This window comes from Chiloscyllium plagiosum, unplaced genomic scaffold (genome assembly GCF_037043375.1).
Source record: "Chiloscyllium plagiosum isolate Xiang-an unplaced genomic scaffold, Cpla_swu_hap1 HiC_scaffold_2, whole genome shotgun sequence".
NCBI lineage: Eukaryota > Metazoa > Chordata > Chondrichthyes > Orectolobiformes > Hemiscylliidae > Chiloscyllium > Chiloscyllium plagiosum.
Genome location: NW_028270140.1, coordinates 14,242,187 through 14,369,272, shown reverse-complemented (window position 1 = coordinate 14,369,272; position 127,086 = coordinate 14,242,187). Strand labels below are relative to the sequence as shown.

Here is a 127,086-nt window from a genome sequence, read left to right as displayed (position 1 = left end):
ATATAGCATAGGAGAATGAGTCTGGGTGGCTTCTTTGCGGAGGGTCAGTGTGGACGTGTTGGGCCGAAGGGCCTGTTTCCATACTGTAGGGAATCTAATCTAAAACTCAAGTCCAGCTTTCATTCTTATAAACTACAGAATACTCCCTCAAGGTTGTTCGGTCCCTCCTAAGGTGTGGTGCCCAGATTCCCCATCGGGGAAAGAGGGTGTAAGAAAGACATCCACCACCCCTTAGTGAATGTTTCCAGGTTTTCTCTCATCAACAAACTGCTTGTGAGTTCATGGCACTGATAATGCCCTGATTGCCAGCTCACATATTGGGTGTGAAATCTGATGATGCTGTACTGAACTCAATTACTGCAGCAGCTTGAAAGACTTTATGGTTTGCTGGCTTTTTCAACTGTGAGCTACTTTGGTAATTGGAACCTCAATTGAATTCAGTAGCAGTAAAAGAATGATCCATTTCCAACGGCAATGTTGCCAATCACTGATGAGGAAGAGAAGCGGGGTTTTCTTTGCTACTGCATGTTGCCTATATCCTGGTTATCAGCTTTTGGAGAGTGGTGAAAGTATATCTGGAAATGGTTAGAATTAACTGCTCAACTCAACTAGTATAAAGATATCATTGTCCTGCCTTTTCAGACTTGCATTTGTTTACAATTAGTTTTCACACTGCTTTAATAACTTTCAATGTTTACCAAGACCTTCCATAATGTACGTAGGTACACCATCTACAAGTAGACGTTCCTTCTCTTACATCGACACTGAATCCATTGTGCAATTTAGGAGGGGCCCTGGAAGTATAAATATCACCATTTGTTCAGTACAAACACAACAAGAAAGTTGCAATGGGAGGACAATTACAGTCAGCAGATTATGATAAAGCTCTGGTAGTGCCTTTTTTGGTTGTGACATAGAGTCATAGAGATGTACAGCATAGAAACAGACTCTTCAGTCCAACCCGTCCACACCGACCAGATATCCCAACCCACTCTAGTCACACCTGCCAGTACCCGGCCCATATCCCTCCAAACCTTTCCTATTCATATACCCATCCAATTGTACCAGCCTTCACCACTTCCTCTGGCAGCTCATTCCATATCTGTGCCACCCTCTGTGTGAAAAAGTTGCCACTTAGGTCTCTTTTATATCTTTCCTCTCACACCCTAAACGTATGCCCTCTAGTTCTGGACTTCCTGACACCAGGGAACAGACTTTGCCCCTCATAATTTTGTAAATCTCTATAAGGTCACCCCTCAGCCTCCGACACTCCAGGGAAAACAGCCCCAGCCTGCTCAGCCTCTCCCTATAGGTCAAATCCTCCAACCCTGGCAACGTCCTTGTAAATCTTTTCTGAACCCTTTCATGTTTCACAACGTCTTTCCAATAGGAAGGAGACCAGAATTGAACGCAACATTACAACAGTGGCCTAATCAATTTCCTGTACAGCCGCAACATGACCTCCCAACTCAATACTCTGACCAACAAAGGAAAGCAATACAAACATCATCTTCACTATCCTATCTACCTGCGACTCCACTTTCAAGGAGCTATGAACCTGCACTCCGAGGTCTCTTTGTTCAGCAACACTCTCTCGGACCTTACCATTAAGTGTATAAGTCCTGCTAAGATTTGCTTTCTCAAAATGCAGCACCTCACATTTATCTGAATTAAACTCCATCTGCTACTTCTCAGCCCATTGGCCCATCTGGTCAAGATCCTGTTGTAATCTGAGGTAATCCTCTACGCTGTCCACTACACCTCCAATTTTGGTGTCATCTGCAAACTTACTAACTGTACCTCTTATGCTCGCATCCAAATAATTTATGTAAATGACAAAAAGTAGTAGACCCAGCACCGATCCTTGTGGCACTCCACTGGTCACAGGCCTCCAGTCTGAAAAACAACCCTCCACCACCACCCTCTGTCTTCTACCTTTGAGCCAGCTCTGTATCCAAATGGCTAGTTCTCCCTCTATTCCATGAGATCTAACCTTGCTAATCAGTCTCCCATGGGGAACCTTGTCTAACGCCTTACTGAAATACATATAGATCACATCTACCGCTCTGCCCTCATCAATCCTCTTTGTTACTTCAAAAAACTCAATCAAGTTTGTGAGACATGATTTCCCATGCACAAAGCCATGTTGACTATCCCTAATCAGTCCTTGCCTTTCCAAATAAATGTACATCCTGTCCCTCAGGATTCCCTCCAACAACTTGCCCACCACCGAGGTCAGGCTCACTGGTCTCTAGTTCCCTGGCTTGTCCTTACCGCCCTTCTTAAACAGTGGCACCACATTTGCCAACCTTCAGTCTTCTGGCCCCTCACCTGTGACTATCGATGATACAAATATCTCAGCAAGAGGCTCAGCAATCACTTCTCTAGCTTCCCACAGAATTCTCGGGTACACCTGATCAGGTCCTGGGATTTATCCACCTTTATCCGTTTCAAGACATCAAGCACTTACTCCTCTGTAATCTGGCACAATTAAAGCATTTTATAGATTGCACAGGCAAAACTTATTCGATTCCAGTTGATCTAAGTGAACATACACTTTTTTGGTACTGGAGCCAGAGCCAGTAGAATATTGACAGGGTGAATATAATTGTCAACTTAGTTCCTCAAAACATCCCATTTATTAACCAAGTTGAATACAGAATTAATATCTCAAATAAAATTTGTCATGTTTCATCTGTCACAGTTCAAGTGTTGATGGATGGTCACTGACCCAGTAATAATGCCCACATCAAGTCTGTTAGATGTGTAATTTGTGGATGGTGAGTGGAATAGGAGATCAGAAAAAGAGAGATGAAAAGAATACATTCCATAAACATTATTCCAATAGCTTTCTTAAAGCTTACTCTTGAGTGCCAGAAGTAAATTAGCTAGCAAGCCAGACAAAAGAAAACAGGATAGTAAAAGGGCAGTATCTCTCTGTGAATGCTGGAATTTGATCATAGAGGAAAGGCATCAAAACAACAAAATCTTAAGCTGCAAAAATAAAGATTGTGAAACCAATGTTGATATAACTAGTAACCCACTCCAATCACTGAAATGTTCAACTATCTGTTCTTTGCAACCAATTCAACGACTGATGTGTATAGCTTATTTTTTAACTTTTACCTTTGTGGGCTCACCTCTTATTTCTCATCTGTGTTGTGATATTAATTATTTTTGTGGTTAGTCATTTCAAAACTCTGTTAACTCAAAAAAATCTACTTGAATTTGTTCCATTTAAAACAAATTCATTTTGGTCTGGGAGAAAGATATTCACGAGGGAAGGGATCCATTTTAAAATTAATCTTGGTGCAACCAACTGAGGAGGTGGGTGAATAAGGAAGGGGAGCCAGTCCATCCCTCCTGGCCCGGGAGCTTAATGATTTGGGTATCCCACCTGGAAACATAACAAAGTGAGGAACCTTGTTCTGACTTTGTGTCACAAGTTTGCTGGTCTTGATTGGCAGCCTAAAAACAGATGGTTGAACCCCTCAGCAGTGAAAGGAGTGATGGTCTCGTGGTATTATCTCTAGACCTATTAGTCCAGAGACTCAGGTAATGTTCTAGGAACTGGGTTCAAATCCTGCCATGGAGAATCGTGGAATTTGAATTCAATAATAATCTGGAAATAAAAATTTAATGACCACAAAACCATTGCCAATTGTTGGAAAAACACATCTGGTTACTTATGTCCTGTAGGGTCCCTACCTGATCTGGCCTACATATGATTCCATACCTGCAGCAATGTGGTAGACTCTAATTGTCCTTTGGGCAATTAATGTTGGGTAGTAAATGCTGGTCCATCCAGTGATGTCCACATCCCATAAATGAATTTTTAAAAAAAGGTTGAGGAGAAAATATAACTGGGGATTTAGTCTCAGTGATAGTGACCAAGGGACTATCATTAAATCACAAAAACACCTATCTAGTTCACTAATGGCTTTACAGCAGGCTGATTACTGTGTTTCTAGATTAGAGTGGTGCTGGAAAAGCACAGCAGTTCAGGCGGCATCTGAGGAGCAGGAAAATCGACGTTTCGGGCAAAAGCATTTCAGGAATAGAGGCAGAGTGCCTGCAGGGTGGAGAGATAAATGAGTGGGGGGTGGGGAGAAAGTAGCATAGAGTACAATTGGTGAATGGAGGTGATAGATCAGGGAGGAGGGTGGGGGAAGGTAGCAAAGAGTACAATTGGTGAATGGGGGTGGGGATGAAGATGATAAATCAGAGAGGAGGGTGGAGTGGATAGGTGGGAAGGAAGATAGGCAGGTATGACAAGTCATGGGGACAGTGCTGAGCTGGAAGTTTGGAACTGGAGTGAGGTGAGGGAAGGGGAAATGAGGAAACTGGTGAAGTCCACATTGATGCCCTGGGGTTGAAGTGTTCCGAGGTGGAAGATGAGGCGTTCTTCCTCTGGGCGCGGGTGGTGAGGGAGCGACGGTGAAGGAGGCCCAGGACCTCCATGTCCTTGGCTGAGTGGGAAGGGGAGTTGAAATGTTGGGCCACAGGGCGGTGTGGTTGATTGGCGTGGGTGTCCCAGAGATGTTCCCTAAAGCGCTCTGCTAGCAGGCGTCCAGTCTCGCCAATGTAGAGGAGACCGCATCGGGAGCAACAGATACAATAAATGATTTTGGTGGATGTGCAGGTAAAACTTCTGATGGATGTGGAAGGCTCCTTTGGGGCCTTGGATGGAGGTGTGGGCGCAGGTTTTGCAGTTCCTGCGGTAGCAGGGAACCTGCCAGGACGGGAGGGTGGGTTGTAGGGGGGCGTGGACCTGACCAGGTAGTCATGGAGGGAACGGTCTTTGCGGAAAGGGGTGGGGAGGGAAATATATCCCTGGTGGTGGGGTCCGTTTGGAGGTGGCGGAAATGTTGTCAGATGATTTGGTTTATGCGAAGGTTGGTAGGGTGGAAGGTGAGCACCAGGGGCATTCTGTCCTTGTTATGGTTGGAGGGGTGGGGTCTGACGGCGGAGGGGCGGGATGTGGACAACATGCGTTGGAGGATATCTTTAACCACGTGGGAAGGGAAATTGCGGTCTCTAAAGAAGGAGGCCATCTGGTGTGTTCTGTGGTGGAACTGGTCCTCCTGGGAGCAGATACGGCGGAGGTGGAGGAATTGGGAATACGGGATGGCATTTTTGCAGGAGGTAGGGTGAGAAGAGGTGTAATCCAGGTAGCTGTGGGAGTCGGTGGGTTTGTAAAAAATGTGGTGTTAAGTCGGTCGTCTTTACCAAGCCTGTCCTACTCAACGTCTTTAGCAAAATGGCTCACTGATATCCACTTTCTGAACTGGTTTAGCAGGTCACGTAGTTGTATCAAACTGCTACCAACTTAGCATTGTGGTTTTACTGACAATATGTGGTCTGCCACACTTTAAGAAGGCAACTGATCACCACTTTCTCAAGAGCAATTAGGGACGGGCAGTAACTGCTGGTGACACACACAGGAAACACTAAGCAAGTCTGACAGTACCTGCAAAGAGAGAAACAGTGATAACAATTAGATCTATGAGAGAAACAGAACTGAGGAGAGAGCAACAACAATAATACCAGTTGACATTGGAGCTAGGAATGGAAATTGGGTGGTTAGAGGTTCAGTGAGAATTGGTTTGATGGAGATGCCACTGTAGAAAAGAACTTGAGGTAATGATTATGGGAGATAGAAAAAAAAGATTTGATTTCAGGGCGAGGGAACAGTATATTAAGTTAAATGAGGTTCTAGTTAATTGGAATAAAATTGTGCTGAGTGGCCAAAAAAAAATTCACTGATTGGGAAGTTGGTAGATTAGATGGATGAAGAGTCCATAGGTGAGATAAAGGAACAGAGCTCTAATGTGATCAAACCTCGATACGCTCATATTTGTCAATTTGAACCAGGTTGCCATCAAGGTGCTAATACAGATTTCTTTATTTTTCTATTTTTGTTTCCTAAGAACTTGTACTGAAGGATCTGTACCTTGTACCTAAGATGGCACCGTAAGTGGTGACATGCAAACATTTCACTGTTCTCATTTGACTACATGTGACAATGAAAGTCATTCAATTCAGTTCAGCTGTATGTGAAATACAATAAGCTGTTTTAAACAAAATGTCCTGGCTTTCTACAAATTATGGGCAAGTGTGAGGGAGACTGAGGGAAAAGTGGGGAAACAGAGGAGATAAAGGCTAGGAGAAAATAAGAAAATGAACAAAGTGAGAAACAAAAGGAAGAAAAGTTTTGGAGATGTGCAAGAAGCAGAAGAGGGAGTGCAAGGGGCTGGGGCAGTGATATGTAAGGAGAGAGAAACGAAAAGCAGGCAAATGGGTGGGCCTTGAGCAGGATGTATAGGCTTATGACCATGTTTCTCCTTCAATTTCTCCACTAGTATAAAAAAAAAATACATTCCCAATGCAGTCTCAATTTCCTCCCTCATTTTCTTCTTACCTCACATTCCTCTCTCCTCATTGAGTCAAACAGCATGGAAACAGACCCTTCGGTCCAAACAATCCATGCTGTATATAATCCCAAACTAAACAAGTTGCGGCCAAACTGGCCATAAACAGGTCCAGGTAGCGGGCCGTGGAGGGGGTCGTTATGGCTGACTGCCTGCCCCTCTTCCGTGGCTACGTCCGAGCCTGGTTGTCTCTGGAAAAGGAGGGTTGGTGTCTACCAGCTCCCCCAAGCTGTTCAGGAGAGATGGGCCCTGCAGGGAGTGGAGTGTATTACTTTCCCCTCCAACTCTAATTTGATTTAATCCCTGCCCTCCCCTTCACTGTTTGATCACGTAGCATTGCCCTTTGATGTGAAGGGCACTGCTTGTCACTGGCCTGTCCGGTGTTTCCTTTCTTCCTGGTGGTGGAAATTGAATAAAGATTTGTACACCTGTTGTCTTTCACTGTGTCTCACACCTGCACACACAACATGGGTGCTGGGGAAAATGTAAGCACTACCGCAGTTAGGTGGTAGTATGTGAGTAAAGAAGAATAAGAAAAAAAGGGGAAAAAAACTAAACAAGTCCCACCTGTCTGCGTTTGGCTTAAACCCCTTCAAACCTTTCCTACTTGTACTTATCCATGTCTTTTAAATGTTGTAACTGCCCACATCTACTACTACTTCAGGAAGTTCATTCCACATACGAACCACTCTCTGTGTAAAAGAAATTGCCCCTCAATGTCTTTTTTTAAATCTCTCTCCCCTCTCTCCTTAAAAATATGCCCCCTTATATTGAAATCCCTCAAACTAGAGGAAAGACACCGACATTAACCCTATCCATACCCCTCATGATTTTATAAGGTCACCTCTCAAACTCCTACGCTCCAGTGAAAAATGTCTCCTGGCCTCAATCCCCAATCATATGCAAATACATCCAATTTTTCCAAATGTAACTTTATTTACTCCTGTTAATCCCACCATCTAGTGCCCAGGAACAATATCAAGATGTCTATGAAGATTTGGAAAGTGTAAAAAGATAGATACCAATCATAGAGTGGTACAATATGGAAACAGACCGATTAGTCCAACTCGTCCATGTGGACCAGATATCCTAAATTAATCTATTCCTATTTGCCAGCATTTGGCCCTTGAAAAATAAATTCACACTGAGACATTAACTTCCTTTTCGCCTTTTTCAGAAGATAGTTGATTTACTGTATGCTTCCATTTTTCCACTATTTACAGCATTTTTTCTTAAATCTCAAGATTAATTTTGTTTACTATATTGGGTTTCTGATGACTCCATACCTACACATTGTGGTTGCTACAAATTAATTTTGACTTGATTTATTGAGTGTAAATTATCTGTTCAAATCATGAATAAAATTAAATAAGGGCTTGAAGTCCTGAAAAAATATATTTAGAAAAAAAATAAGAAATCTGTAAAAACAAGTGGGTTACTTCTGAAGTTGAGTTGGAAGTTGTCTCAACATCCAATAAAATCAAAATACTGCAGATGCTGGAAATCTGAAACAAATGTAGAGAACGCTAGAGAAACACAGTAGATCTGGCAGCATCTGTGGAGAAAGAAACAGAGTTAATGTTTCAAGTCTGGTATGAGTGTTCTTCAGAACTCTTCTGTCTCAGCCCATGAGCAGGGTCAACCTGGTCCTCAACAATCATCTGGTGGGATCCAAGATAATAGCATCCCAATGGAGTCTAAGAAAGCTTATTGATGTAAGGGAGAAATTTCCCTGAATATGTGGTCACATGGTCGATAACCAGACAAGCTCAATCATTAAAGGCTGAGATGGCACAGCAAAGAGGAAACCTTCCTGCCTGGTCATCCAAAACATTTTTCAGGAATCTAGGAAGCTCAGGGAGGTAATAAATAGAACTTTGTCATTAGCTGTCCAACAAGCACAGGTTGATCACACTGAAACTGAGGCAGAAATAAACCCTGAATGTTATGACAGTCCTTCAGACAAGGAGTGGACTGTGATTCACCAGGTAGTGGGGTGATGCTGAAATCCCACAGGGAATTATTGTAGCTAGCTTGTAAGATTCCGATGGCTGGGCATGTCAGTAATTAGAAAACCCAGGCCCACACTGGCCAACATTTTTACTGGCCACAGCTGCACATAAGGACTTTGGGAGGTTTTGTAGAACCTGCAAGACCTAAAATAGGACTTGCACCAACGATTCCTGTGCTTGCAAAGTGGGGTCTACTGTGTGGGTTCCCTGCCCAAAGCAAAACAGGGATACCATTCTTACCATCACGGATGTGGCTACTCCACCCCGAGAGGCTGTTCCCCTGATGACCATATGACAGAAACAGCGTGAGGGACTTGACCCAATTCTCCTCTTATAATCTCCCTACCGAGATCCAATTGGATCAAGGGTCAAATGCCATGTCCAAAATTGTTCAGGATGTCAGAGGTGCATGTGACCCACCAGTTTATCACCCGCAGTCATATATCGTACCCTCAGACCCAGAAGTAATGATCACGACAAATGGTCATTGGCTCCAACACCCACCCCCCCCCCCACCATGATGGGTGGCCCGATGGCTTAGTGGTTAGCACTGTTGCCTCACAGCACCAGGATCCTGGGTTTGATTCTCCCTGTGTCTTTGTGGGTTTCCTTCCACTATGTCCATAGATGTGCAAGTTAGGTGGATTAGGTGGGAAATGTCAGGGTACAGGGTGGATCAGGGTGGGATGCTCTTTGGAAAGTCAGTATGAATTTGATGGGCTGAATGACCTGCTTCCATGCTGTTAGGAATCTATGATGACTATTGGCAAGAACTGAATTATCTTCTGTTTGCCACCAGGGGGCTCAGCTAATGAGACCACCAGTTTTATTCCACTTCAATACATTTACAGGCACCAAGTGTGGCAACCCCTGAAACTAATCAAGGGACACTTTTAAGAACAGAAGATGAGGAGTGTGGGGTCCTGGTTGCATAGTGGTAATGTTCCATACCTCTGAACCAGGAAGCCTGGGTTCAAGTCCCATCTGTTCCACACATATCATTACCCATCTGAACATGATTTGGAGATGCCGGTGTTGGACTGGGGTGTACAAAGTTAAAAATCACACAACACCAGGTTATAGTCCAACAGGTTTAATTGGAAGCGCACTAGCTTTCGAAGCGACACTCCTTCATCAGGTGGTAGTGAAGGGCTCAATCCTAACACACAGAATTTATAGCAAAAATTTACAGTGTGATGTAACTGAAATTATACATTGAAAAATTGATTGTCTGTTAAGCCTTTCATCTGTTAGAAGAATACAGTGATAGTTTCACTTCTTTCATGTGTAAATCACAAAACCTTTTTTTATATAAAGTTGTATTCTCAGGTTAGCTGTTAACAATGGTGATAGCTAGACAATATGTTGTCAACATATGACAACATATTGTCTAGCTATCACCTTTGTTAACAGCTAACCCAAGAATGCAACTTTATATAAAAAAAGGTTTTGTAATTTACACATGAAAGAAGTGAAAGTATCACTGTATTCTAACAGATGAAAGGCTTAACAATCAACTTTTCAATGAATAATTTCAGTTACATCACACTGCAAATTTTTGCTATAAATTCTGTGTGTTAGGATTGAGCCCTCCACTACCACCTGATGAAGGAGCGTCGCTCCGAAAGCTAGTGTGCTTCCAATTAAACCTGCTGGACTATAACCTGGTGTTGTGTGATTTTTAACCATCTAAACATGTTTGTTAAAAATATCCAGAACATAAGGTGGTCAGGTGAAAAAAAACATAGGGCTCCTGTGCTGCACTGATAGTGTCCCTACGTCTGGGCCAGGAGGTGGGTTCAAGTCCCACCTGCTCCAAAAGTGTATAATAACATCTCTGAACAGACTGATTAGGAAATATTGTAGTTGTTAAAATATAAAATTTGTTGAATCAGCCAAAATGAACAAATAATCATGTTATATTGAAAAGTTAGTGGTCAGGTTATAACCTAATGATTAGAAAGGCCATCGGTCTTACTGTTTCTGAAGGAATACATGTATGTTTAATTTAGTATTTTAAACTCAGTAGTGACGGACTGAACTGTCACAGTAACTCTGAAAGGCTAGAGTTTTGGTTTCAAAACAGACACTGTGAATTATATATGACAATGTGGACTATTTGTCAGAAAGTGCTTGATCTTGGAAACTTGTACGGTGTTTATATCTTATAGTTGACTGGATGATGTAAAGGTGGCAACAGAGTGACTGAGCTAAAGCTAAGGTGAGAGTTCATTAAAACCAAGATAGAAGCCTTATTCCAGGGGAAAAGAGCAAGTCTTAATGAGTAGTTGATTAAACTAGCTGTGGAAAACATGACATTTTGCGATGTTTGTCGGTGGTCACTGATCAAAACATTGGAAATTGGACAGTATCAAAATTCTGATGCACAGCCCGTCTATCTGAGAAAAAGAGTAAAGAACTTGTCTCAGAGCAATAGTTAGAGACATAAAAACTGGAATCCAAAGTAGACAGACAGGAGGTTGGAAGAACACAGCAAGCCAAGTAATATCAGGAGGTGGAGAAGTTGATGTTTCTGGTGTAACCTGAAGAAGGGTTACACCCGAAATGTCGACTTCTGTACCTCCTGATGCTGCCTGGCTTGTTGTGTTCTTCGATCCTCCTGCCTGTCTACTTCAGAGTGATAGTTAGCTAGCTAAGGAGGTCATCTGACCAGCAATTGGGCATTGAGATGGAGTGGACTGATCACCTGTTTTAGTCTAATCCTTGGTCAAGTCCACCAGAAACAGTTCACTTGTGATTGCTAGTATTACACAGGTAAGAGTTTTGCAGTGTTTTTTGTAGCATACTTTGCTTTAACAAAGACCTTTGGGTATATCGTCTTGTTTGAACTGCCTGGGTTATTGATATGCAGAGTAAACCTAACAGAACCAGGAAAATAGGAATAAAAGCCTTCAATATGAAGAATAGGAGGTGAGGGAATCTTGTGGTGCAATGGCAGTATCCCTACCTCTAAGCCAGAAAATCTGGGTTCAAGTCCCACCTGTTCCAGAGGTGTATCTTAGCATTTTAACATTTTGATTAAAAAAATCTCAAACAGAAGGTGGAAGTCTTCACATTAGATTACATGCCCAAGTTCTGAGAATGATCTTTGTGAGCCAAAGATGTTCAGGTTCGGTGGATTGGCTATGCTAATTGCCCTGTAGTGTGCAGGCTGGGTGGGTTAACTGTGGTAAATATGGGGTTACAGGGATAGGGTGGGGTGCTCTTCGGTGCAGACCTGATGGGGCAAATGGCCTCTATCTGCACTATACGGATCCTATGATTCTCCTCTATGACCCAATGTGAGGTGGTCCAAGGATACTTGGAAATCTCCCAGACGGTGATGAAAAGGCATGCAGAAAAACTTGGGCAGTGATGGAACCTTCCAGCCAGGAAATTACCAGAGATGACCAAACTGGCATGCCTCCAATACCTGGCAGGCCACTCTGGAATCACAGATCTGCATTGCAGGATACATAGCATCGAGCATTGAAAGGCTGCTGGAGAGACACTTTACATACAAGGACAGGCACATAGCTGAAGGACTGGACCAGCACCACCTCAGGCTGCTTGCTAGCTCTCTTAGTGCTCATTCACTTAGCATCTCCCTGCATGCCCACCATCCATGCCTTGCCCTGCCTTGCCTTGCTGTGCCAGTTAATGCAGTCAAACAACTAGGACGTTTGTGCCTGCTCCCAATCCCCAGTGATCCTTGTACGTCCACACCAAGGAGAGTCAACCAGCAAGCCGCCCCAGGCTCTCCCAACAAATCTTAAGGGCCAAAGTGCCCCCACTACCAACATGAGAAACCTGGGACCACACTAAGACATTGAATCCCTATGGTGCGGAAAGAGGTCATTAAGTCCATCAAGTCTGCACTGGCCCTCCAAAGAGCATCCCACCCAGACTAAGTCCCTCACCTCATCCCCATAACTCTGCATTTCCCATGGCTAATCCACCTAATCTACACATCTCTGGCCACTATGGGCAATTTAGCATGGATAATCCACCAAATCTGTACATCTTTGAGCTGTGGGAGGAAACCCACACCGATATGGGGAGAACATGCAAACTGCATACAGGCAGTCACCTGGGTCCCTGGCACTGTGAGGCAGCAGTACTAATCACTGAGCCACCATGCTGCCCATAGTGTAGGACCATGTCTTTATATTTTGTGCATTTTTTAAAATCCCTAGACTGAAATTAGAAGAGCTATTTTTAAAACCATTGTTTTAAAGAGTAGCTGTATATTTTGAAAGCAAGTCATCTGACACCCATGCAAGCATCATAAAAACAATTATTTGAACAGTGAAGACTGAGTTGCAGACAACTTCAAACCAAGGGGTGTACAGATGCAGCTTTTGTTGGCAATAAGGAATTGATTGGTCCATGGACTAGTGACCAGTTATCAGTGTCAGAGACCTTGTTGAGCCTATCAACAACTGTGATTGGTTCTCAGATAACTGAACAACTAGGAGATGGGAACAAGTTACAGGGAGAGAGAGAAATGTTCATTTTTTCCCAGTTCAAGAGTAATCTCTGTGTTCCTCACAGACAAAATTTTAAAGCTGAAGAAAACCAGTTTCTCTTTCCTGCTGCAGTTGTTGTGAACTGTGATTTTTAACTGATTTGTCAAAGATTTTCTATAAGTGAACCTGTCACTTTGTGTCTCTTGCCAACCAATGGAAGCCTCCAGAGAAAGACAACTGAAACAATGTGCTAGCAAGCAGCAAACTCAAAGTTCATCTCAACAATACAACCTGGGAATGATGATAACCAAATTGTTTTTCCAGTGCTTCCCTTCTACCCTAACTTATTTTCCCTGTCTGTTTGTGTATGTTTAAGGGGGAGTTTATAAGCAGATCAGAGTTTTAATTAGTAATATTATGTACCGTTGGTTTATAACTGTTTACTTGGAATTACTTGCAATAAATAGCAATTCATGTTCAGTGCAGAATCCTTGTCCCTGCTTTCCATCAATGTAAATTGCAAACCTTGTGCACTTTATAAAATATGTAACTCCACTCTAGAAATAGTGGAGTTCAATTTCCAGCACTCCGCCTCAGTGAGTCATAACTATACTTGGGGCGGTGGAGAGGGGTTGAGAAAACAATCTTGAGAGGGAACGTTGGTGTCATGGGTGACATCACACATGTATAACTTTGTTGCTTTTCTACTATATCCATTTGGTTGTGTGTCTCTGTAGTCCCAAATGTAATACAAGCTAGTATTACACCTAATTTCATGTCCATACAGGGTGTCCCACGAAGCAATCTCTTCACGTCAATGTACAATGTGGAAGGAAGAGGAACATGCATACAGTGTAGGGCAATTGATTCTTTCAATTCCATTGCCCCTCATAGTTAAATATCCCTATTCATACACTAGTTTCTGTGTCCAAAAATGTTGGTGTGAATGAAGTGGTCACCTATGTCTGCAGCAGAGAACCATATGGTGCAAATGGAGTGAATGCCTTTTGTTTGACCTACAATCTGTATCCTGTTCAGTACACGGGTCTGTGTGTATTGTCATTTCCCTTAAAGGCCCTCACATAAAGGTCTTGAGGCCCCTTCCCTCACTATCAAAGCATTTATCGTGCACACTGCAGGTGTAATCACAGCCACCTATTTCCCTGTTATGTACTTTCATGTTCAGCACGATAAAAGGTAATAGTGAACACTCCTCGACCAACTCTTCATCTTGATAGTTCTTTGTAGAAACTCCACAAGCTTCACACATCCCCAGATCCTCGCCCAACCCACCTACAGAACCTGCACTTGCCCAGCGCCTGGCATTTGAGGTGACCATGCCAGGTGTGGTCCTACACTGATACTCCCTTAAGGCCACTGTGCCCCTGACTATGTATAAACCCCTTCTCCTGTATGATGCCATTCTCTTCCATTCTTTACTATACTCTCCCCCTTTACAAATCCAGTTGCCCCTCATTTCACAATTATCATTCTCCCTCCACCCTAGTCTTGGAGCTCCCAATACACACAAATAGGTTCTTGTAGTCTTGATGGGCTGAAGGGCCTGTTCCTGTGCTGCATTGTTCTTTGTTTTGTTAGAAGTTTCCTTCCTCCCCAGATGGCAGAGGCACAGGCCCAGTGATTAAGAATACCCTGGCCAGATGCCTGACTATGGTCAGTGCCCTGGACTGGTATCAGAAGCTGCCTTTGAATTACTGACTGATGGGCACTTCCATGGACTTTGGTCACTGGCCCCAAAGTGCTCCCCACTGACACCTCAGTTACAAGTTTTGTACCTTCTCTATTAGGTACATTCAAGTACTGAAACAGAAAATTTTCTTGTACACACTTAAATTCCTCTCCATCTAAACCCTTAACACTATGACAGTTCTAGTCTATGTTTGGAAAGTTAAAATCCCTGACCATAACCACCCTATTATTCTTACAGATAACTGAGATCTCCTTACAAATTTGTTTCTCAATTTCCCTCTGACTACTGGGGGATCTGTAATAAAACCCCTTTCTTGTTTCTCAGTTCCATCCAAATAACTCCCCTGGATCTATTCCAAGGAATATCCTCCCTAAGTACAACTGTAATGCTATCCCTTATCAAAAACATCACTCCCCCTCTTTCCTTGCCCCCCTTTCGATCCTTCCTATAGCATGTGTATCCTGGAACATTAAGCTGCCAATCCTGTCCATCCCTGAGCCATGACTCTGTAATTGCTATGATATCCCAGTCCCATGTTCCTAACCATGCCTTGAGTTCATCTGCCTTCCCTGTTAGGCCTCTTGCATTGAAATAAATGCAGTTTAATTTATTAGTCCTACCTTGTTCTCTGCTTTGTTCTTGCCTTGTTTGATTGTTTGAGGAGAAAGTGAGGATTGCAGGTGCTGGAGATCAGAGCTAAGAATGTGTTGCTGGAAAAGTGCAGCAGGTCAGGCAGCATCCAAGGAGCAGGAGAATTGACGTTTTGGGCATGAGCCCTTCTTCAGGAAGCCCTTGTGAAGAAGGGCTCGTGCCCGAAATGTCGATTCTCCTGCTCCTTGGATGCTGCCTGACCTGCTGCACTTTTGTCTGATTGTTTGACTTTCTCCTTTTTCCAACTGCACCAATCTCAGATTGATCTTTTTCCTCACTATCTCCCTGGGTCTCCCACCTTACTAGTTTAAATCCTCCTGACCAGCTCTAGCAAATCAGCCTGCCAGTATATTAGTCCCCTTCCAGTTCTTGTACAGGTCACTTCTACCCCAGAAGAGAATCCAATGATCCAAAAATGTGAAGCCTTCTCCCCTGCCCCAGCTCCTCAGCCACACATTCATCTGATCAATCCTCCTATTCCTACCCTCACTAGCTCGCAGCGCTAGGAGTAATCCAGATATTACTATCTTTGAGGACCTCCTTTTTAATTTCTTACCTAACTTTCTGTATTCTCCCTTCAGAATCTCAACCTTTTCCCTTTCAATGTGTACATTTCTGTGTACAGCCACAGAAATGTCTGTCAGTGAATCTGATTAGACAGTCCCTTATCAAAATCGATCGCTTGGAACCTGACATACCCCTCACTACATGAGAGCCATTCTCAGTACCTTATACTTGGCTGTTTGTACTACATTCCCCTGAGAGTCCATCACACGCTACATTTTCCAAAAAAGCATACTTGTTTGAAATGGGAATAGCCATAGGAGACTCCTGCAGTACCTGCCTCCCTCACCTATCTATCCTGGAGTTAACCCATGCATGTGACTGTATCTGCAGCTTTACTCCCTTCCTATAACTGCCATCCATCACAATCCCTAGTTCCTGTGAATTCCTTATTGCCTCTAACTGCCTCTCCAACTAATCCCTGTGATCTGATAGGATTTGCAACCAAAGGCACTTCCTGCAGACATAATCATCAATAACTTGGAAACTCTCCCTAAACTCCCACATCTGACAGGAAGAGCATATCACTCTACTAAAGGCCATTTTTGAACCTTTACAATCTACAGTCCCAGAAAATACCACCATCTTATTGTTCTAAAAAAAAACACTGCTCCAGATTAGTGCTTATGGTTTATATTTTTAATATTTAATCAAAAAACAGATCGCATCAAGAAATAACCCACTCTACTCACTATTGTGGATTTACAGCAAGGTTACACTTAAAAACTATGTACTTAACTGTTCCTGTGCCGTAAGCTCTCCCACAAAGGTTCCTCCAAGGTCAGTTGTGAATTTCGCTGTTGTTAATTTTTCCAAGACGCTTTCTGATGTCAAGAGATATTTGAACTCAAACAGCAAAAGGCAGTAATGTGTATAAATAGATTTACATTACACAAGGCCTGGATGTCTGTTTTTCATCATTTGTTACTATTTAAAAAGTTCATGTTCAGATAGCTTCAAATAAAATTGAAGTAACAATGACAGCAGATGTGCAAAAAAAACAAAGGTACCACGGAACATTTTTGCACTTTTCAGCTAACTTCCTACTGCTATATTTTTCACACCAAACTATCTGCTCTCACATATTCATGGTGATCTTTACAAAGTCAACCATTTGAATTAGCACATTTATATATTCCTAGATGACTCACTCATTTCAGAGGCACGACTACTACTTGCAAATAAACCCACGCTCACATTTGACAATTGTTAAGAACAAATTTCTAAGGAAGGGGAAGTTAAGGAGTTGAAAATATGTTAAACAGGGACCTTCATACATCAGTTTAAGAAAAGACAGCAAGCAGCAAATGGTTGAGTTGATGAGAGTTGAAATTATGTTATTGAGAGCAGTCACAGATCCACAAAGACAGCCAGACTTTGGATACTGAAGTACAGCCAGTCAATTTGTAGACAGTGATGTATCAAGATTGTAACAGTAAAAATTACTATGAAGCTGATATTTTTCTAGAAATCCAACCAGTTTGATAATGTCCTTTAGGAAAGAAAGCTATCTGGACTGGTCCATATAGAACTCCAAGTCACTTGCACCAATGTAGTTAATAGCCTACCTGTCTCCTGAAGTGGACTAGCATTTGTATCAAGGCACTTTCAGTGATTTAAGAGGGATATCCCTCATCATCATTTTTTCAGGGAGAATGGGCACAGACAATATATATCAACTTTATTAGTGATTCCCACAGTTCAAGAATTTTTTTTTAAAATTGTCTGCAGAATGATATATTTTATAAGCAGTGCCTTTTTGCAACAGGACCAATTCACACAATGGGGACTGCTCACTGGAGTACAACGCCAAGCATTGTCCACTTAATCTGGTCAGTCAAAGTTTCATGAACCCAAGTGCCAAACGCATTCCAGAGACATCCTCCAGTGATACTGTTCCCGTCAAAACTGTATAGAACTGTTTCAAACATCTTTAATCAATGGTGAACCAAATAACCAACTTACTCATACAAAATATTTAATTAGTAAGTTTAAACAGTATTTAAAAAACCATAAAATGAATAGCTGCTTGACATCAATTTATGTGGATATTTTGAACAGATTATTTTCTGTCTGTTGTCTGCCTAACATATTTTTCTCATAGGTGTAAAGGTGTACACAATTCCTCACTACAAAACTTTACATCTCTTACCTCTTTTGGTCTTTTTTTGAGGAAAATTCCAGATTCATATCTAGAGTGGAAATAATTTATGTAAACTCATCATGATTTAATTGTACTTTCCTGTCAATTATAGTGTAAGAGAATCTCAGTTCAACATCTCTCGGTTCTCTAGCCTGGACTGAAAAATACTCATAATCAACTCTATTTCTCTGTTTCCCAAGTTGCCACAAATTTCCAATTTAGTTAGAAGTAATTATGTAAAATAAGTCTGTGCGTGGGACAATGATGAGCACTGGGACAGACAGCCCCTCAGATTACTTTATGTAGAATCTACAGCACAGGCTCAAGACTTCTGATGCAAAGCGTCCAAGCCGATGTTTATTCTTAGCCTCCTCCCTCTCACTTTACATAATCCTATTAGCATAACCTTCTATTTCTTTCTCCCTCATGGGTTTTTAAAACATTTTCTATATTGCATTTACAATGTATGAATTATTCCCTATGACACAAAATCTAAACATGGTAACCATTCTTAAAGAAGTTTCTCTTGTATTCCCTTGGGGATTTATTGACTATAATCTTAAATTATTGCCCATTATGTTGGGTCCCCAGTTAAGGAACATGGGCATTATTTTACCAGGCATTGGTGACAAGCGAAGGAACAGAGGTTTACATATGACCATACAAACAAGGAACAAGTTGGCTATTCGATCCCCGAAGCCTTTTCCACCTTTCATCAGATCATGGCTCATCAGATTGTGACTTCCAATCTACACTCCCATCTACCCATGATAACCTTTTACCCCTTGTCCAATCATTCCTAGGAGAACCTAGAAAGTCCTTGATGCAATCCTGCCATCGGGCAATTTTCTTTCTCTGATATCCAGAAGTACTTTCAAACACAACCGAAAGTTCTTTTTCTCTACTTCCAAATCAGTTGTTGTTATCTGTCCCCCACCACTGAATCACCCTGTTGCCAATTAATAAGCAATTTACATGGAAATCTCTTTAACACCAGTAGACAAGTTTAAAAGTCTTCCGAGTGTCAACAGATTGTCAATTAAAGTGATTAATTGATGCCCATTGTCCTGGATGGCTGGCATTTTACTGAGGCATGAAGTCAACTTCTCTGCAACTTCCTTGGTGGAGGGTGGATGATGGGGAGAGTTCCATTTGGAGTCTCCATGTCCCAGATGAAGGGAAGCCAGGTGACAAAAGTCAACACTGCAAGCTTGCCTCCTCCACTGTAAGGATTACTCTCTAACAACCATATCCTACCTGATTTCCTGTGCTCCTCAGAGTTGCATCAAAATGGGAGAGTCAAGTCAAACTTCATGCAGCCTCAGCAGTGGTCTTTCCTATTGGTTGTGCTGTTGAGGCTGTAGTGGATGGGTCCTTTGACTGAGCTGACATCGCAGACAGCTGGTCTCCTGTCATTAACTGAAGGCTGAAACCTGGTATCACTTTGTTGCCTCCAGAGGTTCCAAACCAACATTCTGATTTAACATCATGAATTAGCTAGCCCCTGCCAGTAAAATCCCAATCACCTTTTCTACATCTGCCCTATCAAATCCATTCATTATTGTCATTTCCTGCATAGGTCGCTACTCTGTCTTTTCTATTCTTGCGATAGGAGCCACAGCCTGATGAATCTTTCCTTGTGGAGTAACCTTTCAGTTTTTGTTTTGTACTTTCTCTATTCTTAAAATGTGCACCTACAAAATCATAGCATAATCAGAAAAAAATCATCATAGTTTTTTGAGAGCAAAACTGTATTTGAAAAATTTTGCATTTTTTGAAATCTAGCTAGTAGTGTAGATAAAGAAAAACCTGTAAATGTAGTCTATTTAGGTTTCCATGAATGTATTTAATAAGTCACCAAGAAATTAGGATGCAAGATAAGGGCTCATGGAGTTGGAAATAATAGATTAGCATGGATAGGGAATTGATTAACACACAGGAAGCAAACAGTTGGGATAAGTGAGGATTTTCAATTAATGGCAGGCTATAACAGGCTGGAATGCTGCAAGGATCAGTGGTGGACAATGATACAGATAGTAACATATCCAAGGTTGATGGAGATACAAAGCCAATTGGGAATGTAAGGATGACATTTAAACATATTTCAAAGAGATAGAAACAGATTCAATGAGTAGATAACAAAATTGCAGATGGAGAACAATGAGAAGTATGAAATTATTAGTAAGAGTGGAGATGCATAATATTTTCTAAAATTAGGAAAACTTGCACATGTTATGTTCAGAGGCAATGTGTGTAACCTTAAAAGGAACACAGTTAGTTAGTATGCAGGTAAAGCATGTATCAGGTAAAGCATGTATGTTGGTCTTTACAGCAAGGGAGTTGCACTACAAGAATAAGGAAGTCTTGGTACAATTTTAGTAGCTTTGGTGAAACTACACCCAGAGTACTATACAAAGTTTTGGGGGGTGCATTTTTGAGGAAGGATACACTCAGCTTGAAGCAATATAGTAACTATCCAGTTGATTCCTTCCTGAGATGTAAGGTACACCCTATGATGAAAGGCTGAGTAAGTTGAGCCTCTGCTCTCCAGAACTTAGGTAAGTATGAGGTGATATCATTGAAGAGACTCTAGGCAGGCACTTTGCCTACTAAGGTTGGTTGCTTGGTTAGAGAATTGTGAACCAGGGACACAGTCTCAGATTAGGAGAACAATCATTTGGGATGAGATGAGGAGAATTTTCTTCACTCAAAATGTGGTGAATCTGTGGAATTCTGTATCCCTGAGGTTGTGGATGCTCCATTAGTTAATACATTTAAGATTGAGATAAACAGATTCTTGGTCTCTCAGGAATCAAAAGAAATGTGATCAGGCTGGAAAGTGAATTTGAGGTGTCCAATCAATCATGCTTATATTGAATGGCAGAGCAGGCTCCCAGGTGTATATTCAAGCAGAGTTTAGTGACAACAGCTATTCAGTACATTCAGACTTCTATTGACTTGCAGAGGTATTTGTTGTCAAACATACATTGCTGTAAGGTGTGGAAGCTGAGCTGGTCTAGCCAATATAGTTTTGAATCTCTTTGTCAACAGGGGCTTTTTGAGGGGGTAACTCCGAAACTATGGGAAGTGCTCAATGTATTCCAGATTTTCTCCTTCAATAAATATAGCCAGTAAAATGTTTAGCTAATCAGATGTGGTTAACATGTGAATTATATTTTGGCAACATTCAAGGACAGGTCACATTTCTTGATTTCAGAATTCCAGAGAGTGTGTGACTTGCAAATCTGCCACAATAGAGGCGATGACGCTGCAGTCATCTGCAAATTGCAGATTGTGTATGTTTATGTTGGTGAACTTAATTTTACCACTGAAGCAATGGGGGTGATAGAGATTTCCATTTCAATGTTATTCCATATCGACAGCAAACAGAAAGGCAGTAATCTTTGGTGAAGTGAATAGCCACTGTTAAGTAGATTGTAAATAGTATGGTGGCTACCATTCAGCCTTACTTGACCACAGACCAGATTTTGAAGCTGACTGTTTCAGATCTCTCACTACAGATAGTTCCAGGTTGTGATAGAGATCTTTTAGAGATAAACCTCACAGATCCTGATGTTTCATTGAGCGAAAGACTTTGATTAGGGTGACAAAAGCAGTAGAGAGTTGTTGGTGATTTTCAACAGTTTTCTTGAATATGCTGCAAAAAAGACCATGTCAGAGTTTTCTCTGACTTGGAGGTGCCAGTGTGAAGCTAATTACAATTGTCACATTCCTGAGGTTGTAGGGAAGTTCTTTTGCTTCACAATTCCATAAGATGTATGCACAGAGTCTGGATGTGAGCAAATGTCTAGCAGTTATGAAGACCTCAGGAGGAAGACCCTCAGGTCTACAGACTTTTTTGCTCTTCACTTGTTTGAATGCCTGTTGTAGTTCTCCCATTAATAAGTAATTCACCCCTCGATTTTATCACAAAGTATTTGAGACGGCATGGAGAGTACACTGCCATTGTGGATTCATGCTTGAGTTGTTCAAAACATTTTTTCTAACATTGACAAATGGAATTGTCATCTTTAGATAGAGAGGCATCATCCTCTAAGTAAAGGGGATTTTGATCATTTGACCTTAGTCTGTAGGTGATGATCCAAAAAGGACAAGGGCAGATCATTGGAAAACCACCACTTGCAGATTCCTCTCCAAGCCACTCACCATCCTGACTTGGAAATATATCACCATTCCTTCACTGTCACTAAGTCAAAGTCCACTCTCTTCCTAACAGCACTGTGGGTATCCCTACATTCCAAGAACTCCATTAATTCAAGAAGGCAGCTCACTACCACCTTCTCCAGGAAAATTAGGGATGGGCAATAAATGGTGATATAACTGGCTGAATGCTCAGTTCCAATAAAAGTAGCACAGGTGGTTTCTAAAAAGCTTTGCATGTCATGATGGTCAGCATATTGTTGGATTTTCAGCTTTCTCTTACCACTATATACCTTCTATCCTCTGGATTGGATATTGGAACTATTGGAATGCCATTTTCTTCACTTGATAATTTGGGTTGTTTTGTTAGGCAACGAAGGCTGCTCAGTTTTATTCCAGGAGGTCACGCATTGCTTTAGTCAAATCATTCCTGATAATGCTGATGTTTAAACCCAATGGTCTGGACACAGGAGTGTAGTGCAGCTAACCTTATGTGACCTGACTGTTCTAAAATTGAATTGGATATGTGGAGATTTTTCTCTTTGTTTTTAACCTGCACTTGGAATTCCTCAGTTCATTTGGGGTATTTTAGGACTCAGAGATTGATCTGCTCCCTCTTGGGCTTGTGATGTCTTGGTGGTCAGTGGATATTCTCCAGTGAACAAACAAGTCAACGTTCAGTCCAGCAAGCACAAGACCCCACATCGATCAAGTGATAGACACAATGATAGATCAATGAAATAATTTAAGAGATGCCAATGCTTTGATCTATGATGTGTTCTTGTTGTTTTATACTTATCCTTCTGCAGAAGGTATTTGTTATAATAAGGTCATGTGAAGAACATTTTGCAGCAAGAGGGTTCCAATTATATTGACTTTTCCTAACCATGTGTCTGCCCTCCCCCCCAAAAAGACTCCTCTGAAAATATTGGAATCACAGTCAATCGTAAAATTGAAGTCCCCCAGAAAGAGTATCTTTTCTTTTCAGATGGCAACGAGGACTTCATCATTTATTTATATGACTTAAGTGTTCTGGCAGTATATCCAAGATTCTATCCCTGATGGAATAACCAACTCCAAGAACATAAGAGTTGCCGTCAGGCTTTCATTTCCACGGTAAGATGTATTGGTATGCTTGTTCCTTCAGCTGACCCTTCTCAGGAATGCAGGTCTCACTGTGTGGCAACCATGTCAATTTGGAGTCTTAATAGCTCTCAAGTTATGATTGTAGTTCTTCTTTCTGGGAACTCACTGTTGAGATGACCCACGAGCATTCTAACATTCCAAGTTGCAAACTTTTAAGTTTTCTTCTGTGACCACAAAAGGTGGAGATCCTGCATAATGTGGTAACCAAACAAGGAGAAAAAGTGATGCAGCCTTCTTTTTGGGGGCCTTTTCTAGCCCCCTCCCCATTTGGGGTGAGCAGAGGATATACTTAAGTAGACTACTTAGTCACAGATGTTGCAGCCCAAAGGTGTCTAATGATCTTCATGCTGCTGATACTTGTGTGCAGATTCTTGACAAGTGATTCCCAGGTTCACAATCTGTCTTCATTGCCAATTCTCCACTACCACCAGACTTGGCATTGAAAATGTACTCTGGTAGAAGTCTATTTGTAACTATGTTTAACATGGAGAACTTGATGCAGTTTTGTTGACCACATCATTTTGGCAGATTAGTGATCATATTTCAGTGACATGTCAAATTATAATGATTTGGATCACTTGAGCACTAGAGTCTACTTCCACTTAACAATAGGTGAGACAGAGTGTTCCTTCTCTTGTTCTGCTGTTGAGGACATTTTGAACTGTGCTTCATCTGGCACCTCCCTCGTTCTTGTTGTCATGGGTGACCCTACCTAGGAGTAAAGATCTTCCAATGGCATCACTCAAGAGATTTTTGGAATGCACAAACCGTTCCAACAAGTCACAGAGGAATTCCAGACCATTAAATCAAGGCAACTGAAATCACAAAAACCAATGACAGGACAAAGGGAGGAGAGATTCAGAGGAGTTTAGAGTAAAAATTACTTGGAGGAGTTACAGAGCTGTCAGGGGTTAGGAAAAGGTGAAGTCATAAAGTGAATCAAGTACAAGCATGAACATTTTATATTTGAGACTTGGAATATGACTTCTTTTTATATTAATTCTAGTTGTGTTGCTTTGAATTTCTCTGGTGAACTGTACTTTTAAAGATCTATCTCACTCATGAGGAAACAATTCATATTTCACATCATTCTTCCCAGAGGACTACCCTCTAATTTTAGCATGGAAACACATCATTTCAGTCCAGAGTGAGAGATGAGATCATAAACAACAATTCACTTGTGGGAAATAACATCATTCCAGAAACACCATAACACTTAACATGCTGTAATAGAATACCATAAACCAAAAACTGTGAAAAATTGCAGGCTGAACATTCTCAGAGCTTTAGTACCTGCTGAGGTACTATACGGCCTGTTGCTGAGTTTATACCAAATCTATTAAGATTAATGTAGTGCTAATGGAAATGGGCATTTTCTATTTTTGATGCTACAGCTTAATTTTTAAGAGCATGAACATACTATCAAATGTAGGCCATTCAACCCATCAAGTCTGCTCCACCATTCAAATCTGATAATCATCAACTCAACTTTCCTGCCTTTTCTCCATAACCCTGGATTCTCTTGCTGAATAAAGACATATCTTTCCCAGCCTTGAATTTCATTTTACACGTAATTAGAGACAGTCCCAAAACATACCAAACTAACTCAATCACTTTCGTTAAGTTGTTCTTGACCTGTATTGATGCAGGGGCCTTATCTGAAAGACTTTCTCTGTAGGATGCTGTGTCAACTGCTGTGCATTTACATTTGTTCTATTTTTATTGCAGATTCTAGCAATTAGCTCTACAATCAATAACTGAAATTGCGCCATGAGAATCGTCAGCCCTTAAATAAGATGCTGTTAGTGGGACATTGTTGGATGATAATTGGCTTGTCCATTTTTGGACCACTTTAGTTGAGTCCAATGGTCTCCTTTCCTATTTAAGATATATTTAGGCTTGTTCACCTTCCTGTTGATTCCCCCATTCGTCTTATGAGTTTGAAGAGGTTACCACCCCTTTAATTTACCCATTTAGCCATGACATTGTCCCACTTCAGTTCAGAAGGAGTTCATCTCATTGCTGTAGCTCCTTCCCGTCCTATTTTTGCTACCTGTGCCTATGAAAAGCAACCAATCATTCCCAAGCTTACAATTCAGCTCTATGTTAACTAATGGAAAATAAGGAAATGACAAAGACCCTAAATAAATACTTTGTATCTGGTCTCATGATAGATGTTACTAAGAATACTGAAAAATAAAGGGACGAAAGGGAAGGAGAAACTCCAAACAAGCGCTTTACCTAAGAAAAAGTATGAGGAAAACAAATGAGACAAAAGGTTGTCCAGCAATTTGGACTTTTTCTCTTTATTTGTTCACAGGATGTGGTCATTGCAGGCTGGGCTAGTACTGGCCCATTCCCGATCACCCTGGAGAAAGTGCTGTTCTTAAACTGCTGCAGTCCCTGGGATATAGAGACACCTACAGCATTGTTAGGAAGGGAATTCTAAGATTTTGATACAGTTACAATGTAGGAAAAGTGACATGACAGTTTTATCCCATGTTTTTAAACAAAGTGGTTGTGCATATAATGGATGTATTGGTTGTAATCTTCTGAAAATCCATAGATTCCATAGGTCAATGGATGTTTTGTGAATGGAAAGTAGTGTTCCATGGAGCCCCATTTTTGGGTAGTTTGCTGTTCATGATATATCGTAATAATTTAGATTTAAATGTGAGAAGTGTGATTCGAAAATTTGTGACAACACAAAATTGGCCATACAACTGGCAGTGAAGGGGATGCTGTTGATTTCAAACTGATATCAGTGATTTTGTTGAGCGGTCAGAAAAGTGGCAAATGGAATTCAATCTGGATTTGGGGAGGACAACAAAGCAAAGAAATGTACAATAAATAGGAGGGCATTGAGAATGGTAGAGGTAGTGACAGATCTGGGAGGTCATGTCCACAGGTGTCTGAAGTTGATAGGATAGGTAGATAAGATGGGAAAGAATGCATGTGAGAAGCTTGTCTTCACTGGGCAGACTATTGAATACAAGAACAACAATGTTATGCTGAAACTATATAACCTACTGGATAAGCCACAGCTTTTGTGCATGGTTTGTTCACCATATCACTTGACACTAGAGAAAGGACAGAAGAGACGTGCAAGAATGTTGTCAGGACTTGAAAATTACAGGTAGGAGGAAAGATTAGTTATGCTAGGGTAATTTTTCTTAGAATCGAGGTGGCTGAGGGACGGCTTAATCATTGGGCATAAAAAAATGAGGGGCTTGGATATACCAGTAGTAGGCAGGGAAGACCTGTTTCCCCTTGTGGAGTGATCAATTATCAGGAGGCACAAATTTAAATTGATTTGCAGAAGGTTTAGAGGGGACAGGAGGAAAATATTTTCCACACAGAGGGTTTTGGGTGTCACAGTCCCATTTGGTCGATGAGGTGGAAACCCTCAACTCATTTGAAAAGGGACCCAGATCTGCACCTGAAATAATATCACCTGCAAGGCCACAGACTTGGTGCTGGTAAATGGGATTAGAATGGGCAGTGTTTGTCCACTGGATAATGGAAGTCAATCCAGGTGTTCCTCACCAGGGAACCCTGGATGAATCAGGACATACAAAACCTGCTAAAAACCAAGCGTGAGGCCTTCAGATCAGGAGACCTGCTCAAATATAAGGAATCCAAGTATGACCTTCGTAAAGCCATTGAGACAGCCAAGGACCAATACCGATCCAAACTAGAGACCCAGACAGACACCCGGAGACTATGGCAAGGACTGAATGATATCACAGGTTTTAAAAAGAGTCAGTGCAAGATAGCAGACGATGACACATCCCTCCCAGATCATCTCAATGCCTCTATGCTCGCTTTGTGCAGAATTTCAGCGGAGAGGTAACACCTATTCCAAAAAGTCCTGACGAACCTATCCCAACAGTCACTGCATCAGAGGTCAGATCAGTTTTCCTTCGTGTGAATCCAAGGAAAGTGATGGGACCAGGCGGAGTACCAGGCCGTGCACTCAGAACTGGCAGCCATCTTCTCAGACATCTTCAATCTTTCCCTGCAGCAGGCCACTGTCCCTGCCTGGTTCAAGAGGGCCAATATCATCCCTGTGTCTAAGAAGGCTCGTGCAGCGTGTCTCAATGACTACCGCCTAGTGGCCCTAACTTTGGTAGTCATGAAATGCTTTGAAAGGCTGGTCATGGCATTAATCAACTCCAGCCTCCGCACTACTCTTGGCCCACTCCAATTTTCCTATCAGACCAACAGATTCGCATCAGATGCCATATCACTTGCCTTTCACTCCTCCCTCAAACATCTGGACACCAAGAACAGCTACGTAAGAATCCTACTCATTGACTACAGTTCAGCCTTCAACACTATTATCCCCTCAATTACTAAACTTAGTGATCTCGGACTAAGCCCCACTCTCTGCAACTGGATTTTCAGTTTCCTGACCCACAGGACACAAGCAGTGAAGATTGGGGACAATATTTCATCTTAACTAACACTCAACACTGAAATCCTCCAGGGGAGCGTACTCAGCCCCCTACTATACTCATTGTATACCCATGACTGCATCGCCAAATACCAGACTAATGCCATTTACAAGTTCGCTGATGGCACCACCATAGTCAGTTGAATCTCAGATGGTGACGAAACAGACTACAGATGGGAAGTGGAAGACCTGGAAAAATGATGCACTGAGAACAACCTAGCTCTCAATGCTGGCAAAACCAAGGAACTCATTATTGACATTTGGCGGGATGTTACTCATGCCCCCCTGCACATTAACAGCACAGAGTTGGACTGAGTGGAGAGTGTTAGGCTCCTGGGAGTGATCATGCACAACAAGCTTTCTTGGACTCTTCATGGACGCACTGGTTACAAAGGCCCAACAACATCTTTTCTTCCTCAGGCAGCTGAGGAAATTTGGCATAACAGTGAAACCCTTGCCAATTTTTATAGGTGCACCATCAAGAGCGTTCTGTCTGGATGTATCACTATTTGGTATGGCAACTGTACCATTCAAGATTGGAAACGGTTACGGAGAGTGGTGAACTCAGCCTGGACAATCATAAAGTCCAACCTCCCATCTATAGAATCCATCCAGCAAGGAAAGGCTGCCTGCATTCTTAAAGATCCATCCCACCCTGGCAATGTTTTTCTACAATCTCTACCATTGGGGAGAAGGTACAGAAGCCTAAACACGCACACCAGCTAGTTTAGAAACAGTTTCTACCCTACTGTTTTTAGAATACTGAATGGACTCACAAACTCTTAACTCTCAAACTCTTAGTGGGCGGCACGGTGGCACAGTGGTTAGCACTGCTGCCTCACAGCGCCAGAGACCCGGGTTCAATTCCCGCCTCAGGCGACTGACTGTGTGGAGTTTGCACGTTCTCCCTGTATCTGTGTGGGTTTCCTCTGGGTGCTCCAGTTTCCTTCCACAGTCCAAAGATGTGCAGGTCAGGTGAATTGACCATGCTAAATTGCCTGTAATGTTAGGTAAGGGGTAAATGTATGGGTGGGTTGCACTTCAGCGGGGTGGTGTGGACTTGTTGGGCCGAAGGGCCTGTTTCCACACTGTAAGTAATCTAATCTAAATTTGCCTGTACCTGTGTTTGCCGCTGTTTACTTATTCTTTACTTATCTATGCTACTTAATTCTGTGATCTGCCTGTATTGCTTGCAAGACAAAGCTTTTCACTGTGCCTCGGTACACTTGACAATAAATTCAATTCATTCATTCAATTCATTCATTTGTTTATTCAGCTGGTACAAACACAATTTGTACAACCTTCTGTGTAACTTTCCTATTGTCCACAGCTCATTAGGCTAAATATCTAATTCCTTTCCACAAAATGTTATCTTGGATTGTCAATTCATCTCTGAATGTCCCAAATGCTCTGACAGCGACAGATGTGTTCTTGATGCATTCAGTCCATTCTTTTATCTCTCATTCCTGCAACAGGAAGGAACTAGAACAAATCTTTTCTTTATAGCAGAGAATACTGAGGGGGTCATGATTGAGGTGTATTACATTATGGAGGGGTATAGACAGGGTGAATAGAGAACAGCTGTTCCCCATGGTTGAGAGGTCAATCACGAAGGGGCATAGTTTTAGGGTAAGGGGCATGAGATTCAGAGGGGATTTGAGAAAAAACCCTTTCATTGGGGACATTGGGAATCTGGAATGCACTGCCTGGGAAGGTAGTGGGAGGCTGGTAACCTTACAACCTTCAACAAATATTTAAATGAACACTTGAAATATAAATTCAAGGATAGTGGACAAGTGCAGAAATTGAGATTAGCATGCCTTTAATGATAGTGATGCAGATTGCAGACTCGATGGGCTCTTTCTGCGTTATATGACTCAATGACAATGATTCGATGAAATGTGTGAAAGTTAAGTCACATGCTTAATGTTTACTATTTTGGAATTGTATCGAGGGACTGTGAATAGATTTCCGCTGCAAATTTAGATTCACAAAGCATGAATACTAGCTGGTATTACAGAATATCCAAAAATAATAAAATTTGGATTTTCTGCCGTGTAATCTTGTTGGCAAGTTTAAATTCCAGCGATTGTTCAAAAAAGTATTGGTAGGTTTTGGAGGTGCCCTGACTGTAAGCGATGTAAGTACTATAGTAACATACCTGGCCACGTTAATGACTCATGGCCTTTTCAATAATAATTGCCTCAGTACTTATTTAAAGGAATGTCAACTTCTCATTCTTGAAGTGGCAGTTTAGGGAATAGAAAGAGAAAATGTACTTCAAGGTTTTATTTTCAGCGTGAGCTCTGAGGTTTTCCTCATGAGGAAACTTGCCTATTTGAGGGATTTTAAAAATATAATCACAATCAGCAAATAATAGCCATGATTTGGAGATGCTGGTGTTTTACTGGGGTGAACAAAGTTAAAGATCACACAACACCAGGTTATAGTCCACCAGGTTTATTTGGAAGCACTAGCTTTCGGAGTGCTGCTCCTTCAACCAACACCTGATGAAGGGCCAGTTCTCTGAAAGCTAGTGCTTCCAATTAAACCTGTTGGACTATAAACAAATACAGTAATACAGCTATTACAAAAATAATTGGTTTGAAATACATAAATATTGATTATTTCTTTCTGCTGCTAACTGCTTAAAATATTATAGGATTGGTTTTATTTAAAAATATATCAAATAGTGGATAAGTATAGGTAGGGAATACAGTAGTGTATTGGAAAATGGAAAAGGTGACTCGTCTGTGCGAGTTGATTTGTGCATAACCAGTTAATGTGTACAAAGTTAAAAATCACACAACACCAGGTGATAGTCCAACAGGTTTAATAGGAAGCACTAGCTTTCGGAGCATTGCTCCTTCACCAGGTGGTTCATCACAACCGCCTGATGAAGGAGCAGCGCTCCGAAAGCTAGTGCCTCCTATTAAACCTGTTGGACTATCACCTGGTGTTGTGTGATTTTTTTTTAAACTTTGTACACCCCAGTCCAACACCGGCGTCTCCAAATCACGACTTTTAACATGTGTAAGGAGAAAGTGAGGTCTGCAGATGCTGGAGATCAGAGCTGAAAAATATGTTGCTGGAAAAGCGCAGCAGGTCAGGCAGCATCCAGGGAACAGGAGAATCGACGTTTCGGGCATGAGCCCTTCTTCAGGAAATGTGTAATATGTGTAAGTTTATTTCAAAGGTACCTCGCTGGCACAGGTCACCTCAGTACTCCCTACTGCTTCGTGCAAACCATTTAGGATCTGGCTGAGAGTAAAGCTACTTGGGACCAATGACGCGGCGGTGAGTTTTGAAGCGGGGCTCAATTAAACACATCCAATTCCCCCGTGAAACTGTCAGCATTTGAGTATTCAGTGCAAGCCTAACTTTTTAAAAATTGCACGGCGGACTGAAAGTGTCAGGGTTTGGTGTTTGCAGCATGCCCTTTGAATGGATTTTCATCTTCTACTGATAAGACCAGCCGGTGAGTTGCATTGAGCGCCAGCATCTTGCTGCTCCCAGGGTGTGTGCCTGCATTCTGAGTTGTATTTCTCTGCCTTTTGGAAGCCTGCGGTTCATCTCCCTAACGACCGTGCGGTTGCTAGGTGATGTCACCCGCAGGCCGGCCCGGGGCTCGCGATGCCAAGCGGCGGTGGCGGTTTGCGGCTGTCGGGGGGAGGGAGGGGGAGCCGGGGGCTCGCTGCTCTCAGCTGCTGTGCGGAGCCGATGGCGCGGTGCGAGGCGGCCGGCGGTCGGTGCTGCTGCGCCCAGGCCGGGCCGAGCGGAGAGTGAGAGTCCTCGGGCTGCGGGCGCCATGTGTCGGCCTCACTGAAGAAACAAAAGGTGAGAACCCGGCGCTTCTCGGAGAGAGTTAGTCCATGACCCCTCTCCGTCCCCCCCCCACCCCACCCCACATTAAACTCTGGGAACCGACACAAATATCCTTCTAAAACGAAGAAAGCGTCAACTGAAAGCAAATCCACACTGAGAAATCTTTAATTTAAACCCACGTTACATCTGGGTAAAGCTTCGGTGTCTCCATGCATTTATTTTAAACTATCAGTGATTCCCATGCATTTTCTTAAAACTATCGGATCCCATGCATTCTGTTAGCAGCTGAGAACAAGGCAAAATACCCCACAGTGAAACAATACCGTACCAGACCATTGGGGCCATCCCTAATACTAGGTGTCGTTAGAGTTAAAAATGTGTTGCTGGAAAAGCGCAGCAGGTCAGGCAGCATCCAGGGAACAGGAGAATCGACGTTTCGGGCATAAGCCCTTCTTCAGGGCTTCTTAGTTAGAGTTATCCACACTCTGGCTTATGCTTTCCTAACTTACAGCGTTTGGCTTTCAAGGTATTTATTATTTTCCCTTTTGGAAGTTACGATCGAGTCTGCTTCCACTGTGTCCCAACCCCCTATTTTCAAGCAGTTTATTGTAGATCATGCCAACTTGCTGCATTAAATAAGTTTCATTGTGTACTGTATGGTTCTTTTTGTTTCCCAGTTGCCTTAAATCTGTGTTCTCTGGTCACAACTCTTCTGACAAAGACCTTTATGATTTTTACCACTTCTAGCAAACCTGTTAATTGCTGTGCTTGAAGGAGAACTATCCAAACTTTTCTAGTCTGTCATCACTGACAGCATTCTTATAAATCTCTCTGACATCCCAAGGTCTTGGCATCCTTTCTTAATGTGTAGTGCCCAGAGCTAAACTTATTTCAGCTGAGGCCAAATTAGTATTTTATAATGTGACCAACAGTTTTCTTTGCATTTAAAGAAACTGGACAGAGAAATTGTGTCAGATTTCCAAATTCCCCCCTGTCTTAAACAATATGCTACGTGAACACTTATTCTGAACATTCTGTTAGGTAATTTGACAAGGGGACACAATTGGAATTTGGTAACATGAGAAAACTCTTAAATCATATCAGTAATAACAGCTCTTTAATGGGTGAACTCATGAACTCTTTTTAGCTGTAATATTGAAATGCAGCCACTGTTAATATCATTGCCAGACTGATTAATTGTACATGTGATAGTTTGTGATGTTTAGAGAGATGATCGCATGTACAGGGCCCTGGTGAGACTGCACCTGGAGCATTGTGTGCAGTTTTGGTCTCCAAATTTGAGGAAGGACATTCTGGCTATTGAGGGAGTGTGGCGTAGGTTGATAAGGTCAGTTCCTGGAATGGTGGTACTATTATATGTTAAAAGATTGGAGTGACTGGGCTTGTATACACTTGCGTTTAGAAGGATGTATAAGATTATTAAAGGATTGGGCACTCTGGAGGCAGGAAGCATGTTTCCGCTGATGGGTGAGTCCAGAACCAGAGGACACAGTTTAAAAATAAGGGATAGGCCATTTAGATTAGATTAGATCAGACTACTTAGTGTGGAAACAGGCCCTTCGGCCCAAGAAGTCCACACCGACCCTTCGAAGAGCAAGCCACCCAGACCCATTCCCCTACACCTAACACTGTGGGCAATTTAGTATGGCCAGTTCACCTAACCTGCACATTTTTGGACTGTGGGAGGAAACTGGAGCACCCGGAGGAAACCCACACAGACACAGAGAGAACGTGCAAACTCCACACAGACAGTTGCCTGAGCCGGGAATTGAACCCGGAGTTGAGGAGAAACTTCTTCACCCAGAGAGTGGTGGATATATGGAATGCTCTGCCCCAGAAGGCAGTGGAGGCCAAGTCTCTGGATACTTTCAAGAAAGAAATGGATAGAGCTCTTAAGGATAGTGGAATCAAGGGTTATGGGGATAAGGCAGGAACAGGATACTGATTGTGGATGATCAGCCATGACCATAATGAATGGTGGTGCTGGCTCGAAGGACCGAATAGCCTACTCCTGCACCTATTGTCTATTGTTAATGTTTTAAGGATAATCTAAACATAAGGGGTAGCCCATTTGAAATGAGGAAACATATTTTCTTTGAGGGTTGTGAATTTTTAGAATTCCTTTCCTCAGAGTAGCGAATATATATTTAAATATCTTTTAAGGCAGAGCAGATATATTCTTGATTACCAAGGAGATAAAAGATTTATTAGAAATGTGCAGGAATGTAGAGTTGAGGTTAAAATCATATCCGCCACCAATCTAATTGAATAGTGGATTGGGCTCGAAGGGCTGAGTCGCCTACTATGTTCCTTGGTTGTATGATTGAAAGTTCTCTTTTCTTTAAAGCTATTAATGAATATCTCACAATTTATCTTGGAGTTATGCTTGCTGAGATAAGCTAACTCTGACCAGTGATCGAATATGGAGCGATTCTGCTTGGAATGGTTCAGCACAGCATCTTGTTCTGTATTTATGCAAGGCTTGCCCAGTACAACTAATTGGGTTGCTTCTTGGCAGGGAATGTTAGTCAATATTCTACTTGCGAGAAATCTGTATAGAATCTTGTTTAAACTCCACTTTGCAAAGTCTATATAGGTTAGGTGTTTGCCTATCAATTTCCTATTTATTAAGTACTGACAAAGGAGCAAAAAAGGTGGAGGTTAGTACCAGAACTGAGGTTATAGTTCAAGAAAGACTGAACAGGGTGTGACGGTTGACATAACGGATTTTAAAATACGTTGGGATTGTATTTTAGTTTATGTTGTATGTAAAAAGCTTTGCTTATTCCATTTTATCTTTTCCTTTGCACAATAAACTTGTTTTATTGTTAAAACCAGATGTGTAACATTGTGTGCTTGTTATGGTGAAAGACCATTTCATTAAATATATCAAGCCAGATATTGGTCTGGAATATTATTTTGTCCAAACAATAAGGTCAGCTGGGATCATAACATTGGGGAATATAAAACTAGGGATAATCAGTATAAGATAGTCATGAAATTTGGGGGGTAGGTATAGGACAGATGTTAGGGGTAGATTCTTTACTCAGTGAGTCGTGAGTTCATGGAATGCCCTGCCAGTAGCAGTGGTGGACTCTCCTTCATTATGGGCATTTAAACGTGCATTGGATAGGCATATGGAGGATAGTGGGCTAGTGTAGGTTAGGTGGGTTTGGATCGGCGCAACATCGAGGGCCAAAGGGCCTGTACTGCGCTGTATTCTTCTATGTTCTATATGTTCTATGAATAAATTAATTAAGTAGAAATGAGTTTCAAATGAGGTGTTGCTGGTCTGGGAGCACATGTTGGTCAATGAGCATTGGTGATAGTGAACAAAACTGTACTTGAATGTACGTTAGGCTACAGGGAGCAGAGTCTTAGGTGAACTTAAGTTCATACAAGGTAGAAATTGGGAAACTAATCATGAAAGTCATGTCTCGAGGTAACAGTATACGGCTGATGGTTTAAGCTGCAAATGGGCTGAGGCAAGAGCAGATACGTGTAATATTACAAATGCTACAGTAGACATTCTTGGTGATAGAGGATTTAGGATCAGAACCTTAGCTCAGAGTCAAATGGGTCATCTAGATTCTGGTTCTGAGAGTGGCCAGGGAGGGAAATAGAATTGAAAGCTAGGAAACGGGGGTTTATGGCAGAATTTTCAGACAGTGACTTTGATTTTTCCATTTATCTCCTCGGAAGGACATTTAATAATGAACATCTGACCAGCATGACTGACCAGAGGTATTGTATTGTTGAGAAAGGTGGCAGTTGAGGTAGAGCTGTGTGTTGTCAGGATATATGTGAAATCTGACTTGCTTTCAAATTATATTGTGGAGAAGCAGCATGCAGATGAGAAATTGAGCGGGGTGCAGGATGGAACCTTGAGGATTTCTGAGATCATGATGCAGAAATGGGAAGATAAGTCTTTGCAAAAGCTTCTCGACCTGTTACTGGATATATATGAATAAAACCAGTTGGGCAGAATTGGTGAGATGTTGGAGAAGGGTGATGCAGTCAATCTTGTCAAAGGTTGCAGACAAGTCAAGAATGAGGAACGAGTGTGGTGAGTTAATAGTACCAGATTAACTGGCTGCTTTTCTAATTTATGCTGAAGTTATGAAAGACATTATTTTTGGTGTAAACTAGCTCACTGGTACAGTTCTATAAGGTAGCATGCTCCATAAAAGCCTTTGAGAAAAGAGTTGCTGTTGCTTATACCGTGACTACTTGTTTATTCCTCCTGAATATTTGTTTCTGACACTACTTTGACTAATGACCTGGAAGTGAACACCGTTTCGGGGAGTTATATTTCACATTTGCTGGTGACTAATTAATCAAAGGCTGACTATGTTGGATTAGATCTGAGTTTAACATGCATGTTAATACACAAACTTGGTAGGAAGTGAATTTTCACAGACCATGTTAATAACTGAGTGAAAGTGAGAGTTATGTTTGGTGTACTGTCACAAATCCGTTTTTGTACCTGTTTCTGAATTGTGATGATGTTCATCCAACAACCAAGTTACAATAAGTGAGTGATCAAACACTGAAATTTCTTTAACAGTCTGATAACTATTGCAAATTAAGCTCATGTTTGACATCTCAAAAGAATTAAGTGTAGTAAGAGATATTGAAAGCAGTGGAGAGGATTGAAAATGGGTAAAATTTGCCATTCAAAATTTACCGTCTATGTTGATCTGAGTCCCACGAGGGCAATTTTGCTTCTGAATGACATCGATACTAGGTGTTATGCCTCACTGGGTAGTCCAGTGGAAATCAGTCCTGCTATTCCCTGAGTCATTGCATAGGTTAAGATTTTAAGAAGTACACAATTCCCCAATTTACCTGATTTTCAGTCCCAAGTTCATGGACCAGGTTTCTGTACTTAACAATAATTATATTTGTTATTAATAAATAAACTCTGGCTACAGAGGAACAGTTATGAACCATCAGCATATAATTCTACTATTTAAAACTCTAACCCCTTTTTTAAACTCCCTCTCTACATGTGCAGACGGACAGGGAAATAAAACCTGGGTGTATTGGGCAGAGGGAAAGATTGGGAAGGCAATTCAGTGATCTCTGTTCAGAGGGTTTGCTGACATGATTTTCATGCTGATCAGATACTTCCACTTGTTTTCAGGAGACATGTGATTGGTTCATACTTATGAAAGTCTGTGACACGTTAATTAAAAGTCTCAGCTTACAGCAACTGCTGAAGGAAAAATAGTTGTTTCAAATTTAAAGTGTTTTTTTCTGCAGAGAATGTATACAACTTCCTGAGATTTTGGAGATCTGATGACCTCTCATTGCCTTACTTTTACCCCTAAGTTATTCACCTACCTGGGAACCAATCATATGGTTGTCGGCAGACACAAGATTTTTGTCAATTACTCATCACTAGTCCACAGACCAATTTAGCTGTCAGTTGTTGGCTGAATCACCATTCATACCACCTGCATGAATCTCTAGCTCATCTGCAAATTATCCACCACAACCTGAACCAGTAGCTGTGTAAACAGTATTTACAATGAGCTTTATTAATGAGGTTACTTTCTTTGAAAAGTGCAGCAATCCCTTAACAATCTTTGTTTTATCAAATTGTTATTTTCCTACTATATCCAAGATCAAAACTACAGAAAAATTAAAAAGGCATTGTAGGACTTGCGTAGAAAATCTAGGATGACCCTTTAATGTTCAGTGTTTCAGTGCCTTAAAATGCTATCTTTTGGGTGAGAAAAGGTTCTGTCCTCCTATTTGGATGGGTGTAGAAGACTGTACAGCAATGTTGAAAAACAGCGTGGGTGTCCTGGGTAACATAGAATGTTACAGCGCAGTACAGGCCCTTTGGCCCTCAGTGTTACGCCGACCTGTGAAATTAATCTGATGCCCATCTAACCTACACTGTTCCATTATCATCCAGATGTCCAATGCCCATTTAAATGTCCTTGATGTCGGCGAGTCTACCACAGTTGCAGTCAGGCTATTCCGTGCCCTTACTACTCTTTGAGTAAAGAACCTACCTCTGATATCGGTCTTAAATCTATCACTCCACAATTTAAAGCAATGTCCCCTTGTGTTAGTCTTCACTATCTGAGGAAAAAGGCTCTCACTGTCCACCCTATCTACCCTCTGATTATCTTCTACCTCTCAACTTTCTTCTCTCCAAAGAAAACAGCCTCCATTCCCTCAGCCTTTCCTCGTAAGACCTTCCTTCCATACCAGGCAACAGCCTAATAAATCTCCTCTGAACCCTTTCCAAAGCTTCCACATCCTTTCTATAATACTCCAGGTGTGACCTTACCAGTGTGTTGGACAGCTGAAGCATGACCGCGTGGCTCTGAAACTCAATCCCCCTAACAAAAAACGCCAACACATTGTATGCCTTCTTAACAATGCTATCAACCTAGGTGGCAACTTTCAGGGATTTATGCACCTGGACACCGAGGTCTCTCTCTTCATCTACACTGCCAAGAATTTTACCATTATCCCAGTACCCTGCATTCCTGTTACTTCTTCCAAAGTGAACTACCTCTCTCTTTTTCGCATTAAACTCCATTTGCCACTTCTCAGCCCAGCTCTGCATCTTATCTATGTCCCTTTGTAACCCCAACATCTTTTGGCACTATCCACAACTCTGCCTATCTTAGTGTCATCTGCAAATTTACTAAACCATCCTTCTACGCCCATATCCAGATCATTTATAAAAATTACAAACAACAGTGGCCCCAAAACAGACACGTGCGTCACACCACTGGTAACTGAGCTCCAGGATAAACATTTCCCATCAACCATCGTCCTCTGTTGTCTTTCAGCTAGCCGATTTCTGATTCAAACTGCTAAATCACCTTCAATCTCGAAACTCCTTATTTTGTGCAATAGCCTACCATGTGGAACCTTATCAAATGCCTGACTGAAGTCCATATATACCACATCAACCACCTTATCTTCATCCACCTGTTTTGTCACCTTCTCGAAGAACTCAATAAGGTTAGTGAAGCACGACCTACCCTTCACAAAACCATGTTGACTATCCCTAATCAAATATTCCTTTCCAGATAATTATAAATCCTATTTCCTATAACCTTTTCCAACACCTTACCCACAACCGAAGTAAGGCTTACTGGCCTATAATTACCAGGATTGTCCCGACTCCCGTTCTTAAACAAGGGAACAACATTCACTATCCTCCAGTCTGCTGATACTATTCCTGTCGACAATGATGACATAAAGATCAAAGCCAAAGGCTCTGAAATCTCCTCCCTGGCTTCCCAGAGAATCCGAGGATAAATTCCATCTGGCCCCGGGGTCTTCTCTATTTTCAGATCTTCCAAAATTGCTAAAACCTCCTCTTTGTCAACCTCCATCCCATCTAATATTGTAGCCTGTATCTCTGTGTTCTCACTAACATTGCCCTTTTCCAATGAATACTGATGAAAAGTATTCATTAAGCGCTTTCCCTATGTCCTCAGATTCCACACAACTTTCCACTAATAACCCTAATCTTACTCCAGTCATTTTTTTTATTCCTGATACAACTATAGAAGATGTATAGAAGATCAAGGTTTTCCTTGATTCTATCCGCCAACATCTTCTCATGTCCCCTCCTAGCTCTTCTCAGCTCTTTCTTTAGATCTTGCTAACTTGTAACTCTCAAGTCCCCGAACTGAGCCTTCATGTCTCATCCTCACATAAACCTGCTTCTTTCTCTTGTCAAGAGCTTCAACTTGTTTAGTAAACCATGGCTCCCTCTCTTGACAACTACCTCCCTGCCTGATAGGTATATACTTATCAAGGACCCACAATAGCTGTTCCTTGAATAAGCTCTTCATTTCAAGAGTAACCATTGCCTGCATTTTCCTTTTCCCATCCTATGCATCCTAAATCTTGCCTAATCACATCAGAATTGCCTTTCCCCAAGTTATACCTCTTTCCCTGCGGTATATACCTATCCCTGCCCATTGCTATTGTAAACATAACCGAATTGTGGTCATTATCGCCAAAGTGCTCACCTACCTCCAAATCTAACACCTGGCTGGGTTAATTCCCCAGTACCAAATCCAATATGGCATCATCCTTTGGCCTGTCTACATACTGTGTCAGAAAACCCTCCTGCAGACATTGAACAAAAACTGACCTATCTAAACTACTTGAACTATAGTATTCCCAGTCAATGTTGTGGAAGTTGACGTTCCCCATAACAACTACCCTGTTACTCTGCTCCTATCAAGAATCATCTTTGCTATCCTTTCTTGAACATCCCTGGATCAATTCAGAGGCCTATAGAAAACTTCGAACCTCTCCTGTTTCTAATCTCAGCCCAAACTACCTCAGTGGATGAGTCCTCAAATGCTATCTCAACTGCTGAAATACTACTTTTGATTAACAATGCCAACCCCCCCCCCCCCCCCCCTCCTCCCTTTACCATCTAAACATCTAAATCCCGGAATCTGCAATAACCATTCCTGTGCCTCCTCTAGCCATGTCTCTGAAATGGCCAAGACATCAAAGTCCCAGGCACCAATCCATGCTGCAAGGTCACCCACCTAATTCCGGGTGCTCCTGGCATTGAAGTACACACATTTCAAACCAACATCCTGATTGCCGGTGTCCTCTCGCGACCTTGTAAACCTATCCCTGACTTCACTACCCTTAACCTCCTGTACACTGAAACTATAATTCAGGTTCCCATTCCCCAGCTACATTAGTTTAACCCCCCCCCCACCCTCGAAATGCATTAGCAAATCTCCCCCCCCACCCCCAGAATATTGATACCCCTCTGGTTCAGTTGTAGACCATTCTGTTTGTAGAAGTCCCACCTTCCCCAGAAAGCGCTCCAATTATCCAAGAATCCGAAACTCTCCCTCCTGCACCATCCCTGTAGCTATGTGTTCAACTCCTCTCTCTCCTTATTCCTCTTCTCGCTAACACGTGGCACGGGTAACAAACCAGAGATAACAACTCTGTTTGTCCTACCTCTAGGCTTCCTCCCTAGCTCCCTGAGTTTCTGCCTTAGATCCCCACCTTTCTTCCTGCCTATGTCATTGGTGCCTACGTGGGCCATGACTTGGGGCTCCTCCCCCTTCCCCTCTGAGGAACAGGGACAGACTCTGTACCAGAGACCTGTGCCCCATTGCTTACCCCTGGTACCGCCCATCCAAAACGGTATACTTGTTGTTGAGGGGCACCACTACAGGAGATCACTGCACTGCCTGCCTATTCCCTTTCCTATCCCTGACGGTAACCCATCTACCTTCTTCACGTGGCTGTGGAATAACTACCTCCCTGTGACATAAATCTCTTAACTAATATCTGTAAAACTGATCAAATTGTCATTCATCTTATTTCTATTTCTGCACAAAATTGGTTATGTGATACATTATGTTATGTTTCATTATCATTTATTGGTGTTAACAAAATTTTGAAGACTCTGCACTATATGAATGCATTTTTTTAATGGTCAGTTTAATTCACAGGTGACGATGGAGATTAGTGGTCTCCCACTGGAGTTGTGGCGCCTGATTCTGGCCTATTTACCTCTCCCAGACCTGGGTCGCTGCTGTGTCGTGTGCAGAGCCTGGTATGAACTGATTATCAGCCTGGATAATACCCGATGGAGACAGCTGTGTCTTGGATGCAGTGAGTGCAAACACCCAAATTGGCCGAATCAACCTGATGTTGAGCCTCATTCTTGGCGGGAGGCTTTTAGGCAACACCATTTAACTTCAAAAATCTGGACTAGAAATGCTCAAGACCTGGAATCCTCAAATTGCTTGTATTTATTTAGGAGGAAGAAGGATAGAAAAACTATATTTGTAGGTCCAGCAAGTGAACATGTAAACCTCAGGAGTGCCTTAGCAGTTGCCAATGTGTATGATAAGATCATTATTTCACCTGGAGTATATGAAGAACAGAATGAGGTGACATTGAAGGTCCCGGTGGAAATAATTGGACAGGGAAAGCTAGGAGATGTGGCACTCCTTGTTAGCTTTGATCAACACTGTCCAACTGCACGACTATGCAATCTGGTCCTCATGCCTGCATGGTTCACACCTATTGTGTACAAGGTGAGCAATCATTCCAGAATATCTAAAATAATTTAGGAATCATTAGTTGAAACAATGCTAAATGACCTGCATTCCCATTAGTTGCATGCTATAATGGTCATAAGGTTGATGACTAATCATATCAATTAGCCTCTATAAATTGATCTGTAACAGACGCAGCAATGAAGAGCATTGTTCCAAAGTTACCTATTCTTCCCAGACATGCAGTATTCGCCATACGTCATAGTCTCTCATCGCTCATATACAGTATGATCGGTGGGTATTCTTATCCTAATTTAAGCAGCTATTTTCCTAAGGAGGACATTTTGCACCTTAAGAAACCGAGAATTTATGGATTTAGGACCTGTAGGCTCAATCTGGATTGTTGTGTACTTTTCCTTGCTGAACTACATCCAATTTCCTACATTTAAGAGCTTTGTGGGTTAAGGTTACTGTAGTAATATAAATCTGTCAGACATTAGAATCTCTTGTGTCCTTGCCTGGTAATGGTTCAGTTTAAATCTGGTGAGGGATGGGAGGGTTTTATTGGCCAGTAATGGATGTATGCATTTATCACTTTCTTGGCAACTAGTTGAGAAGTAGGCTGTAAATGTATTTGCCCTCACATTGTTCTGGCCTTCCCAAAAACAATAATCCTTCCTTGTCTTGTCCCACGTTCATGGAGTGGATACCCTCTACCAATGCAGAACCAATTGTCTCTCTCTAATAAAGATGCCTATGGATCTTTGTCGATAATAGCTCCTTACATTAGTCATTAAACATAACGATTTAGCTGGTGCTTTGACACAGAATCTTGATTAAAAAATATTTGGAGTGGTTAATCAGATGAATTTGGAGCTGCACAATTGATTAGATTAGATTAGATTAGATTACTTACAGTGTGGAAACAGGCCCTTCGGCCCAACAAGTCCACACCGACCCGCCGAAGCGTATACCACCCAGACCCATACTCCTAATTGCTAAAACATCACAACCACTATAAGTCATACTTAGTTTCACACTTGAATTCCTGATGTATGTTTCTGTCGCACAAAGCCCTTTGCAGTGAATGAAGAAATCATATGTCAATCATAGACCATTTGAAAATTGTTTGTGTATGTACAAGATACTTTATTCTCTATTGAACTAGACAAGTAACCCTTGGGACTGCAAGTTAAAATGCCAGCAATTCATCTGGTAATTGGCAAAGGTGGTATTATCGCTGGACTGTTAATTCAGAGACGCAGATAATGTTCTGGGAACCTGGGTTCAAATCCCACCATAGTAGATGATGGAATTTGAAATCAATAAAAATATGGAATTAAGAATTGGTGACCATGAATCCTTTGCCAATTGACGGACAAACCCATCTAGTTCACAAATTTCCTTCAGGAAAGGAAATGCCATCCTTATTTGGTCTGGCCTACATGTGACTCCAGACCCACAACAATTAGGAATGGGCAATAAATACTGTCTAGCCAGCAACACCCTCTTACTGTGAATCAGTAGGAAAAACTGATGGGTGGGAGTCAGAAACATGACTGTGGAAACTTTTGGCTTATTTAAAACCCAGATGGTTCACCTGATGCCCTTCAGAAAGGGAGGACCTGCTATTTCTACCGCATCTGGGCCTAATGCAGGTTACTATTTCCATGTCATGTGGTTGACTCTATGCTCTCTGAGCAGGTAGGATTGAACAGTAAGTGTTGGCATGTTAGTGCAACTCCACTTAAAGAAAAAAAACCAAAAAGGACAGTCTTAGTTTAATGTGATGTTCATGATCACACATGTTGACTTTGTTACTTTTAATCAACAGACAATGTCCGGCCATGTCCAATTTGACAACTGCAATATAGAAAATGGGCAGCTGCAGATCCACGCCCCTGGAACCTGTCAAGTGAGGTTTTGTACTTTCAGCCAGTCTAGCATCAGTTTCCACAACGTTGCTCTCAGTATAATTGAAAACTGTGAGTTCAATGGAAGTGAGAGCACATCGGTGACTGTAGAGGGCTCCGGTCTGACTGAGAGAAACTGGGCCTGCAAACACCTGGCCGTGGCTGCCAAATCCAACTCTCTTTTGAATGTGCCAAGCCAAGCACTTTCAAATGCTTGTAGCTCTGAAAATCATTGTCAGCATTCATCGAGCAGCTTTAGAACATTTGAACTGAACGATAATGTGACTGGTTCACGCCATGCTTCAGCCTCCAAACAAAATTTCCAGAAACCCTGCATGAGAGATGGTCAGTGTAATGGAGAAGGATGCATTACAAAACGGAGTCCTTGTGAGGGGGACGTCATTACCTTAGAGACTGATTACAGTGACAGTGAAATGAGCACATGCAGTGAGAATGAAGATGATGAGCAATCTGTATATAAACTCTCTTACCAATCCCATGGTCTGAGTCGCCTTTTGGCAAGGACCAATCCGTTTAGGTCTCAAAAAAAGGGAACTGACCTCTTGCAAATGGATTTGGAATTAAAAACTCTGCAAAAGGAGCTGCAGAAGGATAAAGAGGCTCAGGTTCTTGCCAGCAGCCTACATGGCTGCTTAATCCGGAAGTGCCTGTTTCGGGATGGAAAAGGTGGTGTGTTTGTCTGCAGTCAAGGACAAGCTAGACTGGAATGTAATATCTTCAGAAATCTGAGTTATGCCGTGCGATGCATCCAAAATGCCAAGGTACAATTAAGGACCATGATTTCAATTACACTTGGGCAAAGTTCAAGTTTTTAACATCAGGCCAGCTCTTGAACACTTCAGGATGTTGCAGTCTGATGAAATGGGCAGATACTTTATGGTTCCAATTTAGTGCTGTGAAATTATGCCGTATAGGAGAAAGAATGAGCAGTGATATTATGAACTAAATGATCCCAGTTTTGAATGGGGTGCAGGACCAGGAAACTTGGGTTTATGTACATACATTTTTGAACCTTGCAAAACAAATCTTTAAATTTTGCTTTTAAAAAACTATATGGGATCCTTGGCTTTATTGCTTGAGAACAGAAATAATGAAGTTATACTAAATGTTTCTAAAATGCTGAAGCAATATCTCAATTTCTGGGCGCCATACTTTAGAAGAATGCCAAAACCTTGGGGAGAGTGCAGAGGAGCATTTACTAGTATTTAATGGGATGACATGTCTCAATCATGAGGAAAGACTTGAGCACTTGGACTTGCTGTCCTTAAAGCAGAGAAGGTACAGGGGAGTTATATAAACTGTTGACATTTATGAAAGGTTTGGTAGAGTAAGTAAGGAAAACTGACTCTAATGGAGAGGGTGATTTTTTAAAAAAAGCATACAGACTTGAGATGGCAAAAGAAGGAAGAAGTGTTTTGTTTTATGCACCAAGGTATGATGACATGGAGTGCACCAGCAGAATACATAGTGAAAGGAAACTTGATTGAAATTTTTGAAAGGGAATTTGATAAATACCTGAAAGTTGGGGGAGGTAGGACTAAACAGATAAATATTGCAAAAAGCCTGGAAAGGCTGAATAGACCAGATAATGACTGTGAGGAAATTCAGCTTTCAAAAATCTTTTTTTTTAAACCTTTAAAAATAGATCCTTCCAAGAACAGAATAATTAGGAGTAAAAATAAGCTGTTTAATCTCCCTCAAGCCTGCTCTGCATTTGATAATTTTGCGGTTGTTCAGACTGTGATCTCAACTCCACTTGCCTGATTATCCCACAGAACCTTCGGGCTTCCCTTATTGGTCATAAATCTGTTTAATTCAGCCTTGAATACATTCAGTGACCCAGCCTCCACTGTTCTCTGGGGAAGAGAATTTCACAGACTAACAGCCCTCTAAGAGCAAAAAGAATTCCCCTAATCTCAGTGTCAAATGGGAAATCGCTAATGTTTATACTTTGTCTTCTGGTTCCAATCTCCCCACGAATTAAAACTCCTCTCAGCATCCATCCTGTTAAGCCCCTCAAAATCATATCTGTTTCAATATGATCCTATCTAATTCTTCAAAATCTAATGGGTATTGGCCAAACATGCTCAATCTTTTCTCCTTCCCAGGAATCAATCCGGTGAACTGCTATCAATTCTCCACTGCTTCTAACTGAACTCAAGGTTATAGTCTAACTAAGGCCCTGCACTGCTGTAGCAACACTTCCCTGCTTTCACGTTTGACTCCTTTGCCAGGAAATGTCAACATTTTGTTTGTTTTCCTAATTACTTGCTGTACCTTCATACTCCCTTTTAGTGATTGGTGTACTAGAATACACTGACCCATCTGAGCCATAAAGTTTTGCACTCTCTCTCCAGTCAAATGACGTGTTGCTTTTTGATTTTTTTTTCCTGCCTAAATGGACACTTTCACATGTTTGGAGAAAGTGAGGACTGCAGATGCTGGAGAGTCAGAGTCGAATTGTGTGGCACCGGAAAAGCACACCAGGTCAGGTAGCATCCGAGGAGCAGGAGAATTGACATTTCGGGCTTATGTCCAAAACATTGACTCTCAAGTTCGCATTTTTGGTTTGTGTGTGGAATGAGCTGTCAGAAGAAGTGATACATGCAGGTTGAGTTACAACATTTTAAAAGACATTTGGATAAGAAAGGTTTAGAGGGATATGGGCTGAAAATGTGTTGCTGGAAAAGCGCAGCAGGTCAGGCAGCATCCAGGGAACAGGAGAATCGACGTTTCGGGCATAAGCCCTTCCTGAAGAAACGTCGATTCTCCTGTTCCCTGGATGCTGCCTGACCTGCTGCGCTTTTCCAGCAACACATTTTCAGCTCTGATCTCCAGCATCTGCAGACCTCACTTTCTCCTTAGAGGGATATGGGCCAAAGGGAAGCAAGTGGGACTAGTTTGGTTGGGCAAATTGGTCGGCATGGACTAGTTGGACTGAAGGGTCTATTTCTGTCCTGTATCACTGACTGACTGTTTTCAAGAGGAAACATACTTTCCAACTTCTCTTTTGCTACCTGTGTTACATGGAGATTCCTGTATTTAGTTCTACCATCATTGAAGTGCCCTGCATTCAGTTCCTCATTTAGTTACATGTTAGACATATAAGCTGTGACCTGGATTAGAGTGGTGCTGGAAAAGCGCAGCAGGTCAGGCAGCATCTGAGGAGCAGGAAAATCGACGTTTTGGGCAAAAAACCTTCATCAAGGGCTTTTCCAGCACCACTCTAATCTAGACTCTGATTTCCAACATCTGCAGTCCTCACTTTTGCTGAGATAAGCTGTGGCCGTCTTTCTGTCCTAAAAGAGCTGCTTTAATTTTGGGGAGCAATAAGACATCTCTCAGCTGTCTGTCCAAATGAATCTGGGCATCAACTGTTGGTAGATTGTGACCTGACGTGAAACAGAGTCATAGAGATGTACTGCACAGAAACAGACTCTTTGGTCCAACTCATCCATGCCGACCAGATATCCCAACCTAATCTAGTCCTATTTGCCAGCACTTGGCCCATATCCCTCTAAACCTTTCCTATTCATATACCCATACAGATGCCATTTTTGCTCCTTCACAATCTACAGATCCAGCTGATAGCACTGTCTTATTGCTCTTTTTAAAAAAAAACTGCTCCAGGCTAACTTAATACTAATGGCTTACATTTTAAAAATTTAATCAAGAATAAAACATATAATCAAAAAAGAACCCACTCCACTCACTTGCAGATATACAGCAAGGCTATACTTAAAATTATGCACTTATCTGTTTTTGTACTGTGACTGCTCCCAAACAGGTTCCTCTAAAATCAGTTGTGAATTTCATTGTATAAGTTTTCCTGGACACACACTGATGTCCAGAGATATAAATTCAAACAACAAAGGCAGTAACTAGGTGGTGTAGAACTAAATCTAATCCTTTACCATGCCATATATCCAGATGAGCATACTTTCCAACACAGATAAAGGATAGGGAAGAGCAGTTTTTGTTGGATTTTCCCTTCATTTATCAAGGGCAGAGATCAGTATTATTATTTAACTTGACACCATTCAGGACAAAGCAACCCACTTGATTAGCACCACATCGACAAACATCCACTCCCTCCACAACCAATGCTCAGTAGCAGCATAGAACATAGAAAAGTACAGCACAGAACAGGCCCTTTGGCCCACAAAGTTGTGCTGAGGATTATTCCTAATCTAAAATAAAATAACCTAACCTATGCACCCCTCAATTCACAGCTGTCCATGTGCATGTCCAGCAGTCACTTAAATGTTCCTAATGACTCTGCTTCTACCACCACCACTGGCAACGCATTTCCATGCATTCACAACTCTCTGCGTAAATAACCTATCTCTGATGTCTCCTCTATACCTTCCTCCTAATATCTTAAAACTATGACCCGTCATGCTATTCAATCCTGCCCTGGGGAAAAATCTCTTGCTATTGACTCTATCCATGCCTCTCATTACCTTGTATACTTCAATCAGGTCACCTCTCTTCCTCCTTCTCTCCAGAGAGAAAAGTCCAAGCTTAGTCAACCTCTCTTTGCAAGACAAGCCGTCCAGTTCGGGCAGTATCCTGGTAAACCTTCTTTGCACCCTCTCCAAAGCCTCCGTATCTTTCCTATAGTAGGGCGACCAGAACTGGACACAATATTCCAAGTGTGGTCTCACTAGGGTCTTGTCGAGTTGAAGCAAAACCTTGTGGTCCTTAAACTTGATCCCCCTTTTAATGAAAGCCAACACACCATATCCTTTCTTAATAACCCTATCCACTTGGGTGGCAACTTAGAGGGATCTATGCACTTGAGCACCAAGATCCTTCTATTCCTCCACACTGCCAAGAATTCTGTCTTTAATTCTATATTCAGCATTCAAGTTTGATCTTCCAAAATGCCTTGCTGAAGTCCATACATACCACATCCACTGCTCGACCTTCGTCAACCTATCTCGTCACCTCCTCAAAGAACTCAATAAGATTTGTGAGGCATGACCTGCCCCCCTCAAAGCTATGCTGACTGCCTTTAATCACCTCTATGCTTTTCCAAATAGTCGTAAATTCTGTCCCTCAGAATTCTTTCCAAAACCTTGTTGACCACAGACGTAAGACTGACTGGTCTGTATTTGCCAGAGATTTCCCTATTCCCCTTCTTGAAAAGAGGAACAATGTTCGCCTCCTTCCAGTACGACTCAAGTGGAGAGTGAGGAAGCAAAGATCTTCGCCAGCAGCTTAGCAATCTCCTTTCTCGCTACCCGGAGCAACCTAGGATAAATCTGGTCTGGCTTTGCGGACATAACAATCTTAATGTTTACCATAATTTCCAGCACATCAGCTTCATCAATCCTGATCTGTTCAAACCTGTTTCCCAGCTCCTGAAAGTTCTCATTCACAATAAAGTCCCTTTTCTTAGTGAAAACCGAAGCAAAAAACTCACTTAGGGCTTCCCTACCTGCTCAGACTCCACGCATAAGTTCCCTACACTATCACTGACCTGCCCTACCTTCTCCTTAATCATTCTCTTATTCCTCACGTATGAGTAAAATGCCTTTGGGTTCTCCCTAATCCTTTTTGCCAAGCCTTTTTCATGCCCCCTCCTGGATCTCCTCAATCCATTTCTGAGGTCCTTTCTAGCAAGCCTGTAATCCTCTAAAACTGTGCTAGATCCTTGCTACCTCCACCTTACGTAAGCTGCCTTCTTCCTTTTGACGAGAAGCTCCTCTGCTCTCGTCATCCAAGGCTTCTCAATCTTACCCCTTCTTGCCTGTCTCAGAGGAACAAATTTGTGCATCACTCGCAACAACTGCTCCTTAAACAGTCTCCATGTGTCTGTTGTGCCCTTTTTGTGGAACAATTGCTCCCAATCTGTACTTCCCAACTCCTGTCTGGTCGTGTCATAATTTCCTTTTCCCCAATGAAATATTTTCCTCTGGTAACTGCTCTTTTCCCTCTCCAAGGCTATGGTAAATGTGAGGCAGTTTGTGGTCACTGTCACCAAAGTGTACTCCCACCGTGAGATCTGACACCTGTCCTGGCTCATTGCTGAGTACCAAATCCAAAATGGCCTCTCCCCTTGTCAGCCTGTCTACATACTGAGTAGGGAAACCCTCCTGAACACACTTGACAAAAACATTTCCATCCAAACCATCTGCACTAAGGAGGTTCCAGTTAATATTGAGAAAGTTGAAGTCACCCATAATAACAACCCTGCTACATCTGCCAGCCTATGAGTTCTTCAATCTCTCTACTGCTATTAGGAGGTCTGTAGAAAACCCCCAAAGAGGTGGCTGCTCCCTTCCTGTTCCTAACTTCTACCCATACTTACTCAGGTAAACCTTCCTTGACAACCTTCGTTTCTGTAGCTGTGATGCATCCTCTGATTAGCGATGCTACACCCCCTCCTCTTTTTCCACCCTCTCTGTTCTTTTTAACTGTTCTAAACTCTGGAACATCTAGCAACCATTCCTCCCCCTGTGAAACCCACATCTGCATTATGGCCACGACATCATAGTCCCAAGTACTGATCCATGCTCTAAGTTCATCACTGTTTTTTCTGACATTCCTTGTGTTAAAGCAGACACACTTCAGCAGTGTGTACTATCTACAAGATATACTGCAGAAATTCATCAGAGATCCTCAGACAGCACCTTCCAAATCACAAACATTTCCATCTAGAAGGACAAGGGCAGCTGATACATGGGAACACCACCACCTACATGTTCCCCTTCAAGCCACTTACCTAGACATCTATCGTTGTTCCTTCAATGTTGCTGGGTCAAAATCCTGGCATTTCCTCGCTAATGTCATTGGGGGTTAATCCACTGCATGTGAACTGCAGTGGTTCAAGAATGTAGCTCACCACCTTCTTGAGGCCAAATAGGGATAGGTAAATAAATGCTGGCCAGCCAGAAATGCCCGCATCCCACTAATTCACCAGAGCCTGGGTTGTGTGGTGGCAGGCATCTCTTGTTGACAGGTTGCATCATTGGATCTGCTGCAGGACTTGGGATGATACTTGAAGTAGCACTGACAAAATGTTGCACTGTTAAGAGGCTTTTTTTTGTTATGGTCCCGCCTGGTCCCTCTTGAGTGGATTTAAGAGTGACAGCATTTGAAGAACATTGAATAGTTTTCTCCTGATGTTCTTGTCAATTTTGTCCCTTGATCAACATCGCTAAAACAAATTTTCATTTATTCTGTTGTTATTTGCGGGATAATGTGCACAAATGATTGTCAAGTTTCCTACATTTTAACAGTGACTAAATTCGAAAAGTACTTCCTTAGTATTAAAGTGCTTTTGGATTTCCTGAGGTTGTGAAAGACTGTATAAAGAAATGCGTATTTTTTCTTGCTGCGCCTTTGGGGGATCCGAGGAACAGACTATTGCACACGGGTTTTCCTCCACCAAGCTCCTGAATGGTATATTTGTTTGTAAACTCCTGAGGAGCCCACTGCTGTTTGTCAGAGGTGGCTATTCTAATGGGACACAAAGTCTAGTACGACAGTTCTGGTAATAGTGAGGTCAGTTTTCTAACAAATCTCAGGGTTCAGTACTGTGATATGCAACTGTATTCAAATTTCCCTTTATAATGTTTTTGAAAAACCATCTCAGGAACAGGAGTAGTAGATTCTAACAACTCCAGGGTTAATTACCAGTCTGTACTTCGGCTTTGGGCAAATAGTTTCTGAAGCCCAGGATTTTGTCTGTTTGATCTGTACCAAGCAAAGGTCACTATTGCTGATCCTGGAATAGCTAACATGAGGAGGTGGAAATGTGTCTACTCACATCTAGTTTTATTACATATAGAATATTGGGATATTTTAGCAAGTTTTGTATTTATGGAGAGAACTAACATGTTCACAACCTTAGGATGTCCCAAAGTACTTGACAGTCAATGAAATACTTCTGAAGGTCAATGACAGGATAATCTGTTTTCATTATGTTGGTTGTAGGAACATTATTCTCTCTGACACTAGAGAGAACTCATCATCTTTTCTTCGAATAGTTCTTTATATAAAAATTTAGATCATATGTACATTTTTAAGAAGGATTATTGTCTCATCTGAAAATATCTTTTAATGTAGCATTCCTTCAGCAGTGAAGTGTATGTGTACACTTACTGTACCTTGTTTATTTACTTACAAAGGAAAACCACAGGCACTAAACAAGCATTCTATCTCTGATGATTTTTGATGCTAGTTCAGAAGTTTTTTTCCAAATGTTGGATATGAAATGTAGCAGAGCTGCAAGTGTGTTGCTGGAAAAGCGGAGCAGATCAGGCAGTATCCAAGGAGCAGGAGAATCGACGTTTCGGGCATAAGCCCTTCAGGAATGAGGAAAGTATGTCCAGCAGGCTAAGATAAAAGGTAGGGAGGAGGGACTTAGGGGAGGGGCGTTGGAAATGCGATAGGTGGAAAGAGGTCAAGGTGAGGGTGATAGGCCGGAGTGGGGGTGGGGGCGGAGAGGTCAGGAAGAAGATTGCAGGTTAGGAAGGCGGTGCTGAGTTCGAGGGATTTGACTGAGACAAGGTGGGGGGAGGGGAAATGAGGAAACTGGAGAAATCTGAGTTCATCCCTTGTGGTTGGAGGGTTCCTAGGCGGAAGATGAGGCGCTCTTCCTCCAACCGTCGTGTTGCTATGGTCTGGCGATGGAGGAGTCCAAGGACCTGCATGTCCTTGGTGGAGTGGGAGGGGGAGTTGAAGTGTTGAGCCATGGGGTGGTTGGGTTGGTTGGTCCGGCTGTCCCAGAGGTGTTCTCTGAAACGTTCCGCAAGTAGGCGGCCTGTCTCCCCAATATAGAGGAGGCCACATTGGGTGCAGCGGATGCAGTAAATGATGTGTGTGGAGGTGCAGGTGAATTTGTGGCGGATATGGAAGTATCCCTTGGGGCCTTGGAGGGAAGTAAGGGGGGAGGTGTGGGCGCAAGTTTTGCATTTCTTGTGGTTGCAGGGGAAGGTGCCGGGAGTGGAGGTTGGGTTGGTGGAGGGTGTGGACCTGATGAGGGAGTCACGGAGGGAGTGGTCTTTTCGGAACGCTGATAGGGGAGGGGAGGGAAATATATCCCTAGTGGTGGGGTCCGTTTGGAGGTGGTGGAAATGACGGCGGATGATACGCTGTATGTGGAGGTTGGTGGGGTGGTAGGGGAGGACCAGTGGGGTTCTGTCCTGGTGGCGGTTGGAGGGGCGGGGCTCAAGGGCGGAGGAGCGGGAAGTGGAGGAGATGCGGTGGAGGGCATCGTCGATCACGTCTGGGGGGAAATTGCGGTCTTTGAAGAAGGAGGCCATCTGGGTTGTACGGTATTGGAACTGGTCCTCCTGGGAACAGATGCAGCGGAGACGAAGGAATTGGGATATGGGATGGCGTTTTTACAGGGGGCAGGGTGGGAGGATGTGTAGTCTAGGTATATTTACTATAAACCGACTGACTCCCACAGCTACCTAGACTACACCTCCTGACCCCTCTGCCCCCACCCCCACTCCGGCCTATCACCCTCACCTTGACCTCCTTCCACCTATCGCATTTCCAACACCCCTCCCCCAAGTCCCTCCTCCCTACCTTTTATCTTAGCAACACATTTTCAGCTCTGATCTCCAGCATCTGCAGTCCTCACTTTCTCCTGTGAAATGTAGCAACGAACTATTGCACAGCGGGGCACAAGATTGCATCTGTCTGTTGAATCAGCATCCATCAGCAGTTACCAATTCAAGATGAAGACTGTACTACTGACAAATAGAGTAAATTTGGATGCAGTTAGTCATGTATGAGTTGAGGAAGAGGAAAGCAAAACAGAGAATGTGAACTAGCTGGAAAAGGAATTAATGAGGATGGAAGCAATGACTTAAAAAGTTGCTTTCAAAATTCACTTGGATTAAAGACCACTAACTGGCATTAGGCTTGGTTTAAATATTCTACTTCTGCAATTGAGGCGAGGAATACAAGCCAATTGGTATGACCTAGTTTGTGAAAGAACATTGTTTCACTGGAAATTAAAGGTTTTTTACAGGCTTAAAAAAAAACAGTTGAATTCACAAGACCATTCTTGTATTTTCCAAGATAATGTTTAAAGATGAAATCTCACAATTCTTTCTTTATACCTAAAAACCTGTAGAGAAATAAACTCAACTGTCAGAAAGTTGACAGTTTCTATATATTTTGTATAACCTGGTCGTGGTGAGAATAGGCTTAAATAAATGTGTAAGAATCATTGGACCCATCAGTATATCTGCTTTAAATGAACATACGTGAAGCTGTCAGGATAACACAGTATTCAGACTAACGAGAGTTTCCTGCTGATAAAAAGGTGTTTCCTATGGGTATAACACATAGATATTCAATAATTAAATGTTGGTCTAATTCACTTGGTAACATGCATAGAACCGTGGAATCCCTACAGTGCAAATAGAGGCCCTTTGGTCCATCGAGTCTCCACAGATGCTGCCAGAACTGCTGAGTTTCTCCAGCAGTTTGTTTTTGTTTCAGATTATCAGTTATTAATAGTTCGTTATTTTTTATTTTGTTTAGTGGTTATGTAGTGATTTACCAAAGACTAACTAATCTAGAAAATGTGAATTCAAATTGTGCTAGTTTGTGAATTTGCATTAAATTATTTTAAAACTATAACACAACTAGCATCTTTAAATGTATTTATAAAGCTGTAAGGTTGTTGTAAATGCCCAACTGGTTCACTGAGGTCAAGACCTGAGTATATCATCTAACTTAAGTGCACTATACATGATGTGTCCTACAATGTCAAAAATGCCATAAAGTGGATGCAAACGTTTATGGCATTTACCATAAAAGGGAATTCTCCCAGTGTTGCAGTCAAATTCTTCCGTTTGTAACTGGTCTAATTCAGCTGTGCAACATTTTCAGAAAATCCTGAAGATGCAAAGAACAAATGCTACATTCTTTCTTTACGAGCTCTTTCCAGAACACTTGGGTTTCTGTGCTCTAGTTTTGTTTGAGTGGACCTCCTTGTTAACAGAATATATTACAGGTCATTTTTTTCAAATCCTCAATACTTCATCTTGTTCTTGACAATTTTTTCTCTCATTAGCCATTCCTCACGGTTGCGTGGCTGTTTTAATATGAACAGTACATCAAGAACTGTTAAAGTGCACACACATTGTGAATCTACGTTTGACCCTAATTTGATGCTGTCTGTGGTCTGCATCATAGCTCACTCACCTTTTGATTCAAATGTGACACTAATTGAGGTCAGCTAAAAATGTGCTAAGTATTCAAGCCAATCCTTCATACAATTCCAAGGGGTTGTATTTCCAATGGAAAGCTCTCATCTTTACAGTGTCACATTTTTATATCATTTGTAAGAGCACTCCAGTTCATCATATATTTGTAGTTATGATAGCAGCCAGTAGTCAAAAATGTGATTTGAATTATTGACTCATGGTGCTGAAAAATATAAAAGAAATTCAGCTCCTTTGAATATTGAATAAGATAATCAGACAGTTAGGGTGGACAGGGAGAGCCTTTTTCAAAGTATGGTGACGGCGAGCACAAGGGGGCATAGCTTTAAATTGAGGGGTGATAGATATAGGACAGATGTCAGAGGTAGTTTCTTTACTCAGAGTAGTAAGGGTATGGAATGCTTTGCCTGCAACGGTAGTAGATTCGCCAATTTTAAGTGCATTCAAGTCGTCATTGGACAGACATATGGACGTACATGGAATAGTGTAGGTTAGATGGGCTTCAGATTGGTATGACTAGTCGGCGCAACATCGAGGGCCGAAGGGCCTGTACTGCGCTGTAATGTTCTATGTTCTATTGAATTTCAGGACATTGGGACACCAGGAATAAGACCAGAAGTAGGTCATCTGTCCCTTTTTAAACTTGCTTTAGCATCCAATACAATCATAACTGATTTTTAGCTTCAAATTCACTTTTGTGCTCATTCCCGTATCCTTGAGACTAAAAATCTGTTGCCTCAGCCCTAAGTGTCTTCAATCATGGAACATCCACAACCATTTCTGGTCGAGAATCATAAGCAGGGTTTGGTAAATAATCTTGCATTATTTTACAATGAAATCCATCAACCACTATTTGCCCCACTCCTACTCCCTCATGTTCACATAATTAAATGTTTCTCTTAGTGACATCTGTAAGTTTCGATATTCAACTCATTTATGGTCAATGCCCTGGTACAATTCTCAGGGAGCACCACTTGCCTCATCTTGCTACAAGAATCTACCATCCTCACCTGCATGTAACTCCAGACCCACAGCAATGTGGTTGATTCCTGACTGCCCTTTGAAATGTGCTAGCAAATCACTCCTTCCAAGGGAAATCAAGGATGGGTGATAAATGCTTGCCTTGACAGCAATGTTCCCTCAGCTATGGGAGGTTCTGCACACGCTGTGCGATACATTGGCATCTTCTTGTGGCAGAGCCTGCCATGCACAGCCTGCAGCAGATCCAAATCATTAGAGGAAACACTGCTTGTCAGTGTTGCCTACGTTCTGTGAAAGAATTAGGGAAAAATACTTTGGTGAATCTGCACTGTACATCTAGCCAGGCAAATATCTTTTCTGAGGTATAGTATCCAACACTGAGAACACGATCCAAGTAGAATCTGAACAAGACTCTGTCCAACTGAATCTAACCTGTTCAAAATAAAGGTCAGCACTTTCAGTAACTTGCTTTCACTTTTTTTTTGTACCTGTATATAGACTTTTAATGATTTTGTGTCCTCTGTTTTCTTCTCGTATCTCTCCATTAAGTAGATCTTGCACTTCTCCACATTTTTCCCTCACTTCTGCTCCCTCAGAGATAAAACAGCTGAATGTGCTTCTTAGTGTCTTTTGTAAACCTAGATATAAAACTCTTCCTTTATTCAATATATTGAGCTATAATGGTGAAGAACTGATACCTCAGTACAGATCTCAGACAAAACCACTTATCACAACCTGACAAAACTCAATCTGTTTCCTTTATCCCCTACTCTTTATACCCTTCAGCCCAACTAAACATGAGTTCACATCACAAAGATTGTCTCCAATTCCATATCCTGTCATTTTTACTGAAGGCCATTCTCAAACCAAGATAAGGAATTACTGAGGTATCCAGTTCGAGAAATTTTGGATTCCCAGTTTGGAGATTCGTCCTCCACACTGTCCTTTCCACTCTACCAATATTTCCTGACGAAATTCAGTGCATAATACCTTCTTTGGCTTCAATTTTACCATTTATTGTAAAAGTAACTTCGAAATAGAATGAAAATTCAAGGCATCTGAATGTTAACTAATAGTGGCCTGAATTCTCAAATTGAATAAATTGCACATATTTACTTGACCGTAGACTTTAAAGGCATGACTTACAGTTTTGACCCAAGCTAAACCATAAAGTCAAATGCAACCAGGAGAACAGGTGATGCAGAAGGAATAGTTGAGGTTATTGGGCTGGATAATTATCTTTAGGCAATTGCAATATGGTCTGCACTGGGAACAGATCTGTTCCAGAAACATTTTAAAGTGTCATTTAAGAGATGAGTTGGTCATATTTTTATTTCACAGTGCTTACTAATATGGGATCTAACAGTAACAGCTTGGAATAGTTGTTGAAGAAATTTTAGTTCAAAGTTTTGCTGTAAAAGTGGCGGGGGATGCAATTTTTATTAACAATGTGAAGTACAAATACGCTTTGTTCGCACAATCCTCCCAGAAAAAACCCTGTACAGGGTGTTCTGGTATAATGTGCGTTTTGTCAATGCGAATTGGATATAACATGGATGCTGTTTGAATAAAGCAAACTTTCTACTGAACAGGTGTAGCGATAGTCTGTTGCGATCTTCTACAGTGTAATTTTCCATAGCGCTTTTCCACAGCGTAATTTTCTATAGCATGAGGTTGCAGAGGAACACAACTGCCACATTATAGTAGAATGACCTGTATTACATATATTAAAAACTTGCATGCAACTTTATAATGAAACTTTCTTGAGCCATGAAGTAATCAAACAAAAATTGACACCATACAAAAAGAAGTCCTTATGACAGATGACAAATAACTTGGTGAAAGAGATGGTTTAAAAGATTCTTAAAGGAGAGAGAAGGTGAGGTTCAGGGTGTTCCAGAGATTAAGGACTTTCCAGATGAAGACATGATCATCATTGGTGGGATGATGGCAAAATTGGACAAGAGTTCAAATAGAAGGAAAACAGATTTCTCTGGAGGAAGGTTGAGTCTTGTCTAAAAAAAATGGCAGCTCTGACAATGTAGTGCTCCAGGGCTGTCAAGCTAGGCTAAATTGGTGAAGTAAGAATCTAGAACCTGCCAAGTCATTTGCATGAAATGCAATTGTTTATTGAATTAATAAAGTACAAAATTAGTGGGTTGTGAACATAGATGGCTGCTATAATTCAGTATTAATCATATGCTGTGCTTTCAAAATATCTAATGGTACTGCTTCTCATTCTCAGATTATAATGATAAGGAATGAAATTAGTCAATGCAAAGCATCAGGAATCTTTTTACGATTGGCAGCAGGTGGTTTAATCGCAGACAACAACATCCACTCCAATTCTGAAGCTGGTATCGATATCCGGAAAGGAGCTAACCCTTTGATACTGGTAATTAACTTCTAATTTTGCATGGCTGTCTGTTTGCTAGCATTGATTCTCTTTTTTGGTATGAACTCTCTTTGTAACCCTTAATCACAATCATAGGAAATAAGAGGTGGAATAGGGCATTTGGCCCCTTGAGTCTTTCTGACCTTCACCTAGATCATTATTGATCTTCTACCACCATGCCATTTTCATGCATCATCTTCATATTACTTGATATCTTTAATATCTAGAAATTTATCAATCACTGTCTTGTATGATCTCAATCACTGAACCTCCAAAACTCTCTGGAGTAAAGAATTACAAATATTTACCGTTGACTCAGTTTTTAAAAAAAACTGCATCTGCTCTGTTATAAATGGCTTGTCTCTTAATTTGTGACTGTAGCCTGATTGTAGATTCCCCCAGACATGGAACATATCCTTCCTGTATCTGTCCTATGTAAGAACTTTGTGAGGTTCCATGAACAGAAATGGGACGTATCTTTTAAAAATGCCAAGAATATTTTTCCACAAACACCCATTAAATAATAGTCATGTAGATTTTCTCTTATGTAGTGCCATTATCATTTTGACACTTCTATTAATATTGCATATTACATCAGTCCCAAATTGATGTGATGAAAATCACCACCACTCTACTGGCTCTACTGATTCAACACAAATGACCGTAGGTGTTGTCCTAGTGACCAGGACCTTTTGGCACAAAATGGTCTTCAACTTGCATAAACTGGAGATCATACTGAAAAAGGTGATGAGCAATGCTGCTACAAAAAGCAAATGCTCTTCACTGACATGGGGATTAAACAGTCTTGAGACAGAATAGAGAGTGACATACTCCACCTCGTTCGTAATTGACTGTGATGGCTGCTTCTCTCCATACCAACCACATTCTTAACGTCATCATTTGTAAAAGAACTAATTTTTTATTAATCGTTCTTCCCAATCTATATGTTTGCATGTTCAATTAATTTTATTGCTGTTGCTAAGTCTCAGTATTTTTTATTAGATAACAAAGTAGGCAGGATGTTAACCAACCCATCTTAATCATACTAGTTGGAAACCTAGATCATCAAAACCGATAGAACTGTGTTGATATCAACACAACACTATATTGTGTTGGTAGAAAGTGACTTTTTCTCTTCATGAATAAAAATTGACATTGAGATTCTGTCATGATGTTAGATGCAATTGATTCACTGAAATGCAAACTCTTGTAAACCACCTGGGTATTCAGGTAAAATCATTGAATTATGATTGCGAGCTGGAACAATTGCCTAAGGTTAATTACAGTATGCTTTCACTAAACTAATGTGTAATATTTGCCTATCTATCTTCAATATACAAACACCACTTGATTGGAATAAGGCTGGTTCTGCTTAACAGTATTCCTTGACTCCAGTCTGTGAGAAGTACCCTTTCTGTATGCAGCCACCTTATCCCTAGCTACACAGACTTAGGATATGATTTGGAGGTGCCGATGTTGGATTAGGATGTACAAAGTTAAAAATCGCACAACACCAGGTTATACTCCAACAGGTTTATTTGGAAGCACTAGCTTTCGGAGCATTGCTCCTTCATCAGGTGGTTGTGGACAAGAGCAGCGCTCCGAAAGCTAGTGCTTCCAAATAAACCTGTTGGACTATAACCCGGTATTGTGTGATTTTATTTTACCTTTGAAGACTTAGGATAAAGCTGTTGGGAGTGGAGAAAGAGAAATATTCATGCCTGTATGGGTCAGCTACTCAGACCAGAATAATATCTGAGTTATTTTGTAATGGCTTAATAATGTATTCAGTTTGAGTCTGAATCTTCAGAAAAAGCAGTAGCTGTTGTGTGGCATTGATCATGGTGCTTAAACAGCAATACTCAAATGTGGTACTTCCCTCTTGTTATTTTGCTGGGCAGTGCAACCAGATTCACAGTGGCCATCGCTCAGGAATTGTTGTGCTCGGGAATGGAAAAGGAATCATTCGCAGTAATCGGATCTATGGAAATAAAGAAGCTGGCATCTACATTTTGTATAATGGAAACCCTGTGGTGAGGTGAATACTCCAGTAACCTGTCTCACTTGCAGCTTCTGTCATTTTTGGTTCTAATCTGTCAGGCACAGCAGCGACTCCCTGGGGTTTTGTGTAATGCCTGACTGAGCAACAAAGATATTTGCATGACCTGCAGTCTTTTTAAATACGTTTGTATTTTGATGCTTACCACCTGAGGTGTAACTAGGCAATACACCATGTTTTTTTAAGAGTAATTGCTGAATTTGGAAAACAGCTACATTACCTCTTGAGTGTATATCATGAATAGTTAAATGTAATCACTTCTTCATTAAAAAGTAACAATGGAAAAAGGTACGTTATACATTCAGAAAGTCTAGGAGCCTTGATATCAGCCATTCAACTGAGCTTGGTTTCAAAGCATTGATTTTATTTTTTGAAAATATAGTATGGAATTTCTAAGTCTAACTTAAACACTCTAGCCAGGATTTTCCAATAGTGTCATAGAGATGTAGTGTGGAAAGAGACCCTGTGGTCGAACTCGTCCATGCTGACCAGATATGCTAACGTACTCTTGTCCCATTTGCCAGCACTTGGCCCATATCTCTCAACCCTTCATATTCATACATCCATCCAGATGCCTTTTAAATGTTGTAGTTGTACCAGCTTCCACTACTTCCTCTGGCAGCTCATTCCATACATGTACCACCCTCTGCGTGAAAAGGTTGCTCCTTGGGTCCCTTTTATATCTTTCCCCTTTCATCTTAAACCTATGGCCACTAGTTCTGGACTCCCCTAGCCTAGGGAGAAGACTTTGTCCAAAGACTTTGTTTTTGGAATGTAGATTGGAGTTCTCCATTGGCATCCTGTGAAATGCCCCATTGTAGCAGATTCAAAGTATCCATTTAGTTTGGAGGGTTCAGCTTATACTCAGTAAATACTTATTCAGTATACGTTAGTTTATTAAATACCTAGTCTAACCCCTGAGTAACGTCTAAACTGAGCTACAACTTCCCTCTCAAACCTTCGTTTGCACTTCTCTTAGAGCTCTTACACTCCTCAGATCTCAGACGCAACACCGCCCCCCAACTCCCAGAGCAGATGTTCCCCGGAAACCAGATTTATTACCCCCACTCTGAACCTGTGATCCCCTTGCCCAATCCAGGCCAACATCTCTGTACTCCTGAGACGTTAAGGGGTTAATTTGTTCTGTTGACCCTCAAGAAATTGGATGTCACAGGGATAGGATGGTATGTTTCTTTGGCTTGCAGGTACAATGTAAAAAAAAATTACATTGTCATCTCCTATTCAGAATCAATAAGAACATTGCAGTTAAAATTCTGACCACTCCCTGTAGTTTAAGAAAAACAATTTATACCAGATTTTGCCATTAAGGGATGATTTACATTACATTGTTTCTGGAGATAATCAGGTCACTGCATTGTGTTTTATGTGTGGGGGGAGTGGCTGTGGTTTGTCTTGTGGGCATTACTCACAAGGTGTAAAGATCTTGTATAAAGGAAGGACTGTTCCTTTGTTCAGAGAGCTTCTCTTGACATGCTTCGCTTCGCCGATCCAGAACAGCACCTCCTTTCTGACCAATATCCCATTTACCTTGCTTACGGATCCGACACCCCTACCTTGCCAGCAGCCCCAATCCTTCCCCACCCTCCATGACCTGCTCTAAACTCTCCATTGTTTTCATTGGTTCCTTACTGCCTTGTGCCTGGCACCCTACCTTGCTGGTGCCCCACCCAACTCCCACCCTAACCTCACATTTACAAGCACTCTATGTTTAATTGCCACTCCTCAGAGAATTTGGCCCAATGCATTTATTTTCAAAAATCCATTATAAATGACTGGTTCTGATTTAAAAATTCACCATTAAACAGATACACTGTGTTTGTCAGTTTTAGCCTGACCTTTAGGTTATAAAGGTGTTGGTGATTAGGCAATTAACATCTTCATGGTACTTCAAGTAGATGGTTTAGACCCAAAATTACCATAGCCAAAGCTTTTGGCTGATGGTACTGGGGCTTGACTCCGTGATGGCATTCCTGCCTTTTGAATCAGAAGGTGGTTTGCTCAAGTCCCATTTCAGAGATTTGAGCACAGAATGCAAACTGACACTTTATTGTGGTATTGAGGGAGTGTTACATGCTGTGCTGTCTTTCGGAGGAGACATTAAGCCTGGTCCTGTCTTGTGTCTCAGGTATCCCTGGTTAATTTCTGCATCTCAATCAATACCACTTAAAAACAGATTGGTCACTTATTTAATTGCTCTTTGCACTTTTTAGCACAAATTGGGTGCCAACATTTTCTCTGTTCCGAAACTGATCACACATCAAGAGTACTTCACGGAGTGGCATATTGACCTCCTGAAAGATCTTAAATTTATATAGAATCTTTCTTCACTCTCTAAAAGTGCTGAGTGTCATTGGTATGAATGTGAAAGAGGAGAAACATCTAAAGGAGAATATGATAGGGGTTAAGGTTGGAGCCCTGGGATGTACCAGCAGTAACTGTGCTTGTGTGGTCTGATTTTCCCCTCTTTAACCACCCTCAATCAAGACAGTAATTTTTCCTGGAGCAATGCATTACCAGTTGATAATGTGTCTCTTCACAGTGGGAATCACATCTACCAAGGACTTGCCGCAGGTGTTGCAGTGAATGAAAATGGAAGGGGCCAAATATTAGGTCAGTTTGTAGCTTCACGCCATGAAAAATACTGGATATTTTAATATAAGTTAAATATTTGATGAATCTATACTTGTCTTGCTGTTCTATATTTTATCCAAGACTCCAGCACACACTTTCTTTTAAGAAACTGATGGAGAGTGTATTTTTTATTGTATCTTGTTTGTATAACCTCCGCAATGTATGATTTACCTGCTGTATTTGAACAAGGTGTACCTTTTGGTTCTACTTAAATGTTCCCAACTTCTCAAAAAAAAACTGCATCCATCAGGTTAAATATCACTTCTCCAAACTTTGTCCACATGCAGTACACAATTTTTAGCTGTGTTCTTGGTTTGATCAAATAATTGGAGTTTGAAGCAATTCTATTCCTGGAAAAGATAAAATAATTGGGTGGGGGTCAGATGGTGGAGATCATCTTTAACTATTCCCTGTTGCCAGGGTAAATGTGCAGGTTAGGGTGAGATTGGGCTCTGTTCTGATGCTTCTTGCGCTGATGTATTACTGGTGACATTCACTGTTTACATGCACAAATAAGAATTAATTAGAACAGCTGAAAGAAGCAGGTCTAAGTATTGGTCTATGCTATTAGAAAAGGAGAGAAATGTTGGCAAAAAGAAAATGATAGAGTTACTGAAACATTCATGAGTCTTGGAAATGGTACACTTCAGTATTGTACAGGTAGCCACACAATTGAACACTTTCTCATTTCTTACTGAGTTTAATGTCCATCATACTTTGATGCACTAGTAAATTCTACCAAGCTCGAAGCCCTACCCATGGAAATGGCTAAACACTGCCAGTTCCACCAAAAATCCCACTGCTTCAGTTATTGGGTGATGGACAGTAAAATCCTTTACAACACTTAGTGATTTTCAGTTCAAAAAGTTTTAATGCTGTCCTATTACATGCATCTTGTTTCAATTCTAGAAAATATTATACGTGAGAATCATTGGGGAGGTGCAGACATTCGGCGAGGAGGAGATCCTGTTCTGCGAAAGAATCTTATCTGTTACGGTTATTCAGATGGTGTTGTTGTGGGCGAGCGAGGGAAAGGCTTAATAGAAGGAAATACCATTTATGGTAAGGGTTCAGTGGAATACATTTCAGCTCATCTTGTAAATTTCTGTGCCTTGTGTTAAGAAATGTCAAAAGGAGATTTTTCTTCTTTGCTATACTAGCCTGAGTGCAGTTTGTTTGATTATGAATTAAAATGTCCAATTAATGATTTGACAAAGCTTTTCATTTATGTTGGAAAGGATTTCTAGATGTCAAATTAGAATTCTGTAAATTCTACAACACAAACTGGCTAATTGGGCCAGCCAACCTATGCCAAAATGTATACTCCATACTACTTTCATTATCCATCACCAATAAACCAAAATGTTGAAATAGTCATTTTACAAAATGCAATATTCTCTTTGCATTGATTTGTTATAACCTCTTCTGGGGCGTCTCCATCATGGAATAGTTTCTGGTTATTTTACTATAGAAGGTGCTCCAGGCCCACCGAAGGACTGAATGGTATTGAAGTAAATTGGTTCAAAGGCATCAAGGGGTCTTGGTGAACACAATGTTCAGCATGCCCTTCCAGTCTGAAGCTGCAACCAATGAAGCCCAATAGGACATTAAACTGCAACAATTTGTAAAACTGTTTTAAAAAGAAAGTCAGGAGTTCCTTGGTCAGATGGCATCTCGAGCACCGTGTCATCAGAGAAACAGACATTCAATCTATGATGGAATGTATAGAAGAGCCAATAGGCTGCCAGCCCCTACCCTAGTATTAAAGATGTTGGATACAGAGAAGCGAAATTTTGGCTTTTCAGTCTGGAACGGAGGTGCTTGAGAGTTGACTTTGTAGAAGTCTTCTGTGGGCGGCGCAGTGGCACAGTGGTTCGCATTGCTGCCTCACAGCGCCGGAGACCCGGGTTCAATTCCCGCCGGAGACCCGGGTTCAACTCCTGTGTGGAGTTTGCACATTCTCCCCGTGTTTGCGTGGGTTTCCTCCGGGTGCTTCGGTTCCTCCCACAGTCCTAAGATGTGCAGGTCAGGGTGAATTGGCCATGCTAAATTGCCGTAGTGTTAGGTAAGGGGTAAATGTAGGGGTATGGGTGGGTTGTGCTTCGGCGGGTCGGTGTGGACTTGTTGGGCCGAAGGGCCTGTTTCCACACTGTAATCTAATCTAATCTAATCTAAAAACTTTGCATGAGCAGGTCATTTGGAGAAATGTTATTAAATAATCAGTCAGAAAATAGGTCCTAAAGTTCAAACTAATAAAAGACAAATCTGATGTTAGGAAGTTCTTTTGTACAGAGAATTATCAACACTTTTGAATGGGCTTAGAGCAATGAAAGTGTAAATACTTGGATCATTTAAGAAACAGCTGGATGTTCTGATTTGGAGGGTTCAAAGTGAAATGGATTTATATTTTTAAAGGAATATAAGTACAGGGCTATGAGCAAAGAACAGATGAATAGCTCTTTCAAAGACTCCACATTGATACAATGGGCAAATTATTTGCTTCTGTGCTTTAAGATTCAATGACATCTTGTGATCAGTGGTGTTCCACAGGGATCAGTATTGAGTCCACTTCTGTTTGTCATTTATATTAATGATTTGGATGAGAATTTAGGAGACATGGTTAGTAGGTTTGTAGATGACACCAAAATTGGTGGTATAGTGGACAGTGAAGAAGGTTGTCTAAGATTACAAAGAAATACTGATCAATTGGGCCAATGGGCTGAGAAGTGTCAGATGGAGTTTAATTTGGATAAATGCAAGATATTATCAAACGAACAAGGTCTGAACTTCTTCAATTAATAGTAGGGCCCTGTTAATGTTGTAGAACGGAGTCCTAGGGTTTCAGGTACATATTTTTGAAGTTGTACCACAGGAAGACAGGGTGGTTAAGAAGGCATTTTGCACACTTGCCTTTATTGCTCAGACCTTTGAGTATAAGAGTTGGGAAGACATGTTGAGCTTGTACAGGATGTTGGTGAGGCCTCTTCAGGAATACTGTATGCAGTTCTGGTTGTCCTGCTAATAAAACCGATATTATTAAATTGGATAGGGTTCAGAAGAGACTTACCAGGATGTTGCTGGGAATGTGTGGTCTGTTATAGAGAGAGGCTGGAAAGACTGGGACTTCTTTCACTAGAGCATATGATGTTGAGAAGTGATCTTTATAGAGGTTTATAACATCACGACTGGCATAGATAAGGTGAATACCAAAGGTCTTTTCCCCTAGGATGGGGAGTTCAAAATTATGGGGCATACTGTTAAGATGAGAGGAGAAAGATTTACAAAGGACATGAGGGGCAACCGTTTTACACAGTGGTTAGTGTGTGGAATGAACTGCCAGAGGAAGTGGTGGATGCAAATACAGTTACAATGTTTAGAAACATTTGGATAGGTACATGAACAGGAAAGATTTGGTGGGATATAGGCCAAATGCAGGATGAAGGGCTGATGCCCAAAATGTCAATTGTCCTGCTCCTCGGATGCACCCTCACCGCCTGTGTTTTTCCAGCGCCATGCTTTTCGATTCCATTGGCCAAAAGCCAGTTGGTGGGACTAACTTAGTTTGGGAATGTGGTTGGTGTGGACTAGTTCGACCAAAGGGTCTGTACCATGCTGTATAACTCTGAGAGAAAGTGAGGGCTGCAGATGCTGGAGATCAGAGCTGAAAATGTGTTGCTGGAAAATAACTCTGATATCAGGCTGTTTGAGAAGTTTCCCTAAGATGTTAAGGTTTACTTAACTCTCTTTTATCTGGTGAACATTAAAAGTAGCTTCTTGAGTTTCTTATTTGACTTATTTAAATTTACTAACTGAATGGGAATTTGCTAATGAATTCGCTCGATCTTGATTGTATCCTCTTTTGATCATTGCACTGCTTTTCTGTACATGACAGCTGAACATTCGAGAAACAGGTCATTCATTCACAGTGACTTCATATAAACAGTCCCACTGCAATTGGTTTAAGAAAACAAAAAATTGCCCTGCAAAATTCCATAGCTGTGATGCGAATACTGTGTAGTTAATCTCACTGATTTGGTTTGCATGGTTGCCAAATGAGCCTGCTTTGTTAACATTCTCCTTCACAGGCATGACAAGGCCAGAGTGGGAAATTAACCTTTTACACTTGGAGTTTATAATTATTCTGGATAAAATCTGATCATATTTGACCACTTGTGTCCAATTTACTTTGATCAAGGAATCTGATACTTCAGTAGATTTTTTTTTGCATTAGATTTGTTTGCAATTTTATTGATGATTTACAGTTAAATTGGAATTTGGTCCCCCAATCAATCTTTTCCATTGAAAATTACTATTCTTAATATATCTGTTTTATCGTATAACAATGTGCCAAATCTAGTGTTTATCATGCCTTGTTCTGTGTTCTATATTGTTGGAAGGATATAGAGAAGGTACAAAAAAAGTCATAAGATTGACACGTTTATAACTCGGGAGAAAGTGAGGACAGCCGATGCTGGAGATCAAAGTCAAGAGTGTAGTGCTGGAAAAGCACAACAGGTCAGGCAGCATCCGAGGATCAGGAGAGTCAATATTTCAGGCAAAAGCCCTTCATCAGGAAGGAACACAATTCAATTTTATCAGGAAAGATTGAATAGTTTCTCTTTCTCCTGAAACAAGCAGCCTGAAGAGCAGACTTGTTTGAGACCTTTAAACCTTTAATGTACGACCTTAACTAATAAATCCAGAATAGAATTCAGGAGAAACTTTATTTAATGTGAGTTGAAAATGTGATTTTGAGAAGATTTCCACCTCCAGTTGAGGTTCAGGTTGTAAGTTTGCTCGCTGAGCTGGTGTTTGTTCTCAAACGTTTTGTCACCATGCTAGGTTACATCATCAGTGAGCCTCCAATGAAGCTTCAATGATGGAGGCTCACTGATGATGTTACCTAGCATGGTGACAAAACGTTTGAGAACAAACCTACCAGCTTAGTGAGCAAACTTACAACCTGAGTTGAAATGTAGAACCTACAATAACAAGGAATAGTTGAGATACACTTGAGGGGAAAGCTACAAAAATGTACATGGCAGCCCCTATTTGAATTAATAATGTAGTGATATGTGAATATTTAACAGAATCATAATATTGTGACATTGTGTAGAATTTGAAAGGAAGAAACTTGGTGCAATTAAGATTCTAGATTTAGGTGAGGTTGACTTCAGTGGGATGAGACAGTCTATGCAGCTGTAAACCAGGCAAATTGGCTCAAAAAGGAACTAAATACAACACAGAATCACAAAAGGCAAGAGTTTTACTTGCTAAAAAGGCAACAATTAACATCTGAAGAGCTAACAGTCACCATAGACTAGTTAAAAAGCATTGGAAAAGAAAAGCATAGATCCGAACAAATGGGAGAAGTACCAAGAGTGGGAAAGGTTGCCAAAGCACATTGTAAGAACTACAAAAAAGAACATGCAGTGAAATTGGCACAGGTTATTGAAATCAATACACACCTAATTTAAGTTAAAAATCACACAACACCAGGTTATAGTCCAACAGGTTTAATTGGAGACACTAGCTTTGGGAGCGACGCTCCTTCATCAGGTGATTGTGATGAATCATCTGATGAAGGAGCGTCGCTCCGAAAGCTAGTGTGCTTCCAATTAAACCTGTTGGACTATAACCTGGTGTTGTGTGATTTTTAACTTTGTACACCCCAGTCCAACGCCGGCATCTCCGAATCACACCTAATTTAAATTATTATTGGGGAAAGAGGGAAGCCAGCGGCAGTAGGCCCCTTAAATTGATATTGCTGATGTCATTAATGAAAATAAAGAAATGGCAAACATGCTAAATAATTTTTGCTTCAGTAATTCCAGGAGAGGAAGAGGTTAGCATGTCCGACATCTCATTGAAACTGCTATTAACGACGGAAAAAAATGTTAGCAAGATAACTGCTGTGAGAGGAGCAAAAAAAAAACTCGAGGTACTTAAAAAGCCATAAATCCCAAAGTATACAGTTTTCACTCCAGGATTTCAAAGGCAAGAGGTGAAAATGTTACATTGGATAGTGATTGTGCAGTGTAGATTAACCAGAATTGTATGTGAAATCCAAGAAATATATTACAAGAAAGAGGGTGCAAACTTGAGTTGTAGTTCCTGCAATTTAAAATATTAAGGGTGGTTTGATTGACATTTTCAAGATATTAAGAGGAACAGAAGGATACGTGGAGAGAAGCTAATTCTAGTTGGGGAGACTAGGCCTAAAGAACATTGTTTGTTTGTTTGTTTGTTTGTTTGTTTGTTTTCTTAAAAAAAAAATTAGAGCCAATGCTTTCAGACTTGAAACGAGGAAATAGTTGTTCACATTAAGGGTGATAGAAGTGTAGAAAGGACTACAGATGCAAGATGAGCTCTTCTCTTTCAATCTCAAGATTTAAAATCATTTTGGGTTAGCAAAGGTATCAAGGAGTGTGGGACAATGGGTGGTATGTAGTTAGACACAAATACGACTCAAGGGGCTAAGTGGCTTACTCCTTCCTGTCTGTCTGAATAGAGGAAATGCTCCTAAGGTTATACAAAGAGGAGAGGGAGAAGGTTTATTTACCTGCATCTCCTAAAGTTGCCACAGCGACAAGTATGATCTTCGATTCCACTCCCAAACAGTACCAGGGTAACTGCTATTAGCAAAAGGCCGTTGGTAAGGGTCATTTCAATCTCAAGAGAGCATAGTTTTAGGGTAAGGGGCAGGAGATTCAGGGGGGATTTGTGGCAAAAACTTTTTCTCTCAGTTGGTGGTGGGAATCTGGAATGCCTGGAAAGGTAGTGGAGGCTGGAAACCATACAACCTTTTAAAAAATGTGGATGAACAATTTAAATATCATAACATTGAAGGATATGAGACAAGTGCAGGAAATTTGGGGTTAGCGCACCTTTAGTGGTCGTTATGTTGGTGCAGACTCGATGGGCCAAAGGGCCTTTTCTGCACTGTATGAGGCTATATCCGTGCAAGTTGGATCAGTCTCAAATAATGTGGCAGTATTCACTGTCCAACCTCCCACATGAACATCAGTTATTAGACATTGTCCAGGAGTGTGGTTACTGATGGAACTGTACACCCATGTGGATTAAATGTTTGTGGAAAAGACAGGGGAAAGAAAAGACTAAAAATCTGATAGGACAGATTAATTCTGAATTAGGGCGTTCTGAGATCTGAATTCCAATTGAAGAAATTAATTTAATTTGTAAATATTTGTGCAGGCAACAAGGGTTGTGGTGTGTGGGTCATGTCCTCTAGTCTCCCCCACATTGCCAATAACCAAATCAGCCGCAACAACATCTATGGAGTGGCTGTCTTCTGTCGTAAAGATGATGTAAATGACTACCTCAACAATCAAGGAGGCGATGAAAATTTCAATGACGAGGGGGAGATCATCAACTGGGAAAATGACTTTGACAGTGATGAAGAGCGATACACATCACACAAACCAATCACTGTGGCGTTGATTGAGTTTAACAACATCAATCATAACGGTGGTAAGTAAGCAACCAAAGGTTATAGCAACATGAGACCTTTTGAGCTGAGTGACTAGTCTGTGCTGTTAATTCTGTTTGTTGTTATGCTGAATTAGACATCAGTTTTTCTTTGGCTTTTTCTCTTCCTTAAATGAAGATAAAGCCTTTGGTTAAGCACATACACAACCGCTAACACATCTCCCATTTGCTGTCCAGTTTTATTGAAGGATGGGCTCAGTATCAGGCTCGGGACACTATATCATGCAAAACATACTGTGGGGTAATTTTTTGCCTGCTGGTGTGCTCCAAAATTAACCATGTCCTTTGCCACGACATTTCAGTACCACTGGCATCTTCCCAGCAATGTGGAACATTTCCCAGTGTGACCTGTTCACATGGGGTGTTAAATGTGTCTTGCCCTAGCAGTCTACTCCTGGTCATCAGCAAAATAATAAATAGGATTGGCTACAGTGCTGTCAAATGGGACTCCTATCACAATAGATTGTTCACTGGCTTATTGTTTGGGTTCTGTGAGGGAGGGACACTTTTCAGAAATACTAAAATAAATAAACCAATAATATCCATTGTTCAAAATTCCCACCCTCGCCACCATTGCATATTTTATTAACTATCATTTCTAATAACTTCAATTAGCCCTGTAATATGTTAACACTGTGGGGAAAATTTCAGAAGTAGTCCACTTCCTTGATTATTCACAATTTCTAGCTGGTGTAGGAAACATAATTGCACAGAGAATGAAAAAATGCATGCAAGTGAAAAGTGAAAGTTTGAAGAATAAAATTCAGTTTCAATGTAGAACAGGTGGTGGCAGATGATTTGCCCATTGTACACCCCATTCCAAAATCTTTGCATTTGAGTGGGTGTATAATTGGAGTCAAATTGCTGCCTTTGTTTCAACTCCTGGCAGAGGTAGAATATCCCTTTTGTCTTCCACTCCACCAACCCTCACAACAACAGTTAAAGGAAAGTTCTACAACCAGCATGATAGAAATTCTGAAAGATTTTTCAAAGGGTCATCTCAACAGTTAGTGGTTTTTGTCAAGGCTTAAAGTGCGGAGGATTAGGGAATGGTAGTAATAGGAAACCTCCTATTTGATTGACAGTACGAATTGCTGTCTAGATTGTTTTTATCTCTCTCAAGCTGACTGCTGTAAAAGCCAAATGTTTCCCTGCATTATTCTGCAGTGATTGTGTAATATTCTCCATACATTAACCTGCTCCAGCAGTATGTTCTTCATGCTTTTGTTCTCAATGCTCACTGCACAAACAAGGCTAATGCAAATCTGATTAGTCTTTCTGTCCTAAACATTGTGTCATTTGAAATTAAGACTGATTAAATTCCTTTGGTTAGGGTTATCAAATATTAAGGATCAAAGATGAATAATGGAGGTCAGCTATAGTCTTAAAGAATAGCAGAACAGGTTTATTCTTATTCCTCTGGGGACAGGGTGCTGACTAGACCACATTTATTGCCTAACTCTGGTTGTCCTATGAAAGTGTGATCTACCCCTTGAACTTCTGCAATCTTTGCGGTAAAAATGGTGCCCCTAAAATGACATAATTGGAATTACGAGATCGCAATTCAGCCATAATATAATTTTGTTGGTTATAGAAGGGATTATTGCTTGCTATTCCAGCCTGCACAGTCATCACTCTTGCAGTTTCATGTGCCAACTGATATCCATTTCAAGGTTTGCATAAAGATATCCCACTTTCTTCCCTCTGATTTCTTTTCACCAGCTGCTGGACTCTACATAAAAAGCAGTGAGACGCTCAACATAATAGCCAATGCAGTCCATGCCAACCATGACAATGGGATTGCTGTTTATCAGAGCAGTCAATTCACCCACATCACAAACAACAGCATCACCTGCAATAGTGTAGGTGGAGTTCTTGTAGAAGCAGGATGCAAAGTTGAACTTCGGGGGAATGGTATCTATGACAACAGCAGCCATGGTGTTACCTCAAAGGGAGAAGGGACTGTCTTGGAGAATGACATCCTGGGAAATCATGGATATGGTCTACAGCTACTTGAGAATGCAGACATGAAGGTGGGTTCTGCATCAGAATTTTGAAAGGTCTCTCGTGATGTTTGAGGGCCAGACCATTATTTTGATGAATGTAGAGTTGTGGTATTTTGTATTTGTGACACTAACCTTTGTCGCATTGTGATCTCAGCTCACCATTTTTTTAGCGAGTTTTGAGAAGATTTGTAGCTCAGGTTGAGGTTCTGGATGCAGATTTGCTTGCTGAGCTGGAAGGTTCATTTCCAGACTTTTCATCACCCCTACTAGGTAACATCTTCAGTGGGCCTCCAGGCTGTACATGATTCCTGCTTTTATTTATATGTTTGGGTTTCTATAAGTGTAGCCATTGATATAACAGATACTACTGCTCAGTCTTTATATAACAATGTTCAAGTCCGTCTCTGCCCAAAGTGGTTAGTCTTCTGATCAGCAAAGAGCATGGTCTCCTGTAATGATTACATATGCTACCCCTGCCAAACTCATCCACTCTGAGAGAAAATGACATTCTGCGTATAGATTCTGTGTACCAGCAATTGAAATTTAACCACTTCCAACTTAAACCTATTGCTGTCATTTTAAAATGGCAGCAGCATTTATAATAAACGGGCTTTACTCACAGGCTCTGGATCAGTGGTGCTGGAAGAGCACAGCAATTCAGGCAGCATCCGACGAGCAGCAAAATCGTCGATTTTGCTGCTCGTCGAATGCTGCCTGAATTGCTGTGCTCTTCCAGCACCACTGATCCAGAATCTGGTTTCCAGCATCTGCAGTCATTGTTTTTACCTTACTCACAGGCTGACTGTTCTCCGGACTGAATCCAGACATTCCTACAAGAGAGACTTCAGTTGTAATAAAGCAAAATTTTGGAGACGCTGGAAATCTGAAATAAAAACAAAGTACTGGAATATACTCTGGTTAGCTCGCATCTGTGGAGAGAGAAGCAAAGATAATGTATTCAGTCAAATATAACTCTTCATTAGTTCTCAGTTCTGAAGAAGTCACATCTGACTCAAAATATGACTTTATTTTTCTCTATCCACAGACTTGAGTTGTGTTTTTCTGTGACCAAGCTGTCACTAAGAGATTCATCTCTTAGTTGAGCTGGTCTTCCCACTTGCTAGGGAGCTTTCTGTGTCACGTTTTTCAAGTGTACTTGTTTGACAATACTGTTTATATGTCATAAGAATTGTTGCTGCAGTAACACTGATTCTACAGCCTTACAATAAATCCAGAGGACAGTCATCTACTTTTACTGACTATAGTAGATGAGGTCAAGGCTTCTACTTTCCAAATCTTTTATATATTATAAACTTTTCTTGATTTCAAGATAGAAGGGTAGGAACAGCTTGCATATTTTTGGTACTTTGTACAACTTCTGGTTGTCTCGAAGTGCCTCACAACCAATTCAAGAACAGCTTCTTTCCTGCTGTTACTAGACTTCTGAATGGACCTCACATTTAAAATTTGAATGTTAATCTTACTCTCTGTGCACCTTCTCTTAGCCGTAACATTGTATTCCTTGCTCTGTTCTTTTACCGTAATGCACAATGTATGGTATGAGCTGCCTTGTATGCAAAACAAAATTTTTCACTGTACCTAGTTCCCTGTGACAATAATAAATCAAATCAATTAAGTACTTTATTGAAGTGTATTCACTTGATGTGATGATGTAAAAAGATGTCAGCCAATTTGGACACAGCGAAGTCCAACAAACAGCAATGAAACAAAAATAATCACATATTCTGTTTTATTAATTTTGGCTAAACAGTTGGTTAAAACACGAGGACAACTCTCCTGCCCATCTTTGAACAGTGCAGAAAGATTCCCAACAGGGTAGGCAGGACCTGGGTGAGCAGCTCATTGTCGAGACAATTCATAGAGTACGGCAGGCTTGAATCCACTACTGACACAATGCTATCCTAAACCATGACCTACCAGCTCAGAGGCAAGAGTGCTATCACTGAACCATGGCTGACACCTTAGAATTTATGTAGAAATGTAGCAACTATTCAATAAGTTTAAAAAAAAAAAAAATTCCATGTGATATTACAGCCAAATTTTGTGAACTCATTTCTTGTTTAATGAAACTGAATTATTCATTTTATTGGAATTAAGCAGCTGAAATAAGACAAGGAAAATTGTCATTTTAGTTTATTTCAGTTTGAATTCATGTATCGCAATTTAAGAGGCATGGATTTTATTGGGTAGCTTTTGTGAATGTATCCGAGCTTGATGGTAGGTTTATTAGGGTTGGGATGGATCCATGGTTTGACGCTTAGATGTGCTTTACTTCAGGTGACCAAGAACAGAATTCAATCTCTTCATGACTATGGGATTGCCATCTTGGACCAAGCTAAGGGAACAGTGCAAGAAAATCAAATCTTTAGAGGAAAAGTAGGGAAGACCATTTTGGAGAAAACAGAAAACCCAGAGAAGTGTACTGTACAAAGCAATGAAATTTTAGCCTGCAACAAAAAGTAAGTCTTGTTCTTAAGCCTTTTTTTTGTCTCTATCCTTGGGAAATTTTACCAAAATTATCAAATATCAGCCTCTTCTGCTTTTTTGCAGCTTTGTGTACCCCACACTTTCTCAGGCTGGGATGGGTTAAGTGCGCTCAGTATCTCCCAACTCCTGATGGTATTCCATACCGTGGGCCTGTGTATTTCAGCTCCATTCTTTGCTTAAAACAATGTAATTTTCATTGCAGAGCTGATACAAATCAAATTAACGTTCAGAATCCTATTGACTGGCCTACATTTTTAAAAAATAGATTTTAACTTCTAAGTAATTAAAAAACAGTGCTCTCATAACAGCAATCAAGTAGTGCAATCAGGATTGACTCTGTTAAGAGTGGAAAGGTACTTTACATTGACTTTCGAAGAGGCTTTTTCTCATAGCTGGCAGACCAAATAGAGACTCAAATTGAGGACTTGGATAAGTTTATCAATCCAACACTCCCTGCAGTTTTTAGCACTGGTATTCTTGATTCCAATGTACAAGCTATTTCTAATAAGTTATTGGTTTTTCTCCCTAACCCTTTCAAATGGCCCCCTTTTGTTTTGTTAAAATGAAAAACACATTTGACCAAAAACACACATTGCATACAATTCTTTATTTGCCGTAAGATGGCATTTGAAAGCTAGATTTGTGGGATAAGGAGATTGATGGATTGATTGATTAGATGATGACCATGAATTTTATTGAGGTTTATGAATTGGAAATCATAGTTACTTGTTGTCCTTTTTATATTGTAGTTACTCATTTTTTGTCCAAATTCATCGAAGACCATTTAAGTCTGTATCAACTGCATCTTGTTTTCATGAAAATAGTAAATACACTTTGTTATTTTCATATTCTTTCCTTGAAGGAGAATATGAAGCCGGAGAATGGTTTGCAGGCCGATCAGCAGTGTGACAAGCTGTGATATAAACACTTCTTCCATGGCCATGATTTATTTTAATAGCAGTCCAATAAGATGGTTATTCTTGAAAGCAAAAGCTTTTAATGAACTCCCACAACTAGTGTCATCTATTGATAGAGGACAAAAAACATGCTTATTTTTATTGGCCACTGTTGTGACACCAAACTGTGATTATGTGCAATTTGTAGACAGTATTCACTGTTAATATTGATGCTAACATTATTAGTTTGCTGTACCTGTTGGGTGATATATATGCAATGCTGTAACTCTTGGAGTCCTTGTCATAAATTTAATCCTCCTTCCATTGATATTACTAATAACTTCATTCCCTGTCTTTAACAACATTGTAAGGTTCTTGGTGTGGTCTTGAAATGATTCCCCTTGAGTATGACTGAGGGAAATACAGGATCATCTTTTATCTATTTTCTTGGATGGTTTATTGGATTTTATCTCAACCATGGTTGCAGGTAAAGAGTGGCTGCTTCATTGACTTCCATTCATTTCACGTCTGACAAAAATTAAACTGGAAGTGAGCTACATAATTAGTAATTTATACATCAATAATAAATTGCAAGCTGTAACACAACACCATCTACAAGGAATTAAGTTTGAGGTAATTATATCTCAAAGTTCAAATTTACAGAATAGTCTGTTACTTCCGGAAACTACTGAAACACTTAACCTGTAAAATGGTGATGTATCATTGACAACAATGGAAGCAAATGCATATTAGTTACTGACCTATTTGCCCGACTTTTAAATGAGGTCGTGCAAGCGTTGAGCACAGTATTTCCATGGTGAAGGCCAAATTTACAGACGTTCTTTTTTAATTTTGGTTTTGAACTGCAGCTGACTTCTTCCTATTTCTTTCTAGTTGTGTTTGGTTCTACAATAAAACATAATTTCAACAAACAGAAGTTTGAAAGATTCAGTGTCATTATTAAGGATGAATAAAATTATTCTTTCAGTTTGCTCCACAAACTGAGTAATGGTTCTCTTATTGTATCGGTATGTGGGTTTAACACCAATTATACCCATGTTCCATGGCAAACAGGAACTATAATTAATATCAGCATAGAAAATAAGAGAAGTAGGCCATTCAGCCCTTCAAGCCTACTCCGCTATTCAATGTGATCATGGCTGTTCATCCAACTCAGTTACCCTGTTCCCAATTTCTCCCCATACCCTTTAATCCCCTTAGCCCTGAGAACTATGTCTGACTAATCTTTCATCCCTAATGGAATATTTCTCTTTTAGTTCTTGCAGATCTGGCATAGCCTGGAAACTGGACAATCCTCCAGCAAGGCCACTTGTTGATGGATCAAATCGAGCCACCTCCATGGTCCAGACTCGTCAAAGAGTTGCATCCATGACGACTCGAATAGCTGCAAGGGTTGAAGGGGGCTGCCATGACAATGGCAGCATTTTCTGTTCCATTCTTTAATGAATGAAAATCAGCACTGGTACAGATGTGCCACAAAAAGCAATTTAATGCCTCAATTCCTGTATCAATTATGTTTTAAGTGATGGAAAAGAAATTGGGGCATGTATTTTGTTATTTCACTTCTTTACAGGTGATCTTGCATATAATCAAATGAACGCAACAATTATTGGCAACTTCGATTTGGAGTTTAATAACATGATGCAGTTCTCTAATAGAAGTTTAGATCTGCTTATTAAAGTTCCTAGTTTCGTACTCCCTGTCTGCATGATTAACAGCTGCCAATCTTATCCATGTATTTTCACTCAATGATGCAGTGTAATGAGGGATATTTGTTCATGCAGATCTGAACCTGAATGATTTCTGAACTGACATCTACACAGAAACCAGATTTCTCCAAGAACCACAATGAATGGTTAAGTATGGAATTTCATCAGTTTGAGAAGCTAATGTCCCGTTTCATTTATAGTCAAACTGATTTCTCTTTGTGAACTAGTACTGAACTTCTCCAAAAGTTTTATCTTTTGAGTAAAAGAACATTTCAAATCCTGGTTATGGTTATTTTATCTTTCTTCATGGGGTGATTCTGGGAATGCCAGAATTTATTATCCACCCCCAGTTGCCCTTGAGAAGATGATGATGGTGGTGGTGGTGATGAGCTACTGTCTTGAACTACCACAGTCCTTGGAATGTTGGGAAGGGGTTCTGGGATTCTGACTGTGACAGTGAAGGAGTAGTAATATTCTTCTAAATCAGGATGGTAAATGGCTATGTAGTTTGTGGTTTCCCCCTACAGCTGCTGCCATAGTTGTTCTTAGGTGGTACAGGTCATAGATTTGGAAAGTGCTATTGGAGCAGCCTTGGTGAGTTAAATTCATTGCATCCCTAGTGAAGGGAGTGAATGCTGGTGTTGGATGGGGTGCCAAATAAAACAGGCTTTATCTTTTTGCTAAGCCACTTGGATGTTGTTGGAGCTGCACTCCTCCCTGCAGTGGCGAGTATTCCATTATACTTGCCTGATTTGTACTTGTATTAAACTAGGCCTAGTTCACAGCTTTATGGAAATGGTAGAATGAAGGATTGTCAGCCCATGAGGTTACAGATTGTGACTGAGTATAATTCTGCTGCTGATGGCACACGGTGCCTCAGATTCCTGGTTTTAAGTTGGTTTGATATCTGTCAACAACACAGTGGAGGGTAGCCACAGTGGAAGGCAGGTCTTTGCTACTGTAAAGACTGAGTGCTGGTCACTCCTACCTATTTGTTCTGGATGCATCTCTGACTGTGATGAGAACAAGCCAGTTATTTTCCCTCCTGTTGATTGCTTGACCACCTGCCAGACCCAGTCTGGGACCTGTGTCCTCTGGTACTTTGATCAAACTCTATCAGTAGGTATTACTGAGCCACATTTGGTGAATGAGGAGTTGTGAGAGAAGCTGTAATTGAGTGTGTATGAAGTAAGTATGGTATCAGCTGAACAGATGTTAGTCAGGTGTTAAACTTTTAAATATAGTCTAACCTTTCCTGAGAAACTATTTTAATTTCAATTTAAATGGAGACTTTGAGGGTTCCACCCGTAGAGGAATTGCCCAGCTGAAAATTAAATTTTATGGGTGATTCTCAGAATGTGCTATCAAGATGCCCCATCGGGTCCCCACATGCAACCCCCATTTATTGCTCCGAGTTATTTGGCCAGTGAAAAATCCAGGTCACGTTTCCAGTGTACTGAATTTAATATTTGTATGAATACCATCTATTGTATTGTGTAGCTAAAGTGAATTAATTTGCCCCTTAAGCTTTCTGACATTCACTAAGATGTATTTGTGTATTGAATACGACAGTCCCATCTACCCTATTAACTCTTGGTCGCAAATCTCAAAATAATAATCAGTCCACCTCTGCGTCTAAAATATTCAATGACCCTGCCTCGACCACTTAAGATATACAAACCTCTGAGAAAGATTTCATGTCAGCTCGGTCATGACTCTTAATTCTTACCTAACCCACATCCACCTTTATCAAGACCATTCAGGATATTGTACGCTTCAAAATAACTCCATGGAGAAAAGCCCAGTCTCTCTAACCTATCCTCAAGACAAATCTCTCACCAACAGTTGAAAACCATTAGGATGGCTCAGTGGTTAGTACTGCTGCCTCAGTGCCAGGATCTGTGGAGTGTGGAGTTTGCACATTCTCCCCTTGTCTGTGTGGGTTTCCTCTGAATGCTCTGCTTTCCTCCCACAATCCAAAGATGTGCAGGTTAGATGGATTGGCCATGCTACAAGTGCCCCAGTGTTCAGGGACGTGTAGGTTAGGTCCATTAGTCAGGGGGGGTTACTCTTCAGAGGGTCAGTGTGGACTTGTTGGGCCAACTGGCTTGTTTCCACACTGTAGGGATTCTATGATTCGTGATGTGACAAAGAAGACATACCCAAGGGCCAGAATGGCTGGATTTAAGTCCCAAATGTTCAGGAGGTGCATCCAAAAGGTTGGTTGATTTAAAATAACTACATGCAATTCAGTTGTATGTAACTAAAAATATTTGCTTAAGTGGGACAGCTTGAATGAAGCACTTGTATTCTGAAAATATTATAAAATAGCTGTCAATGAATAGTCTTTGTAATGTAGGCACGAGTTAACTTTTCACAAGCTTTTCAATAGCTTAAAGATTAATATTTTTGATGTCATTTGCTCATTTGAGTTGAGGTTCCTGAGCAGATTTTTTAAACCTGCCATCAGTTACCAAATGGCCCTCTTTATAGGCATTTTTAATCAATCTAGTCAGACATCATGTAGTATGTCTGGAGGAGGTGGGACTTGAGCCCTAGTCTTCTGGTAGGAAGGGATACTAACACTGTGTCACAACAGTCCTGTCATATCCAGATTGGTTTGGCCATTTCTGGGCCTCAAGCTCTGGTCCTTTTTGATATCTTAATTTCTTTATTAAAAAGCAGCATGAAACACAAAAGACAGGATATGCCGCCTTTTGTTTTTTTTTAAATTTATTTTCTACAAACCAGAACAGACTGTGACAAGCAGCTGAGTATGATCAATATATTATGCTGTAACTGATGCTGGGGAAAATAAGAATGAGTTGGTTATTCCCTTTCATTTGAATACAGGAAGCATAAGAAATCAGAAAGGGCCTTTGGTTAATAGTGCATCTGAAAGATGGCATTTCCTGAGTAGTGCATGGAAATAGGGATTACGGTATAATGCTTGTTTTGTCAATGTGAATTTGCTGTAATGCGATTGAAAAATTGGGGACACTGTTTCTACAGTGTAAACTTTAAAGTGTAGTGGGCTGTAACGCAATTACAGCACTGACACTTTCTGCTGTTTCTAAAGTGCAATTTTTCTATTATGTGGGGATGCTCAAGAATGCAACCACCATGTTATGGAAGAACTGACTATGTTCAAATGCTCTAGAATTAATTCCTCAAAGGAGGTGATTTATTATTCCCAAGCCAAACTAGTCCAAGAAAGAAGCATCAAAACATGGGATAGATAAGGTAGAAGCTAAGAAATATTTGAATGTTGTATAGGTTTTGGCAGATGAACAGACTACCAAACTAACAACTGGCCAACATTTTTAAATCCTGAGGAAAGGCCTTAAGTTCCCTTTCAAGCCTCAAAAGTAATTGAGTAAAACTGCATAATATCAAGCCTGACCTTACACAATGTCAATCTACTACCAAACTTAACTGAATAACTGTTACCATAATTTCAAGATGAATATCCTGAGTATAAGTTATAAAATGATGTTTTGAAAATGTGCAGTGTAACTAGCTGTACAAGTTCTGATCCATCTTTGCATTTCGTGACCGGCAGTATGTGCACAAGGGATCAACCGGACAAATATTCAACTTCTCAAAAGTTACTCTTTGTATTTTGATGTTTAATTAAGAATACAAAAGATGTAGTTTGACAGTCAACTACTAACTCTACTTCAATTGAACTGTTAACTGACCCTGGATATTCCTTTTCAAAAATAAAAATTTGAAATATTGGCCAACTCTTCATGCCAGTGTTCTGCTTAGATGTTCTTCATAAGTGTCCATTCTGTGGTCTTGGGGACTGATGTGACATTTGACTGTGTCTCTATGTACAACATTATGTCATTTTCTTCCTTTTGCGACCATGAGGTTTAGCTCGCATATCCAGTGGTAATGAGAGTGTTGCTAATTTATGGTCCTCTGCAGTACTGCCAGGAATATCCACCTTTTTCTTTGCAATCTTTAAGCCCATTGCTCTTGCAATGTCCAAAATTCTATAAAGTACAACAAAACAAGTGGTGAGGAATGAAGAGTTTTTGTACCAATCTCTACGTTAATCAAGATGGAGATAGAGGTGTACTTCAAAAAAATTAATAGCACATCAGAAAGTTTTGTTCATGCACCAATGGTTTATATAAGTAATCATGGTTTGTGCAACTGAATTGCTGAATGAAATAATCACCTCATCATAGTTAGAGTTTCACTGTTCCCATGAAATGGATAGCCTTGTCCAACAAAAATCTATCAAAGGACACTAAACCAGTGCAAGTAAATAAAGGGAGATGTAAATCAATTGGGGCTGTGGGAAGACAGGCTCAAGAGACAGCTTAGCATACTATTACTCCTACTGTAATATGGAGTGGAGGTATCGAAGCTTCTGCCTTTATGGAACACTTAAATATAGTATACAGCCTTGGGTAGAACACAAATTTAGTCTATATTCCAAAGCCTTGGAGTTCTGATTTATGATTCATTCACCAAGGCAATAAAGATCAGAACAGCCTTTTCCAGGCCAACAGAATTCAAAGACAAAAGGAAAATGAAAATATAATCTCAAGAACCTTATCTGGCCATGCCAAGAGCTGGATTACCAAAGCTTTCAGGCTTCATTTAACCTCCGAGCTGGAGTTCATTCAATGTCTGCTATGGGTAACACGGGATTTAGATGAGAGTTACAAAATGTTGGAGTAGATGTGACACACGTCATGATAGGATATGCAGGCATTTTCTATGATCAGTAAGGGAATTAGTTATTCCATGCTAACACTACAGTTGTTGACAAGTTTACAAAAATCCATGCAGGGAGCAGTGAAATTCTGAATGTGCAAAGTTGTACTTAAATGTTTAAAACTCTCTCCTTCAAACTTTTAGAACTCTACTCAGACCAAATGAAAAATATTATGATTCAAAGTAGTCCCAATTGTTTGTTCCTCTGCCCCCTCAAAATAATCAAAAAAATAAATCCACGTCAAATCCAGTGAGGATGAATGACTGTTGGAGTTCCAATATGAAGGGACTCATTCAAATCAAAGAACAGTAACAACAGTATGAAGTAACAGTAAACTTTGCATTATATGGTACAGTGAATTTATCCCAACCTGATTTACTTCAAAATCACTTTCAGTGTTCAGATAATGCATTCTTTAAAAAAATATAATGGTTTGTAAATCTTTAGAAATCGTTCTTCGGCTTTACAATGAAATTATTGGGTCAGCTTTGGTTGTCTCCAATTAAAGCAATCCCAGTCAAAGCACTGACAGGTATTTTTTCTAAGTTAATCTGAATGTCATAGTGTCAGTTGTGGGGTTTTAATGTAATGCTTGCTGTGCTGTGGGTCCTCAACTGCCCAAATGCTTCCCCCTCTCGTCAAAGACAAGAGTAAAACCTCGTCTTCGGTCAGAAGTAATGTAACTCCCTATCAACCAGCACTTTTGATTAACTGGCATCACCCTTTACCCAAGCTTGCCAGATAAAAGATTTTACTGAATATTTAAAGTTTCACACTTTTTAAACTATTAATGTGTATCTCTTCCAAAAAAAAATTACAACAATCTGAAAATGGCATACAGAACACCTATATCATCTTAATAGTTCAGTTCAATTCTTTTCTAAATAAACACATGGACTATTTTACTGTTTGACAATTAAAAGTGATCTGAACTACAACAAATAAGCATTAATTTTCACACATCACACACTGTCATGAAGTGTATCACAACACCATCTACAATATTCTGGTTGCAGGATCTAAGCATTTTTGTAACTTTCTCATGTGGCACCCATGTCTTCAATGGTGTGCACGTGTAGAACCATACTTTTGTTATGAGAATCTGGTTGCTTCACCCTCAATTTGATAACTTTAATAATTATACACTCAAGGAACGGCGCTCCTCAACATTCCCATTACTTGGGCTGTTTGTTCCAATCTAAAGAACCTGCATCAACATAGTGCCTTTCACAATTCTAGGATTTGCCAAAGTACATTATAGCCAAATGATGCATGCTAAAAAGTGTATATGTAATGTAAAACTCCGGATTGTTGGGTCAAAACTCTGGTATTCCCTTCTTAATGGACTGTGGTCTACACATTTGTTTTTATGATGGTAATTGAGGGATTCATATTGGTCAGAACACCTAGGTGAAATTAAACAACTCTTCTGTTATGTAGTGCCATGGGATCTTTTATGTTCATCTGCAGTGGCAGACAGGAGTTTAACGAGTTATCTGAAAGCTGGCACCTTAGGCAATGCAGCACTCTCTACCACAATAGAACATTATACGAGTGCAAACTTAAGCCTACAAGCATGTCACTACAGCTGACATTTGGCTAATAAAAGTCCCATTCTTTCCAATCTGTACAACCTGGTATTAAATATATACTATTAAATCTATACTCCTTGCTGTATGAACTGTCCCACCCAATCCAGGCTCAACTACTTGGTATTAAATTGAAATATTGCACTGAATTCATTCTGAAACAAAATTAGGCAAAATACATAATCTCCACCTTGAAAGGGGTTCACATGCAGCACGAAGCAAAGATACATATTAGGGCCTTTCATGAATAAAATATAGCAACGGTGCACCTTGCTTAATTTAAAACACACCAATAATTCAGCTCAGCTTTTTCCAAATGAACATATGACTAGGATAAACAGAAATCATGTACCAGTAACACAGCATGTTGGTTGTCAATGTTGGTTCTCAGATGCCAAGCTTCCAATCTTTCTCTAACCATTAGTCAGATGCTAGAAATCTGGGGCTATATTAACTCAGGCTGCTGATGCACATATTCCAGTGCTGTTTACCAAATAGCCAGCATGATCCGCAATTTCTCCCTTGACAGTAACAATTTGAGGTGACAAATAACTGAGCAACTGATACAATACTTAAAGGAAAACACTTACCTATTTTCACTGATTTTTAAATCCCGCTGTAGATACGTGAGGTTAGTTTGAAAACTACTGATGTGTAAAGCCAGTGCAATAATGTATGCCACTGTCTTAGCTTTCATAGAGGCTGGCATTACATGTTTTACCCTGAAACAGACAGAAATTGATTAGGTACAAGATTTGAAGATGAGATTTTATATCCTTGCACAAACATATTTTCCCATTAATAGCCATAAATACTACTTACAGCCAAATCTGACATTGATCACTAATTCTTGAGCTGATCATAAAAACTGTAAATTTATCATGTGTGTTGTGTACAATCAATTTTAGAACCAGGATAAATATATTAGAGTGCTCTTGAATTTAAATGTTTGTTATTTTACAGAGTAATATTCTTGCAAAAGCTTACATACATATTGACTTTTAATATTTACAAAAGTCATATACCTAAAGTTGGCACAGCAAAGTCCATTTGACACAATACACAACAGTTCATGTGATCTAATTCATTACCATGTGATTAAGTAGAGCATACTTAAAGAAATTACTCAGTCAAAAGCAGTGTATAAAGCCCTAGATTTAATCCTGAAACAATGAATTGTACATCACACGTTAAAGTAAAACAGTGCTTCTCATCATAAGGTTTTTAAATTTACTCAAAAGACCACCATAAGAAATAACAGGAATAAGTCACTCAGCCCCTTGGAGCTTGCTCTACCATTCAATAGGATCATGGTTGATCAAACATTCCCCACATTCCCTGTGTTTTCCCTATAACCCTCAATTCCCCAACTGATCAGATAGTCTGCAGACTATTTGTTTATCTTTATGATCACTGCTCTTTAACACTTCCTTTTCCCACTGTATCAAGACTTTGTTTTAGATGGGTCATCAGATTTGATTATACATCTTTGAGTGACAGATTGTCCCTTAGCTGCAAGTGTTAATCTGAGCTCATGCTTAACGTATAATTCATGTAGCAACAGTGAATTAAATGCTGTATGACTCTAATTACTGCAATGAAGTTTCACCATTGAAACAAATTCTGTATTAATGATAGACAATTGGCAAACGTTCAACACAGAACCAATGGTAGTTTCTTTCCAGAATTCATCTAATACTAAAGTATGTAAATACAGAAAAATTACAATTGTGGAAACTTTGAATTGATGTCATTAGAAAGATGACTCAATACTGATATTCCTCATTCTTTCACAATAGCTTCTCTTTGCTGTTTTTTTTCCAAACTGGAGTAGATGAAATGAATTATTGATATTAAAAAAACTCACTTAAATATACTTCAAGAAATCTGCCCCTCTAAACCCTTTACACTATAACTATCTCAATTCATGATGGAAATGTTGAAATCCCCTAATATAATGACAATATTCATGTTCCACAACTCAACGAACTGCCTACATATTTGCTCGACTATTGCCCACTGACTGTTTGGGGTCTATAGTACACTTCGAGCAGCGTGACTGCCCCTTTTTATTCCTAAACTCTACCCACAAAACCTAATTTGATATTTAATTTGCTTCATTCCTGAGCAAAATATAATAGGTGGCAAATGCAATTTGGTTTACTTGTTAGGTAGGAGAAAGTGAGGATTGCAGATGCTGGAGATCAGAGTTGAAAAGTGTGGCGCTGGAAAAGCACAGCAGGTCAGGCAGCAATCAAGGAGCAGGAGAATCAACATTTCGGGCATAAACCCTTGATCAGGAATGTTTACTGTTAGGTATCTAACATTTGCAGCAAAAATCAAACTCTCAAACTCAAATATAACTGCACCAATCTCCAACAAGATCACAGCCACAACATATTGGAAATTCATCAATATTTCTCAGCAGACAGCGGCGCGAGCTGGGCGCAAGTGAGGTTGGAGCGCAGAGCTGGTCGGGAAGGTAAGTGATTGATATTTGAGTGGGTGTGTCTAGTCCCCAGGCCCTACACAGTAGGGCCTCCCTCCCATCCTCCTCCTCTAACCCAACTTTAAAGTTCACAGATAAGCTACTCAGTGTTCTTGCTTTGGAGACGAAGTGTAGAGTAATGGCAGCGCAGGCAGTGGAATGTTCCTCCTGCAGGATGTTTGAGGTAGGGGTGACCACCGATACTCCTGCCGACTTCATCTGCAGGAAATGCAGTCAGATCCTGCTCCTCACAGAACGAGTTAGGGAACTGGAACTGGAGTTGGATGAACTGAGGATTATTCGAGAGGCTGAGAAGGTGATAAATAGAAGCTACAGGGACATAGTTACCCCAGAGAACAGAGGTAGCTGGGTAACAGTTAGAGGTGGGAAGGGGAGGAAGCAGGCAGTGCAGGGATCCCCTGTGGTCATTCCCCTAAACAATAAGTATACCGCTTTGGATACTGGTGGAGGGGACAGCCTAGCAGGGGTAAGCTGCAGTGATCGGGTCTGTGGCGTGAGGTCTGGCTCTGAGACTCAGAAGGGAAAGGGGGAGAGGAGGAGAGCACTAGTTATAGGAGACTCTCTAGTTAGAGGGACGGACAGGCGGTTTTGTGGGCATGGGCGAGACTCTCGGATGGTTTGTTGCCTCCCAGGTACCAGGGTCCGAGACGTCTCGGACCGTGTCTTCAGAATCCTTAAGGGGGAGGGTGTGCAGCCAGAAGTTGTGGTGCACGTTGGCACCATGCGACATAGGTAGGAAGAAGGGTGGGGTGGTCATTCAAGAGCTCAGGGAGTTAGGTTGGAAACTAAAAGCTAGGACAGACAGAGTCGTCATCTCTGGGTTGTTGCCGGTGCCATGTGACAGTGAGGCAAGGAATAGGGAGAGAGTGCAGTTGAACACGTGGCTGCAAGGATGGTGTAGGAGGGAGGGCTTCAGGTATTTGGACAATTGGACTGCATTCTGGGGAAGGTGGGACCTGTACAAGCAGGACGGGTTGCACCTGAACCAGAAGGGCACCAATATCCTGGGGGGTAGGTTTGCTAGCAATCTTCGGGGGGGGTTTAAACTAATTTGGCAGGGGGGTGGGATCCGGACTTGTAGTCCAGCAAGTAGGCTAGCTGTTTGTCAGGATGTCCAAGAATGTAGGGAGGCTGTGAAGAAGGTAGCACTGACAGGGAATACTTGTGGACACAGAGATGAGTTCAAGTGCGTATACTTCAATGCAAGGAGTATCAGAAATAAGGTCGGTGAACTTAAGGCGTGGATCGGTACCTGGGACTACGATGTTGTGGCCATCACGGAAATGTGGATAGAAGAGGGACAGGAATGGTTGTTGGAGGTTCCTGGTTACAGATGTTTCAGTAGGATTAGGGAGGGTGGTAAAAAAGGAGGGGGGGTGGCATTGCTAATTAGAAATGGTATAACGGCTGCAGAAAGGCAGTTCGAGGGGGATCTGCCTTTAGAGGTAGTATGGGCTGAAGTCAGAAATAGGAAAGGTGCAGTCACCTTGTTGGGTGTTTACTATAGGCCCCCCAATAGCAGCAGAGATGTGGAGAAACAGATTGGGAAACAGATTTTGGAAAGGTGCAGAAGCCACAGAGTAGTAGTCATGGACGATTTCAACTTCCCAAATATTGATTGGAAGCTCTTTAGATCAAGTAGATTGGATGGGGCAGTGTTTGTGCAGTGTGTCCAGGAAGCTTTTCTAACTCAGTATGTAGATTGTCCGACCAGAGGGGAGGCCATTTTGGATTTGGTACTCGGTAATGAACCGGGACAAGTGATGGGCTTGTTAGTGGGTGAACATTTTGGTGATGGTGACCACAATTCTGTGACTTTCACCTTGGTTATGGAGAGAGATAGGTGCGTGCAACAGGGTAGGTTTTACAATCGGGGGAAGGGTAATTACGATGTTGTAAGACAGGATCTGAGGAGCATAAGTTGGGAGCATAGGCTGTCAGGGAAGGATGTCGTGGAAATGTGGAACTTTTTCAAGGAACAGATACGACGTGTCCTTGATATATATGTACCTGTCAGGCAGGAAAGAAATGGTCGTGTGAGGGAACCTTGGTTGACGAGGGAGGTTGAATGTCTTGTAAAGAGGAAGAAGGAGGCTTACATAAGGTTGAGGAAACAGGGTTCAGACAGAGCAGTGGAGGGATACAGGATAGCCAGAAGGGACCTGAAGAAAGGGATTAGGAGAGCTAAGAGAGGGCATGAAAAATCTTTGGCGGATAGGATCAAGGATAACCCAAAGGCATTTTATGCGTATGTGAGAAACATGAGAATGACGAGAACGAGGGTAGGTCCGATCAAGGACAGTAGTGGGAGACTGTGTATTGAGTCGGAAGAGATAGGAGAGGTCTTGAATGAGTACTTTTCTTCAGTATTTATGAATGAGAGGGACCGTATTGTTGAAGAGGAGAGTGTGAAACGGACTGGTAAGCTAGAGGAGATACTTGTTAGGAAGGAAGATGTGTTGGACATTTTGAACAACTTGAGGATAGACAAGTCCCCCGGGCCTATGGGATATATCCTAGGATTATGTGGGAAGCAAGATAGGAAATTGCAGTACCGTTGGCAATGATCTTTTCATCTTCACTGTCAACGGGGATGGTACCAGGGGACTGGAGAGTGGCGAATATTGTGCCCCTGTTCAAAAAAGGGAATAGGGATAACCCCGGGAATTACAGGCCAGTTAGTCTTACTTCGGTGGTAGGTAAAGTAATGGAAAGGGTACTGAGGGATAGGATTTATGAGTATCTGGAAAGGCACTGCTTGATTAGGGACAGCCAGCACGGATTTGTGAAGGGTAGGTCTTGCCTCACAAGTCTGATTGAATTCTTTGAGGAGGTGACCAAGCATGTGGATGAGGGTAGAGCAGTGGATGTAGTATACATGGATTTTAGTAAGGCATTTGATAAGGTTCCCCATGGTAGGCTTATGCGGAAAGTCAGGAGGCATGGGATAGAGGGAAATTTGGCCAATTGGATAGAAAACTGGCTAACCGGTCGAAGTCAGAGAGTGGTGGTAGATGGTAAATATTCAGCCTGGAGCCCAGTTACAAGTGGAGTTCCGCAGAGATCAGTTCTGGGTCCTCTGCTGTTCGTAATTTTTATTAATGACTTGGATGAGGGAGTGGAAGGGTGGGTCAGTAAATTTGCAGATGATACGAAGATTGGTGGAGTTGTGGATAGTGAGGAGGGCTGTTGTCGGCTGCAAAGGGACTTAGATATGATGCAGAGCTGGGCTGAGGAGTGGCAGATGGAGTTCAACCCTGCCAAGTGTGAGGTTGTCCATTTTGGAAAGACAAATAAGAATGCGGAATACAGGGTTAACGGTAGGGTTCTTAGTGAGGTGGAGGAGCAGAGGGATCTTGGGGTCTATGTTCATAGATCTTTGAAAGTTGCCACTCAGGTGGATAGAGCTTGTAAGAAGGCCTATGGTGTATTAGTGTTCATTAGCAGAGGGATTGAATTCAAGAGTCGTGAAGTGATGTTGCAACTGTACAGGACTTTGGTTAGGCCACATTTGGAGTACTGTGTGCAGTTCTGGTCGCCTCACTTTAGGGAAGATGTGGAAGCTTTGGAGAGGGTGCAGAGAAGATTTACCAGGATGTTGCCTGGAATGCAGAATAGGTCGTACAAGTATAGGTTGAGAGTGCTAGGCCTTTTCTCGTTGGAACGGCGAAGGATGAGGGGTGACTTGATAGAGGTTTATAAGATTATCAGAGGAATAGATAGTGTAGACAGTCAGAAACTTTTTCCCAGGGTACAACAGAGTGTTACAAGGGGACATAAATTTAAGGTGAAGGGTGGAAGGTATAGGGGAGATGTCAGGGGTGGGTTCTTTACCCAGAGAGTGGTGGGGGCATGGAATGCGCTGCCTGTGGGAGTGGTAGAGTCAGAATCTTTGGTGACCTTTAAGCAGCAATTGGATAGGTACATGGATGGGTGCTTAAGCTAGGACAAATGTTCGGCACAACATCGTGGGCCTGTCTGTGCTGTATTGTTCGATGTTCTATGTTCTATTTAATACAGAAAATAGGCAAACAGAACAGATGATCATGCCTATAGGTAAAGACATAGGAAAAAGTATTCTTTAAAAAAAGGTCAACATGGATTAAAGACTGATTTGAATTGCCTTTTAAATACATACTAATAGCTTCATAGAATTTTTTGAACAACAGACTGTTGACTGTTTCAGTGATATTAAGATTAGCTGTTAGAGGCAAGATCCATATAATAGTCTCAGAAAGCCTTCCATACCATATGTTTTTGATTCCTGAGCACTTCTGGATTTACGCACCTTGCATTTAGAAGTAACAGAATAAAAGAACTTAGATCAAGATTTAGTATTGGGTTTTCCAGATTGCTGATTTTTCTTTATTTCTACTATGGTGTAGAAAATGTTAATGGATCACCAGTATTTGGGGATTTCTATTTTAGCTATCTTCTGAACTTTGGAAAACATTTATGCAATCCATCTTTGGAAACTTAAAAAAGGGTACTTACCGTCCATTGTTATAAGTGAGGACCGTGAATTTTTTCATCAAACTGCTTCTTACAACATCTGCAACATCACTCCCAAGGGAATCTGAAGCAGAAAATATTTAAAGTTATACTTGAGTTAAGCAGTTTAATTAAGTATGGACTGTTTATATTGTAGAAATATGACCCTGGATCATGTTTACTTTAAGAAAAATAAAAATAATATAAAAGCATGCAAAAAATCATTTTCGCATATCAATTTTTAAAACCAATAGATACCAATAGATTTCTAGTGTAAGCTACTTATGCCTTAGTCAATTATACTTATAAAAAATTTACAATCATCGTTTGTGCCAAGTTAGAAGTCAACAGATGTTGGAGTGACCAATCAGGCAGGAGCCTGATTCAGCATTTTCAGAGACAAAGCAAACAAAGCTTAAGTAATTTATAACTTTCATATGAATTTGGGAAAAGATTATAACTGCAAAATATTTCAGAATTTTTTTAAAATCCTGAAAAGTTGATGGAATGACTTTAATAAAATATGAATTTATCTATGCCAACAGTAACACTTTTGTGACAACTGGAAAGTTGTTAATCATTTAAGGTCTATCAAGAAAATGTGGGGCAAAATATAGATTAGATTCCCTACAGTATGGAAACAGGCCCTTCAGCCCAACAAGTCCACACCGACCCACCCAGACCCACTCCCCTACCCTAAATATACCCCTGACTAATGCACCTAACACTATGGACAATTTAGCATGGCCAGTTCACTTAACTTGCACATCTTTGTGACTGTGGAAAGAAACCAGAGCACCTGGAGGAAACTCACGCAGACACGGGGAAAACATGCAAACTCGACACAGGCAGTCGCCCGAGGCTGGAATCGAACTCGGGTCCCTGGTGCTGTGAGGCAGCAGTGCTAACCATTGAGCCACTGTGTCGCCCCAAAAAGAATCCACTTTTTAAGTTACTGAAATTCCTACCGTTCAATATCAATTGAAAATTGCAGAATGAAAGATCTTCAAATCATGCCAAAGTACAAACTATTTGAATCGGACCAGTAATTTGTTTCATATTATAAAGGAAAGCCTATCCCAAAAAAAAAGAAATTTCTTTGAAAAGCCGAACAGGGCATTGGCAAGATTACACCTAAAGTATTGTGTACAGTTACGGTCACCATACTTAAGGAGACGTATTACTTGCATTGTTTGCAGCGCAGAAATAGTGCACTAGGTTGAGTCCTGAGATAAAGGGGTTTGAGAAAAGATTGAGCAGGTTCGGACTATACTCAATGGAGGTTAGAACAATGAGAGGAGATCTTATTGAAACATAGAACATCCTGAGGGATTTTCCCTTTTTTGGGTAACGTAGAGCATTTAAAAATAAGTGGATCACCTGTTTAAGACAGAGATAAGTAGGAATTCCTTCTTAGGAATATTTAATCTTTAGAATGCTCTTTAACATCAAGGAGTGAAACTGGGATCATTGAACATATTCAAGACTGGATTAGATCGATTTTTGATACAAAAGGGAATCAAGGATAATGGGGGATGTGCAGAAAGGTGGAGTTAAGGTCAGTCAAATCAGCCACAATCTCACTGAATGGCAGAGCAGGCTCAATGGGCCAAGTAGTCTAATCTTATTTCTATTTATTCTGAGTAAAACAGAATCATTCTATTTCTACTGCAGTTAAGTGCTCACCTTTGTAATACTGGGTGCACCAGCTAAGTTAAATAACTGAGCAAAAAATTCCAAAATAATAAATATACCTCATGACCCATTTAGTTATTGTTACCCGGAGAACTGTTGTTTAGCTCATGTACTTTAACTGTAAGTTGATGTAGTACAGAAACCAGGTGCTCTGATTTCTTTCCACAGTCACAAAGATGTGCAAGTTAAGTGAACTGGCCATGCTAAATTGTCATTGGGCGATTTTACAAAACAACAATTGTTTTTGTTTAATACTAATCAACAATCAGGAGGAGATTTTAGGACAGTGAAACCTACTGGAAATTAAATTGGATACACTATCTTCAAAAAAGTATAAGGCCCACAGTTCAACTGAATAAATAGGTGAAGTATGAAAGTTCCAAATCTGTGGATTCCTGATCCTGACCGACTTCGTCCAAGGTCACAAAATTTAAACAGAGGCCCAACTTCATACTTTTATGCTAGGCAAGCTTTGCACAAATAATGTTAAAGCTCTCAATGCTCCCAAGTGTAATTCTTGGAACTGATTTAATGTACACGTCGATCTTCAGTATAAAAATAGACGACAAATAAATTTTACCTTTCTGTTTTAATTCACGGTCTCTTAAATTGTGTAATCTGATCAGAATCTGTAAGTAATGTAGGCAGTAACACATATGACCACGATTTTTCTCATCCTGAGGTAAGGACTTCAGTGATTCCAGGACAAAGAAGGAATAGCTAAAAGTAAAGAACAATAAATCATGCTTAAATATTAAGCTTCATCTTCTTTCATCTTCTACTAGACCAAACAGCATTTCCTTAGTGTGTTTAAAAATTGCAACATTATGTAGTGTTACATCACGGGGTAAACTCTCCTGCTTAATTTAAACAAGCAACACAGAAAAGATTTATCCCGTGCAGTAATCTGTGAAAATTTCAGAGGCCAAGAACTAAATAAAGTAAAAATTAACAATTTTATTTCTTAAGTATAACAGAGAATAATTAACTAACAACTATTTACAACTCCTTCTAACCTGTCTTATATTTTTCCTTCTATAATACTGGTCCGATAAAACCCCCGATTAAGATTTACTGAAAAATTCAAATTTCAAAATCAGCCAGCAGTCAAATCTTTATATTTTCCTCTGTAGAGTTGCTTTCCAGGTCGGTGTTGATGTTTTTCTCTGTGCAAACTCATTCTCTAGACAGGTACCTCAGAGTTTTCACTAGCAGCCTACATCCATTGGTCTTCTGGCAGTTCTCACTCAATTGTTCATTTTTTCCCGGTCTTATACCCCCAAAGCATCGCATTATGTCACTGGCTTTTAATATTGTCAATATACTCAATTCAAATGATTGGAGTTTGGTTTTTTCTGGGTATAATTTAAATTGATTGGCCTAATTCAAATTTGTTTTTGTCTCCAGGCAACCAGCTACATTAGCTGCTGGCCACATGTTACACTATATTTTGTTCAGAACACTTGGTGTTGTCTAGTAGTTCTGCTAGCTTTTAACTTACTTACAGGTACAGTACACCTACATCTTCATAACAGTAGCAAAAGATGATTAACAGCTGTTATGAAATGTAAGCAGTACAGATTTTCTTCTGTAAAATATACTCTTCAGAACAGGAATTTATATGAAAGGCATCAGAAATTTAATAATGATGGTAATTATTGTGGCTGACAACCTCATACTAACATATTATCCACTAAACTTACTTGCCAGTTTGTGCTAATTTGCTAATTTCTTCTGCAGCACTTATCTTCGGTAGTTCACTATGTGCTTCAATCGCTTGATATTCAGTAGACGAGATGACTTGTGATTAGTTAAGGAGATGTCCACAGGTGAAAATGACCGACAATTTTAAGAAATTTGACACGAGTTGCAATTATCTAATTATTTTGATCTGCCATAATACCATAGTGCTAGAATTGTAATTAGACCAAGTAGTTGTCATCTCTTAAAGAAAGAGTCACCATCAAGATTTTCCCATCATTTGACTTTTTTTTATTCATTCATGCGATTCACTGGCTCTCCAGCATTTATTGACCATCTCTAGCTGCCCTTATGGAGATGGTGGTGAGCTGCCTTCTTGAAACCGTGCAGTCCATCTGCTATGTGTTGACAGACAATGCCATTAGGGAGTTTCAGGATTTTGACCCAGTGACAGTGAAGGAACAGTGATATATTTCCAAGTCAAGATGATGAGTGGCAGTTTTCTCTTATTGATCTGTGGAATGTGGGCATTCCTAGCTGGCCAGCATTTATTGCCTGTCCCAGTTGCCCTTGAGGAGGTGGTGGTGAACTGCCTTCTTGAACCACGGCAGACCACCTGCTGTAAGTTAACCCACAATACCATTAGGGAGGGAATTCCAATATCTTGACCCAGTATGGAGGCAAACTTGCAGGTGATGTTACCAAGTATCTGCTGCCCTTGTCCTAAGAGATGGAAGTGGTTGTGGGTTTTGAAGGTGCTGTCTAAGGATCATTGGGTGATTTTTCTTTCTGCAGTGCATCTTGTAGACAGTAACAGCAGTGTGCACTGAGCCTCGGTGATGGAGGGGGTGGATGTTTGTGGATGTAGTGCCAAACAAGTGTGTTGCTTTGGCCTGGATGCTATCAATCTTCCTGAGCGTCATTGGTGATAAACCTTTCCAGACAAGTGGTGAGTATTCCAACACACCCCTCATTTGTGCCTTGTAGATGATGGATAGGCTTGGGGGAGCCAGGAGGGAGTTACTCACTGCAGCATTCCTAACCTCAGACCTGCTCTTGAAGCCAATGTGTTTACATGACAAGTCCAATTCAGTTTCTGGTCAATGGTAACCCCAAGGATGTTAAAAGTGGGGGGGGGGGGGGGGGGAGTCAATAATGGTAACACCATTGAATGTCAAGGAGTGGTAGTTAGGTTGTCTTATTGGTGATGGTCAAAGCTGGATATTGTCCACATCTTGTTGCATTTGAAAATGGACTGCTTCAGAATCTGAGGAGTCATGAATGGTGCTGAACACTGCACCATCATTGGCGAACGTCCCACTTCTGGCCTCTGATGGAGGGAAGATCACAATCTTAGAATTTTACAATACTTTGCACTTTTAAAGATCAGCCTTGAACTTATTAAATGACATAGTAGACTTGAGGATCATACAGCTTCTATCAAGTCCTATTTCATATGTCCTTACAAAATGATTCAGACATTGCAACCACTGCACCCATTAGCCATTGTCAGTTCAATTTCTCTGTCCTTTTCATTGTCTTTTAAGTTCTCTCCTTTTCCAATATTTATCAACTTCACTTCAAAAACCTTTATGATTATGATTTTCCAACTGTTTCTGAAAGGTCATTGTGTCCTAGGTGTCTCAAACTTTGTCTGAAATGCCCTGAACCCTGTGGATTATTTACAAACATTGAAGGAGACTGCTAGCTTTATATGTTTGATGGTTATGATGTTGTAATAAGTTTATTTTTCTTTGAAATAGTTTTACAAAGTCTGTTAATTTGGACAAGATTATATGTCAAGTGGCATGCAGGTGTTTTCAATGGGAATTTCATTGCATGCTTGAGTAACAATCCGAGGGGGATGCTTTTTCAAAGTGAATTTTGAAAGGCTGATTTTGTTTTATTTGTTTCAAAGACTTTCCAGTATTATTTATATGGTTCATTGGTTCTGTATCTAGTGGGACACTGGGTAAGTGAGCATTGGAACAACAGGTGATATAGACGGACCTCAGAGGTGCTGAGGACTGAGTGTTAAGAGTCCAAATAAGATTACATTAGATTTCTACAGTATGGAAACAGGCCCTTTGGCCCAACAAGTCCACACCGACCCTCCAAAGAGTAACCCACCCAGTCCCATTCCCCTACCTTATATTTACCCTTAACTAATGCACCCAACACTATGGGCATTTTACCATGGCCAATTCACCTAACCTGCACATCTTTGGATTGTGGGAGGAAACCGCAGCACCCGGAGGAAACCCACGCAGACATGGGGAGAATATGCAAACTCCACACAGACAAGTCACCCGAGGCAGGAATTGAACCCGGGTCCCTGGTGCTGTGAGGCAGCAATGCTAACCACGAAGCAGTAATGTCACAGTAAACACAGGTGGGCCTTCTAAATTGCTGGTGTTGCCATCCGCCCACTTCCATCACTGACTCTGGGGGTGGGTGGATCTTTCCTGACTCCTGGAGACCAAATGAATGAATTTACTACCTTTTAAAAGTTTGCAATGTAACACTAGTTTAGGAACTGTTACGGCATTTCTCAAAGAAAAAAAATTCTGTTACTCTCTCCACAAATGCTGCCAGGCCTACTTTTCAGTATTTTGTGATTTTACTTCAGATTTCCAGCATTTGCTGCACTTTGTTTTCGAAAAAGGTTTTGCTGAATTCATGTATCCACTTGAAGGATGGAACAGGACAAGCGAGTTTAAGATAATCTCTAGTAAATCAAGTTGGGAGAAATATCTTTACCTAGGAAGTAGGAGTGAGGAGTGCACTAACACAAGGAACAGCTGAGGCAAAGAACTTCTTTACATTTCAGGGGAAATTAGATAAGCAATTTTGAGTAACAAGGAACAGATGGAATTATTGATGGGGTTAGATAAAGATAGATGGGAAGAGGGTCATGTATAGCATAAACATTATGTCGAGACACGCTGACTCAAAACTGACTGTTTCTGTGCTGTAAGTACCTTTGAATACTCTTGTCACTCCCCTTTCTCCATACCACTTAACTTAAAACCTTCTCTCCAACAGCATGCACTACAGAATAGTAACCTTACAAACTTTGTATGTAAAAGACAAACTGAACTGCTTCTGGAGAGCCGTTACTGTACCCGTGAATAGCAAAGCTCAACTTGCAGTAAATAAAGGATACGGTCCTCAAACTTGTAAACATCTTCAGGCTTATCCGCATCAGCATGACAAGGTGGAATAAAGTCTGACTTGTCCTGAGACTCGAACTGTGTCGCCTCACTAGTTATAGCTTTGTGAAAACCAAATGTTGAAAATAATATCACATGTATATTGCAAAACAGTATTCCAATACATTCCATAATAACAGACGAAAGCAGAGAAGATGCAGCTGTTTCCTTACAAATACGATGCCAAATAATAGGATTCTATAAAGCTGCAACTAGTTAATCATCCAGTGGAGTCTTCACTTTACCTTTGTAAAATAAATAGGTCATATTTATTTAAATGATTTTCTGGAAATGGATAGCAACCACTTCTTGCTTTCTCAAACAAATATTGTAATCTAGGTTACGTTCCCGATAAGAATTAGCAAAGCATTTGGGATTTTAACATCTTTCTTGCTGTTCAAGATTATAATTTGCTAAAATGGAATTGGCATGATCTCTGTGATGTCAATCTAGCAGAACACAGCTACAGTACTGAACTTAACTAAGTTCGTGACCTTAATGAAAAAGTAGCTTGTTGGCAATCTCCTCTAAGAGTATGTCAGAGTCCCTCTAGATTCTTGTGCTTAGTTTTGGGCACCAAATTTCTGAAAAAAAACCCAATCATTTTGAAAGAGAAACAGTCCCAATTCATCAGAATAATAACAGGACTTCAAAAAGATCTCAATTATGAAAATAAGCTTACATTCTGTTGGGTTAAGAAGGTTGAGGTGTGATCTCATCAAGTTCAGTATGACTAAAAGGATTCAATAAGGTAGGTACTGAGGAATTATTTCCTCTAATGAAGGAATTCAGAACAAGAAGGCATCATTTCAAAATCAGAGTTAGGCCATTTAGGAGCAGAATCAGTAAGTACTTTCATACTTTTTTCACTGGAACGTAGGAGGTTGAGGGGTGACCTGATCGAGGTTTATAAAATCATGAGGGGCAGAGTGGAGATGAAAAGCAAGAGCCTTTTCCCTAGGGTGAGGGAGTTCAAAACTAGGGGCATATTTTTAAGGTGAGAGAGGAGAAAGTTTTAAAAAGGACATGAGGGGCAAATTGTTTTTACAGAGAGATTGGAATGAAATGCTAGAGAAAGTGGTGGATACAGGTAGAGTTACAACACTTAAAAGACATTTGGATAGGTACACGAATAGGAAAGATTTGGAGGGATATGGGCAAGTGGAACCAGTTTAGCTTGGGAACATGGTTGGTGTGGACTAATTGGACTGAAGGATCGATTTCCATGCTGTATGACTCTATAGAAGGATAGTGAAAATCTGAAACTATTCCAATAGAGTGGGGTCAATTTTCAAAGTTGAAAGATTGTGTTAGGTAAATGGAGTTCAAATATTGTTTAATTACTTAAGATCTATCCCTAGTTCTATTTTATTTTCTTTATCATAAGTTGGGTGCAGAGGCTTGGTCATTTTAGCTGATTAACCGTACATCCGGAAACTGAAATGACCTAAACCCCAAAATATGTTTTGAATGCACCCTCCTGCTAATTTGCACAGGAAGTATGTGATCTGAAACCCATTCAAACCATGTCAACCAGCTCTAGCCTGTTCATCTCTCTTAAGAAAATTTACCCAAATTCTGTTGGGAGCCTTCAAATAAATGAATTGATACCCCTGGAAAACTGACCAGGGTCAGTGTGGGTGTCACTGAGTCACTTTCTTTCAATTCTGAAATTTTAGTAAAGTGCCTTAACTGGCCCTGACCTGAAGCCTATCATATTCAGCTGTTTAGCAACATTGTTCACAGTGCTGCCTTAGTTTTGGATTTTGATGCTTTTCATTGCAAAAAAAGGTTTTATTTTTCCAATAAACATGTCAGAAAGGCATTTCTAAGCAAACATTAGATTCTGTTAAAATCCATAATCCATCTTGTCACATGTTTTCAATGTAGCTTGATGAAAACATTACCCTGAGTAATGTTTTTATCCCAAAACCGAAATTATCCAATTCTGATTCGCAATTGGTCCAGAGGTTCTCAAATAAAGGATATCCGACCTGTACCACTGAAAAGGTACCGCCGAGACTGAGACTAATTATGGAATGTTGCTAGTGTCACCTTTGCACTGTTAACACTTACCAAGGTGCAACAGAATGCTGTCTCAAACTGTTGCCTTACATCATTCGACCATTGAGAAGGAAAGAACAAATACAAAATGAGAAAAGGCCATTCATATGGGTTCAATTGTGAGCAGTTTTAAATTTACTTATATTAAAGGGGCGGCACGGTGGCTCAGTGGTTACCACTGAGGGACCGCCAGGGACCCAGGTTCAATTCCAGCCTCTGGCAACTGTGTGGAGTTTGAACATTCTCCCAGTGTCTGCGTGGGTTTCCTCCGGGTGCTCTGGTTTCCTCCCACAGTCTAAAGATGTGTCTAGATGAATTGGCCAAACTAAATTGCCCATAGTGTTCAGGGAGGTGTAGGTTAGGCGCATTAGACAGGAGTAAATATAGGGTAGGGGAATGGGTCTGGGTGGGTTACTCTTTGGAGGGTTGGTGTGGACTTACTGGGCCGAAGGGCCTGTTTCCACACTGTGGGGATTCTAGAATTTGACATCGTAGGAGGTGGTGTAAAATGTCTAAGAGGAGAAAACCTATCTCTTAAGACATCAATTTAATCTTTCATCTCCATCAGGGGTGTTCAAACTCTAGCCCTGTTATTTGTTGCTTAATTTGACCGATTTGATTTTGTTGACCTGGATATTTGGAAAGAACCGTTCTGAGCGCAGCTTCCTTATGAGTGCTAAATCATTGATCAGAACTTGGGGATCTGATAATGTCAGCAAATCAAGAGGAACTGAAATTAGTGGAAGACAGCAAGTTAGGTTTATCCTCAAAGTTGTATGGTATACAATGCTGTCAGCAACAAAGGCAGAAAGCATTGAAACTGTCTACATATTGACTGCTTTCAAGATGAGAGGTTATTTTTCTCCTGGATTGGAAATCTATATTAATGGGACACAGTTTCAGGATAAAGGTTCAATTATTAGGAGATAAGAGGAATTTCTGCAGTAATAAGATTGTGAAGCTTTGGAATTGTCTATCCCTGAGATAGAGATGTTTTAGCTTCTTAGGGAATCAAGGCACACAGAGTACAGGAGATTAAACAGAAGCTCAAAGATGACAGTACTGATTAGCAAAGCATGCTCAGTGCCATGCAGCCTATTCCCTATGCACTGATAATAATTTATAAAAAATAGGAATAGATCATGGCTGATCTGACATTCCTCACAACCATTCTACTGCCCTTTCCCATAACACTGGATTTCCCTAGTGATCAAGAATCTATCCCATCCTTAAATATTCCCAAGGACTCTGCCCCCACAGCTCTCTGTGGGAAGGAGTTCCAAAGACTCTCACAACTCTGAGAAAAAAATTCCTCCTCATCTCAGTTTTAAATTCTGATACTAGGCCCTCTGGTCCTAGGCTCTCCCATGAGGAACCATCCTCTTAGCATTTACCCAGTCAAGCCCCTTAAGAATCCTATGTTTCAATAAAACTGCCTCTTGTTCTTCTAAATTCCAATGAGTATAGTACCATCTGGTTTAACCTTTACTCAGAAGGCAATCCCTCAACATTTACTAATCATCTTAGCAAACCTTTTCTAAACTGTGTCCAGTGAAATAAAATCTTCCCTTAAACCAGGGGATCAAAACTGCTTAAGTACTCCAGACATGGTCTCACCAGCACCTTGCACAGTTACAGTAAGACTTTCTTATTCTGAGACTCCAACCCCCTTTAAATAAGGGGCAAAATTCCATTAGCCTTCCTGATTACCTGCTGCACCTGTGAGCTAGTTTTCTGCGTTTTGTGTACAAGTCCCTTTGTGTTTCAGCTTTCTGCAATTTCTCCCCAGTTAAATAATACTAACCCCACAATCTCAAGACTGAAGCGGTTTCCAGAATATTTCAGATTCTCAATCTTCTAATCTTGAGAATGAAATGAAATATTATTCAATGAGCCTAAAACATGACAAAGAAATACCTTCCAGCTTCTCTGGAACTTGTATCCTCTAACCTCCCAAAACTGAAGTTAAACAACCTGACTATATCCATCACACGCATTATTTTGAAATTTTTATCAAGATGGTGGCTCAGTAGATGGTACTGCTGCCTCAGTGCCAGGGAGCCAGTTTCGATTCCAGCCTCGGGTGACTGCCCGTGTGGAGTTTGCGCATTATCCCTATGTCTGCGTTTGTTTCCTCTGTCAGTCCAAAGATATGCAGGTTAAGTGCATTAGCCATGGGAAATGCAGGGTTACAGGAATAAGGTAGACGGGGTATGGATCTGGGTTGGATGATCTTCGGAAGGTGTGGAATTAATGGCCGAATCCCATGCTTCCACACTTTTGGGGTTCTGTGATTCTAAGGTTCGTCCACCTACTGGTCCAATGAGAACAAGTTAAATACTCAAAAGAACTTTTGAACCTCAATAATTTTCATTTTGCTAATCTGAACTTTCCAATGCCCCAAACATTTTGTAGCAGCTTCCATAAAGTCTTTTCTAACATACCCTGCACCTTCCTTCCTTGACACGGATGGATAAGTGAACAGTCTTCTATGAATTCCAATCATAGTAAACTGGTTACTGAAGAGTCAATTTGATGCAAACCACATATCGAAGGTGTAAACCATTACACTCCCTGGGACATATCATTTAAAACTACCTTTTTAAATTTGCATCTTGTAAGTTTCACATTCATGATTAAATTGCATGCCTTAGCTGAAGGCAAAATTGGGAATTCCAAAAAAGAAATTCCAGCTCAAAGGCATGTTTATGTAATCTGGTTACAATGGGGGTAAAAACTAAACAGAGACCCGAGGTTGCACAACATTCATGATCTACAGAAGTCTCCAAAACTGTGAAGATCCAAACTTAATTGGCCTGGATCTTAATAATTGTCATAAATATGGAGTCATAGAGTCACAGAGATGTACAGCATGGAAACAGACCCTTCGGTCTAAATCATCCACGCTGACCAGATATCCTAATTTAATGTAGTCCCATTTGCCAGAATTTGGCTCATATCCCTCTAAACCCTTCCTAAACGCATCCAGATGCCTTTTAAATCTGGAGATGCCGGTGTTGGACCGGGGTGTACAAAGTTAAAAATCACACAACACCAGGTTATAGTCCAACAGGTTTAATTGGAAGCACACTAGCTTTCGGAGTGACGCTCCTTCATCAGATCATTGTGTCAACCGCCTGACGAAGGAGCAGCACTCCGAAAGCTAGTGCTTCCAATTAAACCTGTTGGACTATATCCTGGTGTTGTGTGATTTTTAACTTTTAAACTTTGTAATTGTACTAGCCTCCACCACTTCCTTTGGCAGCTCATTCCATACGCACACCACCCTCTTGTGTGAAAGTATTTCCTCTTAGGTCCCTTTTAAATTTTTCCCCTCTCACCCTAAACCTATGTCCAGTCTTGTTCTGGACACCCCCACCCCAGGGAAAAGACCTTGTCTATTTAACCTATCCATGCCCCTCATAATTTTATAAACCTCTATAACATGACTGGGCAGTTGCACTCTCCCTCTCATGATTGCTAAGACTGATAATTCTCAATGCCCGAACTAATAGTCAAAAGTATTAACAGTGTTAGTTGGTGAGTGGAGCACATTTATCTCCTATACCTATACACTGCAGGAGTGGCATAGTGGCTCAGTGGTTAGCACTGCTGCCTTGCAGTGCTAGGGACCCTGGCTCAATTCCAGCCTCAGGCGACTGTCTGTGTGGAGTTTGCATATTCTTCCCGTGTCTGTGTGGGTTTCCTCTGGGTGCTCCGGTTTCTTCCCACAGTCCAAAGATGTGCAGGTTAGGTGAATTGGTCATGCTAAATTGCCCATAGTGTTCAGGGCAGTGTAGGTTAGGTGCATTTGTCTGGGGGAACTGCCAAGTGATAGGGGAACGGGTCTGGGTGGGTACTCTTCAGAGGGTTGGTGTGGAATTGCTGGGCCGAAGGGCCTGTTTCCATACTGTAGAGATTCAAATTCTAATAATAAAAGCTTAGCACTGACTAATCTTCACAAGGGATAGCTTTGAGATTTGCATATGACTTATTCACATATCTTGACAAAATAGTTATTATACATTAGTGCCCCTCCCCTTGCACGCTCCCTCAGATCAAAAATTCAGGTTGCTGTAAAATAAAGTTATTTTGTGCAGGTAGATTGTTTGATCTTAAATAGTCACAGAAGAGTTCCTTTACCTGTGATTCCTTTCTTTTCAATTATATTTTCTGCTGCTTTGGCTACAGCTATCTGTAAAGTCTCATTCCCGACCTGATTCAGTCTGCGAGAGCTTAGGGCACGTTTTTGTTTCTTTGTGCCAAACGCCTCAATGAGGGAATCCACCTACGGAATCAACAGTAAACAGTTAATATATTTTAATAGCAAAACATCACTTTGGATAATTTCTTCCCACGCATTCACAGGCCTGCACAGACAGGTTAACAAAAACTGTACACAATATTCTAATTGCTGATAAAGGCTTTGAAAGTTTCAGATTTTAAAAACATTGCTACAAGGAGACATTTTACGTCTTGCAGGCATCTGGTCTAGATTTGATAAAAGGGTTACCAATTTATAAAGCTCGAGAGGAATGTATTGATTGGGCCTGTCATTGGCATGCAGATGTAGCAACCTTTTAGCAATAGTTATGTTCTGTACTTTCCACTTAGTCCCACTGGTTTGCCAATAGTTGAGCAAATTCCATTTGTCCTCGCTTGCCATATGGAAAAGAAAACACAAACCAATTCACAGGAGATGAATGCTAGATTTAGTAAATTTATAAAAGAAAGCTCCACATACTCAGCTGAGGGTTGCAGCATCACCAGTGTCAAGATAAACCTGCACAATTATTCCACTAAAAGCACAAAGTAAAGTGAAGGATTGCAGAATGACAATACCAGGCGAAAGTGAGGACTGCAGATGCTGGAGATTAGAGTCAAGATTAGAGTGGTGCTGGAAATGCACAGCAGGTCAGGCAGCATCCGAAGAGCAGGAAAATCGATGTTTTGGGCAGGAGCCCTCTGTTCCCGTGCTGTACATCTCTATGACTATCACTCGTTCTTCTAAAAGCCAGGGAATGTAGGCTTAGTCTACTCAAGCTCTCCTCTTGGAAAATCCCCTCATCCAGAGACCCAACAGATTTAACTGCCTCCTCATGTACCTTCTGCCCCTGTCCTTCTGTGGCGGAGGTCACAGGTTTGGAAAATGCTGCTCCTGAAGCCCTGGCAAGCAACTGTAGTGCATCCATAATTGCAATCTTTGTCAAATGCTATAAAAAGATTAATTACCTTCTCCCTGTAAGAAGTGCCTTTTTCACTGGTATCTCCTTCAATGGCAGATTCACCTGAGGAGATGACACGAGCATCAACACGCTGCTCCAATTCATAAATGGACATTTCAAATCATTCTTAAAATAAATTAGACAACCAGTTCTGAAACTCAACACTTCACAGGTGATGACATTCTACATCCTTATCGAACTACAATAAAAGCAATTACAGGCATTTTTCAACAAACCCAGAAAAATAAAAATAACATGCAATTATATTGTGCCTTATCACTTCACTCAAACATCATAAAGTGCCTAACATGGGCCTCGAAGATAGAAGTAACAGGCGTAGAGGACTCCAAGCCTGGCTCTGTTCTCCAACATCGTAAAATACTTAATTTATAATTAAACTTCCATTTCCTCATCCCTGCTTAATTTTCTAACTGACGCAGCTGCTCGATTACCCACATGCTCTTCAACTGATCCTGCTTTTTTGTGCATTTCACTATCCTTTTTCTATCATTGTCAACCACACACTGAACCCAACTAGGTCCCACCCTCAAATTCCATTCCAATCTCTTTAAAGTCCATCTCTTCGGCCAAAATGTTAGTCACCCATTCTGCCATCTCGTTCTTCGGCCCAGCACAATATTTTGATCATGTTTTTGGAATGCCTTCAGATACTTTACAACATAATGACATTTTTGATTTGCTGAATTACAGAGTGTGCAATTTGTTGTTTCTGAACTGTTGCAATTCCAGAAGCAGTCAGCAATGGGGATAGAGTACCTCAGTGCTTTCAGTCATCCCATCTAGTAGATTATTCTCTGAATCAGTGATCATTTTTGACTGACAATTCTTCTGGAATGCATCTGATTGCTTTTCAATTAACTGTATCACATAAGTCCAACTCTTGATGCTAAAGAACCTGGCTTATCCAAATCAAATAGTGCTCACAAGGTCATCAAGTTCTATGTACAGAAGAACATACCAGGAAAGAAGGGCTGCATGTTGAAAAGCTGTGCATCATACACCTCCATTTTCCCAGTTCTTTTATTTAGTACACCAACAAAGTACCTGAAATGAACAAAACACATTCCTTAAAAGAAAATTTTTGTCACTTTTATTCAGTAACTTCCCAATCATATGCATTTTTGCAAATTTCCAATATTAACCTACACATCATTTAAAGACTTCATAGTCTTAGCAATGTTATAACATTTTTCAGCTGCCTCTGAACAGGCTCAAAGTCCAATCAAAATGTTACAAAGAGACAAATTATCTATGCCTCTGAAATGTATAGAGCAAAGGGGTAAACCACATTATACAGTTAAACTTTGTTATTGTCTCTTTTTGCTAAAGTACTTCTGAATCTCAGAAATTGAAAGTCAAAACAAAAGTCTTGTTAAATTGCCAGAATAGCCAACATAAAAATCATTGGTTCCTGATGCCAACAGGCAATGCACAGATCACAAACATCTTAGTTTTGTCAGTTCCTGCAGATTAGCTGAGTTTATGTGGAAGAGGAGTCATAATTAACCACAGCATCTCATCAAGACAATGGCCAGTGACGTGCTCTAGTATTCCAGCTGAAAACATGCATCTGGATGTCAGATGACAGCAGGGTCAAGGTTGACTGTGATCCCATCCTCTTCTCCCCACTTTCCCCCTACACGCCACACCCAGCTCACCTCACAGCTGAAAGCCTGTTAATGCTCAGTGTTTTTTTTGTGGATGAGGCAATCAGAACTCAACAATTCACAAAAGCCCTTTAGATGGAAGAAATGGCAGAAAAAGGCAAAGTGCAAAGAATTGGTGTTCTCTTCATCGCTTTGCGCAAACTATTCATTCTTCTTCATAACAACACAATTTGATGATGCTTTCTTCTTAAATTGGCCACATTAGTGCATAGAATGGGAAGGAAACTTATCTAACCTTGACCACTCTCCAGCAGCTTTCACTGGAAAGTGCATGTACACAAATGTGAAGTGAGAATCGGTGTTCTCATCCCAGCTAATGGCAATAGCGGCCAAGTCAAATCCCAGAGTGAAATCTGGCTTGCTTTTATATTTAAGATTTGCAGTTGGTTACTATGGTAGTTAACCACCAAAACATATGCACAGGAGGCTGCAGGTATTTCTTAACAACAGAAGTTTATGATACACAATAAAAATAAAGCTATATAAAATTACAGGATACTCAGAAAAATCTTGAACAGTAATGCAAAGTTTAAACCTGGTTACCAACACTATCTTTTCAGAGGTACCCAATATTATTTGTCACAACTCTAATTTCTTACTTAACTGACTCTTCACAGTTCTTTTCCGTGGACTGCTGAGATGATTTTGATTTCTCTATAGATCTTTTGGCATGAGCCTTTTTCAATTCTGATCATCTAAAACTGCTTTTGAGTTCATCTAGATTGAAAACTTCAATACATTCTGTGTTGGAAGATGTATCATTTACATATATTTTAATATCATTTATTTTAGAATTTTTTTCAACTAGTGGCATGTGGGTTTTGGTCCATGTATATGAAGGGGTTTACGGATTAACTTGTCAGTATTTCTGTAACCATGTTTTTTCTTTAAGCCTTGCATGAGAGATACACTTCTGGCGCATAATGGGGTTTTATTTGTACTGGATGTGTTTTATAGCTACTTCCAGTTAGAAGAATTCAGAACTTGTTTTGCTAAGGGGAAACACCCATTGTTTGGAAAGCCCTTTGGTTTCTGCTCCCAGTCATCTTGGTGGAAATTAGACATGTTTCTTCTGAAGAAAGAAGACAGCTTAGAACTCTCAAGACCAGGAACTGAAAACAACTGTTAAGTCAAGCTAGAGAAGGGATTCTCTCTGATATTTGAGTACTGTAAAGCAATGATGTTAAAATCGGTGATATATTGTACTTTACAGTGTGTTTCAAAATCTTAAATTCTTTTATATGTAAAGGGATTGGTTTATTTTATTTTATCTTATTATTTTTAATAAAAACTTGTTTTATTGTTAAAACTAAATCTACAGCATTGTGAATTTGTGTTTCAGTGAAAGACTAGCTCACTGAATTAAAAAAATGACCTATTGTGTCAGATCTCAGACCAGTAGTAGCACTAGCTGAGATTGTAAGAGCGCTCAGAACTTGGATGTAAACCACTTCCCCAAGGTGACAGGTAATCTTGAACTGAAGCCATGAACCTCCCGGTCTGAAGTCAAAACTAAACTGGTAACCCCGATACACTTTTTCATCCTCTTGTCATAAACACAGCAGTATAACCATTTCAACAATGAACTAGCCAGGCATTTAACTGAAGTCCCATGCCTTCTTGGAAATTATGTATTTAGGTCACTGTTAGAAATAGCTTTGACCTTTTGAAAAGGATGACCTTCACAGAACTCACCAAAACTTATCCACCTCAATTTAAAATCCAAATCCTAATCCCAAATGATAACATATAGTAAATATCTATATCACACAGGAGTCAAGATTTATACATGAAAGAGCAACAATTTTCATAAAGTAGGAAAAGGATCATCAACAGCTTTAAACTTGTTCAACAATAATATAAGGAAGTTGAAAGAGAGCCCAAACAAAGAGCAATTAAGAAACAGCACATCGAATCCCCAAGATCTGAGGTGGGCAAGTTCTTTACATATAAATTGTCCGGTGAAGGATATTAGATTAGATTAGATTCTCTACAGTATGGAAACAGGCCCTTTGGACCAACAACTCCACACTGACCCTCTGAAGACCCACCCAGACCCATTCCCCTACCCTATATTTACCTCAGACTCATGCACCTAACACTACTGGCATGCTAAATTGCCCATCGACCTGACCTGCACATCTTTTTGGAGTGTGGGAGGAAACTGGAGCACCCGGAGGAAACCCATGCAGATACAGAGAGAATGTGTAAATGCCACATAGACAGTCACCTGAGGCAGGAATTGAACCCATGCCCCTGGCACTGTGAGCCAGCAGTGCTAACCACTGAGTCACCGTGCCACCTGGTTGTGAATTTCCCATGGCACTTCTCAAAGCAAGTCAAATGACTCAAACTTTATCTTATTAAACCATAAGACATTATTCTGCTGCTGTAGCATAACTGTGAGTAGAATTAATTTAAAGTGACTGTTCAAGAATTCAAATATGTCAAATGAGAAGCTGCAGATACTGTGTCAGTTATTTTCTTTTGAAGCGCTTGTAAATGTTAAATGGCACAGAATTAGGCAGTGTACAATTTCAAAAAGCAATAGGCATGGAGTGTATCTCAAAGACCATAGACCAGTTTTTATATGCATGATGTATTACAGCATAAACGTCTGTCAGAAAGAACTCTGATAAGCTTGCAAATTGTACTCTGCAGATTAAAAAATCCTGCTAATATTTAAAGCATAAGATAAAGACAAAAATGAATTACTGGCAAGTTTAGCTGTTCTTTCAAAGCTTAAGAACAAGTTAAGAACAAGTTAAGAACAAGTTAAGAACAAGTTAAGAACAAGTCTTAGATTATTTTGTTGAAGAATAGGAAATCTTATAAGGCATTGCACCACAAGAGATGGAGTGATCTCGGTGCTCGCATTATCTGGGGAATGGTGAGATTGGTGGCAAAATCTCAAGAATCTTGACACTAGGAGTAATTCACTGCATCCTTTATGCATTTGTCAAGTGGTAAAACAAGTTTCTTGCTAAACAGTGGCAAGGTGCCAATTAAGAGGGATTGCTTGTTAAACACCTTATTCACAGTTCAACTTTCTACATTGATATTTAGCTTCCTACCTTACAAAACACACCGAATGCATTGGAAGCTTAACAGTTGTCAACATGGAAGCCAGAGCAAGTACCTGGCAATTTCAGATTTCCACTTGCTCCAAAGGTATTCCAGGTTGGACACTAAGCATCAATATCTCAGGCACCCTCCAAGAGCACCAGCCACATGCACTCGTATCCAATATGTGTTAGCCTCTAGAACCCTCACAGCACATCTCTGATCCACTTACACGCTGTACTGGGAACTGTCATTGCAATGCCACAGCAAGGGCACTGCATGTGCATGCATATGCATCTAGATCATGGACTGGGCCAGATTGCATCTCTGGAATGTTTGCTTGTGCATTAGGACTCACTCAGTCTCACAGCATCCCTGCCTTGATTTTGTGTGTTTTGCCCCATCTATCAGAGATACCAGACTCACATTAATGATGCATTGCCACATCAATTAGCGCAGACACAAGTACAGGACGCTTGTCATGGTTATCAGCAAGTCTCAGTTCAGAAAGACACATCAGTCAAGGGATCATGGTGCTCCAAATCTCCTATACCAGTCTAACAGCATGAATACTGAGTCAGGATCCTCTTCCTCCAAAGAGCAAGGAGCTTTATGTGGGCAACCCACCACCCATTTTAACTCTTTCTGGCCTATAGCGGTTGTTTATTTCCTGGAAAGAGAGACACAAAAGTGCGGCACAGCTGGGAAGGTAACCCAAGCAAGGAAACAGGAATTGCAGAGGGCACGCATGGTTAGTTGTGTCAGGGATTCGGGTGGGTGACAGAAAGTGTTGCAGGCAACAGGGAAAGTGATAGAGAATGAATCTTGGTGTTAGCTGGGTACAGTAACCGAGATCAAGAGTGAGGGAGATATTGGACAGAAGATGGTAGCACTTACACTGGCAGAGAGGAGAGGATAATTTATCTTTTTCCTCCATTGTAATGCATTTCTTCAGACAGTTCAGACTATACCGACATGGTGGCAACTTCATACCGGGACAGCACGTTGAGGTACAGTAACCTCCTCTATTAGTCTTGGAGAAGGTGGTACTCATCCTGTGCACCACATCATCCAGCAGGACCTTCAGGTCCCTGCCCACAAAGGATACTGAACTTCCCGGGGGAAATGTCAGGAATTTTGCAAGGCAATTTCGAACTGACAGTGAGAGTGTTCAGGTGACCTTTTAAAGATGGTGCCAAAAACAGGGATATCAATCAATTTCTGGGTAGCTCAGCAATGGCAAGTTGTTCTGGAGATGCCATATTGTAAGATGGGGCTAGAATCGGATGAGTGGAATGCTGTGGAAGGGAGGCAGTCAACAAGGTGAGTTTGGAAACAGGCTCCGCACCATGGCAAAAAACCACCAGAAAACGTAACTCAATGTGCACTTAGCCAAAAATAAAAGGATCAGCCCAAGGGGTCTTCAATTGATGTGTAGTTAGAGGGTAATGATAAATGGACAAAGGCTGGCAGACACTTCAACGCTCATTTTAAAGTCACATATCTTATTTCTTTATATTTTCATTATGAATATCACCATCTTTATTTATACAATGAACATTTTAGGCTGATATGGACATAACAAAGGTAATCTTGGGCATTTATAATAGGAAAGAAAAACTAGCAAAGTTCTGCCAGAATTCTGTTAATATTAACATACATATTAAAATTTGCACATCTAGTACATGATCATGTCTCACAATCTCACACTTTTCCTGTCATGGTTGGCTGACAATACTGTTGTATAAAACTGCATCCCCTAACCCACTGTGAGCAATCTCACAGCAGATCTGTTCATCTAAACTAGAACAAAAGACATTCTCATAACAACATATCACGTACTTGTACACACTTCCTACTCATATTTCCTTCTTGCGTCTCACTCTGTGTCCCTTCTCTCAAGTTACCAAGGACAGCTTATTCCATAAATACTAAGTAATGTCTCTACACCATAGTAGAACATACTTTCTCTTTCACTTCAAAGCTTAGCACCAATCAAACTTTGTACCAGTAAAGTTGTACGAGCAAAATGCAGCTCACTGGATTCCAATGCTGCTTGGAATAAAAAAAAATGTGATTTGTAGGCTGTTTGCCCAAAACAGGGGAAAAATTATTCTTTGTATCTTATGGCATAAAAGATGGCCATTTGTCTAAGCTGCCTTATCCAAAAGTGATATCTACTGACTTAAAGAGTCATAGAGATGTACAGCATGGAAACAGATCCCTTGGTCCAACCCATCCATGCTGACCAGATATCCCAACCCAATCTAGTCCCACCTGCCAGCACCCGGCCCATATCCCTCCAAACCCTTCCTATTCATATACCCATCCAAATGCCTCTTAAATGCTGCAATTGTACCAGCCTCCACCACTTCCTCTGGCAGCTTATACCTTACACGACCTCTCATTGCTTTTCACATTTAACATTGATATTATACTTACTTTACATTGCAGCTGGTCAAATTGAAATGAAGACAATTTTATTCCAGCTAATCTCAGGATTCAATGTGTGGATTGGTACAAAAGGTGTTTGATTGTCGTCACAACCTTTCCCATTTCTTCTCAAATGCTGACAACCCTGTTTCTTTTTTTCAACACTTCACCTTTCAATCGAGTTCTACCACTAATTCAGAGAAACAAACTTACTTGCACAATGAATTACACTTCAGGGCACTTGGTCCAAAATTATTTCCAACGTAGGTCAATCTATCCGTCTCAGCAGACTACAGGGGGATAAAAAAGGAATAAAGTGAAACAATTTCAATGAGCTAGCAACGTTATTAAAACAGATTAAACAAACCACATAATCAGGACAACCATGCTAGCTTTATCATGGAACCAACTGCATGAGAATACCTGTCGCTTCACTCTTACCAAGATTAGTTGATGCTTTTTCCGGGGATGATTTCGGTGTATATTTTTATGCAGCTGAAATTCCACATTTTCTGAATTTGAGAGTTTCCCATTGGAAAACTGAACTGTAAAATAGGACAATGATGTTTATAAACTTAATTAGTGGCACAGAGTATATCCTTATCATTTTGGGTAACTTTTGTTTTCAACAAAAGTAATATGCTTTAGTCTTAAAATATTGATTTATTAGCTTTCAGTTCACATATTTGTTCTAGGATTGTGGGAAATACTAGCAAAACACTTTGTTGCTCCAACCCCATTTAATCAGGTCTTTGGGGTTAGAGTCACAGGTAAGCCAGACTGCATAGGGATGACAGATTCTGTTCTCCAAAGAACATTCAGAAACTGATTGGGTTTACAAAAGAATAACAATCTAAACTATGAGATTTTCTGGAATTTGCCCATATCCCCTATCAAATCTGCTGTCACTCTTCTGCCTCTCCACCTGTGCAGCTGAGCCACTCGTGGTGCCATAAACCTGACTCTTACTACATTCCTCTGAGTAATGATTGCCCTCAATAGCATTGAAAATAGAAAAACAGTTAGTCAGTGAGACAGTCTCAGGGATTTCTACTTGGAACTCCAAGAGTGAACAACAATCATATTTTTCTGCCTGCATGCTATAAACATTTGTGTGTAGCCACCTCCTTAAACATGCTACCCACATACAGAGGAATCTAGATTATCTGGCATTCAATTATCCGAATTTCGGATTATTCAAACAAGATTGCAAAGTCCCGATCTTCAGCTAAACTGTGTTATCCGACATTCAATTATCCAAATAAAATACTCCCCGGCCATGTTGGTGGGATTATCAAGGTTCCTCTATAGTCGTCAGCTTTGAAAATACAACACAGCAACTCCAGCTGTTGCTTGAGTTTAGAAACCCAAAGATCAAACTTCTGTAGCTGGTGACAGACAATTCATGCATGTGTTCATCTGGGCGACATGAAGAGACCACAAATTGCCATGTGGTCATACCACACAGCCAAGGTGCCATGACTTAAGCTTATTTTGAGATTGTTTACTATAAATAGGAAATTTAAAAAGTACAAAGTCAAATTATTCACGTTACTTACCAATCAGCTCCTTCTCACATGCCTCTTTTCCTGTAACAATTCTGTTTATTTTTCCCTGAACTCAATCAATCCAAAGACTGGACTTGCCAGGATAGGATAGGCTAACTCTTTTAGCTTCTCATTGGGTCTCTCTCCGCATGTTCTCCAGATTAAGGATATTCACCATTGTGTGGTGTTGCACAACCATCATTCTGAATGGGATAGATTTCAAATGGACTCAACACACAGCATCTGTAGGGCACTGCAGGCCATCAGCAGAAACTGAACTGTATTCAAATAAAATCTGTGACCTCTCATGTCATAACCTTCAGTCTACCATTATCACTGAACAGGAGATCACCGTGATACAATGAACAGCACAGGAGAACATGCCAGAATCTGCACCAGGCATACTTAATGAGGTACTAACTTGATATCCTACAATACAGGAGTACTTGCATATCAAGCAGCATGAAATAGACAGAGCTAAGTGATCACAGTATCAGATCTAAGCTTTGTAGTCTGCCACAACCAGTTATAAATGGTGGTGGATAATAAAACAGCTCACAGGAGGAAGCAGCTTCACAAACATCGCCATTCTCTGGAGCACCACGGTGGCTCAGTGATCAGCACTGCTGCCGTACAGCACTAGGGATCAGAGTTCAAATCCAACCTCGGGGAGACTATGTGAAGTTTGCACATTCTCCCTGCGTCTGCGTGGGTTTCTGCCGGGTGCTCTGGTTTCCCCCATAGTCCAAAGATGTACAGGTTAGGTGAATTGCCAAGCTAAATTGTCCATAGTGTTCAAGGATGTGTAGGTTAGGTGCATTAGCCAAGGGAAATGCAGACATAATAGGGGGATGGGTCTGGGTGGGATGCTGTTCGGAGGGTAGGTGTGGGCTTGTTAGGCGAAATGGCCTGTCTCCCAGACAGTGGGGATTCTATGATTCCAATGCAAAAGACAATGTTGATGCATTTGCATTCAATTTCAGCCAGAAGTGCTGAGTGGACAATCCATCTTCACTTCCTCCTGAGGTCCCCAGCATTACAAATGCCAGCTTTCTGCCAACTTGATTCATTCTCCATGATGTCAAGAGCTAAGTGCCTGGGCAACATTCTGGCAATAACATTTGCAGCCTGGAATTATATTTCAGGACTAGCCGCACACGAGCCAACCAACTTTCGTAAAACTACATCGGTATCATTTACACAGCAATGTGGAAAATCGCCTTCATTTGTCCTGTCCAGCAGGTCAAATCCAATCTGGTAACTGCCACTCCATCAGCTTTTCCTCAAACATCACTGAAGTGAGGAAAGATGTCACAGACTGCTACCAAGCAGGTACTCAATAATATTCTGCTCACTGATGTGGAGTGGTATTCTGCCAGACCCATGCAGCTCCTTACCTCATTTCAGCCTGAATCCAAGTGTGGACAAAACAGCTGAACTAAAGACTGTCAGACAGGATTTATACACTTAATGGTAAGGTCCTAGGGAGTGTTGCTAAACAAAGAGACCTTGGAGTGCAGATTTATAGCTCCTTGAAAGTAGGTTGCAGGTAGATAGGATAGTGAAGGTGTTTGGTATGCTTTGTTTTATTGGTCAGAATATTGAGTACAGGAGTTGGGAGGTCATGTTGCAGCTGTACAGGACATTGGATAGACCATTTTTGGAATATCGCATGCAATTCTGGTCTCCTTCCTACCGGAAGGATGTTGTGAAACTTGAAAGGGTTCAGAAAAGATTTACAAGGATGTTGCCAGGGTTGGAGGATTTGAGCTATAGAGAGAAGTTGAACTGGCTGGGGCTGATTTCGCTGGAGTGTCGGAGGCTGAGGTGCGACCTCATAGAGGTTTATAAAATCATGAGGGGCATGGATAGGGTGGAGTGGGGGAGTCCAGAACCAGAGGGCATAGGTTTAGGATGAGAGGGGAAAGATATAAAAGAGGGTGGTGCATGTGTGGAATGGGCTGCCAGAGGAAGTGGTGGAGGTTACTACAATTGCAAAGGCATCTGGATGGGTGTATGAATCGGAAGGGTTTGGAGGGATATGGGCTGAGTGCTGGCAAGTGGGACTAAATTGGGTTGGATATCTGGTCGGCATGGACGAGTCAGACTGAAGGGTCTGTTTCGGTGCTGTACATCTCTAGACTAGGACAGTGACTACCCTTGACACCAAGGCAATTTTTAATCAATTATAGCATCAAGGAACCCTAGTTAAACCAGAGTCACAGAAACTGGGATAAAACTGGTTGGAGACGGATGTGGATGCTGCAGATGCTTGAGATTAGTCAAGATTATAGTAGTGCTGGAAAAGCACAGCAAGTCAGGCAGCATCCAAGGAGCAGAGAGAAAAACAAAATCCGACATTTCGGGCAAAAGCCCTTCATCAGGAATTGTGATGAAGGGCTTTTGCCCGAAACACCGATTTTGCTGCTCCTCAGATGCTGGCTGAACTGCTGTGCTTTTCCAGCACCACTGTAATCTGAATCTAAAGCTGGTTGGAGTCATCCTTTGCAGAACTTATGATGGGATGCATCTAGGTTGATTCTGGATATGCAGCGACTGTTTTTTTTTTAATTCTTTTTTAATCAATCAATCTACTCAGATATTATTACACACCTTTGGAACAAGTGGGACTTGAACCCAGATCTCTCAGTCTATGGATAGGACACTACCATTGTGTCACAAAGACAGCCAAGAAGAGACTGTATTATAGGGAAAGATTGAGTCGATTGCACTTGTACTCAATGGAGGTTAGAAGAATAAGAGGTAACTTTAATGTAATACACAATATTCTGAGGGGACTTGACAATAGAAATATGGAATAGTTGTTTCACTTTGTGGGAAAGTCTAGGATCAAAGGGAATAATCTTAGTATAAAAGGTTAATAAGATGAGGAAAAATTTCTTCTCTCAAAGCATAGTGAATGCATAGAATTCTGTACCAGAGGAGGCTGTAGAGGCTGGGACATAAGGATATTCAAGGTTGACAAAGATTTTTAATCAGTATGGGAATCAAGAGTTGTGGAGAATAGTCAGGAAAGTGGATTTCAGGATTATTTGATCTAATTGAATGGGCTCAACGGTTTACTTCTGCTCCTATGTTTATGGTCAATCATGTCATCCCACTGGATATCATTGTAAGTGTTCACCTTGCCCAACCCATCTTCAGCTGCTTCAATGATTGCCATTCCATCATAACGCTGATAAGTACATAATGCTAAATGCCCCACATTAATAACATCCTGGAGCATACCAGTGATGACAAGCTGAGCTGGACAAGTTATTTAATACTGTGGCTGCAAGAGCAGGTCAGACGCTGGTAATTCTGCAGCAATGAACTTATCTTTTGACTCCTCAAAGCCTGTCCATGGTCTACAAAGCACAAATCAGGGGTGTGATGGCACAATCCCCACTTATCTGATGATCCAACACTTAAGAAGCTTGGCACCACCTGCAACAAAGTAGCTTGGTTACTACTCAACTAACACCTTCAAAGCTCTCCCCACCACTAATATACAGTGGCAGAAGCTACGTACCATCTCCGAGACGGACTACAACAACTCACCAAGCTTCCTTAGACAGCACTTTCCAAGCCAGTACTCTCTACCACCAAGAATGAGAAGGGCAGCAAATACATGGGAACACCACAGCAAGCTCCCCTTCATCTCTCTCTCTCACACACACACAGACAGACTTAGATCTCTATTACTAAGCCCTTCAACGTTACTGGGCCATAGTAGTAGTTCTGAAAATGTGTTGCTGGAAAAGGATTCCTGAAGAAGGGCTAATGCCCGAAACGTCGATTCTCCTGCTCCTTGGATGCTGCCTGACCTGCTGCGCTTTTCCAGCAACACATTTTCAGCTCTGATCTCCAGCATCTGCAGACCTCACTTTCTCACAGTAGTAGTTCAACCACCATCCTGAAGGCAATTTGGTGTGGGTGATAAATGTTGGTTCGATGCCAAACATCGCGTAAATGCAAGAACGAAAGAATAAACACAAACAAAAAAATTTATAACATTTTGATTTCTTTTTTCAGATTTCCAGCATTCAATATCCATCAAGCTTTTCAACTACTGTCCTTACATGAGCCAGCTTTCATTTTCCACGTTTCCCACATCACGACAGCAATTTTACTTTTAAAAGTACTTCATGAACAAAGGTGGTCTGAAAGGTTTGAGTGCTCATGAAAGATTCTATACAAATGCAGATCTATTTTTTCATTTATTTTTGCCTTTCCGGTCTTTGACTCTAACCCTCTCTCCCTGTATCTAAAGTTCACAGCCCTTCCGCGAAATATTCCCAGAGTCACTACCGAGTGTCGCTGATTGCTCCGGATCCAATTCCGTTAAATTCCTGTACTTCCACACACCGAACGCTGCCATCATTACAACCAACACGCCGCCAACTTCAATACAATACCACACATTAACTTCTAATGGCCCAGGCCGCACAGCGCCACCGCCACCTACAGGCCCAGGCCGCCCGGCGCCAGCGCCACCGCCATCTACAGGCCCAGGCCGCCCGGCGCCAGCGACACCGCCACCTACAGGCCCAGTCCGCCCGGCGCCAGCGACGCCGCCACCTACAGGCCTAGACCGGCCGGCGCAAGCGACACCGCCACCTACAGGACCAGGCCGCCCGGCGCCAGTGACACCGCCACCTACAAGCCCAGGCAGCCCGGCGCCAGGGACACCGCCACCTACAGGCCCAGGCCGCCACACCACCATCCAGCATTATCACCATCACAGGCTCGCAGCCCCTTGCAACAGCACTATCTAGAGGCCAAAGCTGCATACATCATAGTTTAGGAGCAAATGACTGGAGATGCTGAAACCTGTACTGAACACTTCGGTTTTACTTTAGCTATACTTGTTGCATTCTCTGTCACCATGTCCTCGCTCCTTACAGTGGGACCGTCTGTTCTTTCCAGTTTGGCAGTTGGACACTGCATTGTTCTGCCTTTCTCACATTCTGATCACTTAATCCGCATGATCAAGACCTTTTCTCCCCCAGCACTCCACCCTCCTACACTATTACATAAATACTGACCCCCCTCCACATCTGGTCAGATGAAGAGTCATCTAGAGTCAGAATGTTAGCTTGCTCGTTCTCCACCAATGTTGCCTGACCTGCTGTGATGTTAGCACGTTTGTTTTCAATATATCAATTGCATTTATATAAGAACCTTTAACATACAAATTCTTACAGTGTTCCAAAATAAATCAGTTCTGAAGACGACTCATAGATTTTTTACAACTTAGGGAAAGCCCTTCGGACCTTGTGTCCGTTCCGTCGTCAAGCATCGAACTAATTATTCTAATCCAACTTCTAGCACTTAGGCCACAGCCTTGTCTGCTATGGCATTTCAAGTGCTCATTGAAATAGTTCTTAAATGTCATGAGGGTTCCAGCTTTACCGCCGTTTTAAGCAGTGAGTTCCAGATATCCATCACCCCTATGTGTGAAACCTCCCTAAAATCTCCTGATTATTGACCTCTCTACTGAGGGGAAAAGTTTCTTCCTACCTACCCTATCGTATTGCCTTCATTACTTAGTACATTTCAATCATGTCCTCCCAGACCGCCCCTGCCCCAGACCCCCTCAGACTTCTCTACTAATTCTCTTTTCACATTTTACTTTTAAATTGAGTGAAGCATTTCCATAATATACAAAGCAAGTGAAGTCTGAGATGAAGTCTCCATTATCTTGCACCTTATTAAATGAAGTTCACAATTGTTTACTTTACAGTTGCAATTTCAAATGTTTTCACCAGGATGATACTTGAGAGGAGTGAGCCCAAGGCTGTCCTTCAAAATTTAATTAGGGGCAATTTTGAAGGCACGAAAATTGAGCTGGCTAAAGTGAAATGGTAAATTAAGTTTAAGGAAAGGTCAATTGAGATGTTGTGGCAGACATTTAAGGAGTTATTTCAGAATACTCAGAATAGATACATTCCAGTGAGTCAGAAATATCCCAAGGGACCAACCATCCATGGTTAACTATAAACGCTAAAGATAGGCAAAAGTAACGGCAGATAATTGTGTAAAGACAGTAGCCGATCAGAGAAGTAGACAGAATTTTTGAAAAAGTAAATAATGACCAAAATGATGGAATAATGACGGAAAATTTAGAGCACGAGAGAAGGCGAACCAGAAATATAAAACAGTAGTAAGGGCTTCTATAAATATTTAAATAAGAAAATAATGTGCGTGCTTGCCTCACAGAATGTGAGACTGGTGAATTAATAATGGAAAATAAGGTAATGGCAGATGAATTGAATAGGTTCTTTGCATCTATCTTCGCTGTACAGGAGACAAGTAACATCCAAAAATTAGCAATAAATCAGAAAATGGAAGAAAAGAGAAAATCAGGAAAATCACTATCAGCAGAGAAGCGAGACTTAACAAACGCTCAGAGCTGCAGGCTGACCAATATCTAGGTCCGGACCAATATCTAGGTCCGGATGGACTTCAGAGTCGAGAGTGTGGTACTGGAAAAACACAGCAGGTCAGGCAGCATCCGGCGAGCAGGAGAATCGATGTTTTGGGCAAAAGCCCTGAATCAGGAATGGGTTTTCGCCTGAAATGTTGATTCTCCTGCTCCTCGGATGCTGCCTGACCTGCTGTGCTTTTCCAGCACCACACTCTCGACTCTGATCTCCAGCATCTGCAGTCCTCACCTTTTCCTGATGGACTTCACCCTAGGATCTCATAAGAGGTGGCTAGTGAGAAAGCTGATGCATTGGTTTTGATTTTCCAAACTTTTCTTGATTCAAGGAGAGTTTCATTAGATTGGAAGGCAGTGAACTGAACTCCTTTATTCAAAAATAGAAGGAAACAGAAAGCAGGAATCTATAGGGCAGTTAGTTTAACATCTAACATAGTGTAAATGTTACAAGCTATTAAATATCTTACAACTGGTCTACATTCCTGGGTAAAAGGCAGAGTCAACAAATTATTGTGAAAGGGAACCTGGTGGAAATGAACGAAAAGGAAATCTACCTTCTGTGATGGACCGGTGGTTAGGGTTCAGTGCTTTCACCGCTGCAGCCTGGGTTCTATTCCCAGTCAGGGAACGGGAGTTACAGGCAGCATGGTGGCTCAGTAGTTGGTACTGCTGCCTCACAGCGCAATGGATTTGGGTTCTATTCCAGCCTTGGGTGACTATCTGTATGGATTTTGCACATTTCTCCCCATGTCTGTGTAGGTTTCCTCCCACATTCCAAAGGTGTTCAGGTTAGGTAGATTGGCCATGCTAACTTGCCCTGTAGTGTCTAGGGATGTGCAGGTTAGGTGGGCTAGCCATGGTTAAAAAAAACCCATTAGGTCTAGGTGGGATGCTCTTCAAAGGGTCAGTGCAGACTCAATGGTCCAAATGGCTTCTTTCTGCACTGTAGAGATTCTAAATTTGACAAATCTACTGGAATTCTTTTACATAGTAACACATACCTTGGTTAAAGGAGTACTAATGGTTGTCGATTTTCAGAATGCAGTTAAAGGTGCATTTAAACGTATCATACCAAAGGTTACTGCGGAAAATAAAAGCTTATGTTGTGGAAATTGCACATGATTGATTGGCTAATTGGTAGCAGAGAGTAGGCATAATGGGTTTTTATGAGGTTGGCAAGATGTAACAAGTGGTTTGCTATAGGAGTCGGTTCTTGGAGCTCAAATGCTTCAGGGGAAGGGACAAAGAACAGCTGCCAAATTTGCTGATGACACAAAGATAGGTAGGACAGTGGGTTGTCAAGATGGCACAAGGAGGTTACAAAATATATTAATAGGTTAAGTGAGTGTGAAAAGGTGTGGCAATAGCATATAATGTGGGAAAATGTTAAGTTGTTCATTTTGGCAGAATGAATAAAAAAAGTTATCTAAATTGTGAGAGACTTCATAGCTCTGAGATGCAGTGGGATATGAGTATGCTTATGCATCAATCACAAAACATTGGTATGCAGGCACAGCAAGTAATTAGGGAAGTTAGTAGAATGTTATTGTTTGTCATGAGAAGAACTGAATACAAAAGTAGGGAGGAAGTGCTTTGATTATATAGGACACTGATGAGACCACATCTGGAGTACTGTGCACAGTGTTGGTCACTTAATTGGAGGAAGAATGTATGTATATTGGAGTCAGTTCAGAGAAGATTTACTGGTTGAATACCTGGAATGGGCAGATTGTCTTATGAGGAAACATTAGATTTGGATCTGTTATAGTTTAGAAGAGTCAAAGTGACTTCATTGAAACACATAAAAACCTGAATGCACTTGACAAGTTAGAAGTGGAAAGGGTGTTTCCTCCTCTTGGAAAATCTAGAAGTAGGGGTCACGGTTTGAAAATCATATATAACACCGATTAGGTGAATTGTTTTGCTCCCACGGGGTTGTGAGTCTTTGGAAATCTCTTTCTGAAAAGGTGGTGGAAGCAGAGTCCTTGAATATTTGAAGACAGAGACAGGTAGATTCATGTTAAACAAGGCTTTGAAAGGTTATTAAGTGTGTGCAGGAATGTGGGTTTGAGATGACAATCAGATCAGCCATGATCTTATTGAATGGAGAAGCAAGCGTGAGAGGCCTGCTCATGCTTTTGATTCTTATGTTCACATAAACTCCAGCCTACCAAATTTCCTTGATCGTTTGCAATTTGCCCACCGGCGTAACAGGTCTGTGGCAGATACCATCTCCCTGGTCATACACTCATCCTTGAAACATCTGGATAACAAGGATACCTATATCAGGCTTCTACTATTGACTACAGCCCCACCTTTAACACCATAATTCTAAACAAACTCATCTCTAAACTCCAAGACCTAGGTCTCGGCTCCCCCATTCTGTAACTGAATCCTCAACTTCCTGACCCATAGATCGCAATCAGTAAGAACAGGCAACATCACCTCCTCTACCATGATCCTCAACACTGGTGCCCTGCAAGGCTGCGTACTCAGCCTCTTAACAGTCAGGTTGGTAGTGGATCACAAGTTAAGGATTTGGAGAATGTCTACAAGATGGCTTTTTGCAGCAGCTTACGGTGGAACCCACTAGGGAACAGACAATTCTGGATTTAGTGATGTTTAATGAGGCAGACTTGATAAGGGAGCTTAAAGCGAAGGAATCCTTAGGAGGCAGTGAGCATAATATGATAGAAATTACTCTGCAATTTGAGAGGGAGAAGCTGGAATCAGATGTAAAGGTATTACAGTTGAATAAAGACAACTACAGAGGCATGAGGGAGGAGCCAAGCAGGAAAGACAGTGGAACAGTCTGTAATGGCAGGAGTTTCTCGGAGTAATTTGGGAAATATTCATCCCTAGGAAAAAGAAGCAGTGAAGACAATGTAACCACGGCTAACAAGCGAAGTCAGGGACAGCATAAAAGTGAAAGAGAAAGCATATAAAGGGCAGTGGGAAGCCAGGGGATTGGGAAGCCTACCAACAAAGGACAACTAAAAGTAAGTAAGGAAAGAGAAAATCAAATATAAGAGTAAGCTAGCCAGTAATATAAAACAAGATTTCAAGTGCATCTTTATATCTATAAAGGGTAAAAGAAAGGCGAAAGTCAATTTTGGGCTGCTCGAAAATGATGCTGGAGAAATAGTAATGGGGAACAAAGAAATGGTGGGGGAACTGAACAAGTACTTTGCATCAGTTTTCACAGTGGAAGACATGAGTAACATCCCAAAAATTTAAGAGAATCGGGGGCAGAGGTGAGTATGGTGGCCATCACCAAGGAGCAAGTGCTAGCGAAACTGAAAAGTCTGAAGATGGATAAATCACCTGGACTAGATGGAATACACCTCAGAGTTCTGAAGAAGATAACTGAAGAGATAGTGAAAGTGTTAGTGGTGATCTTTCAGGAATCACTGGAGTCAGGGAGGCTCCCAGAGGACTGGAAAATTGCTAATATTTCCCCGTGATTAAAAAAGGAGTGAAAAGATGCAAAATTACAGGATGATGAACCTCACCTCAGTCGTTGGTAAGATTTTGGAGTCCATTGTGAAGGATGAGATTTCTGAATACTTGGAAGTGAACATTAAAATAAGGCAAAGTCAGCATGGTTTCATCATGGGAAGGTCATGACTGACATATCTGTTAGAATTCTTTGAGGAGATAATGAGCAGATTAGACAAATGAGAGCCAATGGATGTTATGTATGTGGACTTCCAGAAAGCCTTTGACAAGATGCCACACGGGAGGCTGCTGAGTAAGATAACAGCCCATGGTGTTTACAGCAACTTACGAGCATAGATAGAAGAAGGGCTGTCTGGCAGAAAACAGAGCATGGGGATAAAAGAGTTCATCTCAGGATGGCTGCTAGTGACTAATAGTGTCTGCAAAAGTCAGTGTTGGGACTTATCACTTGATACATTAATGACCTAGATAAAGGAACTGAAGGCATTCTGGCTGAGTTTGCAGGTGATACAAAGATAGGTGGAGGGAAAGGCTGTATTGAGGAGGCAGGAACGTTGCAGAGGATTTACACAGGACAGAAGAGTGGGCAAAGACGTGGCAGATGGAATACAACTTGTGAAAGTGTGAAGTCATGTACTTCGGTAGGAAGAATAAAGGCATAGACTATTTTCTAAATGGAGAGAAAATGCAGAAATCTGAAGTACAAGGGGACTTGGGAGTCCTAGTTCAGGATTGTATTAAGGTTAACTTGCAGGTTGAGTCGGTAGTTAGGAAGGCAAATGCAATATTGGCATTTATTTTGCAAGGACTAGAATATAAAAACAGGGATGTACTTCTGAGGCTTTATAAAGCTCTGGTAGAGCACATTTAGAATATTGTGAGCAATTCTGGTCCCCATGTCTCAGGGAGGATATAGTGTCCCTGATGTGGGTCCAGAGGTGATTCACAAGAATGATCCTAGGAATAAAAGGCTTAACATATGAGGAACATTTGAGAAATGTGGGTGTGTACTCTTTGGAGTTTAGAAGGATGAGGGGGGATCTAATTGAACCATACAGAATACTGAAAGCCCTTGGATAGAATGGATGTTGGGAAGAGATTCCATTAGCGGGGGATAAGGAGGAACTTCATCAGCCAGAGAGTGGTGAATTTATGGAATTCATTGCCACCGAAGGCTGGGGAGGCCAGGTCATTGAGTATATTTAAGACTGAGGTAGATAGGTTCTTGGGTATCAAGTGCATAAAGGGTTACAGGGAGAAAGCGGGAGAATGGGGTTGAGAAACTCATAGAGTCAGAGATGTACAGCATGGAAACAGACCCTTTGGTCCAACCTGTCCATGCTGACCAGATATCCCAACCCAATCTAGTCCCACCTGCCAGCACCTGGACCATATCCCTCCAAACCTTTCCTATTCATATACCTATCCAAATGCCTCTTAAATGTTGCAATTATACCAGCCTCCACCACTTCCTCTGGCAGCTCATTCCATACACGTACCACCCTCTGTGTGAAAACGTTGCCCTGTAGGTCTCTTTTATATCTTCTCCCTCTCACCCTAAACCTATGCCCTCTAGCTCTGGACTCCCCGACCCCAGGGAAAAGAACTTTGTCTATTTATCCTATACATGCCCCTCATAATTTTGTAAACCTCTATAAGGTCACCCCTCAGCCTCCGACGCTCCAGGGAAAACAGCCCCAGCCTGTTCAGCCTCTCCCTGTAGCTCAAATCCTCCAACCCTGGCAACACCCTTCTAAATCTTTTCTGAACCCTTTCAAGTTTCACAACATCTTTCCGATAGGAAGGAGACCAGAATTGCACGCAATATTCCAATAGTAGCCTAACCAATGTCCTGTACAGCCGCAACATGACCTCCCAATTCCTGTACTCAATACTCTGACCAATAAAGGAAAGCATACCAAACGCCTTCTTCGCTATCCTATCTACTTGTGACTCCACTTTCAAGGAGCAATGAGCCTGCACTCCAAGGTCTCTTTGTTCAGCAACACTTCCTAGGACCTTACCATTTAAGTGTATAAATCCTGCTAAGATTCACTTTCCCAAAATGCAGCACCTCACATTTATCTGAATTAAACTCCATCTGCCACTTCTCAGCCCATTGGCCCACCTGGTCAAGATCCAGTTGTAATCTGAGGTAACCCTCTTCGCTGTCCACCACCTCCAATTTTGGTGTCATCTGCAAACTTACTAATTGCACCTCTTATGCTCGCATCCAAATCATTTATGTAAATGATAAAAAGTAGAGGACCTAGCACCGATCCTTGTGGCACTCCACTGGTCACAGGCTTCCAGTTTGAAAAACAATCCTCCACCACCACTCTCTGTCTTCTACCTTTGAGCCAGTTCTGTATCTAAATGGCTAGTTCTCCCTGTATTCCGTGAGATCTAACCTTGCTAATCAGTCTCCCATGGAGAACCTTGTCAAACGCCTTACTGAAGTCCATATGGATCACATCTACCGTTCTGCCCTCATCAATCCTCTTTGTTACTTCCTCAAAAAACTCAATTAAGTTTGTGAGACATGATTTCCCACACACAAAGCCATGTTGACTATCCCGAATCAGTCCTTGCGTTTCCAAATACATGTACGTCCTGTCCCTCAGGATTCTCTCCAACAACTTGCCCCCCACCGACGTCAGGCTCACCAGTCTATAGTTCCCTGGCTTGTCCTTACCATCTTTCTCAAATAGTGGCACCATATTAGTCAACCTCCAGTCTTTCGGCACCTCACCTGTGACTATCGATGATACAAATATCTCAGCAAGAGGCCTAGCAATCACTTCTCTAGCTTCCCACAGAGTTCTAGGGTACGCTTGATGACATCCTGGGGATTTATCCACCTTTAACCGTTTCAAGACATCCAGCACTTGCTCCTCTGTAATATGGACATTTTGCAACATGTCACCATCTATTTCCCTACAGTCTATATCTTCCATGTCCTTTTCCACAGTAAACTTTGATACAAAATACTCATTTAGTATCTCCTCCATTTTCTGCGGCTCCACACAAAGGCCGCCTTGCTGATCTTTGAGGGGCCCTATTCTCTCCCTAGTTACCCTTTGTCCTTAATGTATTTGTAAAAACTCGTTGGATTCTCCTTAATTCTACTTGCCAAAGCTAACTCATATCCCCGTTTTGCCCTCCGATTTCCCTCTTAAGTATACTCATACTTCCTTTATACTCTTCTAAGGATTCACTCGATCTCATGATTCAATGCCAGAGCTGCCTGGATGGGCTGAATGGACTAATTTCTGCTCTTATGTCTTATGGTCTTATGGAATGGCAGGTGTCTTTTCCCAAGGGTGGTGAATTTCAAGACTAAGGGCATATTTGTAACTTGCAATGAGAAAGATTTTAAAAAGACAGAAGGGGAAATTTATTTACACAGAGAGTGGTTCGTGTATGTAATAAACGTCCAGTGGAAGTGGTGAATGCGGGTATAGTTACAACGTTTAAAAGACTTTTGGATAAGTACATGAATAAAAAATGTTTGGAGGGATATGAGCCAACCGCCGGCAGGTGGGACTGGTTTAGTTTGGGATTATGGTCAGCATGGAAATGTGTTGCTGGAAAAGCGCAGCAGGTCAGGCAGCATCTAGGGAACAGGAGAATTGACGTTTCGGGCATTAGCCCTTCTTCAGGAATTATGGTCAGCATGGACTGGTTGGACCGAATGGTCTGTTTCCATGCTGTGTGACTCTATGACTTGCTGGATTGGGA

The 127,086-nt window shown here is 41.0% G+C and overlaps 2 protein-coding genes across 5 annotated transcripts; one reads left to right on the top strand and one right to left on the bottom strand.

The window, feature by feature from the left end:
- Positions 1-31,087: 31,087 nt before the first annotated feature.
- On the top strand, positions 31,088-81,240 carry fbxo10 (F-box protein 10). 3 transcript variants are annotated; one of them, XM_043719731.2, is made up of 11 exons: positions 31,088-31,222; positions 41,070-41,660; positions 43,456-44,316; positions 57,980-58,129; positions 60,031-60,167; positions 62,749-62,819; positions 63,750-63,902; positions 70,056-70,331; positions 72,072-72,382; positions 74,654-74,835; positions 77,037-81,240. In XM_043719731.2, the coding sequence occupies exons 2-11, from the start codon at positions 41,076-41,078 to the stop codon at positions 77,221-77,223; spliced, it is 2,913 nt and encodes a 970-aa protein (XP_043575666.1). In that variant the 5' UTR covers positions 31,088-31,222; positions 41,070-41,075; the 3' UTR covers positions 77,224-81,240. The 3 variants fall into 3 exon arrangements, with proteins under 3 accessions (XP_043575666.1, XP_043575671.1, XP_087850844.1); XM_043719736.2 differs by lacking the exon at positions 31,088-31,222 and adding an exon at positions 31,433-31,581; XM_087994718.1 differs by lacking the exon at positions 31,088-31,222 and adding an exon at positions 38,476-38,583.
- polr1e (RNA polymerase I subunit E) lies at positions 81,098-117,907 on the bottom strand. 2 transcript variants are annotated; one of them, XM_043719713.2, is made up of 12 exons: positions 117,753-117,907; positions 112,336-112,439; positions 112,108-112,184; positions 105,690-105,775; positions 104,718-104,773; positions 103,629-103,773; positions 97,376-97,483; positions 94,212-94,308; positions 93,089-93,228; positions 90,817-90,898; positions 84,404-84,535; positions 81,098-81,490 (listed from the first exon to the last, which is right to left on the bottom strand). In XM_043719713.2, the coding sequence occupies exons 1-12, from the start codon at positions 117,823-117,825 to the stop codon at positions 81,334-81,336; spliced, it is 1,257 nt and encodes a 418-aa protein (XP_043575648.2). In that variant the 5' UTR covers positions 117,826-117,907; the 3' UTR covers positions 81,098-81,333. The 2 variants fall into 2 exon arrangements, with proteins under 2 accessions (XP_043575648.2, XP_043575656.2); XM_043719721.2 differs by lacking the exon at positions 117,753-117,907 and adding an exon at positions 117,524-117,710.
- Positions 117,908-127,086: the final 9,179 nt, after the last annotated feature.

Bases quoted from the DNA above. Each gene is read 5' to 3' on its own strand.
- fbxo10 (XM_087994718.1), top strand. From the start codon at position 38,482: ATGTGGAACCTTATCAAATGCCTGACTGAAGTCCATATATACCACATC. The intron at 41,661-43,455 runs GTGAGCAATCAT...TTTAATCAACAG, and splicing joins TCACACCTATTGTGTACAAG to ACAATGTCCGGCCATGTCCA. The intron at 58,130-60,030 runs GTAATTAACTTC...TTTGCTGGGCAG, and splicing joins GAGCTAACCCTTTGATACTG to TGCAACCAGATTCACAGTGG.
- polr1e (XM_043719713.2), bottom strand. From the start codon at position 117,825: ATGATGGCAGCGTTCGGTGTGTGGAAGTACAGGAATTTAACGGAATTG. The intron at 112,440-117,752 runs GTAGTGACTCTG...CCTATTTTACAG, and splicing joins GGAGCAATCAGCGACACTCG to TTCAGTTTTCCAATGGGAAA. The intron at 84,536-90,816 runs GTAAGTACCCTT...TGTCTGTTTCAG, and splicing joins CTCACTTATAACAATGGACG to GGTAAAACATGTAATGCCAG.